Raw genomic sequence first — 132571 nt, 5'->3', positions numbered from 1 at the left:
TACAACAGCCAAAATAGTTGGTAAATGCTCTGTTTGTGGGGAAGACAACGAATTTGCCACCCTTTAGTTTATAATAAAAAACGCATGATAGGTAACTTAATATAAGCCGTGCTTAATGCTTGTGTTCTTTTCTCGGAGCTGCAGACTGTGTTTATAAAAAGCTTGGCTTCAATATATATATGTCGGAGATATCCGTTATTTAACTTAACCGTAGTCGAGCCAGCGAGTTCTGTTCGCCTGCGCAGTCAAATCGAATCTGTCATCACGCCACTTTTCCTGTGGCCCTTTCACCTTTTCTTACTTTTCACTCAGATGTCATTCCTAGACAATCTCAAGCTGTCTCTCTCATTCTCTCCTATTGTTGCGACAGACGAACAGACCTCACTCAGTAACACTCCTGTTACCGACTCAACTGTCATTGCGCCTGCGCGCCAGCGACACCTACAGGGCTACCAATACCTGAGCATGCCGAATAACTCTGTTGCCATAGCAACAAGCTTTCCAAATTTGCACTTAGCAACCAACTCGCCGACACGGCCATCCTGACAATTCACGCGTCCTCGCGTGACGTGTCTTCTAATAGCTCTAAACATAACTGTCATTTATCATTCTCTCTTTTTTCTCTCTTTGGTCTCAACTTAACATTTCATTTTATCTGTTTTATTCATGTCAAATAAGCTTTACTTTTATTTCTTCTCGCCACTTCATTCTCTTCTCGTACCAAATCTGTATCTTCTTTCTCTGCTCGTACCACAACTCTTACTCAACATCTCTTCATCAATTTATACAGGCTCTTGCTGCACACTTTGCAACGCTCACACGCACCTCTTGCGTCACGGTCTCTCTGGACCCTCACAGCCTTATAAATGATTCCACCAACGAGTGCCTCAGTCGGCGATCTCTCGCTTACACTTCTAGTGTCTTCAAATGTTAGTTTGGCAGGATAACCTTTCGAAACCATAGAGTACAAGCTCTTTTCGTATTTCAAAAGGCTCCGCTTCACATATTCTGACCATAGGAATAAAGTAGGCCCCGTTTCATGTGATCCGACACGGCCTTCCTGACAAATCACACGTCCTCGTGTGTTAACTTTAAATCACAGTATTCTAAAATTTCGGTACTCGTTACATTTTATTGTCAACAAACATTTCATTAATTTTCTAAACATAAGTATTGAGGCATTTAGACAAAATAAGCATCTTGGTTTCATGATAACATAACAAATTACATCTTCATTTTAATCATAATTTACAATTCAGACTTCTCTAATTACATAGCTTTATCAACTGGTGTATTTCCTTTTACACCCACATACTGACCCCCGCCATAACAATTCCTTCTGTTATGGTGCGGTCTCCACTGACCCCCGCCATAACAATTCCTTCTGTTATGGTGCGGTCTCCACTGACCCCCGCCATAACAATTCCTTCTGTTATGGTGCGGTCTCCACTGACCCCCGCCATAACAATTCCTTCTGTTATGGTGCGGTCTTTATATCCCCTCTTGGGATTCCAAGGCATCAACCGTGCCATCCATATCATCATTCCCCACATGGGAATCAGACGCATCTCCACTTGAGTCGTCTAAATCTTTATCAATCAACGTGATTGCTTATTTGTCTATTTGGCAATGCCCTCAAAAACTCATGCGCATACTTATAAGTTCTTTTGCTTGTTAAGGATTTTAAAATGTACCGATTTCCATCTTCATTTCTTTATCTCTTTCTTTCTCCTCTCTCTCATTCGTAACAATTTCAATTTCCAATTTATCCATTTTAAGTTAATCTTGCCTTAACAAAATTGTGCTCTTACTTCCATAATTTTACCGAACCGGCATAACGTAACTTTAAATTTCTCTTTCTTTATACTTTTCTCTGTGTCATGTGGTGGTATCAAGCCCAAAGGGTGGGTCCGATTGGCATCTCTTAAGGGCTTGCATTGGTTGCACTACTAACTGTGCAGTTCGCCGCAAGTTGCACCCCGCCAAGAGCATCTTCCCATCACCTCTGCGGTCCTGGTATCCAGCCAGATGACTACTTTACAACTTTACACATGATACAATTTTCAACAATCTTTAAACTTAGTCATTTCCAACAATTCTGATAAATATTGCTGAGTCTATTTTTTCCAATCCAAACACATAACGGATTTATAACCTTGATTAATAACTATCCAACAAAATTTAAGGGACACTACTGGCAGATAACATTGCCTCACACCTCTCTGTATTCTTTAAAATCCCTCTTCGTAACTCAAGTTAATTTCAATTATTTTTAGTTGTTTATAAACTATACCAATAAATCCTGAATCCTGAAGTTGATCAGTCGGTCATTTGAGATTTCCATTCTAAGTTCAGACGTTTTTCTGTCAATTTATTTTTATTTATCGGAGTTAAATCAGTCATGTGAATTCTGGACACAAAAAGAATTCCACAATTGCCTTGCGCTTTCTCTTCCTCTACTCTATGATGCACTTCAGTTAATTTTTTTTTTTTTTTAGAAATGATTACATCTGCAATAAGTATAGACTACAAACTCTCATCTGAGCAAACAATGCCAAAAATGTCAGAATAATTGCACGCCAACCAATATTTCCAATTCATACAAAGGCTACTTGGACTCCACAAGACACATAGTTCTACCAATATATCCACCAACATAAGGGTCTCCATTAATTAGGTGTATTAGCATTGGACCATATCCACAAGAGCTTATATCTGTTTCAAATTTGATCAGATGTTTCGAACCCACAAATAACGATTACAGGCTCATTTGTAATAATATTAAAAACGTTCGTTCCAATTTCTGAATATCGTCATTTCACTTAAAGATACTTGAAGCCGAAGAATCTGTCTCATGATCTGAGAAAATCGAGGCACACGTTTTTGAAAATAAGGCACCAATTCAATAAATGGTCTTACGACGGTCTCTTAATTGCACCGATTAAAAGGACGGACCTTTAACGTAAGGATTTTCTAGGAATTGGGTCTGATTTCTCCACCGCACACCTCATAGCTCAGATACTGCGTAGTAGGTTCAAGAAACCCACATTTGGTAACGTTAAATGGCAACTCTGGTACAGTCAACACATTTAATACAACCTTCAGCCTTCGGAAAGCCTTTTCTTCCGAGTTTGCCATGATTAACATGCATCTATGTAAACTATCGCAAATAATCATGATAAATTCCAAACGCCTTAACAATTGCATGATGAAGGTAGAAGATGCACTCTTCAAACCAAACGGCACGGCAGACCAAACAGACGGCAACTCGTAATTTTTTTAAATTAATTATTTTTCAACAGAAACATTTTTCCTTCACAGGGTCTGACATAAGCGGCAAAGGCCACTGTCCGAAACCATTTTCGAATATTGCTTCCGATAGTCTAAGCACAACCTATCGTAGCACAGGGCTCGCCAATGGGAAGGCAGATGTGCAAACAACACTGCAATCAAACACATCTCTATTCCCATCTTTTAGCCAATTCAGCTCCCAAATCAAAGAATAATTGGAAAGGGCTCACCCGATACTGTCACTGTTGAATCACACAAATCAACTCGCTTCTACATGCAGCTGATGCTGCCGCTCGCAGCCGCTGATACCCATCTCGTGCACACAGATGCAATGTGACCACCGTTATCACGCCTGAAGTGCGTCACTCCAGCTCTCCGCACTTCAGCCACAGTTCCGCCAGTGTGCTGTTGTTGTTGTCTTCCATTCTTCCCCAAATTTTCTGGCCGACACTGATGACACTTGCAACCGTCCGGCTCAACACGCGACCAGTGCATTTGACTGCCTATCACGACTCCGGTGTCTCGCACCACGCGGCTGCGCAAGCCTTCGATGCGCCACTGAATTTAATATCGACCGAAAATCACTTTATCAGAATGCCCGCGAGGCTATGGTGAATCCCACTTCTGATGTCGGAGATATCCGTTATTTAACTTAACCGTAGTCGAGCCAGCGAGTTCTGTTCGCCTGCGCAGTCAAATCGAATCTGTCATCACGCCACTTTTCCTGTGGCCCTTTCACCTTTTCTTACTTTTCACTCAGATGTCATTCCTAGACAATCTCAAGCTGTCTCTCTCATTCTCTCCTATTGTTGCGACAGACGAACAGACCTCACTCAGTAACACTCCTGTTACCGACTCAACTGTCATTGCGCCTGCGCGCCAGCGACACCTACAGGGCTACCAATACCTGAGCATGCCGAATAACTCTGTTGCCATAGCAACAAGCTTTCCAAATTTGCACTTAGCAACCAACTCGCCGACATATACATGTTTATGGGATAACAAATGTAGTTTTGCTGATAGATAACGCGACAGCTTTAGCGAGATAAGAAAAGAGTAGCAAAGAGAAAACATAAGAGCGCTGCAGGTGCAGCGGTACACCTATGCGCGCGTGACTAGGTGCCGGCGGTCTGCTCCGAACTTGCTCCATTTCAAATTTGCAACTGCCAATTCGACAGTCTTTGTTTACGTTTTCATGAGCCACAGCTGATCGATCAGCTGTTCGGATGCCAGATGCACTTTGACGCTCTGTGGGAACACGAGTTTCGCATCTGCGAAAAATCCCAAACGTTCCTCACAGATGCGCTGTGTGAGAAGACCGTATTAATCTAACGACCGTTTGCTGGCGATAGTTTTTCGGTCCAACTCTGATTTGAAAATTTGAACCAACACTACGAAAATGTAAACAAACTTGGCGAGGAACAAATGAAATATGAAATTTAAAATGTGGCGCCAACGCTACAAGCATGTCCCAGGCCACCTGGCTGACCAGCATGGTGGAAACCAGGTTGTCCACTGAGATGGCCGTACCCACGACCTCCTCCAGCGCCTGCCGCTCATGAAAACGATGGCAATCGAAGAGTACGTGGTGCGCATTTTCTTCCACCCCGGTCCCGCATTCTGGGCAGTGATCCTCGGTGTCGTGACCGAAACGCTTCAGGTAACTTCTGAAGCATCCGTGACCACTGAGGGCCTGTGTCAGGTAGAAGTCGACTTCTCCGTGCTTCCGACTTATCCAGCTTTTGATGTCTGGAATCAGGCGGTGGGTCCAGCGGCCTTTGGTGGATCTGTCCCACCTGTCCTGCCACCTGACAACGCTTCTGCGTCTGGCACTCCTCCTGGCCTCGCGCCTTGCCGTTGGATTGCTTCCTGGGCTTCCTGCACTAGATCGCCTAGCGGCACCAGCCCCGCAATGACCAGGGCCGCTTCGTCGGAGACGGTCCTGAAGGCGCACACTACTCTCAGTGCGCTCAAGCGGTAGGTTCCTTCCGCGCCCCTCACGTAGCTTTTGACCTTCGCTGTCTCTGCCCAGACTGGGGCTGCGTAGAGAAGTTGCGAAGTTATCACGCTCGTGAGGAGCTTCCTCCTGCACTGCTTAGGGCCTCTGGTATTTAGCAGGATTCGGGAGAGAGATCTTGCTGTTTCGCTGGCCTTTTTGTGGATATACTCCAGATGCTCTCTGAAGCAGAGGCGTGTATCCAAGATGACGCCCAGGTATCTTATCGCGCGCTGCCAGGTAATTGGGAGGCCGCCTACCCGTATCTCGGCCGTCTCCACGCGCTTCCTGCTGGAAATCAATACTGCTTCCGACTTATGCGAGGCAAGTTCTAGGCCGGCGACTGCCAGCCAGGACTCGACCGCTCTGATCGCGCTGTTTGCCGCTGACTCTGCCTCTGCCAGCTCTTTCGCTACGACCACCAGTGCCACGTCGTCGGCAAAGCCGACTATGGTGGTGTTTGCAGTTAGCGGAAGGTTAAGCACTCCGTCATACAGAGGACCCAGGACAGAGCCCTGCGGGACTCCGGCTGAGACCTCATGCGTTCTGGAGCCCGAGGAGGTATCCAGGATGAGCGTCCTTTCGCTGAAATAGCTGCGGATGATCCTCAGTAGGTAGCCGGGGATGTTGAAGGCTTCCAGGGCCTCCAGTGTCCGCCTCCAATCCGCAGAATTAAAAGCGTAAAAAGCATGAGGACCAACCTATGCGCAGTTTTCCTCTCTTCAGCACCGCCTTAGCCAGGGAGCATGGAAGGCTTATTACAGCCGTCTGGGACTCGGCATAACCCGGGCGAATGCTTCGCACCTTAACCTTCGCCTTATCCAGGCTGTATTGCTCGGCGATCGCAGCCACTAGCTCGGGCTCCTTAGTTAGGGCGTCTAGCTCTCGGATCTCGAGTACTGCCACCTTCGAGTCCTCCGACATGGCTCGCACCTCCGCCGAGTCGTCGAGCACCTGCGCTATGCACGTACGCATGGACTCTGCACTCTCAGCACTCTCCTTCGCCATCTCCAGCAAGAGGTTGCCGTTTGTGGTTCGTCTCACCTTCTTTACGCAGCTTCCCAGGCCGGAAAGCTGGCTGTCTCCGCTTCGGGTGACCATGGCCAGGATTTCGCTATACGTCTTCCCTTTCGCAGCTATGATGACTGCGTCCGGCCGGGATCGAGGAGGAGCATCGTTTTTCTTGCGCCTCTTTTCCTCGTAAATGTTCTCCAGGCGCTCCCTTCTGATTCGGTGCCTCCAGTAGCCGGGCCTATGGGCAGGGGTGGGTTCGGGGCCCTGTGATTGGCCGCGTTGGCCTTGGGAGACCGGCTGGTGGAGGGTTTGTCCGAACTGATGGCTCCAGACGGCATGGGAGCGCGCCTCTGTTGCTTCGCGCTCGCGTTCTCTGCCCTTGTTTGCAGTTTCTCTGCTTTGGGCGGAGCGCGCTGGGCCTCCGTTTGCGATGCTCCATCTTTGCACCAGACTTTGGGGGTCTGTTGCTCGGCGTCCCGTCTCTGGGTGCCCTCTGCGATGCTCCCACCACTACATTTGTGGCACGTAGCTTCTGGCTCTGGGCGATCCGTTTCCTCTGTCTTCCTGGCGGAGTTAAGCCACTCGCCAATGTTGGCTTGCAGGTCTTTCACCCTCGCTAGCCTGGTCTTCATTGCCAGGGTTATGTGCCGGACCTGCTTGACGTTGATATCGTCGAGGACATCGTCCAGAATCTTGCCCAATTCCGCAATGTTTTCCAGGCACTGGGATGCCCTGCAGCTCTTCGGCGGCGTGACTCGCTGGGAGCCTGCTGGGCTGGCGGCGTCCCGTGTCCTTTTTGGGGTTGGGGAAGCAGCAGTACCGCTGCCCGACGGAGCCTTGCTCGCACGAACGGTTGAGAAACTTTGTGTTTGGATCCGCGCTACACCTTGCTGTCAATGCTCGACAAAGTCGATCAGTGTGTGATCACTATGGACTGTTGGACAAGCAAAGCCAACACAGGATATTTGACTGTAACAGTTCACTTCATCGACGGAAACTTCAAGCTGAAATCGGCAGTGTTGTCAACACAGCAACTCCTATGTTCAACTGACCATTCGGCTGATAATATCGCATCATTGCGCGCGGAGCTGATAAACTGGAGTCTATTGCCAAAAGTTTGCGTCATAGTTACGAATAATGCAAGCAGCATGATTAAGGCATGTGAACTTCTTGAAAAAATACATCTTCCGTGCTAAGCTCATTGCCTTAACCTGGTTGTACAAGACTGCCTTTCTATAAAAGAAATCCAAAATGTTTTGACCAAATGTAAACGCATGGTGACATTTTTCAAATGCAGCACAATCGATTATGAAAAGTTTAAGCTAGCTTAAGGTGTCGACAAACCATACAGCCTAATTCAGGATGTATGTACACGCTGGAACATCTTGTTCAAAATGGTTGAGTGCATACTCTTAACCAAAGATTAAATTTCTCCAGTTCTGCTTAGCTTGTCTAAGGCGCCGACGATATTTCTATATTGGAGGATTTCTGGCTTCGTTTGATGAACTTACGAAACAATTGTCTTCGAGCTCAAAAATGACTATGTCTTGTATAATTCCCATTTCAAATAGACTTGTCCATAGTCTACATGAAAAAAGGGCCCAGTTAAGGACAGCAGAAGGAGAAATACTTTGCAAACTTTTAATAGAGAAGTCTAAAAAACGACTCTTCCCTTTCGAAGAACGGTCCTCCACAAGTTTGGCTACAATTTTGGGACCCTCGATTAAAAAAAGGGGGTGTTAGGTTGTTGATATTTAAAACTGAATTTTATTTGTTCAAATCCTAGCTTAAATAGCTAACATGAGAATGTACATTGTAGCACACAGTCACCCCGATAGCACATATGGTATCTTAAAGAAACCCAGACCGCTCGCAGGAGGTCATATTTCGGGTTGCTTGTATTTACGTAGGCCCAAGTGGCGGTTGTACTAATAGATAGACAAGTGCAGTGCTGCAGGGACTTAATCGCTAACAGATGCTTCTTATCTACGTGTTCGTGTGTTCTTTCTGAAAATAGGTCCCATTTCAATGTAGAGCAAGCCGTATCACTACTTGAAAAAACGATATCGTCTCTCCCTCAATACAACAACGAACCCACTATAACTCTGGAACAGCGCTCGGCACAATCACAATCGCAAACCAAAAGCGCATTTGTGTGAGTGAGTAACGGAGCAAGAATAAATGTCCAGATATGAGAAAATAATATAGCTAGCATTTGGTTTTCTATGCAAAACCAATAGCTATTACTATTTAAAATAGCTATTTTCCGCAAAAATTGGCTGATTAGCCCGAGCAATATCATTTGACAGCAAAGATGCTTTGAGCAGCTGAGCCGAAGACATTTGCCGAGGCCACACGAATTCTTCACACTATCCATGTGCTGGCAGCGCTGCCGACAGAGGCTTTACCTAATGGATACCATGGAGTTGCGATGCGAGGAGCGCTGCGCTGGAACCACCAAAACCAAAATCTTCGTCAAAACCTAAAAAATTCGTATTAATATATCAATATTATTACAATTATTTTAAGCTAAGAAATGTCCCTAGACATCAAAAATATTTAATTGGTATTTTATTGTCCAGCCGTTGTCTTCCACCAGCCCTTGAAAGTCAACTGTTCTTGCCACGTAGTGCGTGCAAGTTTGCTGATTAGACAAGTTCCTTAACTTTGACGTTTTCGTATTCTTAAACAGTTTGACCAATTAAAATACTTTAAAATGGAAAATGTTTCACATTGTATGTAGAAAATATCTGTATAAGTGTTTAATTATTTGTGCTTTTGTTTTGTCATGCTTTTAATGAAATACGTAAACACTAGTTTTGTTGATTCTAACCTTAAAATATTTGTGTTTCGTGGAGCATATCTAGCAAGATACAACAGGATTCAAATAACAGCTTATGTGGTAGTATGTGTTATTATGTGTATATTCAGATAGCAATTAAATAATTTGCGGGAACTTGCGGGGGGGTTTGATATTTCAACAGATGCGAGCCAGGTTGGAATTCGTCGAGGTGACTTACAGGAAGTTTGGCTGTATAATAATCGCAATGTCATCGCGACTTTTTGATTTGCATGCGAGGAAAAATAGCCGAGTGAACAATTTAATTGACGTATTTCATCGAGCTTTAAATTCTTCTGATCCTTACTTATCAAGCATCGCTCAAAAAAAGAGTTCAAAATCACACTCATTGCCAAGTGAAGTTATTGCACTTTTAGCTTCTCCATCGAAATATGGTATACTTGTAAGGTTGTCTTTAATATTATATACTTGGGCTGCATCTTCTGGATGATGCAGCCCAAGTATATAATATTAAAGACAACCTTACAAGTATACCATATTTAGATTTTGATTTAGAAGAAGAACGTTTATATTAATACAAGTTTATGTACTTATTTTTAAGTTTTCGTTTATCAAATTAAGTTATAATATGCAAAAATATTAAAATAAAAAATTTTCTAACAATAATGGATAAAAAAATGCAACAAAAAAAAAATATAACAACATTAATATGAATTTTATATGAATATACTGCAGTTCTATTATGAGGGCGGCAGGGAAGGAAAGGTGGCAGTGTAAAAAAAAAAAAACGAAATTCACAAATAATATAAGCAGCAAATTCTCCAAGTTTCAACTTTCTAGCTTTAAAATTACGGTTGTGGCCAAAATAAAAGCATTTCATCCCAATGTGCACCGGTTGATAATCGAAGTGGACGCACCCTTTATTTCGGGTTCGACGGTGGCGAGGAGGGGTCCACCCACGAGAAAATGACCTGGCGTGAGTGCTAACAAGTGTGTGGGGTCTTCGGACATGGGGGCGAGTGGACGCGAATTCAAACAGGCCTCAATCTTGGCCAGCAGCGTGAAAAGTTCCTCAAACGTGTACTTGCAAGTGGCTGTGGATTTATAAAACAGCACCTTGAAGCTTTTAACTCCACCTTCCCACAATCCTCCCATGTGCGGAGCTCCTGGGGGTATGAACTGCCAAAGGTGTTGCTGGTGACTATAAGCATTCGCCACAGACTCCTTGAGAGCTTGAAGAAATTCACGAGACAGCACTGCGGCCGAACCAACAAAGGTCTTCCCATTGTCCGACTGGACCTGTAGAGGGCACCCTCTTCGCGAAACGAATCGTGCGAATGCTGCGAGAAATTTCTCTGTTGGTAGGTCAGATGTAGGTTTTAAATGGATGGCCTTCGTGGAGAAACGTACAAACACCAAACACCCTTGGCAATCAGGCAGGCTCTCCCGGTGTAATTCTTTTTATCAAACGGTCCGGCATAATCCATGCCCGTATATGTAAAGGGCCGCGAAAAGGACGTTCTTTCTCTCGGTAACTCGCCCATGAGTTGAGTCTGCAACTTCTTTTTGTGATTCACACATATTTTGCAGGAGAAAATTACCGACTTAACTAAATTCTTTACCCTTGGTATCCAGAATTTTGAGCGGATCAGACGTACCATTTGCTGATTACCGCAGTGCAGAGATATGAGATGCGTAAAGGATACAAGGAGACGCGCCAACTGACAGTTGTATGGAAGAAAGATCGGATGCCGTTCATCATATTGGAGGACTTCGGAGGCCCTCACCCGACCGCACGCCCTGATGAGGCCGTGAGGATCAAGGAAAGGATTCATGTTTTTAATAGAACTGGATGCTGGAATTGGCCGCTTTTGGCTCAGGCAGTCATATTCAAGCGCAAAGTATCTGCGTTCGGTCATGAAATTTAGGAGCCGCTCAGCTGTGGAAATCTCTGTATTGGATAGCTGTAGCTCGCCTGAAATAGGTCGTTTCTGCGAGCGTTGGATAAAGCGCTGAACATTGGCGAAAACTCGTAGTGCCTGTTCGAGCTTGGAGAACCGCTCTAGCATGTCTTGCTCCGGTCATGCCAAATTGCAACGTACAGGTTGCTTCTCGATGTCGATGTCGGAAACTGGTTCGGAAGGCGCAGGCCAGGTGTCTTGTGGCTGAGTTAGCCAGGCAGGCCCATGCCACCACAGCTCACTGGTGGCCAGCTCTTCAGCCAGCTACTCCACGACTGGCTAGATCAGCTGGGTTGTGCTCGGAACGCACGTGAGACCACTGGCTGGCATCAGTATTTTGAGCGATTTTAGTTACCATGCCAGCACAATAGTGGAATCAGTCCATAGAAAAGATTCTATACGACCGAAAGGAATCTGAGGCAGAATTGCAGTCCACAAGTCTGCCAGAAGGACGGCTCCACACAGTTCTAGACGCGGGATCGAGACGGTTTTTACCGGAGCGACTTTGGTCTTTGCAGTCTGAAGATTTGATGAAATGATTACATCACGCTGGATGCGAACATAAATCGCTGCGCCATAAGCCTTTTGGGAAGCATCACAGAACCAATGGATCTGGACTTGTACTTCCGGTTGAAATTGTACCCAACGCGGGATGCGAACTTGGTGGAGGAAACTGTAGCTCCGAAGGAAATCACGCCAGCGATGTAGTAGAAGAAACTCATCCCATTCGACGCTGGCTAACCAGATATCCTGCATCAGGATTTTGGCCTGAACCACAAATGGGGAGAGCCACCCAGCTGGATCGAACAATTTTGCGATGTGGGATAGGACGTCGCGTTTCAAATAATTTGCCTGTATGGTGACCTCAGTTGGGACAAAATTGAATTCATCCGCCGTAGCGTTCCACCGTACTCCCAATGTCTTAGTGGTGCTGACCTCTTCGAGATCAAGAAAATCAGTTGAAAGTAGACGCTCTTTAGGAAGTGCTTTAAGGAGTGCACGTTCATTCGAGGTCCACTTGCGGAGAGGGAATCCAGATGAGATCAGAGCTGCTCGCAGCTCCTGAATGGCTAAAATAGCTTCAGCTTCTGTATGGGCTCCTGCTAGCACATCGTCGACATACATATTGTTTAAAAATAATATGCGACGCCCGTGGATTTTGGGCTTTGACATCGTCGGACAGCTGTTGCAGTGTTCGTATGCCCAGGAAAGGGGCACAATTCACTCCAAACGTGACCGTCTAAGCTCAAAGTCGGATATATCGCCTTGGCCATTTCGAAAGAGGATTCTCTGAAACGGGGTGTGTTCTTGGTTTAGGAGAATTTGCTGCTACATCTTGGTGATATCGGCATTGAAAACGAATTTAAATGTCCGCCACTTCAGGATTTGAAGAGTGAGATCGGACTGCAGTACTGGCCCTGAATACAGGATGTCATTAAGGCTGTTCCCATTGGAAGAAGGACTGGAAGCGTTGAAAACTACGCGAACTTTCGTCGTCGCACTTTCGGGCTTGAATACTGCGTGATGTGGTAGATAGAAATTTATTTTGTCAGTATTCGGAGGCACCGGCTTCATATGGCCAAGATCGATATATTATTGGATCACTGAGTCATAAGTGTCTTTGAGAACGGCTCCTTCTTCAAGCGAGTCTCATTCCTCAGAAACTGTGTGAGAGCGGAACTCCTCGAATGCCCCAAGTCAATGTGCTCTGAATCCTTGAAGGGCGGGACACTATATATTTCCTGTCGTAGGATCTGGTAGTTGTTCGGACGAAAAAGTCTTCACACCTCCCAAAATTTTGTGAGAAGTGTTTCCATGATTGCTTCGGACTCTATGGATATCTGTGTGGTAAAAGACGAAACCATACTAGTGGTTGATGACACTGGGTCGGTCAAAATCCACCCACAAAATGGTCTCTTGCCCTAATAAAGACCCACATACGTTCGGCCTCCAGCCTGACAGCAGGACAGACGGAAGAATATCCGCACCTAGTAGAAGGTCGATCTGAGAGGGCTGGAAAAACAACGGATCTGCCAATGGGCTGCTCAGGAGGGTGAGCCGGCGCTGTGCTAACAGCATTAGACGGACTTGCAAAGCAATCAAGGCACAATCCCTTTTGCTTAATATACGATGCTCTTTGTGGTTGAGTCATCTGGAGAAAGCGAGGACAAAGCCGAACTGGATGAGGCTCTCTGGAGCAGAGATCACAAAACCGTGCGCGTGATCCGACTTGTGTCTCGAAGGTATTTACCCTCCTTGGCTGTGCACTTCTGAGCTCATTGGAATGCTGTGTGCTGGAAGAATTGGGTCGGACATCTTCAATTGCTTCCAACGTGCGGTATCTTTCCTCGAGAAAGGAATTCATCTCTTCCCAGGCAGCGATTGCGGACTTGTTGCTCAAGGACTGCTCCCATAATGAGAGAGTGGCCTTCGGCAACTTGGAGGAGATTAGGAAAATTAAAAGGCAGTCCCAATTTTCAGTGGAAACTTGTGAATGTTCAAGGGCTATCAAGCACCCTTGGATTGTGCTCTGAAGATCTTTCAAAGCCGTGCCTGACTCACTGCCTATGATCGGAAGACTAAACAGGATTTTTAGTTGGCTGTTTACCAACAATCGCTTGTTCTCAAAGCGATCTTGAAGCGCTGACCACGCGGATTGGAGCCCATCATTAGTCAGCGGAGACTTCGTAACAATGACGTGAGCTTCGCCGTTAGTTTTGGCGTTTAAGTGGATAAGCTTTTCCACTGGAGTTAATTTGGAATTATTCACATAAATGGCCGTAAACAGGTCACGAAAAGTGGGCCAGCGCAGATAATCTCCGTCGAAGATTTCTGTATCGCATGGCGGAAGACTGTAACCCCTCCAGAATGTCTCTGTCGGCGGAGCTGCTCTTGCCTGTGAGTTGGAGACGGACACACGGTCGATGTCTTCGTTCAGCTTGGAAGCACATCTTTCGTACACCGCATAGCAGTACTCGTATTTGTTTTGAAGTAGCAGAAGATTTCCTCTACTTCCCTCGTGAAGAGCTGCTTTGGAAGCGGTCTCATACTCCTGTTCAACCTTTTCTCATAAGGACTGGATCTGATCTAGACGGACCTTTAACGTAAACGAACTGGACTCGGAAGTGGATGCCGTAAAAATCTTACTTTCAAATTTGCTGAGACGGTCGTTAGTTGCTATAAACTCAAGCAAGATACCATCTAGAACGCTCTTGGCTTTGGATCTCAAATTACTTGAGGGTCCGGCCCCCGTGTCTCTCGGACTCGGTTCCCCCCTTTGGCTTCCGTCTCTTGGGGAATTGACTCTTGTCCTTCTGACATATTTATATTCCTTTGAGACTAGGCAAGAGTGACCAACTAATTAGGTGAATGAAGCTGCTGGATTGAGCAGAATTCCCAAAATAAAGGATGTTCGCAAGAATATGCCGTAGAATTCGGATGGTGGAATTATTTGGTACTGGGATCAACTTAGTCGAAGAAGTAGAAATGTGAGACGATAAAATCGAAACAAATATGGATAGCAAGAATATGCCGTAGAATTCGGATGGTTGATGGTAGATGGTAGATGTTGGAATTAATCGATCTCAGTACCGTCAACTAAGTTGAAAATGAAATGTGAGACGGTAAAATCGATCTGAGTAGCGAATTGCACGTAAATAAACTGGGAAAAATTTATTTGAAGTAAATGCGACGAGAATTGAAATTTATTTGACCAAATAAAAATAAATGCTGAACGGAAATGCAGAAGTTTTGTTAATTTCGTATAAAACAATAAATGCAAGAAGGATGTAGATTGAGTAATTTGGACGATTGCGGATATTTATTCGAGTGAAAAAAACTTAAAAAAAAGTATTTAGGATTAATTGATTAATTAATTATTAATTAATAAAAATTTTAATTATAAAAGAAAAATAATTTAATCGGAATGGTGGGACTTGAACAAATGACACTTTGTTCCAACACAATATTCGTTGGGTTGCACTGCCGGCGATGTAAAAGCTCTTGTGTATCTACATATGTCGCGGCGGCAGGCGCAACAATAAAATGCAAAAAAAAAATACGAACACTGGTTTAAAAATTTTTTATGCAATTTTTTATTCTTTATTTATAATATTTTTTGATTTTTTTTTTTAATGTGTGTATTGGCTTTTATATTGGGAGAAAATATAATATGTATATATGGATATATATGGAGAAAATATAATATAAGTATATATGTATTATGTTAGCACAGGATAGCTATTAGTATGCAGCAGACTGTATTTGGAACTTTTAATTTATTATTAATAAATTTATATGTCTAGAATTTTATTTTTTATAGTGCGAAAAAAAATCGATGTCTTTATGTAAAGACAGTTAAACCGCGATGCCGATATGCAATATATGTATGATTTTTTATTCTTATGTAGGAACCGTTTTGTACATTGATGTACGGGTAAATGCAAATATTTACAAAGGGTGTACAGAGGAAAGCGGAATAAAAGAATATGGCGACGTTCAAAACGGAGACGGATTGAAAATTTTACGAATTGTAGAAAATGGAAAAATGGAAAATCCCTCAACTGCCGTTGTCAGGAAAACTCGCACTTGGAGTTGACACGGAAAATTAATCTTTGCAGCAGAGTGACCGAAATTTATTGTTCGGACTACTGCTGAAGATCAGCAGCAAGGGGGCGACGGAATTGTTCGTACTTATCTTTGTTGGAAGCAAAAGACTCCGAGAACTGCTGGTGAAGCGGAGTTGCAAAAAAATCCGCAATCCAAGACAAAAAATCCGGCTCGAAGGACCAAATGATCAGCTGTGGGGAACTTTTCCAGTTGATTCCGTAGAACAGGCACCAAATAAAACCACTCCCGCGACGCAGTCGAAAGACACCAAGAAAATCACCACAAAAAAAGATTAGGCCGGGGGCGTCGCACAGTGGCCGATTTGGCTGTTCTAGCGGCAGATTAAGAATATTTTCAACTGTTAAAATTAATAAAAGTTTTATTCTCTATCGATAGTAATATAATCATATATACAAAAAAAAATACTAAAACCGATCATAGCGATTAACTAGATCAGATATTAACAATCAAAGTCAACATATGGTAGCACACTATTTTTCAGAGTTTATACCTCGGTTGCTGCACTCTATTTTATATTTGCGACATTTTTTTAGATTTCACCTTTTTGAAACAAGTTCTTCATTTTCTTAAAGCTTAAGGTATGTAGAATAAGAAAATTAATGTTTTGTGACCTGTGAGTAGATGTTGTATTTGTAGTTTATGTTTAAAACCATCAATGTTTGTAGCCCCCTTCTTAAAAGCATGTTTCAGCTTCTGTAGACTAAATCTTTGTGAAGCTCGTCCCGGCCCGCAAAAACTGTATAACTGTGCTAAACTATGGTTCGTCTAGTATGTAAATTAACCAAGATCAGCTGCCCTTACGTGCCCCTGCTAAAGTTTAGGATATTTTTAGCAAACATTACTTAAGAAATTTTCGCTTGAACCATACTCGCAAAAACTCTCGGTCTAACACAATGAAGGATCTTTTGCACTTATTGTTGGTATAGTCGGATCCACTAATAACAAGTTTAAACAAAAGTGCGGCTAATAGTTCGAGCAAAGCAGTTTCATTTGACATTAAAGGTCAAAATCTACTTGTAGACTACATATGCAAGAAGAAAATTCCGATTCAGACTCGGAAAATTGAAATATATTTGTTTGTGGCTTTTTTTTAAATAACATCTTTAAAAACAAAATACAAACTCATTCAATATTTAAAAAAAGAAATTAAAAATTAAAAAAAAATGTTTAAGTTAAAAAAAAAATTTTTAAATAAAAAATAAAAAATTAAATTAAATTAAAGGTGTAAAGTTTAATTTCTTTTTAGGTAAAGATTTGATAAAAATTTCAAACTTGGTAAATTTATCGTTACTTTTTAGGAAATTCCATTTCTGCCGCTAGAACAGCCAAATCGGCCACTGTGCGTCGGGGTAATTTCAATATAATATAAAAATGGACTTGGTCCGCTTTATTTGGCTTCAAGGTTTGAATTGATTTTACAAAAGCGGGAGCGGAGATAAAAATAGGAGAGCGGGAGCGGCAGCCTAGCGATGCGACGATCGGCCATAGCCGAAGCATCCGCTAGAAGAGCGAGAGCGCGAGCGGAGGAGCTTTGGAGAAGCGGGAGTGCTTCAGGGTCGCGGGAGGGGGAACGTAAGCTCCTAACCTGAACACACTCAGAATTGACCATCCAACTTTGCTCAAACGGAAAAGACCCCTAATGACCCTAATGCTTCTACGAACAACTTCTGCTGAATTTGGCTTGTCTTTGAAGACCCAAACTTTCAAATGCTTTTGATTTTGACTCAGAAGCATTGGTCACTTGTGAAGGTCTTATAAAATTCTTTTGAAACATCGCAATTGTATTTAACCGTTTTAGAGAGATTGTCAAATCGATAAATCGATATTCCGACAGGTGTTCACGCAATATTGAATGTATGCTTGTGGAAGAAAATCACAAAGAAGCCTCTACCCCACAGTATGCCTTTCTTTATCAACTTACGCACGGCATCAATGTTCTCTGTTTTTCTCTACCTTCGTCATGGAGCGAGGGACGACCACGATTGAATGCATTGAACTAGTTTTTCACAGTGCTATTAGATGGCTTCATCGCCATACATAGATTTATATTCATCGATTGTCTTGATAATCCACGTCGAAAGTTGTTAAAAATAATTCCACAAAAATGTTTACAAGTTAATGTTGACTGTCTTGAGTTGCTAATTGCTAATTAGGCAAAAAACTCCATGGATTCGTTGGCAAGCATCGTCCTATAGTTTCTTCTTCATTCCAAATGAAAATTTATATCCAAATAGTCTTCATCAAAATAGTTAAATGTTCGATCTAGTAGAATCCAAAATGGTGTTTAGATCAGCGGCCGCCGCTGCTCACTAAGCTTGCCGAGCTTTCCGCTCTCGCCCCTATTTCGCTTCCGTGCTCCATAGCGCGGGCCTCGGATACGGAACCGAACTCCAGGGACGTCCGCTGCCGATCTCCCGCTCTCGCTTCAGCGGGCGAAAGCCCGGTCTTATACTTAAGCTTAAAGTTTTTTTTTTAGTTTGTTATTTGATTTTTTTTTAATTGTTTTTATTGGTTTTGTATAGTTGACTGCTCAATTTATTAACTACTAATCTATTATTTCGCCTCGAGAACTTGCGGGATCCTCTGAATCTTCTCCAGGATGCAGAGCTAGAATACCTTGGCAAACATGGGTAGAAGACTTATTAGCCTGTAGTTCTCTACTTCGTAGCAGGTCTTCCCCTTTTTATGGATCATCACCACGTATACGTTCTATCAGTTCCTCGGGAAATGTCCCAGTCTCAGAGCTGCGTTGTAGACTAGGACCAAGAAGAGAAGTGATTTGACCGGAAGGAGTTTAGCAACTCTGCTGGAGATGCCATCAGGTCCAGGCGACTTCCGGTTCTTGAGTTCCTTGGTCCTAGCTTGGACTTCTGGGAGCAAGATTGGGGCAACAGGAGGCAACTTTTAGTGCAGAACGTCCAGGGAGCCACTCACATTGTCTACCCTTGCCTTGGAGCATGTAGCGAAGAGCGTGAATCGCTCTTTCAGGCTTTCAGCCTACAACGCCCCGGCTTCTTCTACTAATTTCCAATTACAACATCTACGCCTGCGTTTTTAATAACTACCGCGATAATACAAATTGCATTATTACGTTTTCTCCACATTTATTGTTATTACGATCTACATATTACATAGCAGAAATGTTTCGGTTAATATGATTTTTAATGAATATATATTCAATTAGAGCCATTAGAACTTTTCGTTGAACAGTTTCCCCCAAGAATATACATGGATTTGTTGGCATCTCGTTCACTACCATAAATTTTTCCAGCTTTCTTTGCCATCGATCCCAGCAGGTCTTGTGACAATTTGTGTGCTGATCTTAGAGATGACGCCCATTCTTTTAAACCTATTTCATCCTGAAAATAAACAAAGCTTATATTATTAAAAGTTAAGGAATACACATATTGCGCGGCTTACGGAGTTTGTCAACATGATTCTACCATCTCGAGTACCATCGTTAATTCGAATTTGAATACAGTTCTCGTTTTTGTGTTGAATGAAATCGTTTGAAATATCTTCCACTTGGTCCATAAATATTAATTCTGGTTTATTATTTCCACTTTCAGAATGAAGCTCCAATCTAAAATTATTATTATTATTATTATTAAAATTAGAGTTAATTATGAAAATAATTGGGCATAAATATATAAAGGTCATCTTTATTTTTTATTGTTATACAAAATATTTTAGACATTTTTAGATTTTTTCGTAATGTTTTTCTGAATCACAGTATAAGGATAATGCTATATTTGTAGGTAAACAGAGGAGCCCAAGTAAAAGTTAATGAAAATTGTGTCAAAAATATTAAATTACTTTCAACTAACACATTCGTCTATACCGTGAACTATTTTAGTAATATTTATTTTTATATAATGCTTTAATTAATGGCCGTATGACACAGTAATGCAGATTTCATTAATTAGCCACTTTATAAGAACCTTAAAAGAGACAACTATATATCTTATTTTGATTAAATACTTTTTGTACACGGGTAATGCATTACTGCTCGTCCGCGATAATACAGTGTCTAGCAAAGGCCACGGTACAACTCCTTTTGCCCTAAAAAGCCTAAGGAAGTGAGCCGTTAGCCATGGGTGGAGGTGCCTGGCGGAAGGCATAAAACGCAAGTGGGTGGTACCTCTGAAAAAGAAACCATTCTGGAGGGTTTAAAGAAAAAAACCAGGGCTGGGATGTCTGCCCAAACGTCGGTGGAAGGCGTGACCGCTACCACCGGCGGGCACGGGGGGAGAAATCCTCTCTGCGTGTCGCCAGCGGTTACACCTCTGATGTGACGGAAGCAGGTCATATCAGTTGCAACGGTACTGCCGAAAAAACTACGCAGGGGAAGTTGAGCCGCTCACGTGCCATAGTCGATACAGACTCGGACCTTGAGAGCGTGCAGCTTCTACACTCACCAGACACCAGCTCCCAGCGCAGGGATGGGCCAAAGCGGTCAAGCGAGGGTATGAAGGCCAAGGCGCTGTACAAGGCTGCTCTCCGCATCCAGGATCGGTTTCAGGAAAAAGCCGCCCTATCCCTAGAGGAGAAGGTAAAGCTTACCTGGGCTGAGGAGAAAATCGCTCAGGGGAGGCTTCACTTCGCCAAACTCATCCACATGAGATCGACTGGCGGATTCGCCAACAAGGTGGAGGAGACGCTTGCCAACAAAAGGCAATGCTCAGCCGAGAGCACCTGTAAGGACGCACTGGGGAGCAAGCGGGCAACAAGGAGGCAGGCTCTCCCCTAATGGCGAAAAAGCCCAAAAAAACCGCAAAAGTCAGTGAAGTGATCCAACGACACTTGATCGTGGCCCTCATTGACAGATGCGATGAAGCCGGCAAAATGACCGAGGCGCAGTGGAAGATGGTACATGCGCGGCTCGTTGAGTCATTGTACGCACGGATGGAGGATGATCCCGAAGCTCCCATACCCACCTTCGATGGCGCTGGGTGGCTAAATGGGGTCAAAATCCTAAAGTGCATTGATGACCCGACGAGAAAGTGGCTGACGCAAGCGGTCTGCCAGTTGGAGGCGCTGTGGGACAGAGCCAAGACTGAAGTCCGCAAATTACAATTTGCTCCATCCACCAACGGTAAGCAGGAATAGAACCGCCGTAATTGTACGGAAGGGTCTACACGCTAAACTTATGTCTCATTACAGCTCTGATGACCTGACCGTGGTGATGCTAGAGAGCGGGAAAAAGTGCCTTTTGGTAGCTTCCTGCTACATGGCACATGACAGGACGGCCCCACCAGAAGAACTCATGAGCTTGGTAGAAGCCAGCCTGAAGGACCAGCAACTGCTCGTGGGTGCAGACGCCAACGCGCACCACTTCGTATGGGGGAGCCCCGATTAGACTTTATACTCTCAACCAATCTGAGTATAGCAAACGTGGGGGAACAACACACCTTTGTAGGTCCCACCTCATCAAACGTGCTAGTTCTTACTCTTGTACGGGGACAAGGTACTTTGGTATCAGAATGGAGAGTCCTTGAGAGACCATCCTTCTCAGATCATAAGTACATACGGTTCCAATACGCATTCGAACACTCTCCAAAACAATCAGTCTTCAGGAATCCCGGAATACTAACTGGGGAAAGTTCAAGGAGACTATCGCGACACGGCTCGCGATCTCTCCGGACATAGTAGAATCTGCGGAAGACATAGAAAAGTCCCTAGAGACCCTCTCCAAAGAACTGCTGCATTCATCATGCTCTATATCGGACACGAGAAAGAGGACCAGGCCACCCTAGTGGAATAAGGGCCTTTCACTCCGACGCAACAAACTCAAAGAATTCTTTAAAATCGCCAAGCAGGCGAAAGATGACATCATCAATGAGGAATACAAAGTCCTACTTAGGGACTACAAGAAAGAAATACGCAAGGCGCAGAGAAACTCATGGAGAAACTTCTGCTCCAGAATAGAGACTTCCCCGGAAACGGCTAGACTCCAGAAGCTGCTATCGAAGCAGCCAACCATACAGAGTCAGCTCAAACGCGATGACGGACAGTGGATTGAGGGCAGGGAAGAGGCCCTAACAGCACTAATGCATGCGCATTTCCCAGGATGCACTGAGGTACCCGATGCAAATAAGCACCAGGACCTAGCAACTGGAGAAGAGCATCTCCCAAAAGATCTTATATCCTCTAGTAGAATCGACTGGGCTATAGACTCATTTGCGAGGATAAAAGCACCAGGACTAGATGGAATATTCCCAGCCATGCTGCAGGCCAAGGAAGTGATATATATATACAGCTTGTTTAAGCACGGGCTATATCCCTATTCAATGGAGGACATCTCGGATTGTCTTCCTGCCCAAAGCAGGAAAATGCAGCCACATGAGCCCCAAGGATTACAGACCGATAAGCCTCACCTCATTCCTACTTAAAACGCTGGAAAAGCTGCTGGACCTATACATCAGGAACGATGTAGGGAGACAACTGTCGACCAACCAGCACGCCTACACGAAGGGGAAATCAGTGGAGACGGCACTGCATTCGTTGGTAGCCACCATTGAGAGATCCCTAAACAATAAGGAATATGCACTCGGAGTGTTCGTGGAAATATCCGGGGCATTTAACAACGTTAGCACGGACGCAATAATGGATCGCCTAGAAGCGACTAACTCGTCCCCCGCTATCAACTTGTGGATAAAAAATCCTCTAAGTTGCCGGCGGGTACAATCAGATTGGGGCACCGCTTCCATAGTGAGAGGAGCGCACAGAGGCATGCTGCAACGTGGGGTTCTGTCGCCCCTCCCATGGAATCTGGTGGTAGATGACCTAATCAAGAGATTCGAGAGGAAAGCACCAAAGATAACAGCTTATGAGGATGACATAAGCATAATTATCATAATCTGTCCATCGACCCTCAGCTCGATCATGGAAACAACACTCCGGGAGATATATGAGTGGGCGGAGAAGGTAGGACTCAATATCAATGCGGATAAGACGGACCTTATTCTCTTCACCAAGAGATACAAGGTGCCGCAATGGATCCCCCGAAAATTAACAAAACCAGGCTGACCCCGAAAACACAAGTCAAATACCTCGGCATTGTACTTGACAGCAAGCTGACGTGGAAGGCCAATGTAGTAGAGAGGGTAAACAAGGCCACCATAGCGCTATATGCATCCAAGAAGATGCTTAGCAGCACATGGGGCCTCTGTCCCGCTCTAATGCATTGGGTCTACATATCGGTGGTTCGTCCGACTCTGCTGTATGGAGTCTTAGTGTGGTGGCAAGCCATGGAGAAGAAAACGCTTATGAAGAGAACCCAGCGGCAGGCACTGCTCTGCATATCAGGGGCGGTGAGGTCAACCCCCATACATAATCTGTATACATTCCCTAGATATCCAAGCGCAACTGCCAGCAGGAAAGGCGGCACAACGTCTGGTTGCATCAGGAAACTGGTCGCTACAAGGTTTCGGGCACAGTTCAATTGGTCGAGACATGAGCAGTACATCTGACTACATGATACCCAGAACGTTCCCGGATGTAAACAACAGTATTAATGGGACCAAATGACTGGAATTCGGGCCAGGACCATGCTCAATACCTCAATATATACACCGACGGCTTCAAGATGGAAGGAGGAGTTGGAGCGGGCATATACTGTTCAGACCCTGAAATGAGGGTGTCGTATAAGCTACCAAACCAGTATATTCCAGGCGGAAGTATTCGCCATCAGGAAAGCAGCAGAGGTTGCGCAAAGCATAAACCGTCCACATGAAGCGGTCAATTTGTTCGTAGACAGTCAAGCAGCGATAAGATCTATGCAATCATCAGCGGTCAGTTCCAAAAATGTACAAGCAGGGAGTCACTACTACTACTACTGGATTCCCAGCCACCAAGGCATAGACGGTAACGAGACTGCGGACGGACTTGCAAAGGAAGGCGTTCTACTGGCGAGTGAAAGAACAGAAAAGGTCCCTATCTCCCTAAGAACGCTCCAAAGCGAGCTAGAGACACGGGCTGACGCAAGCACAAACAGCAGGTGGAGGAGTAATTCCGCAACCTACAGAATATCAAAAATCATGTGCGAAGAGCACAACGAGAAACTCACCCACTACGTGCTGCATCTTCCGCGGAAGGACTGCACAATGTTAGTGGGTATTCTTACAGGTCACTGCCTGTCTGCTGCACATGCAGTCTAGCTGGGAATTACCGACAACGCCAAATGCCGGAAATGTGATGAATCCGAGGCAATCGAAACCTTGGAGCATCTCATTTGCAAATCCCCGGCCCTAACGAGGGCAAGAATGAGATACCTAGGCTCTCCAGTTATGGCATCGCTAGAAGATGCCTCCAGGAGGAACTCCAGTTTTGGCATCGCTAGAAGATGCCTCCAGGAGGAAGCCAGGCGATCTCAAAACCCGCTTAAATAGTCTCTAGGTCCATCCAGGAGTTTCCCCGGATAGCTATGGGCCATATTGGCCTATGTGTGGCCCCTCGAGGACCGTCCCGTCTAACCTAACCTATTAAAAATAAAAAAAATAAATAAAAATTAATTTTTCTACGCAAGCACCTCGCCACCAAAACCATATTATTTTTCTTAAATTTAAAAATTTTTTCAGTTTAAAAAAACAGAAAAATAAAATTCTCATTGCGATACCACTTAACGTTTCGACCTGGCTTATATATATACTTTTCATTTACAATTGTCTTCATTAAAACAGTATTTTATCGGTCCAAAATTAGTAATAAGAGTATTTTATGTAGATCTAACGCGTTTTGCGTTACGAGTGCAATATAGTCGTCTTGCTCGTACTTGTGTAAAATCCTATGGAGCTGTCAAATCTTTAATATAAATCTAATTAATGCGGTAGTCTTGTAACATTATAAACGGAAATAAATTGATTAGTTATAGTACATATACACCGACCAGAGTAGTCATTCGATATCGAATTTAACGAAATAACGCAGAAACAACAATATAAAGTTACCATGATGAAGTTCATGGATGTGGCGTGGATGTCGCCAGAGCATTATCGTAGCGTTTGAATTCTCTTATAAGAAAAATTGTAATTGGGGCTGTACGCCCTGTCTGGGGAATACCGCAGAACAGCGACTCTCTTTGCCGTATCCAAAGCAAAAGTGCGCAAGATCTTATTGTAGTAGAGGCTTATTCACACAGAGACAACCTGATCAAGAAACTTAGTAAGAAATGCAAAGAAAAGTGTTGAATGCATTAGGCAAGCGATGGGCCTACATTTTAAATAAATAATTATTGATTTGCATAATAATAATAAGTGGTCTCGACACCTCTTTTACAGCCTAGTCTCAAATATGGGCGACTGGCTAAGATACTCTCCGTCCACACCCTTAGGAGCCTAAGGGCGGCACCTCTGATCCACGCATCTGTGTTTTCAGGCATTATTAAATCAAATTTAATTTAAATTACCCGTCAGTTCCTTATTTTTTTTATTCGATTTAGTAGTAGAAACTTGGTTGATAGTCCGAATAGAACAATATTGCTTTTATCGAAATAAAAATCAAAACAAATCTTTATTATTGAAACTAACGAAACTTGGACGCCATTTTTTCCCACCACTAAGCTTCTAAGCTAATGGGCTTATGACATTATAATGGAGTCATATAAAGGCCGCCATTTGCGGCGTATTACTATGAATTTCTGAATTCCACGTCGAAGTATTCACACATATATGAATGCGTAAACCTTTAAATTTATGTTTTTAACCTATAATGCCTACAATTTTTGTTTAGGAGGGGGGTGGCTGATCAATCCTCCGCAAAAGGATCAGTTCAAAAGTTTATCCCACGAAGAAAAAAACGCAGAAATATCGGGGGTCGAAATTGTCATCGGCGGAGTGCCCGTAGCATACATATATTTTCGCATTCGATTCGGTACTAAACTTAGCTTAGCCTACGGGCCCGCTACCGGCCGAGAAGCCCAGCTTAACGGCGCGAGAGCGGGAGAGCGGGAGAACCGTGAATTAGAGCGGCGTAGCCGTCCCTAGAAGCGAGCGACGATCGGGAACACGAGAGCGTGCGATCGGTAATACCGAGGAGCGGAGAGCGGGCGAGCGTTGCTAAGCTGGGAGCGCTTAAGCTTTTGGACGCTCGGTGGGCAGAGGGGGAGCAGGGGCCTCCTGGCGTAAAAATAATTATTATTACAAAAAAAAAAAAAAATATTTAAATTAATTACAGCGCAAAAACCTTGCCACCAAAAACATATTCTTTCATAATGCGTCTATGACATTGGCACATTAATTGGAGACTTTATTAAAGATTTGACAGCGCTATAGCGTTTTACACAAGTGCGAGCAAGACGACTATATGGCGCTCTAATGCATTAGAATAATATATTAGCTACTTCATTGCCGCGAACATCGATAGATCTACATAAAATATACTAGATACTCGATAACAAAATACGGCTTTAATGAAGAAAATTGTAACTGAAAAGTGTATTAGCCAGCTCATTAGAGCGCGAAACTCAAAGTGGTCTCGCAATGAGAATTTTATTTTTATATCATTTCGGTGGTTTTTGAACTGAAGAAATATTAGAAAATTAGGAAAAAATAATCAGGCCTGCTCCGGAAATCGAAAACGGCAAGAATTTTTCGTTTTCGTTTTTGAAAACGAGAAATTGGTGCTCCGGTAATCGGCTTTTTTTATATGAAATCAGAACTTATTTACAAAAGGAAAATATAGTTTACTCAGTGGTCTATTGATGTTTATTCCACACCACCATAAGATCATTCTGGCAGGTAGTTATTTTATAAGAAATTTATTTCTGACCCCACCTCAGATTTGACAACAAAATTTTTGCCGTGTTCAACCAGTTTTCTCGGTTTGGCGATAGGTCGATAAGTACACCGCAAAAAGTTATCGCCAAGGTTGCCATATTGTTGGTGGAACGAAACAGCCAGTTAAAAATACTTATAAAATATAAATGAATACATTAATAACTTTAAAGGACCGCCAAAATGGTTGTTTATAAATAATGCTATTTAATGTGATTACTTAAATGGACCAAATTAACCAAATAATTATTTGAGACCACCGGAATTAAAACTGTGAAAAGTGTGGCAGCATCTCAGGTGCCTAGATTTGCTTAACTCGATAATTTTTTGCCTTTTTCTGGCTTAGAAAAAGGGCAATTGTAAATATAATAGGCAGTACTTTACGTTGTTTGCTTATTACCAAGTTAGCTGCTTGAGCAGTGAGAAACGATGAGAAAACGAAACATTCCGATAGCAGAAATTTGCCGAAAACCGGAGCAGCTAAAAACGAAAACGGTTCGTTTTCGCCCAAAACGAAATCGAAAAAATTTTACGATTACCGGAGCAGGCCTGAATATGTTTTTGGTGGCAAGGTTCTTGCGCTGTAAATTTAAATATTTTTTTTTTCGGTAATAATTAAAAAATTTTTAGGCATTACAGGTTAAAAACATAAATTGAATGGTTTCCGCATTCATTTATGCGTGAATACATCGATGTGGAATTCAGAAATTCATAGTTTTACGCCGCGAATGGCGACCGTTTTTATTGTTTACCTTTTTCGATCGGTGTGACCAAAATAATCCAAGCAAAATTACACATATAGTTGTCTCTTTCAAGGCTCTAATAAAGTAGCTAATTAATGAAAACTGCATTACAATGTCATAGCCCCATAAGGAGATTTTCAAAAAAATGTTGTGGCGAAACGGCTTAAGTTAGCTTAACGAATTAAATACCATATAATAACACAATATTCGAACAGTTTTTGATCAATTTTGTATTGAAAAATATTTAGAGGTAGAGGAGATATAGGGAATCTCCCGAGTGGCCTCAAAAAAAAGTTGGTTTTGCGGTGTACATCCTAACAGTCCACAGAATCATCCGATCTACAAAAATTATACCTCATTCGTTAAAGGATAAGTGTCCCGAGGTATTCTCGAAGCGTTTTTATTTTTAAAATTTTTTCCCTATTTTTTATCAAAATTTGAAGTCAAAACCCCGATTTTTGACTAAAAAATTAAGTTAATTTGTTAAATAAAAAATATAAGAAAATTAAAAATTAAAAAAAGCTCGACGAGAATACCTGTAGAATTATCTAAAGAAGTTATGTTCCAAATTTCAAACCGATTGGTTCAGTAGATTTTGAGTTATCGTGTACACCGATTTTCAAAATGGCATTTTTCAGGAGAGCGCTTTAAACTTTGTGATTCTCATGCATTGAACACCAACCGACCTTCGTTCAACTTCGCATAACTTCGTCAATTCTCATATGATCAATGTAAAACTTGGACACAATATTCTTAAGATGTTGAACTTTAAAAATAAAAAATAAAAAAAATTTACGAAAAAAAAAATTAAATACCTTACCCCCCACCCCCCCCCCCCCCCCCCCCCCTTAAGGCGAAGTTGGATCCTTTTATTTACGTCTTTGGTGTTAAATGGTGTGAAAAGAAAAGACGGTTGGAGTCTAGTCCTGTGCGGCCCGATATGCTAGTTCGTTGCCATTTTTTATTTTTTATGACTGGAGGTCCATTAAAAGAGTAATCATGTTTGAATTGTTGGTGGATAGCTTTCTCATCTTTTGGATTGTGGGATCGGTGTGGCCCCAGTTCCGTAAAGATCATAAAGTTGAAAGGCTATCTGTACAGATAACAAAGCGCCAGGTTTGTTTGGTGGGGAAGAGGCAGACTTGTAGTATGGCAGCATTCCTCCTGAGATTATTTTACCGTTATTATCGACAACACCAAAGGTTATAGCGTCATCTGTTTTTGATCCGTCTGTGTAGAGCCATGATTTAAAACCCAGTTTTTTTTGTGCGGATAGAAAGCTAGTTTGAAATTCTGCTTTGGTGGTATTCTGTTTACAGGCGTTATACATTTCAAGATTCACATTGGGTTTATTACAATCCCAATATGCCGGGGGCTTAAAAATTGTACTTGGCTTGGGCAGAGCTAAGCTAAGTTGTGTTGTGTAGTTTGCACATCGCCTAAGCGTAGATATGCATTTGTATTTTTGTTTTTTGCTTGCATATTGCTGTGTACTCTTTCTATAACAGGAGCTTATCCGTTGAGTGTATTTTGGAAATAAGCTGCATGGTCATTTTTCTCTCCGAGACTGAATGCTCGGTAGGCCAGGGTCGGCTAATATGCATGCGGTGGGAGAAGTGGGAAAGACGTTGTGTGGTATGGAGTCTGCAACTTGCTTATGTGGCTTTTTCATACCATCCGCAAACTGGAAGGCCGTAATTAATTTTGGAGTATCAGGTCCCGAGTTATTCCTTAAAATTTGTTTATATGGATTCTAGTGTATTTGATTGATAAAAATTGTATAATATTAAATCTAATCTCGAGTTGTTTTCTTACTTTGAGCTTAAAATATCTACAAATTTATCTTTAACATTGATTTTTGTTTTGTGAAAAAAAATTAGCGTCATCTGCATATATAGATACAAGCATATCTTTATGTCTTTTTAAAACATAATTTATTTTATCAAAAGCTGTTATGAAAAGCACTACTGAGAGTGGGGATTGCCGTTGTAAAGGCTGTGGGTGTTGAAGGTATTTTTATTGACCCGAACTCTGAAAGACCAATTCGTCATAAAGGCCTTTATAAGGTTATAAAGCCTTGGAACAATGCCCCAGCGCTCAAGCTGACAAAGCACGGAATGAATCCCCATGCCGTCAAAGGCTCTTTCAAAATTGGAGACGTGATTTTTAGATGAAAGGGCGATCGACCCAAAGTGTTGAATACACATCAAGGCGTCCATAGTACTGCGTTTTTGTTTAAATGCAACTTGGTTTTGTGAGATTAGGTTATTGCTTGTTATGATTTGTTCTATTGTTTTCCCTAAACAGGATAGGGGGAAGATGGGGCGGAAGCTGTTTATTCCGGCATTAGGTTTATTGGGTTTGGGATGACAGTGGCTGATCTCCGAGTGTGTGGATATATTCCGCAATCAAAGTTTGATGGAGTATGGCACATCTTTGACATTGGATAAGATATCCTGTCTGCACCAGGGGTTTTACCCTTAGCCTCTGCCAATGTAATTTCGATCTCGGCTAGGGTGAATTTTGCTTTTAAACTTATGCTATGCATTGACAAACGAGTCGGATTGTAGGATCGGGATAAATAAGCTTCTTTTTGCAGAACGTTTTCGGCTGAGAAGTTACTATTTGCAGAATAGTTTGACCAGAGATGTCTGAACTCTTCGGCAATCTTTTTAGCACCTGTTACGATACCTGATTCGCACGTCAAAAATCGAATTGGTTGTGGTGGCAAACCTGCCAGCCTCTTAACATCAGACCAAACTTTTTCGGATGACGATATCCTGGAGGTCAATTTTTCCAGGCGCTCCCGCTTAGCTCGAAGTACTGATTTTTTGAAAACTGCGTTCGCTTTTTTGTTATTTATCAAATTGGTATCGGACATTCTGGCCTTATAAACCAAAAATCTGGGGCAATTTATTTTGGGGTTTTTGAAAAGTGTTATTCCACCAAGAAACGTCTGTTTTACGAACGATCTTTTTGGTTTGTTGTATACTGCAATTTGCTGCAGTTCTAATCTAATTTGTGCAACTTGGTAGCTTAAACAACCTGTCTTCCAGTTGGCAGCTGTTTGTTCGCACTTTAATTTGTATGCGTCCCAATTGGCTGAATCTAATAATTTATATTTTGGTAGAGGTAAGGTAGTATCCAAATTAAGATTTACTGAAAAAGCTATGGATATGGGAAAGTGGTCACTTCCATGAAGATTGGCTAAGATGGACCAACTACACCTATGCGCTATTTGTGGTATTATCAAGTTGAAGTCATGAAGTTCATACAAGTTCGTTGTAGTTGTTAAAAATTCCATTAATATTCCATATAACGATTGTTATTGGCCTAGGTTAATATAAATAATATTTAAATGGTATTTAGTTAGTGATGATTTTTTCATTGAAGAGACTGGACTAGTCAAGTGTTTCCATTGGTGAATCTGAGTCGGATGCGCTATTTGAGAAAGGGTAGCTAGTATAGAATGCTTCGTTAGAGTAAGGTTAAGATTCTGGTACAATAATGTGGGAATGGGTCTGGCAACTCCGTTCCACCTAACCCACCTCACTACAGAAGAAGCGAAGACGGATGGTGAAAAGCGAAGAGTTCGGAACGAGAGACATCGACGAAAAGACGTGCGAGCTTACGACGGTCACAAAACGAAGTTAAAAACGATTAAAACCTATTTCAAACTATTCTAAAATACATGTAAACGATCACTTTATACTTAACTAAACTATCTACTATAAAATATTATTAAATACTATAATAAAACTTAAAACTAGTGGGACTTCTCATTTTAAAAGGAAACCAATCCCACAAATATGGGGGCTTAACCTACGTGATAAAGTGAAATTAAAGAAACGATGAAAAACTGATTTAAAACGACGAAAAATTGATTAAAAAGTGTGTAAATTTCAAATTGTGAAATTAAAAACGACGACGACGCTACACACACTACGACGCATACGTGTATGTAAGAGCGAGTGGAGGAATTGTGAAATTAAAAACGAAGACGACGCTACACACACATCGCTGATCTGCACGCATACATTTAGAACGACGCATAAGTGTATGTAAACGACGGGCAGAAAAGAACGACGAAAACGGTAGCGAAGCAACGACGTGCAACGACGTGTTCAAAGGAACGTATTTCACAATACACGCAAAATGTCTCACCTGGCTGATTTTGATGTAGTGCTTCAGGCATTAAAAACGGAGAAGAAAAAGAATGTAGACCTTCTGCACATGTTTGTGTATGAAAACAACGGCGATCGGCATAATCGTAAACGATTGCGTAACTTCGATGGATTCGATTTTACGGAAGAGGATGATTTGTTTGCTCAAAAAGTTTCGTACGTGGCTGAAAACTTGACCAACAACGATCTTGCTGTAATTTGCAACATATTGGGACTCCAACATGACAAAGATGACCTCATGATTCATATTTTCCGGAATTTGCGGTCTGGAAATTTGCTGAAAGATATTGGTGAAGATGACGATGAAGATGACGAAGATGAGGAAGAAGACGAAAACGAAGAGAGTGGTATACAGAACCGTATGAGAACTAGAGCAGGACAGAGAGAGAGAGCTGATAGCAAGGCAATGAGTGCGAGCAGCGAAGAGGAGGATTTTCGCTCTTTTAGAAGCAACACACAACAACAAGGAAAGAAGAAGAAGAATACCAATGTCAATGTCAATGCCAATGCCAATGTCAAGGCCTTTACAGTCGCGTCCGATAATAATGATGCGAGCTCAGTGCAAAGTTTTGGCACGGGTACGCCGCGATTTTCGGTTAACTTCCGGGATGTTGAGGACTCGATTAGACCATTCAACGGTGACGACACGTTGGCAGTGGAGGTGTGGGTGCATGATTTTAAGGACATGGCTTCGATCATGTATTGGGATGATCTTCAAAAATTTATTTTCGCAAAACGGTCTTTGAAAGGGCTAGCTAAAATGTTTATAATGAGTGAGCGTGGCATAAGAAGCTGGCAAATGTTGAAAAATGCCCTGATCAACGAGTTTACAACGGAAGTAAACGGTGCTCAAATACATAAAATGCTGTCCGAGCGAAAAATTAAGAACAGTGAGAGCGTTCAAGAATATCTCCTCAAAATGAAAGAGATAGCTTCTCGTGGCAGTGTAGACAGTAGTGCGCTTATGCAGTACGTGATCGATGGTATAAACGATTTAAGTGTCAATAAATCAATATTGGACAATGCGAAGGACATGAAGGAATTTAAAGACAAACTGAAGTGTTACGAGAAAATTCGAGAAAAATCTGGAAAATCGAAATATCAAGAGGAAAAGCTGAAATATTCAGGTGCGAAAGACAGTGGTGGTCATAAAGATGTAACCGTGCCGAAAAAAGTGAATTGCTTTAATTGTGGTGCTTTTGGACATACAGCCGCTCAGTGTTCTAATCGTAGCAACGGTCGAAAGTGTTATGGACATATTTCGAAAGACTGTCCTGTTGGCAAAATCGAACCGGTAGCAAATTCGAGCAATACGCGTAAAGTTTCTGAAGAAAAATTATCGATGTGTAAGGAGATTACAATGAAGCAAACGAAGTATACAGCCCTGATTGACACTGGCAGCAAATACAACATTATAAGTGAAAAAGCGTACATTAGTTTGAAGAAGCCAAAGCTGTGTGCTGTAAACATTGTTCTTGTCGGTTTCGGAAATCAAAACAGAGTAAAGCCGTTTGGTTCATTCAAAGAAGAGTTCGAAGTTGACGGCCAGGTGTTTCAAGAAAATTTTCTGGTAGTTTCATCTGATTTTTTGGACGTTCAAGTTGTGTTAGGTGCAGAATTTTGTAAGAATGCGGAAATTCAAATAAATCGCGACGGAATAAAAATCAAAAATCCAGAAAATCATGACTCTGATGTGGAAATAGGTGCGCTAATGAAAATCAACGTGGAAAATGAAGAAAATATGAGCATTAATATTGACGAAAGTGCAAGTTTCCAAGCCAAGCGTGAAGTAACTGATTTAATTAAAAGCTATAAGCCGATGAACACGAAGTCAACCAACGTTGTGATGCGTATCGTTTTAAAGGACGACACTCCTGTACACTCGCATCCGCGTAGATTTGCATTTTCCGAGAGATGCATCATTGATGATCAAGTCGAGCAGTGGCTTAAAGACGGTATTATTGAACAGTCTGAGTCTGAGTACAGCAGTCCGGTCGTTCTTGTGAAAAAGCGCGATAATTCAACAAGGCTATGTATCGATTACAGGAGGATTAACAAGGTAATTGTACGAGATCTATTTCCCCTGCCCTTGATTGAAGACCAATTAGACCGTCTGCAAGATGCAAAAATATTCAGCACGCTGGATCTGAAAAACGGATTTTTCCACGTAAACGTTGAGGAGGATAGTCGCAAATTTACATCCTTTGTAACCCACAATGGCCAGTACCAGTTCCTAAAAGTCCCCTTTGGCCTCACGAATTCTCCAGGCGTATTTCAAAGGCACGTTAACGCTATCTTTCGAGACTTGACTCGTTCTGGTATAGCAATCCCATATGTCGACGATATTATAGTTCCTGCTGCAAACGAAGAACAAGCCGTATCGAATCTGAAAACGGTAATTAGACGATGCGAAGAATTTGGGTTGGTGATCAATCTCAAGAAATGCTGCTTTCTGAAGAAGAAAATCGAATTTTTAGGGCACGTGATCGAAGACCAAAAGATTACAATATCTGACGAAAAGACCAAAGCCGTGACGAAATTTCCTGTTCCGATAAACCATAAGCAATTGCAGAGCTTCCTGGGCTTAGTTGGATATTTTCGGAAGTTTATTCTTGATTTTTCAATCATCGCGAAGCCCCTGACTGACCTTTTGAAGCACGACTCCAAATTTGTAATTACCGAAAGAGAGATAGCTGCTATTAATACACTCAAAAACTTGATCACGCAGAAGCCGGTGCTTAAGATTTTTCATCCACAACACGAAACAGAGCTGCATACAGATGCGTCGATTGATGGTTTCGGAGCAGTTCTACTTCCAAACGATAGTCTTATTCATCCAGTTTATTACATGAGTAAGAAAATGACAGACGCCGAAAGAAAGTTTTCCAGTTACGAGCTAGAGATCTTGGCAGTGGTTGAAGCTCTTCGAAAATTCAGAGTTTATCTCCTAGGTATGCGCTTTAAATTGGTTAGCGATTGCAATGCTTTTACCAAGACGATGGAGAAGAGAGAAGTGTGCACTAGAGTCGCTCGTTGGATTCTCGAACTGCAAGAGTTTAACTTCGATGTTGAGCACAGATCTGGAACACGTATACGACATGCTGACGCTTTAAGCAGATACCCTGTAATGATGATCTCCGACGAAACCTTGCACAGCCAATTGAAATACATTCAGTCGCAGGACGAAGAGCTGAAAGCTATTATTGACTGATAGTTGTGCCACCAGCCTTTCAACGCGAAATTATTCGACAAGCACATGAAAAAGGACATTTTTCCGTAAAGAAAACGAAAGAAATCATCGCCAGAGAGTTTTATATCCCAAAACTAGAAGAGAAGATACAACGACAGATCAGATGCTGTATTCCATGCATCGTTTCTAACCGCAAGCTTGGGAAAAAGGAAGGAGAGTTGCATCCTTTGCCGAAGGAAGCGGAGCCACTTCAAACGTTTCACATTGACTTCTTAGGACCGCTCGAATCAACTCATAAAGCGTATAAACATATTCTTGCTGTCATTGATGGATTCACTAAATTCTGCTGGCTGTATCCAACGAAATCAACATCTACGAAGGACGTCATCGCTAGACTGGAGGCTCAAAGCGCAATTTTTGGTAATCCTGCGCAAATCATCTCTGATCGTGGTACCGCCTTTACATCCGACGAGTTTAAGCAGTATTGTACCAACGAGAATATCGAACTTCATGCTGTGACGACTGGCCTTCCAAGAGCAAACGGACAGGTCGAACGTCTTAATGGTACAATTGTATCAGTATTGTCGAAGCTATCGATCGAAGATCCTACCAAGTGGTACAAGTTTGTAAGCAGTGTTCAACAAACTATCAACTCAACGTACTGTAGGAGTACACGAACAACTCCATTTGAGCTACTAGTAGGCGTAAAGATGCGAACAAAAACCGACGTACATATAAAAGATATCATTCATCAGGAGTTGATCCAAATGTTTCAGGATCAAAGAGACGAGATACGGAAGACAGCCAAGCAACAGATTCTTGTCATGCAAGACGAGATTAAGCACACGTACAACCTGAGACGCAGACCTGCAGAGAAATACAAAGTTGGCGATATTGTTGCCATAAAGCGTACTCAACTTGGTGGCGGACTTAAGTTAAAGCCAAAGTTTCTGGGTCCGTACCGAGTTACCAAGGTGAAGCCGAAAGATACGTATGACGTTTCCAAAGATACTGTATCTGCTGATGGGCCGAGACATACTACTACCTGTGCCGAGTATATGAAGCCGTGGGCTTATCTGAGCTCCAAGGACGACGACAGCAATGCATTCGGGACGAATGTCTAGAAGGATGGCCGAGTTGTGGGAATGGGTCTGGCAACTCCGTTCCACCTAACCCACCTCACTACAGAAGAAGCGAAGACGGATGGTGAAAAGCGAAGAGTTCGGAACGAGAGACAACGACGAAAAGACGTGCGAGCTTACGACGGTCACAAAACGAAGTTAAAAACGATTAAAACCTATTTCAAACTATTCTAAAATACATGCAAACGATCACTTTATACTTAACTAAACTATCTACTATAAAATATTATTAAATACTATAATAAAACTTAAAACTAGTGGGACTTCTCATTTAAAAAGGAAACCAATCCCACAATAATTTCTTCGAGAAGAGCCTTGATTGCCAATGAGCGTGGGAGATCGGTTAAGTTGGTAACTGACTTTGGGTCATGTTTATTGGGTACGGTGGGCAATGATGCCAGCTTTTAAATTGACAGCGGTGTGGATGGTCGAGTTGTTTACATTGTCGGGCTTTGGAGTTTTGGTGTTCGTTTTTTGGTTGTTGTTTTGTTCGGGGTTCGGTCGGTCGTAGAAGGCTAGTTTGTGGAGTTAGCATTAGAAGTGAATGTAGTCGATGCGTTATTTATATTTTTTTGTTTTTATAAGATTATAAGGGCTTCACGAAAGCTGAATTTCTTGATTGTTTTTATGCAGAGCAGATCTCTCTGATCTTGATTTTACAGGCATGTTGGAGACGAAGCCGGGTGATCGCCACTGCTGTTGGGGGGAGATTACAAGAAACGCATGTTGCTGCGTTCTTACAATGCTTTAATGTAGTCTAGTAGCTAAAAAGACTTACACCTCATTGGATTGGAGGAAACCATTCCCTAACCTTCAAGGTATGCTAAGAGATGTCGAGCTTGCTTGGTAAATTGTAGGAGTCAAAGGTGACAGGGGTTCCGGAACATTTATAAGACAATGGGCGTAAATCGTGCTTAACAAAGTTCAGTGATTGGGGTAGTTTGCATTCAACATCGACAATTCCGGGCAAAGAGGTAACTTTGGTGAGCTTATCGGCGACTTTTTTGGGGTTTACTAAGATGAGCAGATTTCCATCGCGTAGAGATATTGGAGACTTCTTTGCTTATGTGCTTGAGGGCACGGTGAACTGCGAAGCAGGAGAACTCAGATAGAGGTTTTGATGATTTAGATGTGACGACGATAAATCGTGGGTTATTTTGTTGGGCATTGTTGGCATTCGACCTTCATCGAGTGCAGACGTGCCTACGGACGACAGCTACGCGGGGTTTATTCTCGTAGTGTTTTTCATGGTAAAAAAAGTAAATTCGGAACTCTAAACTACGTACTGATAATTAGGCCAAGCCTTACAGTACGCATGATATACGGACACGGAGACGTGTTTTTGAGCTGCAAAGTTCATTTATATGGTGCCACGCGTAACAAGCTCAAAATAATGAGCAGCGATCAAAAGAATGAGCGTAGAACCTCTGTAAACCAAAGAAACGGTTGATTCTTCTAAATTTCAACTCGCGATATCGAAGCAGAAAAAACGTCTACCAAGCCCAACCCGGCTCTAATAACCGCCGATGGCAAGAGAGCGCGCTCTTGCTCACCCGCCCTACTCACTCAAACACCTACATCTTGGAGCTACGAATGCCCACCACCACCGGCTTCAATGGAAGACGCACCAACAACAAGCAGTGCTGCAATTTTGCAAAGGCAGCATAAGCAACAACAACAACTAAACCAATCACCCAAAAACCGTGAGCTCCGATAAGCAACAAGCGGTTCCGGCGATACAGACTGGCATGGATCGCTACATCCAAATTAGGCGTAAGCTCAGCCCACATAAGACGGTTGGTAACAAACCTAAGATCAACCGTGTCACCAAAAGCTACGACCCAACCAACTCCAACAGATTTTCCCCGCCAGCAGCTGATGAGAATAACCAAGCAGAGCCGGAGCAGGAGACTCAAAAACAGCCAAACAGCCGACCTATTTATATTAGGGAGAAAAGTTCAAACGCCCTGGTCAACAAAATTGTTGCGCTGGTCGGGGTCGAAAACTTTCATGTTGTTCCGATTATTAAAGGGAACATTTGCGAAACCAAATTTCAAACCAAAACAGAAGAACACTTTCGACCTGTGTCTAATTACTTGCAGGAATCAAAAAAGAGCTTTTACACCTACCAACTAAAAAGCAGCAAGGGACTGCAAGTAGTGCTGAAAGGAATTGAACCAGAAGTCGCCCCCTCTGAGATACTAGAAGCCCTGAAAGGCAAGGGTTTCTTTGCCAAGAATGTTAGCAACATTATCAACAAAAAAAAAAAGTCGCAACCTCTTTTCAAAGTCGAACTTGAGCCTGCCCTACTCACTCCAACTCCCACATCTTGGAGCTATCAATGCCAAACACCACCACCACCGGCTTCAATGGAAGAGGCACCAACAACAAGCAGTGCTGCAACTTCTGCAAACGCAGCAAAAGCAAAAAGAACAACTAAACCAACGACCTATATTGCGAAATCGGTGCCAACGGCCGCAGCGCCAAATTCAATGGTAACAAAAACCGTGAGCTCCGATAAGCAACAAGCGGTTCCGGCCATACAGACTGGCATGGATCGCTACATCCAAATTAAGCATAAGCTCAGCCCACATAACACGGTTGGTAACAAACCTAAGATCAATCAAGATTAGTCTGCGTAGTCTGTGGAGACTTCGACAATTCCGCACACTGCCCTGCGAACAAAGAAAACCCCAATACGAAAAAATGTGGAATTTCACGGCGTGACCGGCATCCTTATCAGAGAACGCATCAAACAGTATTTTCGCCAAAGATTTTCAACAAAACAAGCTACGTTGCTGCTGGCTACTGCCCACCTCGCTTTACAATCTCTGAAGGCCAATTCATGGATTTTTACAACTCTCTTGGAGATGGTTTTATATCTGCAGGAGATTACAACGCCAAGCATACGCATTGGGGATCCCGCTTCGTGACCCCCAAGGAAAGACAACTGTATAACGCTCTCATAAATATGAGAAATAAACTGGACTACGTTTCCCCTGGTAGCCCCACATATTGGCCAGCCGACCCCAGAAAGATACCTGATCTAATTGACTTCGCGGTGACAAAAAACATCCCACGCCAAGGCCCTTCCGGACCTTCCTTCAGATTACTCGTCGCTGTTGATAACCCTCCATCAAAGCCCAGAAACTATGGATCGCACCTACAGGCTGACGTCGCACAGAACCAAATGGATGAAATACAAAAGGTACGTGAGTTCCCACATTGAGCTAGCCCCCCACCTCAACACTGAATCCGACATCGACTCCTCCACCTCCGCTCTGGAAGAGGTACTTGTGACTGAAGCCAGGATCTCAACACCACAACAGACGGATGTGGAAAAAATCACATTTAAAACGAACCAGGAAATTGAAAAGCTTATCCAAGAAAAATAGGCGCCAATAGATCGCCAAGCTACGTCGAAACAAAGCCACACGCAAACTAAGCCGGGCCCTGAAGCAAGATGACGAAAATGCAAAATTAAGAAAGCATCCGTTCGCCCCAATCTAAGCCCACCGACTGAAACCGTCACCCCGTCATCTGGTTGCTGGGCCCGCAGTGACAAAGACAGAGCCGAAACTTTTGCCTCACATCTCCAGGGCGTTTTCCAGCCGAACCCTGCTGCAAATCCATTTGAACTACCGCAAATCCAAACTGAAACGGAATCTACTTCAGCATCATTTCGTCCTAACGAGATCACGAAGGTCATCAGGAAACTGAAGCCGAAAAAGGCTCCCGGCGATGACCTAATAACCCAAAAAATGATAATTGAACTTCCGAATTTTGCTATTGAGGTCATCTGTAAAATCTTCGATTGGATCACAAGTCTCGGCCACTATCCAATTAAATGGAAAAAATCTATAATTATAATGATAGCCAAGCCCGGAAAAGACCACACGATTCCGTCATCTTACCGACCAATTAGTTTACTATCATGCTTGTCCAAGTTATTTGAAAAATGCCTTCTAATGCGCATAATTCTACATCTGGGAGCTCACAACATCATCCCAACTATCGAGCAAGTTAACTGAATAACATCAGAAATTCGCACAGCCTTCAAACATCGAGAATATTGCAGCGCAATATTTCTCGATGTTTCTCAAGCATTCGACCTCGTCTGGGTCATCGGCCTCATGCACAAAATTAAAACACTTTTGCCGGTATACACACACAAATTACTTGAGTCGTATCTCTACAACAGAGTCTTCGTAGTGAGGTGCAACGCAACAACATCCGGCACCTATTCAATCGAAGCTGGAGTTCCATAAGGAAGCGCACTTGGCCCTACCCTATTTGTCCTATACACAGCGGATATCCCCACAAGCGACCAGCTAACATTATCCACTTTCGCTGACGCCACTGCGATCCTCAGCCGGGCCAGACGCCCAGTCCATGCAACAACCCAGTTCGCCAACCACCTCAAGGTCGTCGAGAAGTGGCTATCTGACTGGCGTATCAAAATAAATGAACAAAAGTGTCAGCACATAACTTTCACTCTCATCCTCCGCTCTACCTGAACAGCACGCAGATCCCCGAAGTCAAAGTGGTAACGTACCTGGGCGTCCATCTGGACAGACGCCTAACATGGCGAAGACAAATTGAATGCAAGAAACTTCAAAAACTAAAAGCCAGCAGCCTCCACTGGACATCTAGACATCATACAGCGCGCCCAATCAAAAATCCTGAGAACTATCACTGGGGCACCATGGTATATAATCGCAATGAAAACATACACAGGGATCTCGGCATTCCTGCAGTCAAGAACGAAATAGAAAAATAAAAAGCGTCCTACAAGGAAAAACTCTCAGCCCATCCAAATCCTCTAGCAAGGGACTCAATACGGGTTTCCAGAAGAAGCCGTCTACTACGTAACGACCTTCCAACCCAGCCATAATTAGTCAGGGCCATTTACTCTGTACCAGTCTACATGACTGCTAGTTAGGTAGTATTGTAAGATTTGAAACACTTATTGTTAGTCTCAAAAATGAGAAGATTCAATAAACAACAGCAAAGCCAAACAAAAATTTTTTGTTGGGCTAAAGAGAGTTTTGGGAAGTTTTTTATGTGCTCTTTTTTTCTTAGCTTTGGGGCTAACGTTAACACCGGCGAAGCGATTATCCCCATTGTTGGGTGGCCCGGGAGCCATGATACTAATACTAATTATCTTGGATGCCCTCACCTGACTCCAATGGTCCTTTTTCCGACTGCACCTCTTGATCTTATTCACAGTCTTATCGACAATTTAATTATATAAGGAACTGTGGAGAAAAAGTCTTAAACCTCATTTTTGCGTCAGAGTTTGCCAATGCCTATGTCTTCAGAATTAACCCTCTTTCCAGCCCTGAAGACGCTTTTCACTCCACACTGGAGATAAGTCTAGAAGCTTCGACTCCATTACTGCCTTGCCCTGTAGCTGAGCCAACAACTTTTCGTTCCTTCCGCAAGGCTAATTTCGCTGACATAAGCGCTTGTTTATCTTCAGACGATTGGACTTTTCTGGACTCTCCTGACGATCCCTTACACATAGTTGAGCTTTTCTATGACAGACTATACTCTGGTTTTGACATGTTTGTTTCATCGTTTCCCTCTCCTGATGTTTTGCATAAGCCTCCTTGGTTTTCTCGTCGACTTCTTTATATTAAAAATTAGAAAAGTCGCATATTTAATAGCTCGCACTAATTTTCTGACTCACAATTCTGAATGTTACAAAAATCAATTTTAGCAATTGTATACGTTTGTTAATTCTTAACGTAAATCTTTTATCATATCTCAATAACGAGTCGGCTTCTAACGAGCCTGATATCGTGAACTTATTCGCAAACTTTTTCAAGACTATGTATTCATTTATTAGTTTTGATTTAACCTCATTGTATAGAAATTGTGCTAGTGAGTTATGTAGACCATTTTCAAAACTATTTCAGATATCCCTTCAGCGTTCATTCTCATAATTCCCCTTCATAAAAAGGGTAGTAAATCGAACATCGAAAACTACAGAGATTTGCAAAACTTAGTGCGATTTCCAAGTTTTTCGAACTCATTATTACTGCTTAACTTCAGCACCAATGTCGCTCAAAATTGTCCCCCTTACAGCTTGGTTTTATGAAACACAGATATACCTTCTCGAGTTTAAAAACAACACCCAAACTGGCGTTATCAATTCAAACTTCAACAAAACCTTTAGTTCGGTTACTAATTTGTTCCGAACTCAAAGAGTAGTTATTACAGGTTCATTTTCAAACTGTGTCCGCCTAACTTTGGGTGTTCCATAAGAGAGTAACCTTGGGCCACTTCTGTTTGTTATTTTAATTAACGACTTGCCGGATGTGGTTCTTCAATCTCACGTGATGATGTACGCAGATAATGTAAAACTATGTTTGCCACTGACGAATTCTGACTCTTATGTGCTTTTGGTGTTTTTTAACAGCTCGAAATGTAAATTTATGTCATTCTTTTGAAAAAAATATTTCTTTGCTCATTATTCTATAGGGACGAGTGATCTTGACATTTTCATACATGAGTTGCCCCAAGCACTTTTCTATTCTCATTTCATGATGCACACAAATGATGTTAAGCTATGCTTGCCTCTTTCGAGCCCTGACTCCCATATGCTTTTGCAAACTGACTTGAATAAAATGCAGTCCTAGTGAATCCATAATTTGATGATTCTCAATAACTCTAGATGTAAATTCACGTCGTTTGACTGGAAAAATTGTTTCCATGCCAATTATTCCATAAGGACAAGTCTGAATGCATCAATTCAGTAACTGATCTTGGAGTTCTATGAATAATAATCTCTCTGGTCAGTCCCAATCATGAATATTGTTCGAGTGCTAGGGACCAAGCACTCGAACAATATTCATGATTGACCATATGCGAAGTATCAGAACCTTATTGAATTGGATTAAACTGTGACTCACATCGTCACCTTCCTTCTGATGTCGACAGACTCCCCTTTTGTGAGTGCCCACCATTAAGAATCGTTTGAACTGCCGCAAGCCTATTTAGCTAGATATATACTAAGTCAAATATTAGGCTCAGCCCCTGCAACGCCATCACGTCACTATCGGCCGATAGCTCTTGATATTTACAAAACGAACTTTGAGATGCATCCTTTTCGCGTGACTGTTATTTCTTTTTAGATGTAGAAATATCCTTATACTTTAATGTTCACAATATCTTAAGACACCTATCCTAGTCGTTAAATAATACTCAGCTAGAGGAAAGGGTATGATTTATAAATTAAAATGACTGATATTTGTGTTTTCTTTATGAAATAAATAAATAGATAGATGAAAGCAAAATTTTGCATGTAACAGCCTATCTCCGCAACGCACGCACGAAATTGAATGCGTGTTTGCCAAAATGATACCAAATAAACAAAGTACTGTGCGAATAATAAAGTGAAATTTTAATTCGAGCTTTCAAAATAAATTTTTGTATTGGGAATGCGATAAATTAAGCCGATCGTCATATTATTTATGAGCACAACGAATTGGTTTAGGTATTTATGGTAAAACATCATTTGACAAAAAAGGACATTTGGCGAAGGACATTTGACATTTGGCTAAGGATGATGCCCAACTACTTCGCAAACCGCATATCAGAGTTTGACACCATCAAAGGCGCGGAAGCCGTTGAAGCTCTCTAGCAGAGTACCCCAAGGGTCCATTCTTGCGTCGTTGCTTTGGAATGCAATGTACGATGGAGTGCTACGCCTTCCTCTGCTCGAACGTTCCGAGCTAGTGTTCTTCGCCGACGACATAGCAGTGGTCGTGGTGGAGAAACAGCTCCATAATACAGAAGTAACCTGTAACCGTTGCGTCAAGGTTATTGGTACGTGGCTAGTCCACATAAGGCTACACCTTGCAGAAGACGGAAACGGCTCTAGTGAGCAGCAGAAAGAAGGTTGAAGTCGCCAACATTCAATTGGATGGCTCTTTAATCAGCTTGTCCAGGGCCATCAAATTCCTGGGCACCAGGCTCACCTTCCGCGAGCATCTGGCTTACGCCAGTACCAAGTTCTTTCAGGGAACTGTCCCGGATCATGCTAAATTACAGAGGGCGTAAACAGGAAAGCAAGCTGGTCCTGACCAACGTGACGAGGGCAACTGCCCAAGTGTGGGCGCACGGACTGACGAAGCCCTTGAATGGTCGGGGAGCTAATGCCATGCATTGTCTAGCAGCACTACGAATCAGCAGTGCATTTATAATGGTGTCGGATCAGGCGGCTCTAGTTTTAGTCGGCGGCCCCCCACTGGAGCTGTTGGCCAGGGCCAGGCCAGCCTATTCGACCAGCTACATGTTAGAGCCCTCCCACCCTTTGAGAAAAGATCAGCGTGCACCGTAGCCAAGGCGAGCACACTGGAATCCTGAAAGCGCCGCAGGGATACAGCGACGAAAGGCCGCTGGACCTACCGGCTTACCCTTACCCTGGATGTCTGATTCGGGAAGAAGCACGGCCAGATGAACTTCTTCCTGACCCAGATCCTGAGCGGCCATGGGTGCTTTCGGGAGTACCTACACCGATTTGGCCACGAGGACAGCGGAGATTGAACGTGGTGAAACGACGGAACGGTGGAGACCGCCGAGCACGCGATTTTAGCCTGCGGCAGGTTCGCAAGGCAGCGGATCCACCTGGAGTTCTGAATGGGCTCAAATGTCTCAGCCGCGAACCTGGTAGCACTTATGATAGCTAGCGAAGCCCACTGGCAGTAAGCAATGTCGCAGCAGCCGTCATGACCAGGCTACGAGAGGTAAAGCACCGTAGGAATGGCGCTCCGAAAATTGTCTGGCTGAACCCCCCACTAGGGCGCCGGCTGGGCATTGTGGACTGTATTACACCAGAGGCTCTATTAATCTTAAGTCTGCAAATTATACGCAGAACTGCTGCTCTTTGAAAATAATTAATATAGTTGATTATTTGGGTGTCCGTCAGGATCCTTAACTTGACTTTATCGATCATATTTCATGCAATAAAACCAGTGGTGTGCTTGATTTCATTAAAAAATCCCTATATACTTCCATTGTTCGTCATATCTTAGAATATGGATCTGGCGTTTGGGGCTCTCAGTATGGCGTCCACAGTAAACGCAGAGAATCGGTTCAAAAGAACTTTTTACTTTTCGCTTAAACCAGAGGTTACCGACGTATACCGACGTAGGTAAAAATGGTAAGGTTACCGGCCACGGTAACCTTCAATTAGAGCTGAGCTCCGTGGGAGCATTTAAGCGCACACTAACAAATCGCTGAAATGTCTTAAAATCAGACTCCATCGGGATAGCCCTTGGCCTCAAGATTGATTTCAAGAATTCTGAGATCGAGTAATACAAAAATTGGGCCGAGAGCGAAATTGAGTCCGATGTTACCTGCGTTACAGATAATTAGTCTGCGAGGCCAAAAACTGTTGTTGCAGTGCCGCCTACGCAACAAATATTTGTTTTGTGGCTGCATCTTGTCAAATATTATTTTGGTTTGATTAAAGCATAACGAGAGCCAAAAATATAAAAATGAAGTTAAGCGGTTATATACAGTTGTGATAGTTGAAAAAATCGATTTTTTTTTTATTGCATATTCTTAAAGGGTGCATGTCATAACGCCCAGTGTCATAGCGCCCACGGGCGCTATGACACAAACAATTGTGTCATGGCGCCCGCGGGCGTTCTGTCACTTTTAAAAGTGTCATATCGCCCGCACCGAAAATGTCAGAGCGCCGTGGGCCTTATGACATTTTCAACCTGTGTCATAACGCCCTCAATTTCTTAAAACTTGCAAAGTTTATCAAGAATTGATTCTGAAAGTACTGTTTTTAATAATACAGTTTAATGTATTATCTCGTTTGCTACAAAGTGATGAAAATGAAAGCGGCGAAGTCTCTATTGCTCTGCCCATATTGCAGGAAAATAGTAGACAGCCAAATCAAAGTTTTTCAATAATGTTTAAATGAAATAAATGACATGTTAACACAATTTGTATTTAAATTTACTTTATTAAAAGCGCAGGCAAAAAATTTTTTTACATAAAAATCGCGCGATTATGACACAGATTGAAAATGTCATAAGGCCCACGGGCGCTCTGACATTTTCGGTGCGGGCGATATGACACTTTTAAAAGTGACAGAACGCCCGCGGGCGCCGTGGGCGTTATGCCATGCACCCATTCTTAAAGTATATACTGTTGAGAATGGGCGCTATGACACAAACAATTGTGTCATGGCGCCCGCGGGCGCTATGACACTGGGCGTTATGCCATGCACCCGTTGAGAATACTCTCACAGTAGCTATTTATAGCGCACTACCTCCACGTCGGCCGGAACAAACTTGAAACTTTAAACGCGATTATCTCAGAATCTTGTTTTTTCGAAATTACCTTTGCGGTGGACACGATTACTAAAAAACTATTAATCCGATCAACACCAAATTTTGACCACTTATTTACTATAAGAAAAACTAGTCCGTGAACGAAGGATTTTCAATTTTTTTGAAAACTTCCTTTTTTAGAGCATAAAAACCGGACAAGGCAATTCAATATACTAACGAAATTGTTTTGAATTTTTGATTTCCGATGAACCGTTCTCGGGATATGATGTCCACCGCAAGTCACTATCGGAAAAAGAGGGTATTTGAATTCGGCCATAACTTTTTTATTAGTTAATATTTTTGTATAAAACAATTTTAATAAGTACCCAGAAATATGTACTAAACAACGCCGGCAAAACATTTTTAATAAATATTCTTTATGGTGTCAAAAAAAAATCGACAAAGCTTCATATTTTTGCGCGGTACAACTGTATATAACCCCTTAAACAAATTAGTTCATATGCTATAAATATTTAATCTATCAGCATAATGCTCTCTTTGACATAATATGTTGTGTCAATTCTAACCACAGCTGTGGACAGTTTAATTTTTTTTAACAAGCAGTTAAATTGGTATAAAAAAATGCAGGAAGGACTACCCTTTGCTCTTTTTTTATTCCATTTTATTTGCTCAAAAGAACTAATCAACTCTCTTTGTAATTATTTCCTGTCCAATGCAACTGGGTTTTGTATTAATCTTCCTAACGTTTATTCTTTTGTTTCCCTGGATATTGTGTTCTCAAAACCCTCGTTAAATACTTAGCTTCAAAGTTTTTCCAGCCGAAAACAGCTCTGTTTACCTATTATCTGTTTATACACGTATAACATTTTTGACCGTTATATGGTGCTAAGATGGTCATTATTGTAATTTATGAAGTATATCTAAAAGATAGGAATTAGAACTTAATATAGTTTTCTTCTTAGTAAATTGCGATTTCCTTTTACGAAAAAACAACAAGTGCAACAACATGGCTTAGATTATTACATTTTACGACTGCGGAGATTAGATTATATCACTATTTTATTGATATGTTAACATCCAACCAAAATTAATTGAACTTTGAGTACCCATTATAATGATTAACCCTATTTATGAGTTCCGGTAAACTTCGACTTAATATTATTAGCTTGAAATGTGATTTAAAAGTACGGCGTTGAAAAACAAATTTTACCCAAACGAAGAAGATAAATTACTATGTTAAAAATACGTACCTATTCGGATAGAGCTTCGCATATTTTGTTTGCCATAAAGACGCAAATGATCCTCCCAGTTTCTTTATATACCCATGCAGTATACAGTCAGATTCTTTCTCGTCCGTATCAAACTGATGTTTCTGCTTTGATTTCCTTTTCTGTTCAATTTTATCAGTCTCGGCATTGACTGTTTCAAATACTGTTTCAGAAACTTCTTGTTGCCACCTATGAAAAAAAAAGAAAAAAAGCAGAAAATAATCGATTTGTATTTTTGGGTAATACTAAATTTTGAACTAAAAATGTGTATACCATTGCAGCTTTCAATAGTATGCCAAAATCTCTTTTATTTTTTTAATTGATACTCACCTACGTAAAAATCAGCATTAATTAGTTTCTTAGCTATATCTAAGTATAAAGTTACTCCAGTGATATTAGCGGTAATAAGAATTTATAATTTGCAATTTATTCTTAATTACACTTATAGTATAGTTGTATGAACCTAGGTCGTAATACAGTGAATTCATTTTTAAATCAGCTATCAGCTAATTGTCCAAAATTTACCAAGCAATATGGTCTGCTTGGCATTTCTAATGGGACTTTCTAAAAATAGATTGACAAAAGTGTACTCATATTTATGCACACATAAAATTCAAAAATCCTAAATATTAAACACAACAGTACTCATGGGACCAAACGACTGGAAGTCAAGCCAGGACCATGCTCAATATCTCAATATATAGCGGCTCTTCCGCCGAAGGACTACAGAATGTTAGTGGGTATTCTAAAAGGTCCCTGCCAGTCTGCTGCATTTAAAATATCATCCATGTATATTATCACCTTATTCTCTTGAATCATATCAGAAAACAAATATCATTCACAAATCTTTGAAGTACCTGAGGCGCTATTTTTAAACCCATTGGCATGCGAAAAAACTCAAATTGCCCAAATATCGTTGATTTGAATTTGAATTTTGTAAAAACTGACTTTTCAACCAATTAAAGGAATAGGCTAATTATCTTTAACCATAATTTTGTTTAGCCTTCCGAAATCGATGCATAGTCTAAGCTCGCCATTCTTTTTCTTCACCAACACTATTGGAGAAGCATATTCAGACCTACTACTCTTAATAATTCCATTTTCTAAGTACTCATTAGTTTTTTTTTTTTTTTTTTTTTTTTTAATTATGAAATTTTATTTGACTAGTGCTCCGTTACCTAAATATTTGGCATGTACCAAGGAGCCCCAGAGAACCTCCTTAACGTTTTTGCTTAAAGAATCCGAATCTTGCTCAAATGACATCTTGCAGCAATTCCATAAACTTGAAGGCCATAAAACAGGGAGGGGGCTAGAATTGACTTATATATCATGACCTTGGAGTAAAGCGATAGTTTGTTGCGGGGTGCCAGGAGCCATGCCATCCGGGAAACCTTAGCCTTAAAAGCATGCTGAATATTCGCAACATGCCTGCCAAATGTAAGTTTACGGTCCAAGGTAACGCCAAGGTATTTATAGGCTCTATGGTGGCCAATGACTCTATCATTAAGACTAACCCCAGGACAGCTAGCTGCACGGTTGGTGAAAGTTACATTCGCACATTTGTCCGCATTGATGCGCACATTCCAGTTCATAGCCCATTCTTGGTAGGCATCCAGATACTCCTGTAAACCAAATGAAGCAGCCAAAATACTTTTATTTTTCACTAGCACAGCAGTGTCATCAGCGTACGTAGCTATTAGTAAATCATCTTCCGCGACTTCAGTTACTGTCAAGTGACTAGGCATGTCCGAAGCAGAGACCGAATACAGAGTAGGACCTAGAACACTTCCTTGCGGAACTCCAGCTTCAATTGTCTTGACTCTTGATTTATACCAATCAGCCGATACATGGAATGTGCGATCATGCAGAAAACTTTTCACAACCATGTATAGTTGAGGCGGGAAGAGTCGCTTCGCTTTGTACAGCAGCCCAGGGTGCCAGACTCTGTCAAATGCCTGTTGAATGTCCAGGAAGGCAGCTACAGCATACTCCTTCTTCTCCAAGGTTTCTAAGGCAAAGTTAACCACTCTATGCAGTTGCTCAGGAGTACCGTGCTGCAGGCGGAAACCAAATTGAAATTTTGGGATCGCACTAGACTCTTCCTCGCAAGAGAGCAGCCCGTTTATAACCAGCCTCTCCATAATTTTACCCAGAGGTGGGAGAAGGTTGATAGTATTCATTAGTGTTGGAAAAACATCGATGTTTGCTTACATCGATGTTTGTGAGTACTTTCATAAAAAACATCGATTAATAAAAAAAAAATCTATTTTGTTCAGCCTAATTTTATTTGATATCATTCAGAAAATGATGTTTTAAAACACCGATTGTATCGAATAAACATCGATGTTTGTTCCAGCACTAGTATTCATTAAACAGTTTCTGTTTCTTTTCACTATACGACAGCCTTCTAGGTATACAACTAAATGGTTAACCTCTACTTTTCGGCAACTCAGGTTACGGGGCATGAATATAATTCGACTCTAATACTTCAATTAGTTTTATTTCATCTGTATAACTAACCTGCTCCCCAATAATGTAAACCAATTCCTCAAAAATTTCATCCAACACTTAAATTTGTATATCTAACTTGTGTGTACCTAAAATTTGGTCCTCTAAAATATCAGTATCTACAATTTACTTATCTAAACTTTTTGTTATACCTATGCTTATATCTCCCTCATTTTCATTCCAAAATAAGTCTCCATTCAAAATTGTACCTTCATAATTCTCATTCCAATTGTACATATAATTTGTTTCCCTAAACGTGTACAAAAATTGTGTTTACCTAAGCTTGTTCCAAAACTGTTTTTAATGAATGTTGTACCGAAGTTCTTATTATCTAAAGTTGTACCTAAATTGTTTTCGATTAATGCTATACCTAAAATCTTTTCATCTTAAGTTGTACATAATTATTTTTTTTAATGTTGTACCTAAATTCTTCGCACCTAAAGTTTTTTTAGTTCATCTAAAGTTGTATTTAAATTATTTTCATCTAAATCTTTTGCTAGATCATACTTCCCTAACCTTTTAACCAAATAACAATCTCCAAATCTTGTACCTAACTTTATGTCGCCTAATTTTGTTCCTAGACTTATTTCTCCTAAGTTTTTACCCAAGTCTCTGTCTCCTAATTTTCTTTCTACATTTTCGAGTTGGGTCTCCGAAATATTTTCAGCTTTTCTAATTTCCATATCATTATTGGAAAGTTCTTAAATTTTTTTCCTCGTCATCGGTTTCAGTACACTCTACAGTAACAATTTGTAATGCTTCTATATCAATCTTTAAACCGCATCCATGAAATCTCTACCCAACACAACATTACAGACCATAGATTAATCAGCCACTACAATTAATTTAAACCAAATCTTTATCTCTTTCTTTAATATAAAGCCTCATATATTCTATATCACGAACCTGGCGACCTCTTCTGCTTAATGCACTCTTTCGTCCAGTGCTCCTTTGCGTTACAATTAAAACAACGAGTCTCGCTGCTCGCTAAAACCGCCTTTTGCTATTATATTATATATCTTTGACTTGCAGCATTTCGAGTTCAGTGGCTTAAGTTTGTACGTCTGCTTTGGGGCATTTTTAGAATTGCTAGACCGATTTTTTAATTGTACATAGACCAAATAAATAAATGAAGTTACCATAGAGCATGCTGCGATTATTAGAGATTATTTTTGGAGATGTAGCAGCTCAATTTATCAAAAAACAATTTTATTCGCGATCTGAGACACGGTTAAACCCACATGGCGCCCCTTTATCATTCTCTGCTCTGAGGTTTAACTACTATAAAGCGAAATGAATCTCATATGATTTTTTATTTATAACTCCGTTTCGCCACCTTCGGCAAATTATGCGTTTCATTAAAGTGCTCTTTGGTCCGACGTTAACACAAAAAAGCGGATGGCTTCCCAACTCGTGAGCACGCAACGTATAACTGCCCATGTGAAAACAATGCTTTTCTAAATTTATCCCGCAAACGGAAGATTAGTCGGAATCATTGGTATTCGAGGAATACATATATTTTCACCTGCGTACTTTTCGTTAATAATGGTTGCCTCAAACAAATTCATTTTCAATTCAATTGCCTCCAAATTTTCGTCTTGAACTTTCATAGCGAACGGTCGTGTTTTTGTTTTGCGCTCCGAACTTTTGTGTTGTTTTGCATTTAAAAGCACCGGGGTTCAGATTTTAATTTGTTAAAATACAATTCATAACTTTGCCGTATATATGTATATACATACATCTAATTTAATCACTTTTAGTTTTTGCGTTTTCCTGTCTCCTCTTTGTGTTGTAACGTTTATTTGCTTCTAGCTGCACTTAAGCGGTTCCAAGCTTTCGTTGTGTCTCTGCTCACCCACGCTTACGCTCCCGCTCTCTTGCTTTTTTTTTCGTTTCGGCTCTGCTTATCGGTGCACCGTGGTTGTAGGTTGTGTAAAATGGTGTCGGATAATGTTTGCGCTATTAAAGGCTGCCAAAAAGAAGTTTTGGCAGAACAGCCCAGCCTTTATTGCTGGCTTTGCGATGCGGTCGTACACGCTAAGTGTCTAGACTTATCGGGCCGTATCGCTGACGTAATTTCTGCCAATATAGGCATACGTTACTGTTGCCATGCCTGCCGGGAGGTTGAGAAGGAAATGTTATCCTTCATGCGGCAGACCAGAGGCGGATTTAATGAGCTTAGGGTCAATTTTCGCAAAGCGAACGACCTGTTCACAACGCTGGACGCTCAATTTAACGGGATGAAGCTGTTAAGTGAGTCGCCAAAGCGCAAAAAATCAGCTTCTGGTCGGCAGCAATTGGGCGAGCCTAAGCAACCTACGATCTGGCATACCCCCTCGGCCCAGCCCCCGGCACCGACACCAACTCCAATGGTGTTGAGATCGGGAACGGCTAAAGATTCGGCAATCGAACGTGCCGGGAATGAAATGGCAGCAGCACCGCCCGTTTTATTAGTTGAGTCTGCTGCGGAGTCTCAATCTCTGACACCGCAGACTTCAAAAAAAATCTCAGCTATCCCACCGGGCAAAAAAAAGGCCGGTCCACTGGCTGAAGTCGGTAATGCTGCGTTACCAAAAACCCTCACCGCTATTCCACCATTAAAAACAATATTCGTTTCTCGGCTTGCCCCTGACCACGCATCTGAAGATGTACAAGCTCATATAATGAGCAAAACACAAGCCAATAATGTGAAAATAGAAAAATTAAATTTTTCATACCCCAGAGACATCTCATCTTTCAAGATAAGTGCCTCCCTCGATCTTTTTGGCACAATTTGTTCTGGTGACTTCTGGCCCGAGCACGCTGTAGTCAAGGAGTACGAGGTAAAAATAAAGAAAAAACGGCCTTCACGGCCGGCACAAACCACAGCGACCGCGGGCGTCACGGCAGTGCCAAAAAACTAAATACCTCCCCCCTACTTTCTTATCAGAATACTAGAGGCTTACGCAGCAAGCTCTCTAAATTGTATTCTGATAGTTTTTCGTTTGCATCCCAGGTGATTGTGTTTACCGAAACCTGGTTAAAGCCGGAGATTCTCAGCTCCGAAATTTTCCCAGGTAAGTACACAACTTATAGATTGGACCGTCTTTCCCAGCGAGGAGGTGGAGTTTTAATCGCCATTGACTCAACCCTTATTTCCGAACTGGTTCATATTGACGATCTCACAGGTATTGAATTTATCAACTGCGACTTTTCCATTTCCACCAGTTAACAATTGTTTGGAAAATTGTGCAACACTTTGATCATTTTGGAGTTGAACTCTCATAATAGTGGTTAGCGCTAATGCTTATACGTTATTCAATAAAGGAGATGCCTTCAGGCAAGCATTCAATTCATCTGGAGTCGTCTGCCTGAAATCGGCTGCCAACAATATCATCAAGGCGCCAAAGATGTTATTTCGCCAAAGATCCTTCAGTATGATATTGCTTCTTCGCTGAATGACAATATCTCGCGATTTAATTGGATCGCCAACAATAACTGCAGGAACATCATTAACTCTTATGACAAATTTGTGCGTATCCGATGGCATTCGTTCCAATGCTGTTTTGAGCATATTAGCGTGAAAAATGCTTGCAACTGTTCAATAATTCGTCTCTTTAACAGTTGTGTTTCCTGAATAATCGCTGGGGGGAATTGTCGAGGAATCCCAGATGAAAACCTATAGAAAATTCCTGAAAAATCACCACTTCCTATAAAAATTCGATGTAATTTATTCCTAATTTATTTATGGATTGCATATTTTTATTTATGTTCACTTTTTTTTGGTACCATTACATTTTTCTTCATAATTAAACATATATGTATGTATGTACATATACATATAAGTGCCTCCAAGGGCCTCCTCTGCCGGCTGATAGGACTTTAAGAAATTTGTTTTATCTGTAAATTAAATACATAAGTACATACATATTTTTGAATCAAATTGTAAATTGCAGTACTAACTTAAACTGGATAAAAAAAATACTTCCGTACTGAATTCCATTCACACCGTCTAGGTTGAAGTCGCATCCAGTTTTATCGTCAATTCTGCAATTTAAACTATTATTTGAATGCAAATTTATTATTTGAATGCAAATAACTTCCACTTACCTTATAATATTTAATTTTTACGCAACTTGAACTAATACGCAAAACAGTTCTGAATGCAACAGCAGTCAACTCAGGGTATAGCCGACAAGGCAATGCCTTGTAATTAGTTCACAAAGGGCCGACGACAATCAAACATGAATATTTCGGCCATGTCTAAAGCACATTTACTTAGGTGCTTCAATACCAAACGTTTTGATACGTAAAAATTAATTAAATATGTATAATCTTAAATATATTTAAACAAGAAAGGAAGCTAACTTCGGCACGCCGAAGTTTGTATACCCTTGCAGATTGGTTTTGATGTTTATTTTATAGATTTAAATGCTGAAAACACTCACAAAACAGAGTTTCATTACATTTTACCTATACTTATTATGTTTACAGTTTGACAGTTACAGTTTTACATTCTCAGCTTTATATATTTTATACATTTACCGATCGCTTCTATGGCAGCTATAAGATATAGTTGTCCGATTTTTATGAAATTTATACCAAAATTCTAGAATAATAAAAAAAACGTATATCTCAGAGTAAATAAAAATGCGTTGAAAAACAACGAAGCTATAATTTTATTTCTATTAATTTCTCGATCGTTCCTATGGCAGCTATATCATATAGTCGTCCGATTTTCATAAAATTTTTACCAAAATTCTGGAATAATATAAAATGGCTATATCTCAAAAATGATGCAAAAATATTGAAAAACAGCCAAGTTATACTTTTTTTTCTAAAAATTTATCAAACATTTGTATGGCAGCTATATGATATAGTCGTCCGATCCGGCCCGTTCCGACATATATAGCAGTGAGAGCATATAGAAGACTATATGCAAAGTTTCATTCAGATAGCTTTAAAACTGAGGGACTAGTTTGCGTAGAAACAGACAGACAGACAGACGGACAGACGGACAGACAGACAGACGGACAGACGGACAGACAGACAGACGGACAGACGGACATGGCTAGATCGACTCGGCTGTTGATGCTGATCAAGAATATATATACTTTATAGGGTCGGAAACGTCTCCTTCACTGCGTTGCAAACTTCTGACTGAAATTATAATACCCTGCAAGGGTATAATAATCCAACTTATTTTAAAAAGGTCATTCTGACGTCGGTACAATACTCTTTGTTTTTGAAGAAGAAGAAAATTGGTCTTTCCTCCCTTTCTTCCATCTCCCTCTAATTTACGAACTCTCGCAACCGGTGCTCCGAACGCAGATCGAAAACAACAACAAATTTGAAGAGCCAACTTCGCGAATCACTCGGCAATAGCCGAGCGTAGATAGAATTTGTTTCGGCTATTTTGTTTCGAACTTCGCTTAACGAGGCCCATGTAATTTATTTTTGTTATTCGAATATGGAATTTTGGAACTGAAGGGGTGTTGCAATTTATTGTGTTTGTGTGAGTGATTGGTTAGGTATGTTGTATCTTTTACCTTGCAAGTCGGCAAGAAGCCGCCTTCACGAATGATATTATTATTGTATTCAAGGATGTGTTGAAGAAAATGGCTGGAATCTGGATCGCTTCCATCGAACAATGGCTTCAGTGACTGTGGGTGGTGTAAGTAATGGATCCAGTTTGACTTTTCAACTTGCGCAGAACAATTCAGACGTTTCTTTTTTGAACTTTAACGCATTGCAATATCGGCAATATCAAAATTTTCATCATCACTGTAGTTCGCAGTGAGGTAATATAGGAAAGTCAAGCGATTGTATAATGCCAATAATATTCGTGTGCTCACGCGTTGTCTCAATCGGGCATTTTCCTTTATTACATTTCCTCTTTCCTGGCTTGTTGCTGGATTGCATACCTTGTGCGCCGGCCGATGTTCAAACGTCGCGCTCTAGGCATTTTGGATTTAAATCCACATAAACACTTCAACATACCACCTTAATGACAACTGCTGGTTTCCAATTGAAATGTTAGGAAACGAATAACTTATTTTTTTGACTTTTTTTTCACAATTTCACAGGGAACACAATTTCGGTTCGTCACATGAAATGAATTGAACATTTTCCCGAATTTTCTTTGCTATATACCTCACGGAGCCCGAGACCTTTTCAACGAATGCTAAACCGTGGAAATCGGTTCGTGTGTTCAGAAGTTGTATGATCAAGAAGGAAAACCCGACTTATATATATATATATATATATATATATATAAAAGATATTTTCTGCGAAAGATTTGGATAAACTCTGATGAGAGATTATTTCCACAAGATCGCTTTTATATTATATACATTTATAAAGCTCACCTTTCGGATATGGTCAACGAAAACATTTTGTAGAGATCTTGGTCGGATTCGTTTAATTTTATGCCTTTTGTGTCTTCCTCATCAAACGATCCGATATCAAAGGCATCAGCGGCATTTACTTCTCCTCTTGGAGGTACTAAAGGTGGAGTATATTTTTGAATATAAACTTGGTGCCAGTCGATTCCACAAAAAAAATTATGCATCTTTACTTCATCCGCTCTTTAGGAAAGTATAAATAAATATTAGTATGTCAAAATATATGTTCTTCAGAATCTTACCCATTTCCCATACAGCCAAGACGTTTAGGTACGTCTCTTTGAAGCAACAGTTCCAACAAATTTCTTAATTCCATGGAAAACGATTCTGGAAGTTCTACATTCTAAAAACAAATTAAATGAACAATTCATTAATAACGTATACACTTTAATATTAATTAAAATAGTCTTGAAAAGGTTATCGACATTTATTCTATTTAGATCCTAGTTGGTGCCAGCAAGTAATTCCGTGAAACTTTACAAAAACGATATTGAAATTTTGTGTCAAAAGGAGAGAGAAAAAAAAATGCGATCTCGAATTAACAAGAGCAAAAGACAAGCCTTTTGCGATGCTTATAATGATTGTTCGCTCGCTCATTGTCTGGCCCATGACTGCTTCGGTGATGTTTTTTTTTGTCTGTTTCTTTTGTTAAGTTTATTTTTCCTGTAAAATCTCAGGTCTACACTTGATTTAGATAAAACGTTTAATTTGTTTTATTTTCATTTCAGGTATGTCGGAAGGTAACAGATTTATATACCAAGCAGCCATAGTAACGATCGGAAAACTATATGATATAATATAAAAGTTCTTTTGTTGTTAAAGATTTTAGCATCTACTCCGCGATATGGCGAACCGACCGACACTATTAAACAGTTTTAAAAATAAATTAATATAAAACAAAAAAAGAAGCCAATTTCTGCACGCAAAAGTATACCCTTGCAGTTTGCAATGATAAATATATGTTTTTGCTGAAAAAAAACAAAGTAATGTCAACTTTCTTTAACCTACCTATTACAGATGTATTTACTGTTTTACAGTCCGATTTTAAAGAAATTAAAACAGAAATTCTAAAATAATAACAATATTGCCTTGTCAAGTAGATGAAAATATATTAAAAAACCGGAAAAGTATAACATTTATTCTACAAATTTTGCGATGTATCCCATTGCTCCTATATAATATATATTGCTATATGTAGCAATATTTGATCCGGCTCGTCACAAGTGTCAACAAAATGCACAGTACAACATCCTTTGAACTGCAGAACCTTTTAGAGTCCTTGTGCAAATTACAATGTGGATAGCATTCCTATTAGGGTTGTCGAAATATTTAAAAATATCGTATCGATGATATTTTTTATTGAAACAAAATATCAAAATGATATTTAATATATCAGAAAAAAAAATCGATATGTCCAATATTTTTGATATTTTTGTTTTATTATTATTTTTTTTTTTAATTTCAAGCTGCATAAGCAATAACCACTAAACATTAACCCACATAGGATCTTAAATTATATTTTTAGATTCTTTATTATATTTATTAATAAATGAAAGAAAACAATATTTATTTTTACTTTCTTATGCTTTTATTTATATTAAAATCAAATCAGAACAAAAATTTATCTTATATAATAAAAATTATTTTAAAAAAAATTATAACTTGGCTGTTTTTCAACACTTTTGCATCATTTTTGAGATATGGCCATTTTATAATATTTCAAAATTTTGGTTTAAGCTTTATGAAAATCGGACAACTATACCTTATAGCTGCCATAGGAACTATCGGGAAATTAATAGAAAATAAATTATAACTTCGTTGTTTTTCAACGTATTTTCTTTTACTCTAAGATATAAGCTTATTTTATTATTTCCGCATTTTTTGTATAAATTTTATGAAAATCGGACAACTATATCATATATCTGCCATAGAAACGATCGGTAGACGTAGAGAAAATGTAAAGCTGGGAATGCAAAACTGTAACTGTCAAACATAGTAAGTATAGGTAAAATGTAATGAACTAATATCTGCAAGGGTATACAAACTTCGGCGTGCCGAAGTTAGCTTCTTTTCTTGTTTTAGTTTCGGTTTCATTTTTTCCGCCGAACTAAGGCTTTAACAGTATCTTATATGAAAGATAACAAAAACATGTTTTCTTTCCTTGTCCCGATAAAAAGTGTGACCGCTTAAAATCTCAAAAAACTCTCAAAAAAATATCGATGATAAATGATAATTATTAAAAAAAAATATCACGATAAAAATAATTATTTTTTCGGAAAAAAATATCGATATATTGATATGTTGATATATTTTCGACATCCCAAATTAATTGGTTTTTGTAAAATTTGCTGCACAACTTATTATCTACTTATCTATTATTATTACAACAATTTAAAATGAAATCGAGTTTTGAATCCAACTCAGAGTCTAATAAACTTAGCGAACAAAAAACAGTAAAATTCTTTTTATTAAATTTAAATTGTTTATTTTTATTTTTGTCATTAAAAAAAAATTTTAAATAAACGTTTTCTTTTCTTAATAATTTATTTCAGTCACTACGTGCTGCGTCTTCTACGGAAGGATTGCAGAATGCTAGTGGGAATTCTCACAGGTTACTGCCTGTCTGCAGCTCATGAAGTCAAACTGTGCATCACCGACAACGCCAAATGCAGGAAATGTGATGAATCATCCGATGCAACCGAAATCATGGAACATCTTATTTGTCCGTCCCTAACGAGGCCTAAGATACTAAGGCTCTCTGGTTTCGACATCGCTAGAAGATGCCTCTAGGAGGAAGCTAGGCGAACTACTTGCCTTGGCGAAAAACACCTTGATCCTCAAGGACCTTGAAAACCGCTCAAATAGTCTCTAGGTCCATACAGAAATTTCCCGGAAAACTAAGACCCATCGGGGCCTATGTGTGGCCCCGTGAGGGCCGTTCGGACTTACCCAACCTAGCCTAACCTTTGGCTTGTGGGGTTTATTGTAGTATAGTAATTTTTTCATTTCATTGAAATGATCGATTGTGAGCATGATGCAGTTAGTCATAATATTTAGTCATAATATGTTAAATTTTAGTATATGATTTTTAATAGTATGATATATAAATCAAAATGAGTCTGAAACATACCATAGTTAATGTCATTTTGTCAATTTCATGTTTATCCTTTGTTTTATGTTGTCGAAATGGAGAATGCCCTTTAAGCAATTTATATAACATGCAGCCGAAGCTGAACCAATCAGCGCAAGAATCATATGATGTTCCTTTTGATAGCACTTCCGGTGCCATGTATCCATGAGTTCCTACTGAAGCATGCGGTTTTTTTTTTGAAAAATCGCAAGCCAATCCTAAATCCGAAATTCGAATGTGTCCGTTTTCATCGAGCAATATGTTGGCCGGTTTTAAGTCACGGTATACAATGCAACGTTTATGCATATGTTCCAAACCCAAAATGACCTAATAGAAAAAAAAAAAAATTTAGAATGAAGGACCAATAGTTTGAAATTTATCTTACCTCTGCTGCATAAAATTTCATTTCGTCCTCACTAAAAATACCATGTTGAGACAAATGATAGTGTAAGTCACCACCATTCATTAAGTCTAATATAAAACAAAGTTTATCCGGTGTATGAAAAGCATATGTCATACAAACTATGAAAGGGCAATCAATCTAAATAAATAATATGATTATTTATATATAATACAAATTTGTTCTATTTCTTACTCCAGTACTGACAGCTTGCAGCATATTTCTTTCGTTTAATGCCAGCATTTCACCTTGCTTCATTTTAATCCTCTTTTTGTCTAAGCATTTCATAGCATACATTTTACCGGTATCTGCTTTTCGGCATCCGTACACTTCTCCGAAGCCCCCGCGACCAATTATCCTATGTACGCTGAAATCGTTCATAGTTAGCTGAAATACAATGAATAGTGTGTTAGCACATATAAAACTAAAAAGATTTTTGAAGATGTAAAGATTATATAGCTCCAAATAATTAGTTGTAATATTGCTTATGATATAGTATCGTGTCTAGAATTTCATATAAAATAACAATAAAGGATACTGTGATAATCATAAGTTTGGATACAGTTTGCAATTAGAACGACTTTCCCACTAAAAAGTATAGCTAGAAAATATAATTTTATATATGTTTCGGCACGCCGAAGTTTGTACACCCTTGCAGTTTGCAATTGGATCATTAAGAATCGATCCATTCTGCTCAATAGAAAAAAATAAAAGGTAATAAGTAAAGTTATATATTTTTACACAGCATATAATAATTTGGTCTTGATAAAATTAAAAAAAAAAAGAAAGTTGAATTCTATAAATAATAACTATATTTTATATTTGAAATATCTAATATAATATACATTATAAATTTAAATGCTGAAAAAAGCACAAAACAATGTTTCATAACATTTTATCTATACTTATTATATTTACAGTTTGACAGTTACAGTTTCACATTCCCAGTTTTACATCTTTCTGTACATCTACCGTTCGTTTCTATGGCAGCTATTATATATAGTCGTCTGATTTTTATAAAACTAAAACCGAAATTTTGAAATTATAAAACAAGCTCATATCTCAGAATAGATAAAAATACCTTGAAAAACATTGTAGATTTTTTTCTGTTAATTTCCCGATCGTTCCTATGGCAGCTATATAATAGTCTGATTTTCGAAAAATTAAAAACGAAATTCAAGAAAAAGAAAAAATGGCCATATCTAAAAAAGTATAAAAAAATATGTTGAAAAATAGGCAAGTTATAATTTGTATACCCTTGCAGGATATTATAATTTCAGTCAGAAGTTTGCAACGCAGTGAAGGAGACGTTTACGACCCTAGTCCCTCAGTTTTAAAGCTATCTGAATGAAACTTTGCATATAGTCTTCTATATACTCTCACTGCTATATATGACGGTACGGGCCGGATCGGACGACTATATCATATAGCTGCCATACAAATGATCGACAAATTTTAACCCTAGACGGCTATGCCTATTTTTCCTACGTTAAGGTTATGCTTCGTCGAATCGACGACGCCAATTTTAAAATAAGTATATTTGTTAAAATACAAAAAATGTTATAAAAATATTGTATGTCTTTTTTCATAATTATAAAAGTTCAAAATTTGAAATAATAATTTATTCTCACATTAACTTAGCTGTTTTCCAACATATTTTTATAAATTTTGAGATATGCCCATTTTTTAATATTTAAGAATTTCGGTTTTAATTTAATGAAAATCGGACGACTATATCTTATAGCTGCCATGGGAACAATCGGGAAATTAATGGAAAAAAATTAAAACTTCGTTGTTTTTCAACGATTTTTCATCTAATTTTAGTAAAAATTTTATGAAAATCGACCGACTATATCATAAAGCTGCCATAGAAGCGATCGGTAGATGTAGAGAAAATGTAAAGCTGAGAATGTAAAACTGTAACTGTCAAACTGTAAACATAATAAGTATTGGGAAAATGTAATGAAACTCTGTTTGGGTGTGTTTTCAGCATTTAAATTTATAATATAAATATCAAAACCAAATTATTATATGCTATGTATAAATATTCAACTTTTACATATTTTGATTTATTTTTTCTAATAATTTAATGTACTTATTGACCTGGCAAAAATCCTCCATCTGAACCCTCCCCGAGGGTGCCGGCTGGGCAATGGGCACTATATTAGCCCGGACACGGGTAATGCATTGCTGCTTGCCCCGTCCGCGATAATACAGTGTCAACTCCTTCTGCCCTAAAAAGCCTAAGGAAGTGAGCCGTTAGCCATGGGTGGAGGTGCCTGGCGGAAGGCATAAAACGCAAGTGGGTGGTACCTCTGAAAAAGAAACCATTCTGGAGGGTTTAAAGAAAAAAAACCAGGGCTGGGATGTCTGCCCAAACGTCGGTGGAAGGCGTGACCGCTACCACCGGCGGGCACGGGGGGGAGAAATCCTCTCTGCGTGTAGCCAGCGGTTACACCTCTGATGTGACGGGAGCAGGTCATGTCAGTTGCAACGCTACTGCCGAAAAAACTACGCAGGGGAAGTTGAGCCGCTCACGTGTCATAGTCGATCCAGACTCGGACCTTGAGAGCGTGTAGCTTCTCCACTTACCGAAACCAGGCACCAGTTCCCAGCGCAGGGACGGGCGAAAGTGGTCAAGCGAGGGTATGAAGGCCAAGGCGCTGTACAAGGCTGCCCTCCGCATCCAGGATCGGTTTCAGGAAAAAGCCGCCCTATCCCCAGAGGAGAAGGTAAAGCTTACCTGGGCTGAGGAGAAAATCACTTCGCCAAACTCCCCCACATGAGATCGACTGGCGGATTCGCCAACAAGGTGGAGGAGACGCTTGCCAACAAAAGGCAACGCTCAGCCGAGAGCACCTGTAAGGATGCACTGGGGAGCAAGCGGGCAACAAGGGCCTAAGGAGGCAGGCTCTCCCCTAATGGCGAAAAAGACCAAGAAGACCGCAAAAGTCAGTGAGGTGACCAAACGACACTTGATCGTGGCCCTCATTGACAGAAGCGATAAAGCCGGCAAGATGACCGAGGCGCAGTGGAAGATGGTGCATGCGCGGCTCGTTGAGTCATTGTACTCACGGATGGAGGATGATCCCGAAGCTCCCATGCCCACCTTCGATGGCGCTGGGTGGCTAAATGGGGCCAAAATCCTAAAGTGCATGGATGACCCGACGAGAAAGTGGCTGACGCAAGCGGTCTGCTAGTTGGAGGCCAGTTTCGACTCCAATACCCAAGGAGGAGGGCAAAGTGCAGTCCTCCCGATGAACAAGGAGGCAGAAAACATCCTTTACCCCAGATACAGGAAGATGGCGTGGGGCATATGTTGCGTATACCTGAGCCTCAAAAAGCGCCATCCCGGGGATAAGGATGCTCACACCCTGAAGGCAAGTGTGGTGGAAAAGGACCTAGGTCTGGAAACCATCGTGGATGCCGCCCAGGAAATGACGCTGGATGAGTCCGACGAAGGAGAGGACGGTAACCTGACCGTGGTATGGAGGTGAACCCAGTACCAATGACGCTCAGGGTGCTGCAGCTCAACCTCCATACGAGCAAGGTCGCGTCGGCGGAACTCCTCATAGCCATGGAGCAAGGATTCGCCGACATAGCTTTGGTCCATGAGCCATGGATCGCATCAGGCAATGCCATCGCCTACTGAAGTCCGCAAATTACAATTTGCTCCATCCACCAAAGGTAGGCAGGAATAGAACTGCCGTACTTGTACGGAAGGCTCTACGCACTAACCTTATGTCCCATTACAGCTCTTATGACCTGACCGTGGGGATACGAGGGAGCGGCCTTTTGGTAGCTTTCTGCTACATAGCACACGACAGGACGGCCCCACCAGAAGAACTCATGAGCTAGGTAGAAGCCAGCCCAAGGACCATCAACTGCTCGTGGGTGCACACGCCAACGCGCACCACTGCGTATGGGGGAGCCCTGACATAAACAAACGAGTCACTCTTAGACTTTATACTCTCAACCAACACACCTTTACAGGTCCCACCACCTTGTAAGGGGACAAGGTATTTTGGTATCAAAATGGAGAGCCCTTGAGAGACCATCCTTCTCAGATCATAAGTTCATACGGTTCTAATACGCATTCGAACACTCTCCAAAACAATCAGTCTTCAGGAACCCACGGAATACTAACTGAGGAAAGTTCAAAGAGACTATCGCAACACGGCTCGCGACCTCTTCGGGCATAGTTGAATCAGCGGAAGACATAGAAAAGTCCCTAGAGACCCTCTCCAAAGAACTGCTAGATGCGTACCACGCATCATGTCCTATATCGGACATGAGAAGGAGGACCAGGACACCCTGGTGGAATAAGGACCTTTCACTCCGACGCAACAAACTCAAAGAATTCTTCAAAATCGCCAAGCAGGCGAAAGATTATATCAATAATGAGGAATACAAAGTCCTACTAAGGGACTACAAGAAGGAAACACGCAAGGCGCAGAGAAACTTCTGCTCCAATATAAAGACTGCCCCAGAAACTGCTAGACTCCGGAAGCTTCTAACGAAGTAGCCAACCATACAAAGTCAGCTCAAACGTGACGATGGACAGTGGACTGAGGGCAGCGAAGAGGCAATAACAGCACTAATGCATGCGCATTTCCCAAGATGCACTGAGGTACCTTATGCGAATAAGCACCAGGACCTAGAAACTAAAGAAGAGTATCTCCCGAAAGATCTAATATCCTCTAGTAGATCCACTAGGCTATAGATTACTTTGCGAGGATAAAAGCACCAGGACTAGATGGAATATTCCCAGCCATGCTCCAGGTGAAGTGATCACCCCATGGCTCTACGCAATATATACAGCTTGTTTAAGTACGGGCTATATCCCTATCCGATGGAGGACATCTCGGATTGTCCTCTACCCAAAGCAGGAAAGAGCAGCCATGTGGATTACAGACCGATAAGCCTCACCTCATTTCTACTAAAAACGCTGGAAAAGTTGCTGGACTTATACATCAGGAACGATGTAGGGAGACTACTGTCGACCAACCACAAAGGGGAAATCAGTGGAGAAGGCACTACATTCGTTAGTAGCCACCATTGAGAGAGCCCTACACATTAAGGAATATGCAGTCAGAGTGTTTGTAGACATATCCGGGGCATTCAACAATGTTAGCACGGACGCAATAATGGATCGCCTAGAAGCAACCAACTCGTCCCCCGATATCAACTTCTGGATAAGAAATCTTCTAAGTTGCCGGCGGCTACAATCAGATTGGGGCGGATGACATAAGCATATTTATCACGGGAGTCTGTCCATCGACCCTTAGCTCGATCATGGAAACAACGCTCAGGGAGATATGTGAGCGGAGAAAGTAAGACTCAATATCAATGCGGATAAGACGGACCTTATTCTCTTCACCAAGAGATACAACGTACCGGCAGGCACTGCTCTGCATATCAGGGGCGCTGAGGTCAACCCCCACCAAAACACTCGAAACCATAATCGGTATATATCCCCTAGATATCCAAGCGCAACTGACAGCAGGAAAGGCGGCACAACGTCTGGTTGCATAAGGAAACTGGTCGCTACAAAGATTCGGGCACAGTTCATGAGACATGAGCAGTTCATCTGATTACATGATACCCAGAACATGCCCGGATGTAAACACAACAGTATTCATGGGACCAAATGACTGGAAGTCAGACCAGGACTCTGCTCAATACCTCAATATGTACACCAATATGTCCAAGATGGATGGAGGATTAAAGGCGGGCATACACTGTTCAGACGCTGAAATGAGGCTGGCGTATAAGGTACCAAGCTACTGCAGTATATTCCAGGCGGATGTATTTGCCATCAGGAAAGCGGCAGCGCTTGCGCAGAGCATAAACCGTCCACATGAGACGGTCAATTTGTTCGTAGACAGTCAAGCGGCGATAAGATCCATGCAATCATCAGTGGTCATTTTCAAAAATGTACTGGCAAGTAGGGAGTCACTAGATAACTTGAGCACGACTAAGTTAGTAAGGATCTACTGTGTTCCCGGCCACCAAGGTATAGACAGTAACGAGACCGCGAACAAACTTGGAAAGGAAGGCGTCGGACTGGAGAGTGAAAGAGCAGAAAACGTCCCTGTCTCCCTAAGAACGCTCCAGCGAGCTAGAGAGACGGGCTAACGCAAGCCCAAAAAGCAGGTGGCGGAGTAGTTCCGCAACCTGCAGAATATCAAAAATCATGTGCAAAGAGCGCAACGAGAAACTTACTCACTACGTGCTGCATCTTCCGCGGAAGGAAGGAGAGTATTCTAAGAGGTCACTGCCTGTTTGCTGCACATACAGTCAATCTGGGTATTACCGACATTATCTCATTTGTAAATGTCCGGCCCTAACGAGGTCAAGAATGAGATACCTAGGCTCTCCGGTTCTGGCATAGATCATTGATTTAATTCATGGTCCCATTGACCACTCATTGGGACAATTAAATTTCGTTTGTCTCATCGATCGACGCTTGTGACCGACTATTTGACCAAAAATCACATTTTAACCATCAACCATTTTCCGGGCTTCGGTATCATTATAATTATAGATTTCTTCCATTTAGTTGGGTAATGGCCGAGACTTATGATCCCATTGAAGATTTTACAGATGACCTTAATAGCACAATTCGTAAGTTCAGTTATCATTTTTTGAGTTATTAAGTCATCGCCGGGAGCCTTTTTCGGCTTCCCTGATGACCTTCGTGATCTCGTTCGGACGAAATGATGCTGGAGTAGATTCCGTTTCAGTTTGGATTTGCGGTAGTTCAAATGGATTTGCAGCAGGGTTCGGCTTGAAAACGCCCTGGAGATGTGAGGCAATTTAGCTCAATTTAGCGGCATGAAGCTGTTAAGCGAGTCGCCAAAGCGCAACAAATCGGCTGCTGGTCGGCTGCAACTGGGCGAACCCCAGCAACCAAAGATTTGGCACACTCCCTCGGCACAGCCCCCAACACTGACACCAACTCCAATGGTGTTGAGATCGGGAACGGCTAAAGATTCGGCATTCGAAGGTGCCGGGGCAGTAATGGCAGCACCTCCGCCAGTGTTATCAGTTGAGTCCGCTGCGGTGTTTCTATCTCTGACACCGCAGACTTCAAAAAAAATCTCAGCTATCCCAAAAGGCAAAAAAGGGCTGAAACACTAGCTGAAGTTGGTAATGCAGCGTTACGATGTACTAGCTCATATACTGAGAAAAATACAAGCCAAAAATGTGAAAGTGGAAAAATTCAATTTCTCATACCCCAGAGACATCTCATCTTTCAAGGTAAGTATCTCCCTCGATCTTTTTGACACAATTTGTTCTGGTGACTTCTGGCCCGAGCACGCTATAGTCAAGGAGTAACAGGTAGAAATAAAGAAAAAACGACCTTCAAGGCCGGCACAAACCTCAGCGACCGCGGGCGTCACGGCAGTGCCAAAAAACTAAATACCTCCCTCCTACTTTCTTACGAAGCAAGCCCTCTAAATTGTAATCTGATAGTTTTTCGTTTGCATCCCAGGTGATTGTGTTTACCGAAACCTGGTTAAAGCCGGAGATTCTCAGCTCCGAAATTTTCCCAGGTAAGTACACAACTTATAGATTAGACCGTCTTTCCCAGCGAGGAGGTGGAGTTTTAATTGCCATTGACTCCACCCTTATTTCCGAACTGGTTCATATTGACGATCTCACAGGTATTGAATTTATCTGTGTAAAACTATCATTTCCAGGTAGTTTTATCTATATAACCTGTTCTTACGTTCCTCCATCTGCTGAAGAGCCTATTTATTGGAAACACCTTTCGGCAATGCAGGCTGTTTCCAACATGCTTTCAGATAGAGACCAACTAATAACTCTAGGAAACTTAAATATACCTGGAGCTCGTTGGTCATCAGATGGTACGTCTAATGTCCTCCAAACTGCGGCACAGCATGACCTCATAGATGGCTTGCTTGACATTTCGTTGTCCCAAGTTAACCATATAGTAAATTCTTTAAATCGCCTACTAGATCTGTGTTTCGTCTCTGATCCTGTAGGTGTAAACTTAACAAGAGTCGATCCATTGACGCTTTCCGAAGACCCTTACCATCCTACTTTCGAAGTGACCATCGATTTGGGAATTGTCGTAAAGACCAAACCTGATTTGAGTCGCTCAGCCACTAAAGTTCGCTGCTTTCGTAAAGCAAACTTTCAAAGGCTAGATATCTTAATTTCTGAATGTAATTGGTCTGAACTTTACAGGTGTACTGACATGGCGTCCGCCGTGGATATTTTTTACAGTGCCATGAATGCGTTCTTTGCATCGTGTTTTCCGTTAGCCAATCCGTCGGTGTCTAGTAAACCACCTTGGTTCACTAAAGAGCTGACACGCCTAAAAAAAGTTAAGTTTAGGCTTTATAATCGCTATAAACGCACCGGATCTCTTACTGTTCATTCAAGATATCTTAGTGCTCGGTCGAATTTCACCGTCCTTAACGCGCAGTGTTATAATAGTAATTTAACTCGTTGTAGGGTTCAGTTCACGCAGGACCCTAATCTACATCCTAATCTACATCCTTCCTTGCTTTCTTTTAATAACACTACAGCAAACTCTGATCAGGCCATCGCCGATTTCTATGCTGAGTTTTTCAAAACTACTTATTCATACTCAAATAGCTTAGATCAGACTTACTCTTTTGATTTGCCCAATCGAACCAAATCTTCAGTCCTATTTTAAACGAAAGCTCCCTTAGTTCGGATCTTCATCGTGTAAAACCAGTTTATTCACCGGGTCCCAATGGAATACCAGGCTGCGTGCTCAGGTATTGTGCTGGAGCTCTGTGCAATCCCCTTCTGAAGGGAAGGAATCATTTATCATAGCAAATCGGACGCCAGCAACTATAAAGGAATCGGTTAATCACTCTCTTCTTGTAAGGAAGCTTGACTTAATCGGGTTTCCTGTCGATCTTCTTAAATGGATTTTGAGCTATTTGAGTGACAGAACTCAAAAGATTCTGCTTAAAAATGCTCTATCCAAATTCCTCAGAGTCACTTCTGGCATCCCACAGGGTAGCCACCTCGGCCCGCTGCTATTTACATTGTTTATCAATGACCTCCCGCTGGTCCATCGAATTCTAGAGTACTTATGTACGCTGATGACGTTAAGCTATGCTTGCAGTATAAGGACAGCTATTGCCAGTCAGACCTGCAATCGGATCTTAATAACTTTCAAGCATGGTGTCGTGCTAATTTATTACATCTCAATAGCTCTAAATGCAAGCTGATGACATTTTCACGTGTCACTCCCCAGTTTGCCACTTATATGCTAAATGATTGCGCTCTTGAAAGAATATTTCTTGTTGATGATTTAGGCGTTCGCTTAGACCCTAAACTTTCGTTCTCTGAACATATTTTGTGCATGGTTAATAAAGCCAGAGGCATGCTCGGTTTTATTAAGAGGTCGTCGAAGGAATTTGATTCCCCGTATATAACGAAGACCCCTTTTACTTCGTTAGTTCGCCCTATATTGGAGTATGGTTCATGCGTCTGAAGTCCTCAATTCGGAGTCCATATTAACCGTATTGAATATGTACAAAAGAATTTCTTACTTTTCGCCCTCCGTGGCCTACCCTGGGATGCTGAAGAGAGACTACCATCCTATTCTAGTAGACTTCTATTAATTAACTTACCCTCGCTAGCTAACCGTAGAACGATGCTTGGTGTCGTATTTCTTAACAACTTAATAAACGGTGAGGTTGAAAGCGCCTATCTCTTGGGTCAGCTCAATTTTCACGTTCCTCGACTAACATCTAGAACCCTTATCCCTTTAGTAGTAGTTTGAAGTACATGAACCCTTTAGGGTTTTATGTACGGATTACAACCGCCTCTATGATATTATTATTCGTAGTGATAACCCTTCTTTAGTAAAAACTTAAATACTAGTAGAATTGGCTCGTAGTGTAGCACCGTAGTCTAATTTTGCATGCGTTTATATTTTATTTATTTGTTTATTTAGTTATATATTTATATTATACTGTATTATTTTGCTCTTTCCTAGTTTTGCAGCATCCCTCGACCTCAGGTCAAATTTTTAAGAATCCGGAGATCGAGTGCTAGAAAAGATTCCGTATCCGAATGTGTCTCGGGAAACACCGTGCTCCCGGTATTGCCCAAATCTGTCTTGTCCACTGGAGGGACCCAACAGTTGTCCTCTCAGAGCCTCAGTTCCCTACCAGGGTGTCAGGCCCGGACTACCGGCCGAAATTGGTAAGGCCTTGAAAAAAACCCATTATGGCAATACCACCAACGAGACAATTTCATCTTTCAAAGTAAATGTTCCTGAGGAATTCTTTGAGAAACTATGCTCTGTCCAAATCTGAACAAAGCATGTGATTGTCAAGGAATTCGAAGCAAAGAAAGAGAAAAAAAGGACAGTTGGAATTACTCTTCCTAGGCCCGATTTGAGCAATGCGCCTTCTACGTCTTCCAATTCCGTTCCAAAAAACTAACAAACTTCCTTGGCATCTCCTATCAGAATGCTAGAGGCTTACGCAGTAAGCTTCCTAAATTGTACTCTAATAGTGTCACATTTGCTTCCCAAGTGTTGTGTTTACAGAAACCTGGTTAGAGACGCAGATTCTGAGCTCCGAAGTTTTCAAGCTCTGTTCACAGTATACCGGCTAGATCGGCCTATCAGACATGTTCATACATTCCTCCATTGTCGGAACTTCCTATTTATTGAAACCATCTTTCCGCTGTTCAGTTGGTCTCTAAAAGACTTTCGGATAGGGACCACTTAGTAGTAGTTCTTGGTGATTTTAACGTCCCAGGTGCTATTTGGTCCCTAGATATTTCCATTAACCACAACACATCACAAAAAATGTGGTTTACCAAAGAGCACTTCAATTAAACGGATAATTTGCCGAAGGTTGCGTAACAGAGTTCGCTGGGCTTACTAGTATTTTAATATCGGATTACTAAATTATAACTTCGTTGTTTTTCAACGTATTTTTATCTACTTTGAAAAATGAGCTTTTTTTATAGCTTCAGAATTTCGGTTTTAATTAAATAAAAAATGGACCACAATATCATATAACTGCAATGGATTACTCGTTCTATAAACCTTTTGACTAAAGAATAATTTTCCATTTAACTATGGTCATCAACATTTTATAATTTCCAGAATATCTGTACTACTTACTTGTATATTTAGTTCCAAATTTTTCCACTGACAAAATCTAGTAAATTTATCGCTGAAAAAAATATATATATATGTATCATTAGTTGTATAACATAATAATTATAGTTTATACTTCTCGAAATAAAGGTTGACCCATGTGACGGAAGTTTTTTGGACCGATTTAAAAAAGAAAAATTCCTGAAGTGCGCTTAAGACTCAGCAATTTAATTTCTTTAACATTTAATAAGTAAAGTATTAAGTATTTTAAAAAATTTTTTGTAAGTTGAAATATTGCAAAATTTCCGAGATATAGGAAGCCAAAGAACTATACGGAAGAAAAGGTACTGTCATTGTCAACAAGATTCTGGCGAATTGGGTGGGCCGATTTCAATAACTTAAATGCCATTGCACAGTGGTTGGGCTTGTATGGAGACGCGGCCAAAAATAGTTCTAGTTGATGTATCGTTACGAAATTAATACCAAAAATCAAGAAAAATGTTTTAAGTATATGTCCAAAAAATTGGCCATGTAGCACGACCATATCATATAGCTGCCATAGGAACAATCTGTTAAAAATCAACATTTAGTATGAAAAACTTTTTTGTTTTTCAAAATATCTTAACCAATTTCACAGATAATATGTTTGAAACAGGTTTATGCATTCTTACCAAATTTGGTTAAAATCGGATGTCTATATCTTATAGCTCCCATACAAAATTTTTATAAAATTATTTTTTTCCAAGAGCTAAAATTAATTTTTTATCTCTTAATGAGAATGTTGGTGAAATATAAGTGTCCAAAAGTAAAAAAAAAAGTATTAACTTATATATTGTGTATTTTGTTTGTTTAGCAACAAATGCACACAGCTTAAGGGGGGTAAGGCTAATTCGGTGCAAAACTGGCCACTGTTCAAAAAAATGTTTTGGCGAAACGGCTAAAGTTAGCTTAATGATTTAAATACCATAAATTAACAAAACATTTGAGCCATTTTTTTTAAATTTTTATATTAAAAAATATTTACAGGCTTACGCTATATTGCTAATCTCCTGAGTCCCCACAAATAAATGTTGGTTTTCGGTGTACATCCTAACTGTCCACAAAAACGTCCGATATCAAAAAAATGTATTGCATTCCTTAAAGAATTAGTGCCCCAAGGTACTTAAGAGACGTTTTTATTTTAAAAAATTTTTCCCGATTTTTTAATCAAAATTGGAAGTCAAAACCCCGATTTTCGACTAAAAAATTAAGTTAATTTAAAAAAATATATATATTAACATTAAAAATTTAAAAAAGCTTTACGTGAGTACCTGTATAATTAAATTTCAAAGTTATGTTCAAAATTTCAAACCGATTGGTTAAGTAGTTTTTGAGTTATAGAGTACACCGATTTTCAAAATGGCATTTTTCAGGAGAACGCTTTAAACTTTGTGATTTTCATACATCGAACACCAAACGACTTCCGTTCAACTACTCATAACTTCGTCAATGTTGTCATAATCGATGTAAAACTTTTACACAATATTTTAAGGATATTAAACGTTTATTTAACAAAAAAAAAAAAAAAAATACCAAAAAAAATTAAAAACCTTACCCTAACCTGTGTTAGTATTTTTAAGATTATAGGCACATAGGCAAATTTCGGCAAAATTTTTTTTACCATTTGTCATCTTAAAAGCGCGACAAACACATTGGCATACATATGAACTGTAGATTATTGTGGGGTCACAACTATAACTTTAGCTAAACATAAAAAATACGTTTAAAATATAGGCCAGAAACATGATTATTTCACATGAATATAATGAAAACAATAATTATTTTTAATATATTAAATTATATCTCATTTTATAGAAAATACCTTGAACTTCAAAATCCATTACAAAAAATATTAATTTGGACACGTAATTAATAATCGGACCACTTCAAAGTTTGGTATGGTTGTGAAATACTCGCGATGCGCGTAGCTACGCTTTGCAAATGAATACATCTTCACATCTTTAATTTAATTTTTAGAAAGTCCTGTTAGATTTAAAAAAAAATCTGGTATGCCACAAAGAAGTTAGGATATTTAAGATACGATCTGTTTACTTTTCGTACATTTTTGTTGTAATAAATTTTTTTATTTTTGGCCTATGGGCGCAACCACTGTGCATTGTGATCTGGATGAATGTGGACATAGCTTGAACTAGAATATTTTGAAAATATTGATAAATACAATTTTGGCGCTGCATTGATTTTTTTAAAGTAAATGTTTTTAAATTCCATTTTGCAGTAAAAAGGTCCTAGTTCATGCAATGTCCGCATGTATTCTGAACAAATTCTGGAAATGTCAGGACAATCAGTTAAGTTTTTTTTTGAGAAATCGTTTTGACCAAGTAGTTTCGAAAAAAACGCAACAGAAATAAGCATTACAGGAGTAAGCTGCTCTTAAGAGCATCTTTTTTCAGTGATATAACTTTGTAACGACATCAAATATCGAACAATCCTGTTAAGCACTTATAGTACACAAGTTAAAGAAGCGATTTATGCAAACAACAAATTTTCGATTTTTTAAAACCGTCATATTGGCCAACCCCCCTTAAGGCAGATAGAGTCTTTCGGTATTAAGAAAATTATAAAAATGAAAACGATTAAAAAATCTGATTTCAGCATGACGGAGATTGTGTAGCTTTGCAGTTTACTTGGATCAATCAAATCGATTTGTTTTGGTCAAATGAAAAGAAAAACTAATAGAATGTATATACAATTTTTATACATAATTAAAACCTTTTTATAACCAAGAACAAGAATATACTTTTTTGAAGGTTTTTAATGCTCTAAACTCGATCCGAACTTAGACTATTTCCTTCGCGTCAGTTTTTTAAGAGTTTGAGTAGTTCTGAGGTACTATAACTTAATAACGATTATTTATTTCAGAACGATCGCTACATTATTATAAAGTATTATTCTTACCCTATACAATTCATTAAAAAAAATTTTTTTTTATTCTTAATGGTACCCTAACACCTTATTTTTTACGTAAACCTGACGTATTGGCGGCGTATTTCTTGAAGCCGCATTTGAGCTTAGCTCATCAAAGACATTTGGGAAATTATATTTCGGTTCTTGGTTCTGCAAATTTAATGTTAGCTTGTGTAATAATTATGATAAAAATTCAACAATTTTAAAATCATACAAAATACCTATATCTCACGATTAATATATCTAATATAACATCATAAATTATACATATCCCGTCACTTCTGACAACCAGGTGTTAAAAATTCGTACATATGTACTATATCATAAAAGAAACAAATAACACAAAATTCTAAAAAAAATGAAAGATCATAACAAAAATATATGGGGCAACGGATGTTCAGAATAAACAATACAACGGACGAACCTTAGGTCCCTCATTGGTGTTTCATTTTAAATATTAAAATATAAAGATTAAGTGTACTTAAGTTCAATATTTTCTCTGGTACACGCACCATTAGTTTTTTTTAGAGTTTTAAAAAGTGAAAGAATTCCATCTAGTTACTTCCGTCTGTCCGCATGTTCGTTTCTATGCAAGCTAGTCCCTAAGTCTTTAAGCTATCTAAATAACACTTTGTTAATAGTCTCTTTCGGCATAGCGACATAAGTCCGCGCGACATAGCTCCGCCGAGCTACAAACGACATATCTCCGCGCGGAGATATGTCGCTTTAAAGCGACATAACTCCGAGACGAAAAATATACATCATTTAGCTCAAAAAGAGATTTAAAAAATGTATATGGGGCATTCCACAGAAAAAAAAACTTAAACTTCTCTAAAATGTTTGTTTTTCAACGTAGTAACATTAGGAAAAGGTCCAATTGATTAAATTTAAAGGGCTTTGCCCATACATATATCGATTTTTTTTAAATTTATCAGTTCTTACAAAATTAATATTCAACCCCAATGAATATAATATATTCCCTAAAACGTTGTCTTTTTTAAGTTTTTTTTTTATTAATATTAGAAATATAAGGTTTTTACATTACATTAAGTATATATGTCGTTTGTAGCTCGGCGGAGATATGTCGCCTTAAAGCGACATAACTCCGCGCGGAGATATGTCGTTTCTAGTTCGGCGGAGATATGTCGTTGTAAAAACGACATAGCTCCGCCGGAAAAAAGCGACATAAGTCCGCCCGAAAAATGTACCAGGCGGAGATATGTCGTCGGACTTATGTCGCTATGCCGTCTTTTCCTTCTCACTAGTATTTAAGTCGGTACGGACCGTATCGCACAACTAAATCTTATAGCTCCATAGGAACTATCGTACAAATTGTAGAACAAAAATTATAAATTATATATGGGCATGTCCACGGGTCGCGAACGTACGTTCGTACGCTTTAAGTGCAAAAAAAAAATATAAAAAAAATGTTTTCCGAAACTTTTTTTTTGCCATTCGATAGTATTTTGTTAGCTCTTTGCTTAGTGTAAATGATGGGCTTCGTTGAGTTTTCATTTTCATAATATTGCCAAAAAACATGCGGTCGCGAACGTACGAAAAATGGAAGTCGACTTTGGCTTAATCTAGTAAAATGAAGAAATCTGCGAATTGGGACGGAATATTCTAAAGCAATAACTTTACTTTCAAAATAGAATCATGTAGCTTTCTATTGAGTCCTTTCCCAAAGAAATATCTCCATTGGTTTTTTTTAAATTGAATTAAGTACTGGTCGCGAACGTACGGGTCGCGAACGTACGATTTTTCCAACATGGAAAAAAAAATAAAATTTAGTTAAACCTATTTTTTATTTAAGGAAATATGAGTTATTCATAAAAATGTAGTGCTAAACAAAAAATAAGCAACATGCTGTATTTGTTTAATTTTTTTTTAAATACTACTTTTTTATGAATATATTCATATTTATTTAAATAAATAATGGGCTGTCTAAACGGTGTTTAATTTACACATTTTTACTTTTGTCCTTTATTTTAGCCATCTAACAATATTTATATGCTTGTTTAACAAAAAAAAAAATATAAAAGTTAAAAAAAAAAATACTCATGGTCGCGAACGTACGCTACTTTGAAAATCAATATCAAATCAATGGTTAGTAGTAACCAAGAAGTTTTTATATATTTCAAATAGTACTACCGAAATGACTTTAGACAAGAGGTTTTATCTACCTGCTTGCACTTATCGCAAAGCAATGACAAACGTACGCGAACGTACGATTTTAACATAGATAAGAAGTAAACTTAAAATTAACAGTTAATTGAACAATATTTCGCTCTCTTTTGAATTTTTCTATTCTTATAAGATTGTAATAAAGAGATTTGGTAGAAAAAGTCCCAACATAACATACGTTTTCCTTGCGAAATAAATTAAAATAAACATGCCTTTAAAAGTAGAAAAAAGTGAAAATAATACATTTTTTCACTTTTCAGGCTAATTTCTTCCAGAAAACAACTGAGATATGATATGGATCCATTGTATTATGAAAATTTGGACATTTCTTTATGACAATACACCAAAAGAAACCAGGATTACGAAGATTTTTTTTTTCGGCCGTGGTTTACCTTTTGGCGGATATGCCCATATATCTAATTATAATCTCGCAGTTTTGTACACATTTTGTCATCTATTCTAATATAAGGACATTTAGCAGTTTTTCAGAATTTCGGTTTTAATTTTATAAAAATCGAACGATTTATCATATATCTGTCATAGGAAATTAATATAATACATGTCGAAGAATTCTCGTCAACTCCCAGTCGTCAATGTTGGTCTCTTGTTGGCCTATCTTCTGTTGTTCTGGCGGATGCAGCGAGTCTTCGTTGCCTTTGTTGCTTATTATATTCCCACGTGTCTACATCACGCCATGTCAAAAACCAGAAGAAGGGAAAACGAGAGAGACCAGACCTAGCAACGCATACGAAGCCACATACAGTCTCAGTTCGCAAACTGAACTACCAGAACTAGTACCTATTGCCCATGGTCATACCTTAAAATCTCTCATGCCTACTTCTGACTTCTTCTCCGACATATACTTTAAGACAGGGCTATTTTTTTAAATTTGAGAACTTTGATTTTAATTTTATGTAAATCTTATGATTACATCATATACATAGCTGTTTCATGTTTTTACTTAAGTTTAATATTTGGTCCAACGACCCTTAAGCCTAGTACTCTGACGAGAAAAACCCGCTGTCTAAATTAGACAGCGGAATCGCTGTTTATTTCGCTACCGAGCTAGTGTGACCAAAAAAATTAAGGAAATTCCATGAAAATGTACTTTTTATGGCGTTTAAGGATTTTCCTTGGTCACACTGGACAGCTGTTTGTAAACAAATATTCAAAAAAAATATTAAAAATATTAATAAATATGGCATTAAAATGTCCTTTGTGGGTTAAATTCCATATTATGGGCTTCCCCTTGACAGCCCCTATCAATGCCACCTTTTTCCTTCAACTTTCCCTCCATTAGGGGTGTCTAAATAAATCAAATGAATTATTTAGACAGCGCGATATCAGCTGTTTACTATCTTGATCTGGCAACGCCATTCAATTTTCGCAGGCTTCATTTTCGTCGTCAGAGTACCGAAAAAAACGACGTGTCTAAAAGTTCTTCTTCTTTTTTTTTCGACACCGTTTTTTTTATATGGAGTTTGGCCGCTGTCTAAATTTATACAGCGGTTTTTTCTCGTCAGAGTACTAGGCTTTAGCTTTAATAATCATTTTAATGCTTCTATACATACTTATTTATTTTTTTTATTTTTATTTGGTTTGGAATTATTTAAAAACTAATGCCTAGTACTGAGAGAACGACAATCCGCTTGTGCTATCACAATTCGCTATATATTTTGCTCAGCAACCAGTATGACCAAGGAAATTTAGGAAAACCCATGAAACGCCATGAAAAAGGTATTACTGAACAGCTGTTTGCAAACGAATTTTATTATTAATATGGCATTATAATGCCCTTTGTCGGTTAAATACCATATTATGGGCTTCGCCTTGACCGCACTTATCAAAGCCACTTCCTCGCGGGCAGAAAATTTTTATATACTAGAATTATTTTTTTCCTTTAACTTTAATGCCTGAAATTGAAATTGAAATTAATTATTGTGATAGCAATCTCTTGATCTTTCAATTTTCGCAGGTATCATTTTCGTTATGTTAGTACCAGCAAAAGCGACGAGGGAAAAAGTTATACTTCTTCCTTTTTTTTTATATGAGGTTTGGCTGCTGTCACAATTGTGACAGCCGATTTTCGTTCTCTCAATACTAGGGTTAAAACTAACATATGAACTTCTTGTAATAGCTGCCAGGCTTATCGTTTTTTTATAATTATAATTAGAGTTAGTTATTTACAGGGTCGTGCATATATGGTAATTTTAATAATAACAGGATTTGTTCATTATATACAATTAATTGATTTTTGATAGAATTAATGCTTTTGTTGGAGAGTGTGTATTGGAGAGTGTATATTGGAGAGTGTGTATTGGAGAGTGCTGGGATGAGCGTCTTACTGTGTGTGTTCAATTATATTGGTTGTTTATCCAAAGTCCAAGTAATTCGAACGATGATGGTTATGTCAGCGTTGTTGCAGGGGGTCGTGCAAGTACACTTACGTTTTCTACAAATGTGTAGGTGCTGCCATTTTGTTTGTGATAGAGAGGCTCTGGAGTATTTTCCCCAGCTCTATTGCTATTTTTCTGTTGGTCGTGAAGTTTTGAATATACTAGTTTATTATTTTGGGTTCGCATTTTCATTTACTAAGTTGGTCTATTATTGAGTGCACCCCTGTTTTTCAAATGGTCTTGCAAAATATAGAGACTAGTGAAATGTGATTTGAGTTCAGAGATTTCGTGATGAGTTAACGTACAGTCGACTTTCCTTATTTTTGAAGCCAAATTGATTTGGATCTATAAGTATATTGTTGGTAAGGAGCCAGTCGCAATTAAATTATTTTATCCAGGAACGTTTTCTGCTCTTTCACTCGCAAGACCGACGCCTTCCTTTGCAAGTTTGTTCGCGGTCTCGTTACCGTCTATGCCTTGGTGGCTGGGAACACAGTAGATCCTCACTGACTTAGTCGTGCTCAGGCTATCTAGTGACTCCCTGCTTGCTAGTACATTTTTGGAACTGACCGCTGATGATTGCATGGATCTTATCGCCGCTTGACTGTCTACGAACAAATTGACCGCCTCATGTGGACGGTTTATGCTCTGCGCAAGCTTTGTCGCTTTCTTGATGGCAAATACGTCCGCCTGGAATATACTGCAGTACCTTGGTAGCTTATACGACAGTCTCATTTCAGGGTCTGAACAGTATATGCCCGCTCCAACTCCTCCTTCCATCTTGGAGCCGTCGGTGTATATATTAAGGACGCACCACCGATATGTATACCCAATGCATTAGAGCGGCTGAAAGGCCCCATGTGCTGCTGAGCATCTTTTTGGATGCATTTAGCGCTATGGTGGCATTTTTTACCCTCTCTACCACATTGGCCTACCACGTCTGCTTGCTGTCAAGTACAATGCCGAGGTATTTGACTTGTGTTTTTGGGATCACTGTGGTTTTGTTAATTGTTAGGGGGATCCATTGCGCCACTTTGTATCTCTTGGTGAAGAGAATGAGGTCCATCTTATCCGCATTGATATTGAGCCCTACCTTCTCCGCCCACTCTCATATCTCCCTGAGCGTTGTTTCCATGATCGAGCTGAGGGTCGATGGACAGACTCCCGTGATAATTATGCTTATGTCATCTGTTTAAGCTCTTGTCTTTGGTGCTTTCATCTCGAATCTCTTTATTAGGTCATCTACCACCAGATTCTATAGGAGGGACGATAGAACCCCACCTTGCGACGTGCCTCTGTGCGCTTCTCTCACTCAGAAGATTTCACAGTCGGACTTTCCCGAAGAAAGGAGTACTATTTTCTCATAAAAACGGGCGGAGGAATTCACTACCCGTTTCTGTAAAAGTCTAATTCGCTTTTATACATAGGTGGCCGGGGTAATTCGTGTATTTTGGCATCCGCCGTCGCTGCTCGGGTGAGGAAGAAATTCTGGCCTTCTGAAGAATTTCTTCCTCCCCAGAGCGTATAAAAATCTGATCGTTTACGGAATTTCCCCTCCCAAGAGAGTATAAAAAATTGGATGTACGAAGAATCCGTCGCTGCTTGGGTGAGGAAGAAATTCTGACCTTTTGAAGAATTTCTTCCTCCCCAGAGAGTATAAAAATTTATAAAATAAAAAACTTTTTTATTTTTTTTATCTCTCTCTCTCTCTCTCGCATTAAAAATAAAAATCCCCAAAGGGAATTTCGTTCGAAAAAAGCCCTCCCATTTCCACAATAATTTTATCCTCCCCTGTTCGCGTCCTCCCGAAAAGTCCGACTGGGTTCTTATCCACAAGTTGATGGCGGGGGGCGTGTTGGTCGCTTCTAGGCGATCCATTATTGCGTCCGTGATAATGTTGTTGAATACCCCTGATATGTCCACGAACACTCTGACTGCATATTCCTTAATGTGTAGGGCTCTCTCAATGGTGGCTAGCAACGAATGTAGTGCCGTCTCCACTGATTTCCCCTTCGTGTAGGCATGCTGGTTGGTCGACAGTAGTCTCCCTACATCGTTCATGATGAATAAGTCCTTCAGCTTTCTTAGCGTGAGGCTTATCTTAGGGTGAGCCTCACACGACTGCACTTTCCTGCTTTGGGCAGGTCCTCCATTGGATAGGGATATAGCCCGTGCTTAAACAAGCTGTATATATTGCGTAGAGCCATGGGTTGATCACTTCCTTGGTCGCCTGCAGCATGGCTGGGAATATTCCATCTAGTCCTGGTGCTTTTATCCTCGCAAAGGAGTCTATAGCACAGTGGACTCTACTAGAGGATATTAGATCTTTTGGGAGATGCTCTTCTCCAGTTGCTAGGTCCTGGTGCTTATACGCATCGGGTACCTCAGTGCATCCTGGGGAATGCGCATGCTACTATCTGCTACTATGCTAACTATCTTATTCAGTTTTGATTTGTTTAATTAATTAATTAATTCATTTTTTTTAAATTTATTTAATTTTTTTATGAAAGTATAACTAGCTGCGCTGGAGGGGATAACTCGAAATGTGTTGTTTTAGGAACGTAAGTTTCGATGTTTATTTAAACGGCTTTTTGAAATGTTACCACCCGAACAAATATATTCGTAAAGATTTTAAGTTAAGTTGATATTTGTTGATTTTTATATATTCATTAATCAAGCTGGTTTATTGTTTTTAAGGTAAAAATTTCGACGCAATTGGCTTGTTTTTGTGATGTTACTTATGTGTTCGTCATTTGTGTTTAACAATTCTGATTAGAAAGGGGTTTGAATGCATAAAAAATTCCAAGTGTCATTAACTTGGTGCATGAGAGCATAAAAAACAAAGGCAACGCAGTTAAGATCAATAATCTTGACAATTGTTTTAGTTACATTAGCAATAAAAAAAATGCGTATTTGTCCAAATACAATCATGGATCAATTTAATTGCTCTATTTCACTTCAATCCAACGCATGTGAGTTAGAGGATATAGTTGTCTTGTCCATTCAATAAAAGAAGATTGAAAAGACAACACATGGTCTTTCTTACTACTATGATTATTCTACATGGAACAATACATATAAAATTATTCTATTCTATACGGAAATATCTCCATCACTGCGTTGCAAACTTAACCATAGGGTGCAAGGGTATTATATCTTAGTGTCCATCGAAAATCGATGTAACTTGCAAAATGAGGCATCCCCGAAACCCAAAAAAAAAATTTTTTTTTTTAGCATCATTAGCCGAGTCTATGTGGCTCTTAGAGATTATAAGAACTACAGGTACCAAATTTGGGGACAACATTTAAATCTGTTCCACGCAGAACAAGTTTGTTTTTATATTTGGCTTCGCATATTCCACAAACCATAACTAACAAACAATAACTCTTGTTTGTTGGTTTAACGTAAACAAACCGGTGCGTTAGTTTTAGACAATAAAATTTCTCTGAATGTAACAAAATTTAAAATTATGACCACCCGGCAGATGATTACAGCTACTGATTTTAGCAAAAGGCGCTACTGAACGATGCACAGTAGCACCTCTCGAACAATTAGCGTTGCAAAAATCGAAAAAGTCATGTTCGCAAAAACGATAACCATACTTATTCTACATTTCCCAAGAATTCAGAATCTGCAATAAACTCAAGTTTAAGATTTTTTTTGCAGAAGATATGAGCATTCAAAGTTGACCTTTTTTCGTTTTTTGCATCATACCAAAAAAAATTGGTAAAATTGTCGACTTTCAGGTAATATTACACAAAAACCATAAAACCAATGGTCACGGTTTTTACTTTAAATTATAGATACATCCATAAACTGTTAATTAACCCAAAAAAAAAGGCACTTTGGTTTGGGCTTGTACAGGTAAATCGCTACCTGCCAGGTGTCCCTTTTTTCACCTTTTTCTGCCTAAAGTAGTCTATAACTTCTGAAGCCGATGAAAACTACCGACTACACTATGTCTATAAGTTACGTGGATCTTTCCTGGACCAGAATTAACTTTCATCGGCTGCGTCGAGCTGCGTCTGCGAAAATGCAACGACATAAACCAAAACTCCTCAGGGTTAAATATACCAAAATACCGACACAATTTCATACATTAAAAAAAAAATTTACTAACTGTAGCGCGTGGCGGTTACACTTTAAATTAAAAAAATTGTTTCAGTTTTCAAATTATTTTTATTTGAGCAAAATCATAAAATTAAAGATAATAACTTAACTAAAAACATATTTAAAAAACATCATTGAAAAAAAGTATTTTTTCTCTTCAATACCCTTTAAAATGGGGATTTTGTGGGCGTGGTACATTATGCAGTACATATTTATATTTTACAACAATGACCTATCCAATGCCGTTTAAATTATTTGATTACTTTATTTCGTTCTAAAGATATGATTTTTGCAACGCTAAATGAGAAAAGGCGCTGCTGTGCGACCGCTAAGTACTTTTGAGCCAAATAAGATACCAGATTAATTTAACGGGTTATCCGGGTTTTGAAGCACTAAAAAAGGCCTATTTTCGTAGATTTTTTTAAAAGATCATACGATAATTTTACAAATTTAATTAATTGTACTGCGACGACCCACGTCGCAACACAAACACAAACAACAACAAGACATGAAGTCACCTACCTAATTTGTACATAAAAACATAGAGTAAGGAGAAACACATGAAGTATACACAATTTAGACATGAAGTCACATTCCTCATTTGTACATAGAAACATAGACTAAGACATAGATTAAGAATAAAAACAAACTACACGAAACGATTAGATTCAAATTATGGCGGGCGCGGGGAAAGACAAGAAGTACGGGCACACTGGCACCAGGTGGCAACGCCAACCAAAACATGATGCACCCAGCCCTGAACAGCTGACACTAATCGAGTAGATCCGGTCGATCCGGCAACGCTCTGCCTATCGACCATACGGGAGTTATCGATTATCGATCAAGGGAGAACAGCTGTCAGCCGGCTATATAAAGCGGCGCACCGGCCAGTGCAAGTTGACTTTTTGCGGAGCAGCCGAGCAGGAAACATCTGGTAAGTCAATAAGTAAAGAAGTAGGACAAGGTCTGGCCCTAGGGGCGGACCTTGGTAGGCAGTAGGATAAGGTTTGGCCCTAGTTGGCGAACCTTAATAACTAATATATATAGGAAAAGGTATAGGTAGCAGTAGGACTAGGTCTGGCCCCCTGCAGGCGGATCTAACGAAGTAGCTGGGAGGAGCGGAGTTTGGCCCTAGTTGGCGGACTTCGCACAGATAGTCAGCCGTGGGACGAGGTCGGGCCCTTGCATGGCAGATCTCGCGGAAACAGGGTATCGAGCGCGATCCGTATGACCACGCCGTACAGGTAGTATAGACTTGGGGTTCTGATCTGGCCCTTGGATGGCGGATCAGGAATAGGGGAGGGTGTCGAATGAGGTTCACCACATTCGCCCAGCAAGCATAGGAGGGGAGAAGATCTGGCCCGTGCCGGCGGATCTTGATAGCAGGAAGGCGTTAGGGACGGTGCGAGCTTAGGTACGACGATCGCTCATCGCGAGTGACGTCACCCGGACCCACCTATCGTGACCACGACAGCGGCCCACCGCACCAGTCACGCACCCTAATCGCGTCGCCCGAACAGGGTATCCTCAAGCCGACTCCGAGATAGTCGCATCGCCCGAACAGGGTATCCTCAAGCCGACTACGATACAGTCGCATCGCCCGAACAGGGTATTTACAAGCCGACTACGATACAGTCGCATCGCCCGAACAGGGTATTTACAAGCCGACTACGATACAGTCGCATCGCCCGAACAGGGTATTTACAAGCCGACTACGATACAGTCGCATCGCCCGAACAGGGTATTTACAAGCCGACCACGAGACAGTCGCATCACCCGAACAGGGTACTCACAAGCCGATCACCGACGATCGCATCACCGATACAGGGTATCGCCACACCGACGATCAGCAGTCGCATCGCCCGAGCAGGGTAACCACAAGTCGACCCACTGGACCCTAGTCGCAGCGTCGCATCACCCACCACCGGGTATCATCGTCAGCCAGCCGGCTGAACACCATCGAAGACCGGGACACGGATCTACCCGCAACCAGGGTATCAACAAGACACCCCCACAGCAGCAACCACACTGTATTCTTTCCACAGGTTTCACTATATATCTTGATCAATAAAGCTTGTATTAAAATTACCTCTCGCCTCTTGCCTATTTACTGATTATTGGGACACGAGGGACTCGGACACTACAAATTTTCTGTACGAACCCCGACTCCGGCGAGCTAGGCCGAGCACCCCAAAAGAGGGTCGTTACAGTGGCGCCCAACGTGGGGAGTTCATAACACGGTTGGAAGAACTGGCAGCAGCCTACGATATAGGGCTAGAAAACATTACAGCGGCAGCAGTGGTAATACTGAAAGGTGCAGCCCTAGACTGGTGGCGGACAAACCCAGAAAAGATCCACGATTGGGCAACGTTCAAGGCACAGGTTACGCGGTATTACGTACCGGCGGACTATAGGGAACGAGCAATGGAGCGGATAACGAGACGTCAGCAGTACGCACAGGAACCCGCAAAAGACTACGTACGGGAACTACGGAAGATGATGTCGCACACCACACTAAGCGAGGAACAAAAACTAGAATGGACATATAGGAACAGCACCGTGGAGTTCAAGAGATATGCCAAACGTAGTGAAGTACAGTCGCTACAGGACTACCTAAGGCTAACGGAGGAATTCGAAGCCTTAGGAACACAGTATCCACAGCAGACACAAGCAAGAACGGCAGGAATACCCAACGTAAACAACCTGTGCAGACGATGCAAACAACCAGGGCATATGGCGCATCGGTGTAACAACCCGGCGAGACTGTTCTGCTGGATATGCGGAAGGGACAACACAAGAACAATCGACTGCTGCAGAAGATACGAGGGAAACGGAAGAGGCGCTGGGAGACAGGTGGGACACCCAGTGCCAACCCAGACATACCACCAGAGACGATGATAAGGTTTGACGGCCGGAAGATCATCGCCCAAGTCAAGGTGGCAGGCGTGCAGGTCGAAGGAATAGTCGACACAGGCGCAACGAGAAGTTTCATAAGTGAAAAACTAGCGGACAAACTCCGACAGTATGGCGAAGTCCAACCAACAGACGAGGTAATAAATCTAGCGGATGGAACTACAACGACGGCCACAGAAGAACTACGTCTAAAGATCGAGCTAGGGGAAAGAAAAGCAGAAATAACGCTACTAATTCTGGACGACGTTATCGGAGGTATACTACTAGGGGTAGACTTCTTGGCACAGTGGGATACGACACTGCGGTGCGGAGGATTAACCACTCAGCTCAAGCCACAGACTGGAAAACAGCAGAAACACCAGAAAGTAGGAATAGCGGCAGCCGAACCGACAGAGGCAGAAGTCGAGGAATTCCTAAAAAGGCAACTAAAGCTGATGGGTGAAATCCACGGAACAAGTCACATTGCAAAACACAAGATATACATGAAACACGACAGACCACTGAAGCAAAGGTACTATCCGAAAAACCCGGCAATGCAGAAGATAATTCACGACCTAGTGGAGGAACTCCTACAACAAGACCTGATCGAACCCTCACACTCAGCCTATAGCTCACCGGTAGTGCTCGTTAAAAAAAAGAACAACCAGTGGAGGCTATGTATTGACTACCGGCAGTTGAACACGCACTCGGAACGAGACGCATACCCAGTACCACGGATGGACCACATCCTTAACCAACTGAGAGAGGCAAAGTATATCAGCACACTGGACCTAAAGAACGGCTACTGGCAAATACCCATGGAAGAAAACAGCAAACAGTACACGGCATTTACAGTACCGGGACGAGGATTATTCCAATGGAAGGTCATGCCATTCGGTCTGCACACCGCACCAGCAACGTTCCAAAGGGCACTGGATTCAGTGATAGGCCCGGAGATGGAACCATTCGCGTTCGCCTACCTCGACGACATTGTAGTGATCGGTAGAACCAAGAGAGAACACCTGGAAAAGCTCCATGAGGTACTGGCAAGGCTACGGAAAGCGAACTTACGAATCAACCCGGAAAAGTGCCATTTCTTCCAGGACAAGTTGAAGTACCTAGGCCACGTAGTAAGCGCGAGGGGGATACACACAGACCCCGACAAAATAGCCGCAATCAAGGACCTGCCCGAGCCGACAACGACAAAACAAGTTCACAGCTTCCTGGGAGTCGCCTCATGGTACAGAAGGTTCGTACCCAGATTCACCGAAATCGCGAAGCCGTTGTTTGAGTTGATAAAGAAGAACGCGAAGTTCGAGTGGACAGAAGAACACGGAAGAGCAACAGAAGAACTGAAAAAGGCACTGACAGAAGCACCAGTACTCGCATGCCCAGATTTCACAAAGACATTCATATTGCAAACAGATGCAAGCAACTGCGGCTTAGGGGCAGTACTCACGCAAGAAGACGACGACGGAGAACACGTCATCTCATATGCGAGCCGCAAACTAAGGAAGGAGGAAATGAACTACTCAGCAACAGAAAAAGAATGCCTCGCGATACACTGGGGTATACACAAGATGAGGATGTACCTGGAAGGATACCACTTCGTGGTAATAACGGATCACCTGGCGTTAAAGTGGCTGAACTCCATAGAGAGTCCGTCAGGACGGGTGGCGAGATGGGCACTGGCACTACAACCATACTCATTCGAGGTACGATATCGGAAGGGTAAACTCAATGTAGTAGCCGATACACTGTCAAGACAACCTACCGAAGAGGCCCAAAGTGCCGAGATAGCGGAAGACAAATGGATTAGAGAAAAACGAATAGACATTGAGAAGAATCCGAGTCGGTGGCCAGACTACTGTGTCGAAAACAACAAATTATATAGACACCTACCGTCATGGGCAGCAGACGAAGACATACAACCCTGGAAACTCTGCGTAGGCAAACACCAACGAGCGAGAGTATTGGAAGAAAACCACAAAACAGCAACGGCAGGACACCTGGGAGTAAGAAAGACCAAGCACAGGATTGCTACGCGATACTACTGGCCAGGAATGCATCGGGAAGTCAAGAATTATATTGACCGATGCACGACATGCCAACAATACAAGGTGTCACAACAGCAGTCATCCGGAAGAATGCTCACACAGATAGCGGAGGCACCGGGTGAAACACTATGCGTCGATTTCGTGGGCCCATTACCAAGGTCAAGTCACGGCAACAATATGCTACTGGTATTCATTGACAAGTTCACAAAATGGGTAGAGCTGACAGCAATACGGAAAGCGACCACAGACGCAGTCCTCAAGACGTTTCGAGAGAAAATACTAGCACGCACCGGGGCTCCAAAGGTGTTAATCTCAGACAACGGAGTGCAGTTCACAAGCCACAAATTCAGGATGCAGATGTCAAAATGGGGAGTACACCAGCAGTTCACGGCTCCATATACACCGCAAGAAAACCCGACGGAACGTGCGAACCGAACCATAAAAACCATGATCGCACAGTTCGCGGGAGAAAGGCACGACCGATGGGACGACGTACTACCGGAGCTGACACTAGCATTTAACAGCAGCCGATCGGAATCAACTGGATACAGCCCGGCATACCTCACGTACGGGAGAGAACCAAGGCTGCCGGGAAGTCTGTTCGATGAAACAACGAAAGGCTCAGCGATAAACGAGGAGACCACGGAAGAAAGAATGGCGCGAATCAAGGAAACATGTGAGCTAGCAAGAAAGAACATGGAAAAAGCAGCGCAGGATCAAGCCAGAACATATAACCTGAGGAAACGCGAATGGAAGCCGAAAAAGGGGGACATGGTGTGGGTTCGACAACACCCACTGTCAAAAGCGTACGACAAGTTCTCAGCCAAGCTCGCACCGAAGTTTGAGGGTCCATTCAGAGTCATAAAGCTAGAGTCCCCAGTAATAGCAGTAGTAAAAGAGATAGGGTCGGGCAAGACGCAGAGAGCATACGTAAATAACATGAAGAAGTACCTAGGAGAACAGGGAATGACACTTGACAAAACCGAACCTAACAACACAAACACAATCACACAGGAACACGAACATGGACAAATTCAAGGAAACCTGCGAGAAGTTCCGGAACCGGATGAAGGAGATCGCAGAGCAACGGAAGAAGACGGCGATCACCACGGCGGCCCCGCTACTACCCAGGAGGACCTCACGGGCGGCGCCAGTGGCACGGCAGGCACCGAAACGCCCCGCGGAGACAGCTCCAATCCAGGCAGCGCCGAAACTGCGAGCGGACGCCGAAGCAGGACTAACGACAACACAAACACGAACCAGGATAGCGCACAAACCCACGAACACGGAACGAATAGACGCAGGAAGGGCACAGGTGAAGGAAAAAGGACCGGAAAGGACAAAGGAGAACGGAACAACAACGGCGGTAACAAAGGATGCAACAGGAAAGGCCAAAGAGACAACAATCGACCAGGAAAAACCACGAGGAGCGACAAAGGACATGTAACAGACACCGATAATGACACTGATTAGGAACCTCGGAAACACCGCAATAGACCCACGGATTACGGCAACACCCACAATCGACCAGGAAAAACAGGACGGCACGAAACACATGGAACGAAGCGCAACAAAAAGGGAAAATCTGTGGGACGAACAAACTGAACAGACAACATGGAGGACGCCACAGAAAATCTCAGACTGGGAACGAGAAAACGAAGACATATTGATCATTCACGCGGACGAAGAGGATAACACAACACGGCCTGGAACTGATAGCGATATACCCCCGGAATTAGCGGCCGAAATAAAACGGAAAATGGACAAAAGACCAAAGGGAAAACGGATCACGATCAAGATGACAATTAACGGGACGATACACGAAGCACGGATCACGGCAAAGGGAAAGATTTTCACGACAACGTTGAACTAAAACTGGCAAAGGAGGGGGGAGTGCGACGACCCACGTCGCAACACAAACACAAACAACAACAAGACATGAAGTCACCTACCTAATTTGTACATAAAAACATAGAGTAAGGAGAAACACATGAAGTATACACAATTTAGACATGAAGTCACATTCCTCATTTGTACATAGAAACATAGACTAAGACATAGATTAAGAATAAAAACAAACTACACGAAACGATTAGATTCAAATTATGGCGGGCGCGGGGAAAGACAAGAAGTACGGGCACACTGGCACCAGGTGGCAACGCCAACCAAAACATGATGCACCCAGCCCTGAACAGCTGACACTAATCGAGTAGATCCGGTCGATCCGGCAACGCTCTGCCTATCGACCATACGGGAGTTATCGATTATCGATCAAGGGAGAACAGCTGTCAGCCGGCTATATAAAGCGGCGCACCGGCCAGTGCAAGTTGACTTTTTGCGGAGCAGCCGAGCAGGAAACATCTGGTAAGTCAATAAGTAAAGAAGTAGGACAAGGTCTGGCCCTAGGGGCGGACCTTGGTAGGCAGTAGGATAAGGTTTGGCCCTAGTTGGCGAACCTTAATAACTAATATATATAGGAAAAGGTATAGGTAGCAGTAGGACTAGGTCTGGCCCCCTGCAGGCGGATCTAACGAAGTAGCTGGGAGGAGCGGAGTTTGGCCCTAGTTGGCGGACTTCGCACAGATAGTCAGCCGTGGGACGAGGTCGGGCCCTTGCATGGCAGATCTCGCGGAAACAGGGTATCGAGCGCGATCCGTATGACCACGCCGTACAGGTAGTATAGACTTGGGGTTCTGATCTGGCCCTTGGATGGCGGATCAGGAATAGGGGAGGGTGTCGAATGAGGTTCACCACATTCGCCCAGCAAGCATAGGAGGGGAGAAGATCTGGCCCGTGCCGGCGGATCTTGATAGCAGGAAGGCGTTAGGGACGGTGCGAGCTTAGGTACGACGATCGCTCATCGCGAGTGACGTCACCCGGACCCACCTATCGTGACCACGACAGCGGCCCACCGCACCAGTCACGCACCCTAATCGCGTCGCCCGAACAGGGTATCCTCAAGCCGACTCCGAGATAGTCGCATCGCCCGAACAGGGTATCCTCAAGCCGACTACGATACAGTCGCATGGCCCGAACAGGGTATTTACAAGCCGACTACGATACAGTCGCATCGCCCGAACAGGGTATTTACAAGCCGACTACGATACAGTCGCATCGCCCGAACAGGGTATTTACAAGCCGACTACGATACAGTCGCATCGCCCGAACAGGGTATTTACAAGCCGACCACGAGACAGTCGCATCACCCGAACAGGGTACTCACAAGCCGATCACCGACGATCGCATCACCGATACAGGGTATCGCCACACCGACGATCAGCAGTCGCATCGCCCGAGCAGGGTAACCACAAGTCGACCCACTGGACCCTAGTCGCAGCGTCGCATCACCCACCACCGGGTATCATCGTCAGCCAGCCGGCTGAACACCATCGAAGACCGGGACACGGATCTACCCGCAACCAGGGTATCAACAAGACACCCCCACAGCAGCAACCACACTGTATTCTTTCCACAGGTTTCACTATATATCTTGATCAATAAAGCTTGTATTAAAATTACCTCTCGCCTCTTGCCTATTTACTGATTATTGGGACACGAGGGACTCGGACACTACAAATTTTCTGTACGAACCCCGACTCCGGCGAGCTAGGCCGAGCACCCCAAAAGAGGGTCGTTACAGTACATTAAAATATAAGGTTTGAACTACATTGTGTACAAATTTGAACAAAAAATATTAAAAAATAAGCCGTTGAGGCAGGCTTGAACTTAACCCCACAAGTAATTATGTCCTTGCGGTAGGCAGGATATCTCCGTCAATGTTTATAGGAAATCAAAAAACCAAAGTTTTTCTGTTAGTGTATGTATCTGGCTTGTCTTTGAACGAAGGATTTTTTAAATTAAAAATTGAATTTTTGGTAGCGTTTTTTATAAAAACTGTCATATTTTACGTCATTTTTGGCCATATTTTGGCTTATAAAATGCCAAAACCATGTCTAAAAGAAGTGTGCAAAAGCAGAAGACGATCGGTGCAATAGTTTTCGAGAAATCGTGACTTCCGACTTCAAAAAAGTGGTTTCGAGAAAAACGACGCAAAAGTTCGATTTGCCAGTTGTGACTCATACGACACGAAATAATTGCATTTTTTAAAGTTTCAAAACCCGGATAACCCCTTAAACAGCATTTGACAGCACAATATGCCACGCACACTAATTCACCTTTTTATATGGTATAGAGTGGGAAATCAATTTTTTTTCAATTTTGATATAAATTTACCCTTGCAGGGTATTACAATTTCAGTCCGAAGTTTGCAACGCATTGAAGGAGACATTTCCGAACCCATAAAGTATTCTTGATCAGCATCAATTGCAGAGTCGATCTAGCCATCTCCATTTGTCCGTCCGTCTGTCCCTCCGTCCGTCTGTCCTTCGTCCGTTTCTGTTTATTATATTAAATATTTAAATCTAAAATATGGTTTTTTTATACGGTTAATTTTCATAGTTTTTTAAATTTATCAATACCAAATTATTGTATGCTATGTATAAATATACAACTTTTAGTTTTGTTTTTATTAGCATCGACCTATATTTGTTAGCATTCGTAATTGCAGAGTTGAGGTCTCAGTCGGCTTCGATTTTACAAAAATCAAAGGCACGACTGTAGCTAAAAACAACAGAAACTTGTCAATAGACAAGTAGCAGCTGTGGTTACTATCCTTTCGTTGGTGCTACCCAACTCATCAGACCACTTGCTAACTATTACTAATTTTCGGTTCCTTGTTTTTTTTTTTTTTATTAGTTTTTGACTACTTATTACTAAAAAAAAAAAAAGCTTGTACAACTATAAGCCTATATTTCGGGAATTTCTAATAGACTTAGCTATATAGAATATAATAATTTGATTTTATCTCCTTTCGTGACTTTACTTGCCATAAATGGGTCAGATGATGCAGTCAACATGTTGAATAGGTCCTCATTTGCAGTTGTAGTTGCTATACTTTTTGGTAGATTCCAGTATATTTTACCTTCAGTTGTTTTGGTTTTTGGCTTTGTAGCCAATGAAAGCTAATTTTGGTTCAGGAAAATACCACGGCATATTGTAGTCCGTGACTTTCATGGGCTTCACCTTTTATAGACTGCGTTAGGCAGCAAAAGTTAAAAAATTGACACCTGGCAGGTATCGATTTACCTGACAAGCCCTAACCTAACCAAAAAATTAAACAATGACATTTTATGTAATCTCCCCTGTTAGTTTTTATTTTCATTTGACCAACATGAATTGATACATAGTGATCTAATTGCAAACTGCAATTGTATATTTTAAAGTAATATAAAAGCATATAAACTTATTTTATTGAAACGAAAACATTGTACATACACTTATATATAATATTAACTTTATAAGTAGGTCAATTACTTACCTATCTAAGAACTTTTTAAATGGTTTGCCTTTTAGCTGCGTAAATATTTCTTCCATATAAGGCTATAAAAATAAATAATTTTAAATAATTATTATTTTTCTTATCATATTGGCAAATGACAATGATCAGCATGTTAGTATGTCTGTCTGTCCGCCCGTTAAATTTTCCGAGGCTTTAATGCTAGAGCTTCGTACATGTTGCATGCAAATCAAGTTTGTTTTAAAATTAACAAGAAAGGAAGCTAACTGCGTACGCCGAAGTTTTTACACCCTTGCAGTTTGCAATGAATATAGTTGTCCGATTTTCATTAAATTAATTTTATGTAAATCGAACAACTATATCATATACATATGTATGTAGCTGCCATAGAAACGATCGGTAGATGTAGAGAAAATGTAAAGCTGGGAATGTAAAACTGTAACTTTCAAATGTAAAATGTAATAACACTCTTTTGTGTGTGTTTTCAGCACTTAAATGTATAATATAAATACCAAAACCAAATTATTATATGCTATGTGTTCACGCCAGAAATCCCGTATGCTCTCTCTTTCTCTTCCTCTTCCTCCGGACTTCCAGTCCATAGAGCTTCCAATCCGGTCTACCAAACTAGGTTTAAGTTTTCTTTTGTATAATTAGTACAATTTACTCCTTCTATAAATAAACACCCAGACGCACGTCGCGGAGAAACCCGAAAGTCTACGTGTTATTTGTCGAGTGTATTTCAGCTTGAAGCCACCCCTTCCAAACACTATGTACGATATTAATATACTAGACATATACGCCGCCGCGCCACGCGCCGCCGCCACTTTCTGACTACTACGCCGCCGCCGCCGAGTCATTTTGACCTCTACGCCACCGCCGAAGCCTTTAACCATCACCGTAAACCTCTAATTACATCTCAATAGCTCCATATGCAAACTGATGACATTTTCACATGTCACTCCCCAGTTTGCCGCTTATACGCTTAATGACTGCTTTCTGAAAAAAATAACTCTTGTTGACGCTTTTAGCGTTCGCTTAGACCCTAAACATTCGTTCTCTGAACATATTTCATGCATTATAAATAAAGACAGAGGCATGCTTGGTTTTATTAAGAGTTGGTCGAAGGAATTCGATTCCCCTCTTTTTACTCTCTTTTTTTCTCTCTCTCTCTCTCTTTTTACTTCGTTAGTACGCCCTATATTGGAGTATGGTTCATGCGTCTGGAGTCCTCAATTAGGAATCCATATTCACCGTATTGAATATGTACAAAAGAACTTTTTACTTTTCGCCCTCCGTGGCCTACCCTGGGATGCGGACGAGAGACTACCGTGCTATTCTAGTAGACTTATATTAATTAACTTACCCTCCCTAGCTAACCCTAGAACGATGCTTGGTGTCGTGTTTCTTAACAACTTAATAAACGGTGATGTTGAGAGCCCCTATCTTTTAGGGCAGCTCAATTTCCACGTTCCTCAACTAACATCTAGAACCCATATTCCATGAGTAATAAATCACTGTAGGCGGGAGTTCAACAACATCAAAGCGAAGATAATTGGGAACATTTTATCTTTAGGGGCCGGTGGAGCAAAATTCTATTGTTTTAAAGCCCTTAATTTATACCATATTATTAGAAATTTCAAATCTAAATATAGTATACGATTCAAAAATTATGTGTTTGAAATTTTATCAAGACCAATTTATGGAGGATAGCTGTAGCTCTAAAATTGTAACTGTAAAACAGTAAATATTATATGTATTGGTCATTGAAATAAAACTTGGCATTATTTCGTTGTTTTTCAAAATATAAACTTATAATTTATAAGGGGTGCGCCATATTTTATGTCGGTATGTAAACATTGAACATCTTTGAAAATAAGCAACCGATTTTCAAGTATGAGATATTTTTATTTAATTTGGTTGATTAGAATTTCTACAGACTAATTTTTGAAAACAATATCAATCAAGTGGCCGATTTTATTTGACACACAACATGTGCCCTTTTTTGCTGCATTTCCATTACGTTTTCTAGCATCTCAGGTGGTATAGCGATGATTTCTGCACGAATATTAGCCATGATCTCGTCAATGGTTTGAGGCTTGCTGACGTAAACAAATATCCCCATAAAAAGATGTCCGGAGGTGTGAAATCTGGGTCCAATCAGTTTAGCCTTTTTTGAGTTGTTTGAGTCAACACAACTGAACGACTATTTTCAATGTAAAGCGTCAGTATTTCAGCGCGATTCATGATTAAAATTCTGCTAAAGTGAGCTTTTCTTCACTGGTCTACTCAAGTTAATTGGTTCACTAATGACAAAGGTATTCGAAATTCAAATACCGATATAAAAGATGGCGCACTCTGTATTATACTAGCGGACCCGGCGAACTTTGTCTCGCCCCAATTTCACGACTTCATATAACCCCAAAGTAATAATAGAACACGGGTAATTCAAATTCGTTGTGAAGTTTTTTGACTCGAAATCAGTGAACAGCGATGTGATTTGACAATACGTTTTGCTTTGTTATCCGGTGCAAAAATAAATAATGATGTTGGCTTTCCCAAACGCGAACAGGATATGCCCATGTGAAAAACATTGATATTCCAAATTTATCCCGGAGACTTCCAACTATTGGCCTTGCGATATTTTAATTGTCATCGCAAATGCCAATCGAACTGGGAACTGAATCCTCTTGAATTTGAATGGAAGATCTGTTGGAATAATCGGAATTCATGGGATAAGAACTTCCTCTCCTTTAAATTTGCCCTTGACGATCAGCGACGATCAGCTTGAATAACGTTGTTTATTAGTTTCTTAACGGACAACCGCGAATAATCTCGGATGATTTCGATTCCGCAGCATTATAATAATTGATCCTACCTTCAGATGCAAATTATGCGGCGGAGTTCCTGGCACATCCAGTGAGTTCAAAAATTCTGTCGTATAGTTGGTCGCTGTAGCTGTATGAATGCAGTTTTTCAGCGATTTGACTTTGAATAACGAAATTCAAACTATCTAAGTCCTTATTCTTCGCTGCTAGTATTGCCCGTTCACTAATCCAATCGAGATTTGAATAGTTTTGTGCAATGTCGGGAAACACTTTTGTGATGAGTTCCTTTTTTCGATGATGCGAACTCGCAAAAATTTGCTGGGAACAATATTGGTCCAGTCTAAACATCAACAGGAATTTCACAATTGCCGAGCGCCAGCAGTTGTCTCGAGAATTCAGCAGCGGATGGGTCATGCGACTCTCATGTTCGTGGTCAATTTAAACTTCTTGACATATGCATTAACTTCATCGGCAGTAGTAGATTTCGGGATGACGGGAAGCGTTTGGCGAAAATCTCCGGACAGCAATATCAAGCCCTACCAAATAATTTCGAATCACCACGTAAATCCTATGCGCCACCGCACAGTGGTTGGGCATGTATGGAGACGCGCCCAAAAATACTTCTAGTTGATATATCGTTACGAAATCAATACAAAAAATAAAGAAAATTGTTTTAAGTATACATATCTACATAAAATTGGCAATATAGCTCGTCTATATCATATAGCTGCCATAAGAACAATCTGTTATCAATACTTAGTATGTGTTGGAGGGGGACGGCTTTAACCTGAAATGCACTCGAAATAAATACACGTAGACTTTCGGGTTTTTGCGCGACGTGCGTCGGATGTATTTATTCAACAAGAAGAAAATTGGTACTGGACAAAGAACAAAACTAAAGCTAGGGAGAGCGGATTAGAAGCTCTATGGGCTGGAAGTCCGGAGGGAGAGGGAGAGAAAGAGAACGCTTACGGGATCATCGGAGGCTGGTAGCGGGATCACACTGCCTCCAGAAATTAAGCGCCTTTCTGACGTGAACCGTATGAAACACTTTTCTATTTTTCAAAATATTTGATTTGATTTGGATTTGATTCATTGACGCACAAACAGTGGCATCGGCGGGCGTTGAGTCCCAATGAGTATCGATTTTTTTGTTTAAATATTTTTTTACGGATTTCGACGCAGCTATGATCTTTGTAGGGTGTTTCAGAATTTTACATACAACAGTGTGTACATCTGTTGAGCCGCTAGTGACTTTTCCAGAAGGTTTTCCCAAAATTTTCGTATGTAATAACCTTCTTCTGGCAATTACAAACAAATTTAAAAAAAAAATTGAGCCAAATCCGTCCAGCCGTTCTCTTGTGATGCGATTGCAAACATTTTTTGTCTCCTTTTATATATATATAGATTATATTAATAAAACAAGTATTTCACTTTTAGCTAAATCAGTTATGCAATAATGTTTCTAAACCCTTAACGAAAAAATTTACAATTAACATTTTGATATTCTAATCGATAACTATATTCTACCACAGAGGCATCAGCCAACTACACTTTGGTAATTTCAATAGACGTAAGACGTAAGGGCGAGCTTAGGTAAGTCAAGTATTTAATCTATTGTAATTACCTAAGTTACCGGAAACAATCAGGCCTGCTCCGGTAATCGAAAACGGGAAGATTTTTTCTTTTTCGTTTTTGAAAACGAGAAATTGGTGCTCCGGTAATCGAAAACGAAAGATTTTTTTGATTTGAAAAACGGGCACCTTTTTCTGGCCGGAATGAAAAGTAAATGGCTTTTTTTATATGAAATCAGATCTTATTTACAAAAGGAAAAAAATAGTTTACTCAGTGGTCTATTGATGTTTATTCCACACCACCATAAGATCATTCTGGCAGGTAGTTATTTTATAAAAAATTTATTTCTGACCCCACCTCAGATTTGACAACAAAATTTTTGCCGCGTTCAAGAAATTTTCTCGTTTTGGCAATAGGTCGATAAGTCCATCGCAAAGAGTTATCGCCAAGGTTGCCATACTGTTGGTGAAACGAAACAGCCATTTAAAATACTGCAATTAATCATTAATAACTTAAAAGGAGCGCCAAAATTGTTGTTTATAATTAATACTATTTAATTTGATTACTAAAATGGTTGAAATTGACCAAATGATTAATTGAGACCACCGGAATTAAAACTGCAAAAAATGTGGCAGCATCTCAGATGCCTAGATTTGCTTAACTCCAGCATTTTTAGCCTTTTCCTGTCTTTGAAATAAGAAATTGTAAATATAAAAGGCAGTTCTTCACGTTGTTTGCTATTTACCAAAAAAATCAAGTCAACTGCTTGAGCAGTTAGAAACGATGAAACGAAACATTCCGATAGCAGAAATTTGTCGAAAACCGAAGCAGCTAAAAAAGAAAACTGTTCGTTTTCGCCCAAAACGAAATCAAAAAAAATTTTACGATTACCGGAGCAGGCCTGAATATTAAGCAATTATCAAATACAATACATACTGTCTGTGTGTTAAATACTTTCTTTATTTTCGCACTTTAAAAAGTGCTGTTCCAACAAATTACATTTACTATTAGAGGAACCATGAAAGAAACAAATAAATACTTACTTCAAATAAGTCCACCGGAACCTCATTTTTTAGCAAATATTTTTGAACACTTGCAACAGCATCTTTTGAGTATTCCTATTAATTAATAAATAATTCTTGATTAGGACATTTTAAAAAGGATTTCCGATTTAACTTACATATGTGTGGGACAGCATTTCTTCCATTATAAAATTGTCATAAATTTCCCTTGCTAACTTTTTACGCTCGTCATAGCATTCTGTTTTTTCAAATGTTTTGATCTAAACAATAATGCCAAGAGGTAATATTTCAGAAATATGTGATTGAATAAGTTTTTACCTGTTCATAAAATTTTAATTGTTGAATAGGTTCATCAGAATCGTTCTCACAAAAGTCTTTAAAAAGCAAGTAACCTAAAAGAAATATTTTAATAAAGTTCGGAAAATTAAAAAATACATACCCAAAACTTCATTAAAAATTTTGTGAAAGTTTAATTCGTTTTCCTTCTCCAGATACTTATACATAACACTTCTGACACTAGAATAAAATAATAATAATTTATTAATTTAATTGTATACACAAAATTAAATAATTTTAGAAAAACATGTATTAAATATTTAAACTGTGTATCAAGGGTGAGCTTAAAAAACTAAATATATTTAAAAATAATGATATAGCAATATGAAATGAAGCGCTAAACGATGTAATACTTTATTTATATATATATATATATATATATATATATATATATATATATATATATCTGAACAAGAAAGGAAGCTAACTTCGGCACACCGAAGTTTTTATACCCTTGCAGATTGGTTTTGATATTTATATTATAAATTTAAATGTTGAAAACACACACACAACAGAGTTTCATGACATTTTATCAATACTTATTATGTTTACAGCTTTACATTTTCTCTATTTTTATCGATGGCTTCTATGGCAGCTATGTATATAATATAGGTGTCCGATTTTCATAATATTTATACCAAAATTCTGAAATAATAACAAAAGCTCATATCTCAAAGTAGTAAAAAATACGTTGAAAAACAACGAAGTTAAAATTTGTTGTCCTATTAATTTCCTGATCGTTCCTATGACAGCTATGAAATATAATCGTCCGATTTTCATAAAATGTTTACCAAAATTCTGAAAAAATATAAAATGGAAGCCAAGTTATAATTTTTTTCTAAAACTATATGATATAGTCGTCCGATCCGGCCCGTTCCGACATATATAGCAGTGAAAGTATATAGAAGACTATATGCAAAGTTTCATTCAGATAGCTTTAAAACTGAGGGACTAGTTTGCGTAGAGACGGACAGACGGACATGGCTAGATCGACTGGGCTGTTGATGCTGATCAAGAATATATATACTTTATAGGGTCGGAAATGCCTCCTTCACTGCGTTGCAAACTTCTTTTTTGGGTCACAAGAAATTGGACGGTTTCGACAGCTATTGAAAAAGCTCAGTAGCTCAACAGGTTCAATGATACTAAAATAACTTAATTTAGATGGTATCAAGACAAAGCAGAGACTGGCAAAGGGCAAAGAAAGATATAATTATACTTGAAATTTAACTTAATTTAGGCTTTAAGAAAAATCAGAGTTCCAAAAAAACAAAAAAATGAAAAGAGCATGCGAGCCACCACATCTAGACGAAGGGCGGAGAGCGATTAGAGTGGGGTACAGCTAGTTAGAAAAACGAAAACATTTCGAGACACTGCTGCTAGACAGTTCTACTATAAAATAAGCGTCAACCCATCGTTAGGCGAGGTATTATCAGCGTCAGCAATTATGTTCTTACTTCTGTAGCGGTGTTCTTTATATATACAGATGTACATAAGTTAACAAACTACAAGATTTAAGTTTTAGTCTAGTCTTCCACTTAAATCAGATTGCGTAATACAAATTAAAAGAACCAACAACAACTGCATTTGAGGACGGTAACAGCACGCTCCCCCTCTTCCGCATAGTTATGTCCAAGCTGCACAGTAGAAAATGAGCCGTGGTGTGCCGTAGGCGCACAATCCTTGTAGCCTTACAAATTATCAGATCATGTCACAAATTACAACAAACATAACATCAACTGCATGAACTATATTGGAAGAATTGTTCTCTTTAAATAGATCAACTGTCTCCCAACCAAAATATATAAAATGCTAGGTGTTACTACAAAATAATTTTATCGCTACTTACATACATAAAAAGAGAAAATCCCCTTTATCAAGAGAAGTGACGCATCTGAAGTAAATAAACCAAGTGTTCAAACATGAACACTGTTATAAATAAGAACGCATCTGTTAGCGATTAAGTCCCGGCCACAGTGCACTGTCTAGCACTTGTGTGCATAGCTATTTGAAACCGCCACTTGAGCCTATGTAACAAGTAACCCGAAATATGACCTCCTGTGAGCGGTCTGGGTTTGTTTAAGATATGTACGATCGGGTTGACATGTGCACCCTTATCGCACATAGAATATTTCTCACGATCGGGAACTGTCCGATGCGTGGGTCTAAAACTAAGATCTACAATGTACATTCTCATGTTAGCTATATAAGCTAGGGTTTGAATGAAATAAAATCAGTTTCTTACAAAAACTCAGCAGATGAAGACTTCTTATTTATTTGGAGCTCTTTCACCAAGTGAAATCAATGGACCAAATACTTTGCTGGCAAAATAAAAAAGATTCTTATTTCTTAATGATGATGTCACCGTTCAAACATTTTCTAATATCCTCTAGTAGAATCAACTGGGCTATAAACTCCTTTGCGAGGATAAAAGCACCAGGACTAGATGGAATATTCCTAGCCATGCTGCAGGCGACCAAGGAAGTGATCACCCCATGGCTCTACGCAATATATACAGCTTGTTTAAGCACGGGCTATATCCCTATCCAATGGAGGACCTCTCGGATTGTCTTCCTGCCCAAAGCAGGAAAGGGCAGCCACATGAGCCCCAAGCATTACAGACCGATAAGCCTCACCTCATTCCTACTTAAAATTCTGGAAAAGCGGCTGGACCTATACATCAGGAACGATGTAGGGAGACCACTGTCGACCAACCAGCACGCCTACACGAAGGGGAAACCAGTGGAGACGGCACTACATTCGTTAGTAGCCACCATTGAGAGAGCCCTAAACAATGAGAAATGTGTTCGTGGTCATATCCGGGGCATTCAACAACGTTAGCACGGACGCAATAATGGATCGCCTAGAAGCGACCAACTCGTCCCCTGCTATCAACTTGTGGATAAAAAATCCTCTAAGTTGCCGGCGGGTACAATCAGATTGGGGCACCGCTTCCATGGTGAGAGGAGCGCACAGAGGCACGCCGAAAAATTAACAAAACCAGGCTGACCCCGAAAACACAAGTCAAATACCTCGGCATTGTACTTGACAGCAAGCTGACGTGGAAGGCCAATGTAGTAGAGAGGGTAAAAAAGACCACCATAGCGCTTTATGCATCCAAGAAGATGCTTAGCAGCACATGGGGTCCTCACCCACTCTAATGCATTGGTCGGTGGTCCGTCCGAATCTGCTGTATGAAGTCTGTGTGTGGTAAGCCATGCGGCAAGCACTGCTCTGCATATCAGGGGCGCTGAGGTCAACCCCCACCAAAGCACTCGAAACCATAATCGCTATATATCCCCTAGATATCCAAGCGCAACTGACAGCAGGAAAGGCGGCACAACGTCTGGTTGCACCAGTAACACAGTTCCATTGGCCGCTAACAGCAAATAGCTAACATGGGGCCTGTCGCTAAGAAATTTTTGTGTCCATTTTCGTTGTATGAAATGAGTAGTCTATATGTTGTATGGTTAGTGTTCATAGTCAGTAACGTCTGTTACCCCCACGTTTTTTATAAACTGGATGAGATGGTAGACTAGCAGTAACGTTTGAAATGCATATGACCCTCATAGATGGTATTAAGTACTAACTGGTACTACTCAATGTTCTCCAATCTGTGCTGTCACCATCATCCATAACCTGCTTGTCGAAACTGTAACCTATGTACAAATTTTTCGGAGTTTTTGAGATCAAGTGTGGTACCAAATGTCCCCAACTTTTTAATGCAAGACGTTGATGCACTATGTACAGTACATATCAATTGGACCTTTCGACACCAAGCACGTGCTGGTTCATGTTAGGTAATAGTAGGCGCGAAGGAAATAAATACAAAATGACGCGAGGAATGATGTTGCTTGCATGAGTACTAAGTGGGTTAAAATTAAAGTTTTTAGTTTAGGAAGGCTATCCACATTAGATGTTATGTTGAACAAATCATTATGATTTGCACAGAGGACTCTAAAGGGTTCATGCTAAAGATGTTCTACAGTGGGGCAAAACTAATGGTTTAAAGGATGTAGTGTTTCTACTCGGTACATGAAAAAAGCCAGCACTTTCCACGTCACCGCGGATTAGGTTATAGATGAATGTAATACCTAGCATGGTTCTACGATTAGATAAAGAGGGTAAATTAATTAGAAGCAGTCCACTAGTATACGACGGTAACCTCTGGTTTGCATCACGAACAAGTGAAGTATATAGGGATTTTGTTACATAGGGGTCATTGAATTCTTTCGACCACTGTTTAATGAAACCAAGCACACCCCTGGGTTTATTCACCATGCACGAAATATGATCGATAAAGTCAAGTTGAGGGTCCATACGGACACCCAAATCATCAACTATATTAATTTTTACCAAAGAGCTGCCGTTCACCGTATGTCACGATGGCGCAATATTTAAGAACGAGAAAAAAACCCCTTCCCCAAGATTATTTAAGGGGCTACGTATGGTATTTAATTTATTTATATTTTATTATTTATTATTATAAATGCGCCATATTTAAAAATTTGTTTGTTGAAGTTTCACGTCGTTCATTGACAATGTTATGCGTAGTTAAAATAAGGCCGTTTGAAGTTCAATGCCATTTTAAAAGTCTGTTTTTTGCGCCTAGGAGACTCGCGATAACTTCTAATTTTAATTTAACAAAGTAACTTAATTTTTTAGTCGAAATTCGGGGTTTTGACTTTAAATTTTTATAAAAAAAAAAAAAAAATTAAAAAATATAAACCCCACGTAAGTACCTCCTTTAACGAATGCAAAATATTTTTTTGGTATAGGATGATTTAGTGAACAGTTATAACTCCTAGACCACTTTAAATTTTTCAATATAAAATTTAACATAAATGGATTAAATGTTGTGTTATTATATGGATTTTAATTTTAAAAACTAACTTTAGTCATTTGGCCACAACAAATTTTTTAAAAGTGGCCAGTTTTGCAGCGAATTAACCTTGTTCGCCTGGCCTGACTTCGCATGATCAGATATAACCACTGTTGCCAGAGTCGCTTTTTTCCCGTCAAATCTGGCTTTTTTTGAATGCCATTTGCTATAAAAATTTACAAACAGCGGACAGCGGGAATTCTGGCTTTTTATTTTGTTTAAATGATTTTTTCCGATTTTTTTGTGTATGATTGTTACATTGGTTGCGTTCAAAACATGATCCATCAATGCAATAATTGATACTTTTAAGAATATTCTTAAGAATACTTTTTTTAAATGCTTTTAAGAATACCTACACGGATAGCATAAGACGAAAAAAAAACGACTCTCAGCTGAAAAGATGCCAAAAGAATACAAACAGTTATTGCAAATGCACAATAACTGCAAAACTGTCTGATTTGCGCGCCCATACCTTAACAAAAAAGCACAAAAGTGCAATCAAAAAAATTTGATTTAATTGAACTACCAAAATATAGGCCGAATTGGGAATCACTACAAGAAAATTTACCTAGTAAAATGGGAAAATATAGAAAACACTTCAAAATTCTGGACTGAAGTAAATACCTATAAGGACTCCGGAGGCAACAACACATTTGCAGACCTGGCCAATGTTGCATTGGATATACTGTCATTACCTTGGTCTAACGCCGAAGTGGAGTGCATATTTAGCCAAGCTAATCTTGTATAGTCAAAATTGCGAAACAAACTGGAATTGTCTACACTTAATAGTGTACTATATATAAGGTAATATATATAAGGTAATCGGCTTAACTGTTACTTTAAATATAAATATCATATTTTATTGCGAACTTACAGATATGGCTTGCGCAGACTGCAGAAATGCTGCTACACCTATACCGTTCCCAACAAGAATTTGCGTATGATTGGAACAGGACTATGCTATGAAAGCCAGGACCAAACAGCACAAATCGACGACATTATTGATATAATACTATAATCAAACAAATATAATGAATCGTTCTTCCAGTCAAAATCCGCTTTTTTTTAAGGAAAAGTTGGCAACACTGGATATAACGTTTCCATTGTTGTACGGTCTATTTTTGTTAGTATAATCAAAAGTTTAATATTCCAAAGTCGCCCTGCTAATTTACTTCACATTGGATCCTGAATACTCTGCGAGAATGGTTAAGAAATTACTAGCAAACCAAAATTGTAGTAATGACCCTAAATGGGTACACAGTGGCTCATTTTGATCAAGCTGCTCCGTTATATTTTTGAAACGCACCCGACGGTCGTGCCTCGCGTTCAGCGATTCGTAAAGATTTACAAAAACAATTCAAATGAAATTTGGCATCAGAGACATATGTACATCAGTGATGCCAATATGTCCTTTTTCCGGATAGATCTGTCCTGTTTTTAATGCTTCATCCGGAAAAAATTGAAAATCATCCAAATACCTGAAATATGTCCTTTTTTTAGATTTTTCATTTGGAAATCTGTCCTTTTTTTGTAAATCTAATATTAATTCTTTTTTTCTGAAATACTTGCTTTCGCGCTCCAATTTTAATGTATTATTAGCTGCAAAATATGAAACAGGTGGCAGCTGCCATACTTATATCGATAGTTTGGTAAAAAAAAATCATCGAAAAACAACTCTATTTACGGTTTACTTGCATTCTCTATTTCTCAATATTCCAATATTCACCTAATAAATTGGGAAAATATTGAAAATACTTCAACATTTTGGTCAGAAGTGAAGAGGTATCGGGATTCTGCAGGCTTTGAGGACCTGGTGAATTTTGCTCTCAGCCTGCTTTCATTGCCATGGTCAAATGCTGAAGTAGAGAGAGTTTTTAGCCGAGTAAACTTGGTGAAAACCAAAATTAGGAACCGATTAGAGATGGATATGCTGTCATAATTATAACTTGCCTGAGAAGTACCTCCAATTAATTGGCTCCACGGCTGCATATGAGGACAGCAATGATGATGACGGGAAAATAATAGAAGATGCCTTAAAACTATTATCTTAATAATAAAAAATAATAATAGTGAAAACAAACTTTTTGTCCTTCTTTTCTATCCTTTTTTAAATATTTTCATCCTTTTTTTTCTGTTTTTTTTTTCTCAATCTGTCCTTTTTTTCGAAAACATTTTGGCATCACTGATGTACATCAACATCTTAAAAATTTGATGTCCAAGTTTTTCATCGATCATAGCAAAATTAACGAAGTTGTGCAGAGTTGAACGGAGGTCGTTTGGTGTTTAATGTATGTATGTGTATTACAAAGTTTAAAGCACGTCGAGCTTTTTTTAATTAAAATTTTTTTCTCATTTACCTATTTTATGATTTTTAATTCATTACGCTAAAATTAGCCGTTTTGCCGAAATTTTTTTAAAAGTGGTCCGTTTTGCACCACCTGAACAATTCGACAGGCAGACCACCAAAACTTACCAGACGCGACCATTCATAAATTTTGAAACAAATAAGTAACAAACACTAAAGCAGTTGGCAGATGACCTTAAATTTGCTTGCGGTAAACCAGTGAGCCATGAGACGAGGAGAATAGTACTTAATTTACACAAGTACTCTTTTTCCATCGCCCACGTTACCAAGCTTGCAGAGTATTCAAATGATGTTATTTTTTGTGATGAGACGAAAATAACGTAAACTCATGATGGACCCAACAAAGTTTAGAGGACGAAGTCGAAAATAGCTTTCCAGCAGAAGAGTATTATACCAACTGTAAAATTTGGAAAGCTTTCTGTAATGGTATGGGGTTGCATATTATCCCAAAGCGTTGGAGAGCTGCTTATTTTCAATGATATTTTGACGAAGGAATTTTATTTGGACATTCTTAAAAAGAAAATGTCAAGAAGTGTGGCAAAATTGGGATTTTGTTAGTCCTTAAAACCCAAATAAACTACAGTACAAGCTGTACCAGGACAACGGTCCCAAACATAAATCGGTGCTGTGCAGGTCAAGCTGTACCAGGACAACGATCCCAAACTTAAATCGATTCTGTGCAGGACATGGTTGTTGTATAACTGCAGGAAGGCCATTGATACACCTGCCCAAAGCCCCGACTTAATTCCTATAGAAAATTTGAGGGCTTTGTTGAAGAAAAAAGTGTCTAAATGGGCTCCAACAAATAAGAGTGCTTTAATATAAGTCATCCAGGAGAAATGGGAGAAAATACGACAGGTATATTTATGATCTAAAAGATCTCATAAATTCGATGTCGCGACGTCTCCATGCTTTAATGAATGCCAAAGGACTCTATACTAAATATTACCCAAATATGTAAGAACATATGTAATATAAGGGAGAGTGGGGATAGGTGAACCACTTTTTTTTAATAACATTATTATGTCTGAACAATTCGACGTAAGGGTCTGCTGTATATAGAATCTAAAAGAGCCCACATTCCTTGGAATATTAAGTTATTAATTTTTTTATTTTTTTATTCATGTTTTATTTACAATCTGTCTAGTGACAATAGGTACATTTTATAACTAATATTTACATAACAGGAGTAGTAGATTTCCTGTGAAACCTACTACTAAATCTAGTTTATCGTTTACATATCTTTACCTATCAGGGAGATTAAGAATGTGAAATCTTTTGAATCTTCTAACTGTTAGGCTATTGTCTACTAGACCTAAGGCTAATTTGTTTTCATGATTGTGAAGTCTGTCTGTATATTTCGTACTATATTTTTTAATTTCTTCTCTTATTGTTAGAATATTTAGATCCTTGTGAATGTTTGCATTTGATACATAAAATGGAGCGTTAACAATTTGACGCAATGTTTTCCATGTTAATCTGCGATCGAGGTGCATGCCAAGATACTTCACACAGGTATCTTGTGGAATTGCTGAACCGTTCAGTGTGGCATTTGGGCAGTTTCCTGGCCTTTGTTCAAATGTTATTTGGATAGATTTCGAGGAGTTGATTTTAATTTTCCAGCGAAGAAACCAGGCTTCAATCAGATTGAGCTCACATTGCAAGAGGTGAGATGCTTCATCTCTAGATGAGCTTGTTGCCAGAATGGCTGTATCATCAGCGTATGTTGCAACGGTGCAGTGGTTGGTTACTGGCATATCTGCCGTATAAAGGACTGGTCCCAGTACACTCCCTTGAAGAACGCCTGCGTTTATGAGAAGTAGTGATGACGCGTCACTTCTCTGTTGAACGTAGAAGCATCTTTTGGACAAATAGGATCGCAGTAATAAATAGGATTGTGCAGGTAGCCATTTCTTTATCTTATAGAGTAATCCATTGTGCCAAACACGATCAAACGCTTGTTGAACATCAAGAAATGTGGCAGTACAGTATTTTTTATTCTCAAATGCGGTAACAATTTCATTGATAACCCTATGAAATTGCTCAGAGGCCATGGGACTAGCCTCTTCTGAATGCGAATTGATATTCAGGAATGATGGCAAGTTCGTCCAAAATTGGCAACATCCTCTTCAGTAGTATTTTTTCAAATACTTTCGAGAATATTGTCAACAGACTAATGGGACGGTAAGATGATAGTTCAGTTTCTGTCTTGTTTGGCTTCAGGATCATAATTATTTCTGCACATTTCCATTGACTTGGGAAGTGGTCTAGCCTGAGAATAGCGTTGAATACCAGAATGAGAAACCGTATGCATTTTGGTGGAAGAGTTTTAAGAGTGATGCCGTCTATCTTATCCTTGGAATATTAAGTATTATGCAAATATACTATCTTTTGTTTTGTAAAGTTTATTTGCTTTCCAAATTTAGTGTAGTGGTTCATCTATCCCCGTGGTTCACCTATCTCCACTCGAAGAAAGGTCTACATACGACCCTCTTTTTTGGATTTTTCCCCATCCTATGAAAATTCCCTCCACCGTGCTTTTCTATAGGAATAAAATGCTTGGTGGGAGTTTCACCGTGTCGGTAGCAGCTACAGCCTCGGAAGATGGAAATTTGGCCCTAGTCGAGTGTAATATGGATTGTTTTTAGGAATAGACCATATTCGATAATTTTTAGACATAATAACTGGACAAGTTATGCCCCGGTACGAGCTATATCTTGAAACAGGACGAGCGCTCGCCCCAGATAGTGAAGGATTCGCTGCTGTATTATAGTCCCCGGCAATTATTTTTACCACCATAAAGCCAGGATTTTAATATCATACATATATTGTGACGCTTGTACGCGCACAATATATCTTATTAGGAAGAAATAGAATAAAAAAGAAACACTTAGCGACATAAGAAATGGATTGGCGACATTATGAATATAATTTGAATTGAATGCGCGAGCGCGCCACTAATCGTGAAGGAGAGTCATACTGGACCGAACGGAGACTGGCCACACTATTCGGGAAAATCCCGCACAGGACTCTGGCCACACTGAAGCCTCGCCAGGGCCTATATAAAGCGGACCACGGCCCTGGAGTAATCACTTAGCAGCCGACTGCGATTGGGTCGAGTTAACCTCTCCAGTAGTTAGCAGCGAAGTCACTTTTTGGGAACTCAGGTTCCTATTTATAAATCGTAGTTAGGATCTTTGCTGAATTTCGTGTCCGATTCTCTCTGCTGACTTGCGAGTCCGAACCTCTGCAGACTTTCGAGTCCGATTCTCTCTGCTGACTTGCGAGTCCGAAACACTGCCGACTTCCGAGTCCGATTCTCTCTGCTGACTTGCGAGTCCGAAACACTGCCGACTTCCGAGTCCGATTCTCTCTGCTGACTTGCGAGTCCGAAACACTGCCGACTTCCGAGTCCGATTCTCTCTGCTGACTTGCGAGTCCGATTCTCTCTGCTGACTTGCGAGTCCTAACTCTGCTGACTTTCGAGTCCGATTCTCTCTGCTGACTTGCGAGTCCGAAACACTGCCGACTTCCGAGTCCGATTCTCTCTGCCGACTTTCAAGTCCGATTCTCTCTGCTGACTTGCGAGTCCGAACCACTGTTGAATTTCGAGTCCAATTCTCTGAGTTGACTTTCGAGTCCGATCTCGGGGATGACATTCGCTTGTGGGTGGCTTTCAAGGCCACAGACCCACCTTTGGGCGAAGCTATCGGCATCTTCCTTACTGGGCAGCCGCAAAGCAGGACGAGGAAGACAATTCGGAACCACGGCGTACCCCAGGAGCAAGTCCCGGCATGAAATTATGAAGAATTGTACCTTTTAAGTAAATAAAGATTAAGATACATTTAACGGCATAATCTTCGCAATGGAGCTGATGGAAATGATGAGGTTCGCGGAGTATACGGCGGAGGAAAAGTTGAACCACATATATCTGAATTGCCGTAGCCAGATAAAACTGTACACGAGAAGATCGGGGTTTAAAACACTTCCCGAGTTTCTCAAACTGGCAGAGGTAGTCGAGATGATCGAGGCAGAAAGTCTCGAACAACCACAGCACAGACTCAACCCAGAGATCTGCATGGAGTCCGACGGGGGGCCTTTTAAAATAGACCCCAAAACCATCGGCTGCTGTGAGACGGCATGGAACCGGTCAGGGCACACAGGCCAGGCGGTTCCTGACCAATGGAATGCACCGGAAGGTGGAGAGGCCGAGGTGTGCATTCGGTCAGCCGTTGGGAAAGAGGGCACGGAGAAGCAGGAGGACTTCGACAGGGTGGCCCACAATACCGGGAAGAGCAATCGAGGCAAGACGAGAACACGGAGCAAGCAGAGGAGCCGGTACATGAGCGCATTCTCCTGAAGACAGCAGCCAGCTTCGAGAAAACGACGGCAAAACGACGGCAAAACGAGCATCATGGAACAGAGACGGCACGGCAAGGAAAGCAACGGCGCGAGAAAGGAGCGATCGGAGATCCACTGGTCTAGTGGCATCACATGAGGACGAACAAGGCATAAAAAGCAAGAAGCAACAGCATCCAGTCAGGGGGGGGGGGGGGGGGGAAGTGTGACGCTTGTACGCGCACAATATATTTTATTAGGAAGAAATAGAATAAAATAGAAACACTTAGCGACATAAGAAATGGATTGGCGACATTATGAATATAATTTGAATTGAATGCGCGCGCGCGCCACTAATCGTGAAGGAGGGTCGTACTGGACCGAACGGAGACTGGCCACACTAATCGGGAAAATCCCGCACAGGACTCTGGCCACACTGAAGCCTCGCCAGGGCCTATATTAAGCGGACCACGGCCCTGGAGTAATCACTTAGCAGCCGACTGCGATTGGGTCGAGTTAACCTCTCCAGTAGTTAGCAGCAAAGTTACTTTTTGGGAACTCAGGTTCCTATTTATAAATCGTAGTTAGGATCTCTGCTGACTTTCGAGTCCAAACCACTGCCGACTTTAGAGTCCGATTCTCTCTGCTGACTTTCGAGTCCAAACCACTGCCGACTTCCGAGTCCGATTCTCTCTGCTGACTTGCGAGTCCAAAACACTGCCGACTTTCGAGTCCGATTCTCTCTGCTGACTTGCGAGTCCAAAATACTGCCGACTTTCGAGTCCGAGTCTCTCGACTGACTTGCGAGTCCGAAACACCGCCGACTTTCGAGTCCGATTCTCTCTGTTGACTTGCGAGTCCGAAACACTGCTGACTTCCGAGTTCGATTCTCTCTGCCGACTTGCGAGTCCGAAACATTGCCGACTTCCGAGTCCGATTCTCCATGCTGACTTGAGAGTCCGAAACACTGCCGACTTCCGAGTTCGATGCTCTCTGCTGACTTGCGAGTCCGAAACACTGCCGACTTCCGGGTCCGATTCTCTCTGCTGACTTGCGAGTCCGAAACACTGCTGACTTCCGAGTTCGATTCTCTCTGCCGACTTGCGAGTCCGAAACACTGCCGACTTCCGAGTCCGATTCTCTCTGCCGACTTGCGAGTCCGAACTCTGCCGACTTTCGAGTCCGATTCTCTCTGCTGACTTGCGAGTACGAACCACTGTTGAATTTCGAGTCCGATTCTCTGAGTTGACTTTCGAGTCCGATCTCGGGAATGACATTCGCTTGTGGGTGGCTTTCAAGGCCACAGACCGACCTTTGGGCGAAGCTATCGGCATCTTCCTTACTGGACAGCCGCAAAGCAGGACGAGGAAGACAACTCGGAACCACGGTTTACCCCAGGAGCAAGTCCCGGCATGAAATTATGAAGAATTGTACCTTTTAAGTAAATAAAGATTAAGATACATTTAACGGCATAATCCTCTAGCGTTCTACTCTGGGACTGGGTCGGAATCTCTTACAGCAACCACGCCTGAATCAAACAAATATTCCTGCACGAACCCTGGACGTCCCGCTAGCTATCCGCGGACGACAGGGCGTTACAATATTATATTGAAAACATTTTGAGCAGAAAGTTCAAAAACACGCAATAAGTAATGCCTCCTATCCCTAAATAGAGGCTACAGGAAAAGTGGTCTGAAATAAGGAAGACGAAGCAGGATAATTTGGTGGCTTCGATGTCCAGATGACTACATGCAGTTATTAAGGCCCTTGGTAGCCCAAAAATATTAGCTTTGGGTAATTATATCAATATTATATCATAAAAGTGCAAAGTAAGAAATCGTATGTTCACTTTTGTCATGTTGTGGTATGTTTTTTTTAACTTTAATAGTTTTTGTTGAATCAATGAAATTTTGGTTGTAGTATAGTAATAGTAGTTTAAACAAAACTGCATCATTATTTTTTCTGTAAAAGCTATAGGATGGGGAAAAATACAAAAAAGGGATCGTATGTAGACTTTTGTAACCCACGGTACATAAAAACAAATGTATGTTCATATGTATATGTATATCTATGTATGTACAATGTTTAAATGTTCATATGCAGCTTTTTGTTTCATTGAAAATATTCAAGGCCCGCCCAATTGCATACATATGTATTTATGTAGAGATGCAAATATGTAAGTATATACGTCAGTTATTTTATATTCAAGAGCTTTGATTTCATGGATTGTTTATATGTATGTAAATATATAAATATTTACTCATGTACATACACACATATGTATGTACATACGTTCATACATGCACACATAGAAATTAGACCACACATGTAAATAAAATATGTATATGTACATAGAACATATGTACATATGTATGTATAACTAAATAATGTACAAAGGCATGCTGGCTGAAAAAGCTTATTTATTAGTTTTCTAATAAAAAAAACAACGGTTATATTTTAAAATCTTTGATTAATAATTTAAATATATGTAAATAAATTAACAAAATAAATTTTAGCTTGATTTGCTGGTACATAGGAATGTTTATAAATAAATTTTCTTAAAATTTAGCTTAAGCAAAATAAAAACACAAACTATTTTTTATTCAAATATATTTAAATGTATAATTTAAATAAACACATACATATATATACATACATACATGTGAATGTATGCACACATATACATACATATGTAAACATGAAGGAATGTATACAATGCAAATATTGGTACACAAGTAAACAAACGCCTATATAAGTTGTATACCTGGGATCTGGTAAAGTTAGTTTCTTGCTCGCTCTTGCCGCAGGAGTGCATTTCGACTTTTCCATTGCCATCAAGTAGCTGACATCAGCTAAAACAGCTTCTAAGTCCGCCATAGCCCTTAAAATACTGTTATTTGGTTTTATTTCATATATATTACATTTAGAAATAAGAAATTTTATATCGATTTTTATCCCCGAGTTTGTAGAGTGAAAAAAACTTCAACGCATTTATGTTTGTATTATTTTTGTCAACATAAATAATTGGAAGTAAATTTTTGTATAAACACTTTTTCAGATTAGATTTCACGCAATCTTTAAACGTATCGATATTTTACCGATAGGTTGAATAAAATATTTTAAACGGTAATCCGACGGGCAACATCACGGTGAAACGGTTTTGATTTATAAATTCAATTGCATCAACACCTGTTCAAAATATATCGAACATACGAATCTTGACCATTGATCCGCATTGCTGCAGAATCGAAAAAATGTAATAAATTAAACAAATTAAAGGGGTATTTCTCAACTTTAAATAGAAAAAAATTATAAGGCCTTCTATATACAGGGGATTCCATAAAAGCCTAGATGACTGAATTACATCGCTGATATATGTATTCAGCCGTATAGGGATCGACGCAAAAAATTCTGCTTAGTTTTCAAGAAAAAGTTATCTTTTGTGGTATTTTATATACAGACCTGCTCCGGTAATCGAAAACGGCAAGATTTTTTCGTTGTTGAAAACGAGAAATTGGTGCTCCGGTAATCGAAAACGAAAGATATTTTCGATTTCAAAAACGGGCACCATTTTCTGGCCATAATGAAAAGTAAATGACATTTTTTTATATGAAATCAGATCTTATTTACAAAAGGAAAAAAAAATAGTTTACTCAGTGGTCTATTAATGTTTATTCCACACCACCATAAGACCATTCTGGCAGGTAGTTATTTTATAAAAAATTTATTTCTGACCCCACCTCAGATTTGACAACAATGAAACAGCCAGTTAAAAATACGTATAAATATAAATGAATACATTAATAACTTTAAAGGAGAGCCAAAATTGTTGTTTTTTAATAATGCTATTTAATTTGATTGCTTAAATGGTCAAAGTTGACCAAATAATTAATTGAGACCACCGGAATTAAAACTGTGAAAAATGTGGCAGCATCTTAAATGCCTAAATTTGTTGAACTGCATAATATTTTGGAATTTCCCGGCTTCAAAATAAGCAATTGTAAATATAAAAGGCAGTTCTTCACGTTGTTTGCTTTTTACAAGTCAAGGGCTTGAGAAATAAGAAACGATGAAAAACCAAACATTCCGATAACAAAAATTTTTCGAAAACCGGAGCAGCTAAAAACGAAAACGGTTCGTTTTTCGCCCAAAACGAAAACGAAAAAATTTTACGATTACCGGAGCAGGCCTGATAGTCTTCAATTATTTAAAACTACTGGACCGTAAATTTAGCAATCCAAAATGTTGCTTAATCGGGTCTTCCCACACACCGTCAAAGCGCATCCACCGTCCGTTTAACAAACGGTCCATAAGGTTTTGCCGTTCCGAATTTTCTCAAATGGACCGGCATCAAACTGCATCTAAATCTAACGACCGTTTGTTTGGCAATAGTTAGGCGACAGTTTTTCGGTGCAACTCTGATTTCTTCGTCTTAACAGTGAAAATTTGACCAACACTACGAAAATGTAAACAAACTTTGCGAGGAACAAATGAAATATGGAATTTAAAATGTCGCGCCAAAGCTACAAGAATGCCCAAAATAGTTGTTGGCGTTTTTTTTTTTTATATTCTTGCTTCAAAGTGTCCCCAATTGCTACTATTTAATATAAAACACCTACCTCTACTCTATTTTAAAAATTTGGGAAGCCAATACCACCTATACACACTCATCGGGGAATTTGCTCTTTGTTAGAGAAAAATCATTAAAGAAACTCAATTTCCTCGTCATCTAATTCATTTTAAGTTAATGCGGATAAAATCTGACGCAAATGTGCTTTTGCTGATGTACAACAGCCAAAATAGTTGGTAAATGTGTTGCATTCGGGCGGTAATCGATAGCCGCAGGCGAAACAAATATCGTCTGGGATGCGCACCGAGGATAGGTTGGCAGGTCCAGGAAGAGGGGAAGTGGATCGCATCTAGAGCTTCTCAAACGATCCACACCGAAGGGGAAGTGAGGGAGGTATGTGCCGATCGCGGGAGAGACTAGCTACACCCACACCAAGACCCCAACGAGCACTGGCCTTGGAAGCGGTTCTCGACCCCGGGTGAGAGAGGCGAAAAAGTAGGTAAAGGAATTGTGGGAACCGAGCCTATATAGGGCAAGGTGACCGCTAATGGCGGCCAGTATAGGAAAAACGGAGCCGGAATACAACCTCAAAACCTAAAACCCTTCAAACCGCAAAAAAAAAAACGCAAAAACCGAAAAAAACGGATCTAACCTAAAAACCGAAAAATATTTACGGAAAAGGAAAAAAATCTATATATTTCGGACGGGAGTGCGGGAAAAGCCAATAATTAAAAAGGAGGATAAACGGAAGGCAACCGGAGCCAGCCGGCACCAACCCCAAATTCGAGTGTGTTCCTACTTCCGGACTTCCAAGGCCGAGGTGCCACCGTCTCAGCCGAGACAAAGGTGACGGAAGCCCCAAGGAATCCACGGCCGTATAATATAATTTAATTTATTTATTAAACATTAGGGTAAATGATTTATTTATTCATTTCCACCGTATTTGTATATTTACATAATTTATTCATCCCTATTTATTTATTTATTTATTAAATTTAAATGCTATTTATTTATTCTAAAGTGCCCGTGCTAGTTTATATTGTTTATTTGTTTGTCGATGCAATGTGTATGTAAATATTCTGATACACGTAGTTGGCAATGTTAAAACGCCATAGTTAAAAGGCACCAAAGACACCAGATACATTAAATTTAAAAATTAAAAGCACATAAAAATCAAATCAAAGGCACATGAATAACAATTAGCGATTATATTCACCAACATGTAAAATAGACGTCCATGAACATAAACAATTTCAGAAAATTTAACATCAACTAAAACTTAAACCAAGAAAAAAAGGATATTTGATGCGGCCGGTTGGTCTTGTAGGGGTATAATTGTTGAGAGTAAAATTCGAACGTCCCGTCTCAGTCCCTTCCCCTGATTGGAGCTCCAAGTAGGTAGGATACAGTGCTGAAAGAAATGAGGGTACATTTACATAATTGGCAAAAATAAGGCCTGGCAAAAAATCCTCCATCTAAACCCTCCCCGAGGGTGCCGGCTGGGCAATGGGCATTATATTAGCCCGGACAGGGGTAATGCATTGCTGCTTGCCCCGACCGCGATAATACAGTGTGTAGCAAAGGCCTCGGTTCAACTCCTTCTGCCATAAAAAGTCTAAGGAAGTGAGCCGTTAGCCATGGGTGGAGGTGCCTGGCGGAAGGCATAAAACGCAAGTGGGTGGTACCCCTGAAAAACAAACCATTCTAGAGGGTTTAAAGGAAGAAACCAGGGCTGGGATGTCAGCCCAAACGTCGGTGGAAGGCGTGACCGCTACCACCGGCGGGCACGGGGGGGAGCAATCCTCTCTGCGTGTCGTCAGCGGTTACACCTCTGATGTGACGGGAGCAGGTCATGTCAGTTGCAACGCTTGCAATGCCGAAAAAATTACGCAGGGGAAGGTGAGCCGCTCACGTGCCACAGTCGATACAGACTCGGACCTTGAGAGCGTGTAGCTTCTCCACTCACCGAAACCAGGCACCAGTTCCCAGCGCAGGGACGGGCCAAAGCGGTCAAGCGAGGGAATGAAGGCCAAGGCGCTGTACAAGGCTATCCTCCGCATCCAGGATCGGTTCCAGAAAAAAGCCGCCCTATCCCCAGAGGAGAAGGCAAAGCTTACCTGGGCTGAGGAGAAAATCGCTGAGGGGAGGCTTCACTTCGCCAAACTCCCCCATATGAGTTCGACTGGCGGATTCGCCAACAAGGTGTAGGAGACGCTTGCCAACAAAAGGCAACGCTCAACCGAAAGCGCCTCTATAAACGCACAGGGGAGCAAGCGGCAACGCGGGCCTAAGGAGGCAGGCCCTCCTCAAATGGCGAAAAAGCCCAAAAAAATCGCAAAAGTCAGTGAGGTGACCAAACGACACTTGATCGTGGCCCTCATTGACAGAAGCGATGAAGCCGGCAAAATGACCGAGGTGCAGTGGAAGATGGTGCATGCGCGGCTCGTTGAGTCATTGTACGCACGGATGGAGGATGATCCCGAAGCTCCCATGCCCACCTTCGATGGCGCTGGGTGGCTAAATGGGGTCAAAATCCTAAAGTGCATGGATGACCCGACGAGAAAGTGGCTGACGCAAGCGGTCTGCCAATTGGAGGCACTGTGGGAGGGAGCCAAGCTTGAGGTGGTGGACCGGTAGCTTATCCCATCCACTCCAAAAGCGATGGTACAAGCGGACCGGGCGTTGAAGCTGCTGTAGCGTCAGAGCCCGGATATCCCAACCGCGGACTGGAAGGTTCTGCACGTTGCGGCCCCATCACCCAAGGAGGGGGGGCAAAGTGCAGTCCAGATAAACAAGGCCTCCAGATAAACAAGGAGGCAGAGGACATCCTTTATCCCAGATACGGGAAGATGGCGTGGGGGATGGGTAGCGTATACCTGCGCCTCAAAAAGCGCCACCCCGGGGATAAGGTTGCTCACACCCTGAAGGCAGATATGGTGGAGAAGGACCTAGGTCTGGAAACCATCGTGGATGCCGACCGGGAAATGACGCTGGATGAGTCCCACGAAGGAGAGGACTGTGACCTGACCGTAGTATTCAACCTGTCGTATGGAGGTGAGGCCAGTACCCATGACACTCAGGGTGCTGCAGCTCAACCTCCATAAGAGCAAGGTCGCGTCGGCGGAACTTCTCATAGCCATGAAGCAAGGATCCGCCGACATAGCTTTGGTCCAGGAGCCATGGATCGCCTCAGGCAATGCCATCGCCGGACTGAAGTCCGCAAATTACGTTGCTCCATCCACCAACAGTAAGCTGGAGTAGAACCGCCGTACTTGTACGGAGGGTCTACACGCTAACCTTGTCTCACTACAGCTCTGATGACCTGACCGTGGTGACGCTAGAGAGCGGGAAAAAAAAATACACTATGCTATAGACTCCTTTGCAAGGATAAAAGCACGGACTATATGGAATATTCCCAGCCATGCTGTAGGTGACCAAGGAAGTGATCACCCCATGGCTCTACGAAATATACACAGCTACTTTAAGCACGGGCTATTTCCCTTTCCAATGGAGGACCTTTCGGATTGTCTTCCTGCCCAAAGCGGGTAAGTGCAGCCACGTGAGCCCCAAAGATTACAGACCAATAAGCCTAACCTCATTTCTACTTAAAACGCTGGAAAAGCTGCTGGACTTATACATCAGGAACGATGTAGGGAGACCACTGTCGACCAACCAGCACTCGTACACGACGGGGAAATCAGTGGAGGCGGCACTATATTCGTTGGAAGCCACCATTGAGAGAGCCCTAAACAATAAGGAGTATGCACTTGGAGTGTTCGTGGACATATCCGGGGCATTCAACAACGTTAGCACGGACGCAATAATGGATCGCCTAGAAGCGACCAACACGTCCCCCGCTATCAACTCGTGGATAAGAAATCTTCTGAGTTGCCGCCGGGTACAATCAGATTGGGGCACCGCTTCAATGGTGAGAGGAGCGCACAGAGTCACGCCGCAAGGTGGGGTTCTGTCACCCCTCCTATGGAATCTTGTGGTAGACGACCTTATCAAGAGATTGGAAAGGAAGCCCCATAGATAACAGCCCATGCAGATGACATATTCATAATTATCACGCGAGTCTGTCCATCGACCTTCAGCTCGATCATGGAAACGGCGCTCAGGGAGATATGTGAGTGAGCGGAGATGGTAGGACTCAATATCATTCTCTTCACCAAGAGGTACAAGGTGCCGCAATAGATCCCCCCAAAATTATCAAACCCCGACTGACCCCAAAAACACAAGTCAAATCGACATTCTACTTGACAGCAAGCTGACGTGGAAGGCCAATGCAGTAGAGAGGGTGAAAAAGGCCACCGTAGCGCCATATGCATCCAAGATGATGCTTAGTAGCATATGGGGCCGCTCCCCCGCTCTAATGCATTGGGTCTACATATCGGTGGTGCGTCCGACTCTGCTGTATAGAGTCTTAGTGTGGTGGCAAACCATGGAGAAAAAAACGTATAATAAGCTTATGGAGAGAACCCAGCAGCAGGCACTGCTTGCATATCAAGGGCGCTGAGGTCAACCCCTACCAAAGCACTCGAAACCATATTCGGTATATATCCCCTAGATATCCAAGCGCAGCTGACAGCAGGAAAGGCGGCACAACGTCTGGTTGTATCAGGAAACTGGTCGCTACAAGGATTCGGGCACAGTTCAATTGGTCGAGACATGAGCAGAACATCTGACTACATGATACCCAGAACATGTCCGGATGTAAACAGAACAGTATTCATGGGACCAAATGACTGGAAGTCAGGCCAGGACCATGCTCAATATCTCAATATATACACCGACGGCTCCAAGATGGATGGAGGAGTTGGAGCGGGCATATACTGTTCAGGCCCTAAAATAAGGCTGTCGTATTAGCTACCAAGCCATTGCAATATATTCCAGGCGCCATCAGGAAAGCAGCAGAGCTTGCGCAGAGCATAAACCGTCCACATGAAGCGGTCAATTTGTTCGTAGACAGTCAAGCGGCGATAAGATATAACTATTCTAACAGGCAGTCAAGCTGGGTATTACCGACAACGCCAAATGCTGGAAATGTGATGAATCCGAGGCAACCAAAACCTTGGAGCATCTCATTTGCAAATGTCCGGCCCTAACGAGGGCAAGAATGAGATACCTAGGTTCTCCGGCTCTGGCATCGCTAGAAGACTCCTCCAGGAGAAAGCCAGGCGAACTCCGTGCCTTTGCGAAAAACACCTTGATCTTCAAGGATCTTGAAACCCGCATAAATAGTCTCTAGGTCCATCCAGGAGTTTCCCCGGATAGCTAGGGGCCATATTGGCCAATTCGTGGCGCCCCAGGGTCCGTCCGGATTAACCTAACCTAACCTCCTTCTACTCCGCAGATTGAAACTCCGTCGTGACGAATCCAAGGGCGTTGTCGGCATCTAGCTCCAGCTCATCCACGCATCTGGACAGCGTATTGGCCACCACGTTGTCGGCTTCTTTCCCGTGCGAAAACTGAGGTCAAAACTCTGTAGTCTGAGGAACCACCGCGCCAGGCGTGAACGGCATGAGCTCCACATAGGTTCGGAATTTTTCAATGGCGACCACTGCTGCCAAGCACTCCTTCTCTGTAACAGAATTATTTATCTGGTGTTTATTCAGTTTTGCAGAGAAGAAGGTTATCAGACCGTCGTTCTTGTCCTCGTCGTGTTGGAACAGGACCGCTCCAGTGACACGTCGCACTCTACGCACGTGCCTGTATCACGCTTTTTGCCTCTTCGTCTAGGACTAACCGCGTGTTCCTTTTTTCAGGGCGTCCGTGAGCGGTGTCGCCATGACTGCGAATTCTTTGATGAACGGGCTATATCATCCCGCGGTTCCCAAGAAACTCTGCAGATCCTTCGCCGATTTCGGTTCGATAATCCTTTTGATTGTGACAATCCTTTCCGGATTCATTCGGGGTGTCCCTCCGCCGATGCTGAACCCCAGTTATTTTAATGTCGTAAAGCAAAATGTTCAATTCTTTAGTCCTATTGTTAAACTTTCGGTGCATCTCCACCGATGTCCTCCCCAGTCCTACGTCCTCAACAGCTAGCCGCCTCTAATCGCTACTTTTCCTTCTGTGGCAGGTTCCGCTCTTCGATTACAGACTCTTTGATGGCTTTTCCGCCGAGCCAAGGATTTGTTGCTTCCCAGATTTGCAAAACGATAGTCTCTGGGTTCGATCTCTCCGACGATGGCCGGTGCCAAAGCGAATCGCGTCCAGAAATCAATCCCGAGGTACATGGCCTGTTCCCAATACGGGCACTCTAGTTTAATTTTATTTTATTATATTATTATTATTTTATTTATTTTATTATCCTAGCGCAGCTAGTTTACAGTTATAATTGTAGCACTACTAGTCACATAGATTTTAAAATATATTATTAATTTTAACACATATAAACTTATATCTATTACGTATTACTACATGTCTTCTAGTTATAAATAGTTTTATTTTATGTTTTGTAACGGTCTGTCGTCCGCGGGTAGCTTAGCGGACGTCCAGGGTTCAGGAAATATTTGTTTGATTCAGGTGTGGTTGCTGTAAGAGATTTCCCCGATCCGTTTGCCCCCCAGGGAGAACTCGAGAGATATATACAGTAAAGAGTAAGAGTATGGTTTATTAACGAAATGTTACAGTTAGGAGATTCGAGTAAGATTGGGCTGCGTCAGATGACAATCGACGGCTCGCGTTGCAGAGTGAGATCGGCTCTGTGGGTCCCGGCGCGGTGGTGTGGGTTGGCTTCCCGCGTCCCAGTTGGTCTGTTGCAGCTCGTGCCTGGGAAAGAGAGAGAAGAGTGGTTGCCTGCTTCGGTCGGGGTTACGGCGTGTTGTTGTGGTCGGGCGCGCCAATCCGTGTGAAGAGAATCGCTCGTGGGACTCGAAAGTCTGCTAAGAGAAGTTGTGGTTGGACTCGAAAGTCTGCTCAGAGAAGTTATTGTTGGACTGGAAAGTCTGCTCAGAGAAGTTGTTGTTGGGCTCGAAAGTCTGCTCAGAGAAGTTGTTGTTGGACTCGAAAGTCTGCTCAGAGAAGGTGTTATTGGACTCGAAAGTCTGCTTAGAGATGTGGTTGTTGGACTGGAAAGTCTGCTCAGAGAAGTTGTTGTTGGACTCGAAAGTCTGCTCAGAGAAGTTGTTTTTGGACTCGAAAGTGTGCTCAGAGAAGTTGTTGCTGGACTCGAAAGTCTGCTCAGAGAATTGTTGTTATTGGACTCGAAAGTCAGCTCAGAGAAGTGTTGTTATTGGACTCTTAAGTCAGCTTAGAGAAGTGTTGTTATTGGACTCGTAAGTCAGCTCAGAGATCGGACTCGAAAGTCAGCAGAGATTGGACTCGAAAGTCGGCAGAGATCGGACTCGCAAGTCAGCAGAGATTGGACTCGAAAGTCAGCAGAGTGGGGGGGGGGGAAGGGTTAGGGAATTAACTAGGGCTACTAACTACAAAGTATTGTGGCGGAACCTGGGTTTACCTGGTTCCTAAAAAGTGACTTGGCTGCTTTAGTGATTACATTCGCAATCGGCGGCTGAGTGATTTCTTCAGCGTCGGGCCCGCTTTATATAGCTCTCGGCGAGGCCCTAGTGTGGCCAGCACCACTGCCGGATTTTGCCCTTTCCAGTGTGCCCAGCCGTTGCGTGCCCAGTGTGGCCGTTCGCGGAGGGTGTTTCTTCAGTTTTCTTTTGGTTTCACAGTTTCTTTACATTTTATTTTAAATATTCTTTGATTTCACATTTAAACTGAGTTGCGGCCTTAATTGTCTTATATCTATGAAAGAGCATTCAAATAAGAAGTCTTAATTTGCTGAGCTTTTGTAAGAAACTGAATTTATTTCATTCAAACCCTAGCTTAAATAGCTAACATGAGAATGGTTAGGTTAGGTTAGGTTAGTCCGGACGGCCCTCGAGGGGCCACACATAGGCCAATATGACCCAAAGCTATCCGGGGAAACTCCTGGATGGACCTAGAGACTATTTATGCGGGTTTCGAGATCCTTGAAGATCAAGGTGTTTTTCGCAAAGGCAAGGAGATCGCCTGGCTTCCTCCTAAAGGCATCTTCTAGCGATGCCAGAACTGGAGAGCCCAGGTATCCCATTCTTGCCCTCGATAGGGCCGGACATTTGCAAATGAGATGCTCCAAGGTTTCGGTTGCCTCGGATTCATTACATTTCCGGCATTTGGCGTTGTCGGTAATACCCAGCTTGACTGCATGTGCAGCAGACAGGCAGCGACCTGTAAGAATACCCACTAACATTCTGCAGTCCTTCCGCGGAAGATGCAGCACCTAGTGGGTGAGTTTCTCGTTGTGCTCTTTGCACATTATTTTTGATATTCTGCAGGTTGCGGAATTACTCCTCCACCTGCTTTTTGCGCTTGCGTTAGCCCGGCTATCTAGTGACTCCCTGCATGCCAATACATTTTTGGAACTGACCGCTGATGATTGCATGGATCTTATCGCCGCTTGACTGTCTACGAACAAATTGACCGCTTCATGTGGACGGTTTATGCTCTGCGCAAGCTCTGCTGCTTTCCTGATGGCGCCTGGAATATATTGCAGTGGTTTGGTAGCTAATACGACAGCCTTATTTTAGGGTCTGAACAGTATATGCCCGCTCCAACTCCTCCATCCATCTTGGAGCCGTCGGTGTATATATTGAGATATTGAGCATGGTCCTGGCCTGACTTCCAGTCATTTGGTCCCATGAATACTGTTCTGTTTACATCCAGACATGTTCTGGGTATTATGTTGTCAGATGTTCTGCTCATGTCACGACCAATTGAACTCTGCCCGAATCCTTGTAGCGACCAGTTTCCTGATACAACCAGACGTTGTGCCGCCTTTCCTGCTGTCAGTTGCGCTTGTATATCTAGGGGATATATACCGATTATGGTTTCGAGTGCTTTGGTGGGGGTTGACCTCAGCGCCCCTGATATGCAGAGCAGTGCCTGCTGCTGGGTTCTCTCCATAAGCTTATTATACGTTTTCTTCTCCACTGCTTGCCACCACACTAAGACTCCATACAGCAGAGTCGGACGCTCCACCGATATGTAGACCCAATGCATCCCAATGCATTAGAGCGGGTGAGAGGCCCCATGTGATGCTAAGCATCTTCTTGGATGCATATAGCGCTATGGTGGCCTAGTGCGCTATAAATAGCTACAACTTCGGTTCTAATGCTCCGATCGTTACGAATTTTTGTGAGAGTATTCTAAACAGTATATACTTTAAGAATATGCAATAAAATTTTTTCGACTATCACAACTGTATATAACCCCTTAAAAACACCTACCAATACGCACAAATAGTTGTCTAGATTAGTTTTTATTTGTCAATAAAATGGAATACAAAAGTTTCTTCTTTCTTCTAAAGCAAAAAAAAAAAAAAACAAAAAAAACAAAAAATATATGAAAATCTTAAGTCTAACCAGGATTTGAACCCATGCACTTCAGGGTGGCAGGCGGATGCCTTAGCCACTGGTCCAACCGGCAAGCAGGCCTCGGTGTGCCCAGATTCAAAGTAGAATTGAGTTTTGCGGGTTCCACGGTGCGTGTTCTACCGCTGGAACCCGCCATACGACACATTTTTTGTATGAGATGGCCGCTCTATATAGTTCTATACCAGAGATGGGCACGAGATCCAACGGTTTGGGTAGCAGCTCGGCCAGAAAAAAACAACAACCACCCCCAGCGTCGCGACGCGTCGCAGCCACGCGCCACACAGAATGTGCGAGCAGAAAAAAAACTGACAAAAACTTTGGGAGCTTTCAATATCTTCAGCCATTATTGCGTGCATTTATGTCCGCCTAAGAAAAACGACTCCAAAAGAAATCCAAACGTTTTTTCTTTAGTGCAGAAGTCAACGCCAGCCGCGCAGTTCCTTTTAAAATGGTTCTTGTTTTTGGTACGATGTGCGAGTTCGGTTGCTTGTGTTTTGTTGTTGTAAACTCGGGATCGCGGCAATGTGCTCGCTACCTGCGCCAAAAGTCAGTGTGGTTGTTTTTGTAAATCTTCACGGTTCGCTGATCGCGAGGACCGATGTGCGACTTGCTGGCGCCTCCGAAAAAAGATAACGGTTTGAGCAGTGTGAGCAAATTGAGCCACGGCGTGCTCATCTCTGTTCTATACTCTTTGATTTAACACTGGTGAAGGGACAGGGTACTTTGGTATCTGAATCTAAAGTTCTTGAAAGACCATCCTTCTCAGACCACAAGTACATACAGATTCAATACCTTCTTCAGAAACTGCCGGAACGCTCACTGAAGAAAGTTTGAGAAGACGATCTTAGTAAAATCATCGGAAGACTTAGAAAACCTATCCAGGGATTACTGGATGCGCACCGTGCATCATGCCTGATATCCAGAACTAGAAAGAAAACAACAAGGTAGGACTAAGTATCAACTTGAACAAGACTGACATTATTCTTTTCAGAGATGTATAATATGCTTAGCGGCAGGCACTGCTCTGCATAACAGGGGCGGTGAAATCAACCCCTACAAAGGCACTCGAACTTATAATGGGAGTCGATCCCCTTGACAACCACGCGCAACAAGTCGCAGGAAAGACAGCACAACGCCTAGTACTAACAGGAAATATGTTACTGCAAGAATTAGGTCACAGGTTAAGTGGTCGAAACACGATCAGTATATCTGATTACATGATACTCAGAACGTGCCTGCCCATTAAAACAACATTCATGCGACTTGATGACTGGAAACCATGTCAGGACCATGCTCAACATCTATACCGACGGCCCCAAGATGGAAGGAGTGGGAGCGGGCATATACTGTACGGATCCCTGAGATGAGCTTGAAATATAAGTAAGGTCAAGTTAGGTCAAGTAACAAGCCCATGCAGCACATTCCAGACGGCAGCATCCACATGAGACGGTCAACTTGTTCGTAGACAGCCAAGTGGCGATTAGATCCATGCAATCGTCACAGGCCAGTTCCAAAAATGTAGTGACGAACAGAAAAGCACTAGATACCCTCATCACGACAAAAGTCAATGCGGATCTACTGGGTTCCCAACCACCAGGGCATCGATGGCAATGAGACCGCGGACGAACTTGCAGAGGAAGGCGTCGGTCTAGCGAGTAACAGAACGGAAAACGTTCAAACATTTTTATTTGATCAAATAAATAATTATTCGATTAGCCATGCCGGTCATTACAATAAGCAATATCTAGTTTTTCAAAATATAAACCGGAATTCTGAAATAATACAAAATGCTCACATCAAGTAAATATGTTGAAAAACAACAAAGTTATAATTTTTGTTCTATTAATTTGTTCGATCGTTCCTGTGGCAACTATTAGGCCTGTTCTAGTTTCCACTTCCGCAAAATTTATTCGGATTCGGATTTCCCTCTGTTAAGTCTCTGGTAATTTGCAGGCGAAACGTTTGGAAACTTTCCGTGTGCCATTTGGCCGGCGGATTCAAATCCGCAAAATCAGAAATTAATTATTTTACAATACAATGCGATTATGTATATTACAAATGTTAATTGTAATCTATTCCTAGGGGTTTTAGGAATATTATTGCATAATTGAATTAGCTAATACTAAACTACTTGATTTATAAATAATTATTTTGTGGGTGCACCTTAAAATCGGCCTAGCCTTCAACATTATTGCAAATCAGCCGCCGCTGTGTCGTATTTGAGAGGGACCATTTAAGGGTTGTCAGCGTTTCAAAAAAAGGCATATGTTTAAGATTAATTTTGAACAATTACTTTTTATGTTGTTTTACAATTAAAAGATCTGCTATTAGGGTAAAATATATAAAAACGTGTTTTTGTTTAAAATACCAGCCAATTTAATCTACAAACTGAAGAAAATGTTATGCGAAGGGAATTTTTTCTAAACCCCTTGGCAACTCTACTCTGCAGCATTTTGCCACCAGAACAGATTGCGATTACAAATATTTCAAAGTGTTTATTTCCAGCCGTAAATGCTTATTTCTTCGATTTTATTAGTAAAATTAGTGCTTCATTACTATCTATGAGTTGGAGACTACAGCGGGCCAAAATTTAATGAGCCCCTTTTTAGCAAATCTTAGACAAGGCAAACTCTTTTGTTAAAAGCGACCAGCTGATTTTGTTTGAGAATTTAAGGGAAATTAAAAAAAAAAAACAAGAAAGGAAGCTAACTTCGGCACGCCGAAGTTTGTATACCCTTGCAAATGGGTTTTCATATTTATATCAAAAATTATAATGCCGAAAACAGACACTAAACAGAGTTTCATAACATTTTACCTATACTTATTATGTTTACAGTTTGACAGTTACAGTTATACATTCCCAGCTTTACATTTTCTCTACATCTGCGGATCGCTTCTATGGCAGCTATATGATATAGTTGTCCGATTTTCATAATATTGTTACCAAAATTCTGAAATAATACTAAAAGCTCATGTCTCAAAGTAGATTAAAATACGTTGAAAAACAACGAAGTTATAATTGTTATACCCTTGCAGGGTATTATAATTTCAGTCAGAAGTTTGCAACGCAGTGAAGAAGACGTTTCCGACCCTATAAAGTATATATATTCTTGATCAGCATCAACAGCCGAGTCGATCTAGCCATGTCCGTCTGTCTGTCTGTCCGTCTGTCTGTCTGTCCGTCTGTCTGTTTCTACGCAAACTAGTCCCTCAGTTTTAAAGCTATCTGAATGAAACTTTGCATATAGTCTTCTATATGCTCTCACTGCTATATATGTCGGAACGGGCATATAGTCTTCTATAGGCTCTCACTGCTATATATGTCGGAACGGGCCGGATCGGACGACTATATCATATAGCTGCCATACAAATGTTCGATAAATTTTTAGAAAAAAAATTATAACTTGGCTGTTTTTCAATATTTTTGCATCATTTTTGACATATAGCCATTTTATAATATTCCAGAATTTTGGTAAAAATTTTATAAAAATCGGACGACTATATAATATAGCTGCCATAGGAACGATCGGGAAATTAATAGAAATAAAATTATAGCTTCGTTGTTTTTCAACGCATTTTTATTTACTCTGAGATATAAGTTTTTTTTATTATTCTTGAATTTTGGTATAAATTTCATAAAAATCGGACAACTATATCTTATAGCTGCCATAGAAGCGATCGGTAAATGTGAAAATATATAAAGCTGGGAATGTAAAACTGTAACTGTCAAACTGTAAACATAATAAGTATAGGTAAAATGTAATGAAACTCTGTTTTGTGAGTGTTTTCAGCATTTAAATCTATAAAATAAACATCAAAACCAATCTGCAAGGGTATACAAACTTCGGCGTGCCGAAGTTAGCTTCCTTTCTTGTTTTCGATTAATTTCCCGATTGTTCCTATGACAGCTATAAGATATAGTGGTCCGATTTTCATAAAATTGTTACCAAAATTCTGGAATAATATAAAATGGCTATATCTCAAAAATGATGGAATAATATTGAAAAACAGCCAAGTTATAATTTTTTTTCTAAAAATGTATCGAACATTTGTATGGCAGCTATATGATATAGTCGTCCGATCCGGCCCGTTCCGACATATATAGCAGTGAGAGTATATAGAAGACTATATGCAAAGTTTCATTCAGATAGCTTTAAAACTGAGACTAGTCCCTCAGTTTTTTGCGTAGAAACAGACAGACAGACAGACGGACAGACAGACAGACGGACAGACAGACAGACGGACAGACGGACATGGCTAGATCGACTCGGCTGTTGATGTTGATCAAGAATATATATACTTTATAGGGTCGGAGAGGTCTCCTTCACTGCGTTGCAAACTTCTGACTGAAATTATAATACCCTGCAAGGGTATAAAAATTCCTTAAATCACCAAGGGAAATTCGCTTATGTTAAAGGGAAATCCGCAAATGTTATCAAATTCACTTCCGAGTGGAAACTAGAACAGGCCTGTATATGATATAGGCGTCAGATTAAAAAAAAAAAATTAAAACTAAAAATCTGAAATAATACAAAATGACCATATCGCAAGGATAAAAATATGTTGACAAACAGCGAAGCTTTTTTTTTACATATTTTTCGTTCGTTTATAATTTAAATGGTCGGTAAATTATCCATCGCTGCGTTGCAAACTTCTGAATAAAATTATAATACCCTGCAAGAGTATAAAAACATAAAGCAAACAATAAAGATGAAGTTTTATTCTTCTAAATTAATACATAATAAAATATTTACCACTGCAATTTTAAACATTTTGCAATCAACGAAAAGTATTACAGACCCTGGCAATGTCCATTTTCCGACAATCTATAACCTTTCTTTCGGATAAACGAGCAGTTTGACCGGACTCCACTGATTTATAGAGAGAGCATTTCAAATGTAACCAAACCTACACTACTGGCCGAAATAATAAGTACATGCGTATGTGGTTTGTTTCAAGTCCTATAAAATTGGTTTGATAAACTTAAGGAAAAAACCCACTTAATTTTTAGTTTCCGTTCTTATTCCAGATAATAAAAATAACTGCCTACAGGATTTTACATTTCAAATTTAGAGACAGGGGTCAATTTTATCCAAAAAGCATGAAAATGAGTTGGCCAAAATAATAAGTACACCCATTCTTCTAAGCCTAGAACTCGGAACGTATTAGATATTTTGCACTTTTTTCTTCTTATAAGTAAACTTAGATTAGTATCCAATAAAAATAAACTCGTTTTAGGTAACTTTTGCTTTTATTTTTGACATTCTAGCAGGAAGTCTGTGGCAAGTCAGTACTAGAAGCTGAGACCAGGTTTCTTTAGCAAATCTTCACAAATCTTCAACATTTTAAATTGTTTTGGTTACAATTCGACGTTTTAAGTTTCCCCACAATATTTAGTTTAGGTTTATGACAGGAGACTGACTTGACCATCTCATAACAGTTACCTCTCTCTTGCCAAAAAAGACCTGTTTGGTCATCCAAGGCCATTTCCGGCGAAATTGACATTTAAATTTGAGCTCGAACAGTTTGTCGTAGACTGCATGAGACAGGATTACAAGGACGTATACCCTAAAAGGTTCTATTACTTCAAGGAAAATTTTTTCAGATGAAGCAAAAGCTTTGCAACATTTTTTTGGTATGGTCTGAACCGGAGGTGGAAACAAAATACTTTGGGGCAATGAAACAAAAATATTTCTTTTTGAAAACGATTCTAGACGTTTTGTACGTCAAACCAAAGTCAAAAAATTGAGCTTTGAAACGCGAAAAAAAAGTTAAGCCCGGAGACAGATGCATAAAGGTCAGGGGCTGTTTTTCCTGTCATGGCGTTGTGCAAATACATCTCATAAATGGTATTACGACCGAATTCGAAAATAAAACTTTTTTAACTGGCATCTTCTAACCATATGCTTAGAGAAACATGCCCTTCCGATAGATTTTTCAACGAGATAACGATCCAAAGTAAACCTTAAAAGTCATCATGGCCTGGTTTAGGGACAAAAAAGTAACCGTCATGGGTTGGAAAAGTCAGTTTCCGAACTCATACCTAATCAAAAATTTATGGGGAAACTTAAAACGTCGTATTGTAACCAATACATTTAAAAATTTTGAAGATTTGCTGAAGAAACATGGTCTGAGTTTCTAGTAGTGACTTGCAACAGACTTCTTGCTAGAATGCCAAAAATAATAGCGAAATAAAAATAATACCTAAAACGAATGTGGTTTTATTGGATACTAATCTAAGTTTACTTATAAGAAAAAAGAAATGCAAAATATCTAATACGTTCCGAGTTCTAGGCTTAGAAGAATGGGTGTACTTATTATTTTGGCCAACCCATTTTCATGCTTTTTGGATAAAATTGACCCCTGTCTCTAAATTTGAAATGTAAAATCTTTTAGGCAGTTATTATTATATTCTGGGATAAGTACGGAAACTAAAAATAAAGTGGGTTTTCTTCTTCAGTTTATCAAACAAATTTTATAGGACTTGAAACAAACCACATACGCATGTACTTATTATTTCGGCCAGTAGTGTATTTGCTTTGTTGAAGCTTGTAAAGGTTAAAAGATTTACAATTTTTGCAAGCACCACTAACAAGAAAAAACCAATTCCTCTATGACGAAACGAAATAGATAGATGGAATAGATTTTAGATATCAACAAATTATATATTTATGCACTTAAAAATAAAAACACATTTAACTCAGGACGGGTTGTTCCGTTTATTGGATCGTAACCGCGCTAATCCAGTACGTTCTTCCTCTTCATCGCTGGTATATTGATGCATGCTGGTTCCATTGACAGTACCCACGCGTACTGAAGACGTCGCTTGCATAAGCTCTTGGTCTGGAGCATTGCGATTTTCATATAGCAATACCTGCAGGGTTTCTTCGTAAATACGCGCTTCTGGAAATTCTACTTTTGTGTGCTTTCTATCTGTTGCATAAACTATTGATGTGCAACACACTTCAGCTACCTTTTTGCCGTGTCCGTAAAATGACCAGCAACAGATTTCACTTGGACCGATAACGTCCTTAATAAATAAAATTCGTTCATTAAACCGCAATGATAGCTTATCAAAAAGTTCTATGTTCCTAAGCAGGTTATCATCTGATGTGCTTGTGTAAGAGTATTTGTTGTTTTGCCGCTGAACCACTAGAATAACAGCAGGTTTTGAAGATGTACTTATAATTAACTGCTCCTCCTTCTGCGAAGTTATTAAAGGAATTCTGCAAATTGGCTTTGGCTCCTGGTGTGCAAATAATGCGCGTTCACAAGATAATGCCAGTTCTGTAATGCAATAGTATTTGGCTTCAGAAAGCAACTCGGCAATTTCCTTGTTTGTTTCAGGCAACGGAACTGAACCATCGCGTAAAAAGTTGAGAATGATACCAAAGTGATTTCCACAGCGGTCAATTAAAATCCATCCTGTAAGACCAACTCTATTATTTTCTGAATGATATTGTCATAAATGCAGTTTTACCAAGTCTGTGGTACATACCTTCTGAATCTGTGAGCACTTCCATTCTTCCACTGAACATTGCGCTTAACATTGTATCGTTATGTTTAGTTAGTGTACCAATGGTGGTATAATACAACCCGCCACCCACATTTAGTTTCACATACTGTGAGGAATGCCCCTTCAAGTAAACTTTCTGATCTCCCGACATGGTTTCTAGCTTGGGATGAAGCACAAGTTGCTGACTTTCTGCCATAGGTGCCGAAAGGCGAAAGTTTCCAACAGAAATTGAAACTACCTTTGGTCCACCAGTTTTTTTTAGCTTAGAGATGTTGCCCACGTCCGCAAGCAGCTTAAGGGTTAATGCACTACTTCTGACTAAGCGATAAAAAAACCAAAACAAATTATTTATTCAGCACTATTACAAATTCCAGTTAGTACATACAAGAATTTATTAGATCTGAAAAAAAAAATCAATGTCACTATCGATTATGCAGACTCCTTGTCTTTTCACACTTTAATTGCTTGCATTTTTATTTATATCCTGTTCAGACTAGGGCGCAACAGCTTAATACTTTTGACACAGTCGCATTAATTAGAAATTTCATTATAGTATTAACAGATCTATAGAGTTTTACAGAAATGCGAGGAAGACGACTAAATGTCACTTCTAATTTACATTTTAATGAATTGGCAAAGATTTAGACACGAAAATCGATATATCTACTTAAAATAACTAAGATACGAATTTTGGAACGATACCAAAATACTGCATTAATAAAGAAAATTGTAATTGATAAGTATAGTAGCCAATTCACTAATACTATTATGACATTAGTGCATTAATTAGGATTTCATTAAAGATTTGAAAGCGCTATAGCGTATAATGCATTAGAATAAGGCATTAGCTACTTAATTGCCGCAAAAATCATTGGATCTACAAAAAATATACTA

The 132571-nt window shown here is 40.7% G+C and overlaps 4 protein-coding genes and 2 long non-coding RNA genes across 6 annotated transcripts; 1 reads left to right on the top strand and 5 right to left on the bottom strand.

Annotated features, from left to right (window-relative positions):
• Positions 1–11413: 11413 nt before the first annotated feature.
• LOC138928489 (uncharacterized) lies at positions 11414–12187 on the bottom strand. Its single transcript, XM_070285592.1, has one exon. It carries the CDS (start codon positions 12185–12187, stop codon positions 11414–11416), a length of 774 nt encoding a protein of 257 aa, XP_070141693.1.
• Positions 12188–18769: 6582 nt separating this feature from the next.
• Positions 18770–113251, bottom strand: Gprk1 (G protein-coupled receptor kinase 1). The gene is made up of 15 exons (XM_041775609.2): positions 112928–113251; positions 98682–98758; positions 98561–98634; positions 98401–98502; positions 98264–98338; positions 92839–92900; positions 70883–70934; positions 59923–60114; positions 59713–59868; positions 59328–59654; positions 56440–56540; positions 56162–56380; positions 47289–47495; positions 19112–19274; positions 18770–19050 (listed from the first exon to the last, which is right to left on the bottom strand). Exons 1-15 carry the CDS (start codon positions 113038–113040, stop codon positions 18868–18870), a joined length of 2103 nt encoding a protein of 700 aa, XP_041631543.1. The 5' UTR covers positions 113041–113251; the 3' UTR covers positions 18770–18867.
• Positions 53523–53854, bottom strand: LOC138929640 (uncharacterized). Its single transcript, XR_011445874.1, has 2 exons — positions 53757–53854; positions 53523–53693 (listed from the first exon to the last, which is right to left on the bottom strand). It is a non-coding gene; the product is annotated as an uncharacterized lncRNA (long non-coding RNA).
• Positions 55145–57220, top strand: LOC138929641 (uncharacterized). The gene is made up of 3 exons (XR_011445875.1): positions 55145–55324; positions 55397–55467; positions 56926–57220. It is a non-coding gene; the product is annotated as an uncharacterized lncRNA (long non-coding RNA).
• An 8372-nt stretch (positions 113252–121623) lies between the features above and the next one.
• Positions 121624–123417, bottom strand: LOC138928488 (uncharacterized protein DDB_G0286175-like). The gene is made up of 2 exons (XM_070285587.1): positions 123325–123417; positions 121624–121917 (listed from the first exon to the last, which is right to left on the bottom strand). The coding sequence occupies exons 1-2, from the start codon at positions 123415–123417 to the stop codon at positions 121624–121626; spliced, it is 387 nt and encodes a 128-aa protein (XP_070141688.1).
• Positions 123418–130801: 7384 nt separating this feature from the next.
• LOC108083716 (BTB/POZ domain-containing adapter for CUL3-mediated RhoA degradation protein 3) lies at positions 130802–132067 on the bottom strand. Its single transcript, XM_017179623.2, has 2 exons — positions 131660–132067; positions 130802–131586 (listed from the first exon to the last, which is right to left on the bottom strand). Exons 1-2 carry the CDS (start codon positions 131871–131873, stop codon positions 130862–130864), a joined length of 939 nt encoding a protein of 312 aa, XP_017035112.1. The 5' UTR covers positions 131874–132067; the 3' UTR covers positions 130802–130861.
• Positions 132068–132571: the final 504 nt, after the last annotated feature.

Source organism: Drosophila kikkawai, chromosome 2L, assembly GCF_030179895.1.
Source record: "Drosophila kikkawai strain 14028-0561.14 chromosome 2L, DkikHiC1v2, whole genome shotgun sequence".
Lineage (NCBI taxonomy): Eukaryota > Metazoa > Arthropoda > Insecta > Diptera > Drosophilidae > Drosophila > Drosophila kikkawai.
This window is presented reverse-complemented; position numbering and strand designations above follow the sequence as displayed.

Coding starts and splice junctions, on each gene's coding strand:
- LOC138928488 (XM_070285587.1), bottom strand. CDS start 123,417: ATGACTGGAAGTCAGGCCAGGACCATGCTCAATATCTCAATATATACA. Junction 121,918..123,324: donor AGTTGGAGCGGGCATATACT/GTTCAGACCCTA, acceptor TTCTCTGAGCAG/ACTTTCGAGTCCAGCAACAA.
- LOC138928489 (XM_070285592.1), bottom strand. CDS start 12,187: ATGTATGTCGACGATGTGCTAGCAGGAGCCCATACAGAAGCTGAAGCT.
- Gprk1 (XM_041775609.2), bottom strand. CDS start 113,040: ATGGCGGACTTAGAAGCTGTTTTAGCTGATGTCAGCTACTTGATGGCA. Junction 59,869..59,922: donor TGCAAGCTGTCAGTACTGGA/GTAAGAAATAGA, acceptor TTATTTATTTAG/ATTGATTGCCCTTTCATAGT. Junction 56,381..56,439: donor CTTGGCTGTATGGGAAATGG/GTAAGATTCTGA, acceptor ACTTTCCTAAAG/AGCGGATGAAGTAAAGATGC.
- LOC108083716 (XM_017179623.2), bottom strand. CDS start 131,873: ATGGCAGAAAGTCAGCAACTTGTGCTTCATCCCAAGCTAGAAACCATG. Junction 131,587..131,659: donor AGTGCTCACAGATTCAGAAG/GTATGTACCACA, acceptor TTGGTCTTACAG/GATGGATTTTAATTGACCGC.